This window comes from Zosterops lateralis (genome assembly GCF_965231275.1).
Source record: "Zosterops lateralis genome assembly, chromosome: 1".
Lineage (NCBI taxonomy): Eukaryota > Metazoa > Chordata > Aves > Passeriformes > Zosteropidae > Zosterops > Zosterops lateralis.
In genome coordinates this window covers 131,357,021-131,494,645 of record NC_139762.1, presented here as the reverse complement: position 1 = coordinate 131,494,645, position 137,625 = coordinate 131,357,021, and the positions used below count along the sequence as shown (strand labels likewise).

The 137,625-nt window shown below is 38.6% G+C and overlaps 1 protein-coding gene across 2 annotated transcripts; it reads left to right on the top strand.

Annotated features, from left to right (window-relative positions):
* Positions 1-64,617: 64,617 nt before the first annotated feature.
* On the top strand, positions 64,618-124,202 carry TRIQK (triple QxxK/R motif containing). 2 transcript variants are annotated; one of them, XM_083863652.1, is made up of 5 exons: positions 64,626-64,695; positions 82,547-82,643; positions 83,143-83,223; positions 111,153-111,238; positions 121,086-124,202. In XM_083863652.1, exons 3-5 carry the CDS (start codon positions 83,163-83,165, stop codon positions 121,197-121,199), a joined length of 261 nt encoding a protein of 86 aa, XP_083719778.1. In that variant the 5' UTR covers positions 64,626-64,695; positions 82,547-82,643; positions 83,143-83,162; the 3' UTR covers positions 121,200-124,202. The 2 variants fall into 2 exon arrangements, with proteins under 2 accessions (XP_083719777.1, XP_083719778.1); XM_083863651.1 differs by lacking the exon at positions 82,547-82,643 and having other exon boundaries at positions 64,618-64,695.
* Positions 124,203-137,625: the final 13,423 nt, after the last annotated feature.

Here is a 137,625-nt window from a genome sequence, read left to right as displayed (position 1 = left end):
ATAACTATGCAAATCTGCAAAAGAATTGATCGCTAAGCAGAGTAAAGGACAAGCTAAAAGCATGTTGTTCTGTTTAATCGTGCAGGTGCTTTCATATACAAATATTTGTCAGCCAAATCCTGGGAAATGTTTATTCCTTAAGTCTATAAACTAGAATAAAAAGGAAAAGAAAGCGATGACACAGTTCTTAGACAGTGGAAGCCAGAAGGAGTTCCATTTTTCATTTTTATTACAACAGTAGAGGTTTTTTTTCCTTTTCTCGTTTTTTCTTTTTTTTTAAAGAAGTTCTTCAAGGTGATTCATAGTGTTGGTACTTAAAGAGATATATGAGCCCAAGGCTACCCATTCAAAAAGCCTGAGAAACTAAACTTCAAGGAGAGATTTCTGAACAATCCATTTACGCAGATATGCTGCTGCATCTGGGTGGGTTTGCTTATTTATTTATTTTATGGCCAAAGTGATATGAAAATGCTGCAGGATTGGCTGAGCGCTGCTTAAAGTTTGAGCTGATGTCAGAAAGTGCCAGGCAAAATGACAGGGGAAAGTGCATCCCTTATTCATCTCATGCAATGATGGCTGTTTTGTTTGGAACCACTGAAATGATGCAAATAGAGCTATTTTTTAAAATGTTTCACAGCAGTCTCTTCCCACGCTCTGATGCTCGAAAGGGCACCCCACAGACAAAATTTGATTTATGCTATTTTTGATTTATATATGTGTTTTTGTTTACTTAGCTTATGAGGCATTTTTAAATATCTTTGCTATTCCCTTACCCATGCAGTACTTTTGTGCTCTTAGTATGCACAGCAGACAAATATTTACCTACCACATGAGCAGCCATTCTGTTCAATTCCTGAAATGTTAAAAGTGTATCAAACTGGTTCAACACCAAAAGCATTTTAAGAAACAGCATCAGCAAAATATTGAGTTGGTTTGGCCAATAATTCAATAGTAGCTGTTTGTTTGCTTTAGATTTGTTTTGGGTTTGGGTTTTTTATTTGTGTCTGTGTGTGTGTATGTAAGTAGAATGGGAAGTTTTAATCAAGAAATAGTGGGGGAAAAGCAGGGCTGAGGTTCTTTATTCCTTTCTATCCCTGGCCCAGGATTTACAGCACATATCTGAGACATCAAAGGGCAATTGCTGTATGAGACACTGGATCCTGGATTTTCCCACAGGCAAAGAGCTGCTGCAAAATGTAGGGACTGCTTGATCTGCCCTGCTGGCACTTAGCTACTGGGGATAAGGAGCAAAATATTCACTATACTGGGCTCTGAAACTCAGATATCTCATCTCCCTGCTGTTTCTCAAGCACCTTCTCTGTGGAGTGGGTTAGTAGCTGGTGTAGCAGCCTTTGGTGTAAGCAGTATTTGGTGTAGCAGCTGCATGTAGCATCAACAGGAAGGGTGAAGCAAAATTCTGCGTCGGAGAACTTGGTAGATGGTTGGTGCTGGTCATTCCCTGGAAAAAAAATGTGCTCAGGTACATTCCTGGAAAGAATGGGATGGAGCCTGAATCTGCCGCATCTCATGTGCTTGGATCTCAGAGATGTAACAAAAGGAGAATAGGGGAGGAACGGGCACTTCTGTGGTCCCTTGATTTCCTTTCCTTAGTGGTAGAAAAACAAAATGTGCATTTTTAATGTACTTAGAAGCAAATCTTACACTCAAGTCAATGTGATTTGGGGAGAGTTGTATTCAGAAAGACATACGAACCAAGGATCAGTCAGCAATTGGCCCCATCATAACATCAGAGAGAAAACAGTGAGGGATAAAATACATCCAAAAAATGTTCAAATTGCCAAGCTGACCAGAAGTGCTTTGTCTGTAATCTGCCTTCTGTGGGTAAGAGATATTTAAGGATGGACTTACAGCAAGGGAGCAAATTGGACCAGACTGGCCTCCAGACAGACCACAAGAAATGAAAAAGCAAAACATGCTCCCAAAAAGTTCACCTTTAAAATTACATTTCTGTGGACTGTGAAACAAAAGATACAACTTGTTCCTATTCAACACTCTTTATGCCATTGTCTGTGCACATTAATTATTCTGTGGCCACAACATATAGGAAACTTGGGGTGGTCGATGAAGTATTTCAGTTATTGTTCTTTATGTGCTCCTGTTATTTTTCTTTCTTGCCAGCTCAAGGTAATATCTTGATTGCTGCCAGTTTGTTTGATGTCAGGACTAGCACAGTGCTGGCTTGACATGTTCACTAAACATGCTGACAGCATCTAGGAAGTTCATTGATGCTGGTATGGCAAGAAATGAATGGACTCCAGAAGCAGCAAAATGCACTCTTAGTACATCACAGTGGAGGCTTCACTTTCCCGTGAGATACTGGGCTATTACTTGTCTGTGAGACACACTTCAACACATCATGTCAAACAGCAGAATCATGAGAAAACTTGTGAAGTATTCCCATTAAGGCTAATTGATTTTTAAATACTCTATTATCCAAAGTTGGCATCTAATTATTTCTTTCAAGATCCTGACACGTTCCTAGTAGTCACAAGAAGCAATGATTGTTCAGGATGTAGCGCTGTGGTGGGCAGCAGAGTATCCATCTGAAAGGGAAAGACCAGGTTTTTTTTTTTTTTTGTTTGTTTTTTTGTTTTTTTTTTTTTTTACTGACTTGTCTGGGCCTGCTGCAAAAGGAATTGTGGTGCAGTAAAAGATGTGTGAGATAAATGGATGAGAAGCTTGAGGATGTAGTCAGGCATCAGCTGGACTAAGATTTCTATGCAGAGATCAAACTGTTCTGTCAGACAACTTATTGCCTTTCTCAAGCAAATCAGGTTGGCCTTAGGGTCATTAATGTTTATAGTAAAGTTCTAATTAAGCAAATATAAACCTTATGCTCAGCAGAGATCACATTAAAAAAGAAAATAACCACCGAGCCTTTCTTATATGATACTCTCCTTCTGATTTTGTGATGACAGCATTAATTGACTAACAGCAACAGAAATTAGATCAAACGTTGGAGATAAATCAGGACCAGCCAGGGTTGTTGTCCACAGCAAGCACAGATTAAGTACAGCAAGTCTCCCAGCCTGACTCTCCTCTGGCTGGTATTTTGAGCAGTTGTTTCTCTCTGCACAAGAATGCTGTGAAATGCCATTGCATGAAGGAGCTGCATTTCAGGTGCTCTGCAATGGCTTCCCAAGGCATCCATGCTGTGGGACCGGTGACTGGAGCTGCTCCTCCCTGTTTCTCCCAGTGCTCCTGTCCCAAGCTACTTGCCTCTGAGAGCTCCTTTCAGTATTAAGTGATAAAGGAAGAACAACAGCAAGTAATCTGTGTGATGATTTGGCCCCCTTATGAACATTCGTGACAGCACAGTTCTGAAAATGGATATGCATGTGTCCCCTGTAGAAAGAAGTGACACAACATGGCAGCTTTGTAGCAGATGAAAGACTTCTCCACATTAAAACACGCAGAAAAATCAAAATATTCTATCTACCTAGACCATTGCCATAAAATGTGGTCACATAGCTTATATTTAATCACAGAAAAAGACAAACAAGCTGAAATTGCTCAGATTTTAACAATTTGTTCTTTGAGATAATACAATTGCTTCTCAATATCCTGGCTTGCCATACTTGTTACTTCATACTTAATGTTCACTCATTCAGAGCAGCCAAAAATAAAGTATTTCCACAGATTAAAACTGCCTCGAACTCATATGGGTTTGGTTTAAAAGAAATAGATGGAGTTTGAAACTATAACTGTTTCAGGAAATGAAATACAGTTTTGAGTTTTTGTAAGGTCTTTAAATATTTTATGAAGTACCAATGTTTGCTTGTATTTTTTTTTAAACACCCTCTTATGTATTTTATTATGTACTTTAGTTGGAAAGACACCAAAAGGAGGGGGTGAAAGAATCTTACACCCATGTACAGAACTGAGTTACCAACTCATACGATTCTAAGAGGAACATTAGGACACAACAGCAAATACTGTTAATTTATTGTCTTTACTTGTTACATTTCTTTGATTAAAAATATACAAATAGTTGGTAAAGGAACATTGCCTTGCATAAAATGAAGTAATTGTGTTATCTAGGTATATAATAAATGTTCTGTAACAGTGTCCTTTAATCTAATTGCCTAATTACCTGTGCACTTTATCTGGAGACACAAGGTCTTCAGGACAAGTGACTCTGTTGGGCTCGTTAGGAGTCTTCTGTATCACACGTAAACAGGTGAGGTAAACACGTAAACAGGTAAGCCCAAACCAGTTTTGGCACCCACATGCAGAAGCACACACTGTAACTACAAAACAGCATGTTCTGAGTCTGTGTTTTCTCTGGGTAGTAGTAGCAAGAACACTGTGTTCATTTAAATTAAACCAGTTCCTTGGATAATAACAAAGTAATTAAAGAAGCCACCGAGGAAAAAGAGCCAATTTATTTGAATCATGTTCATAAAAACTACAACATGAGCCTGAAGGTAGAATATAATGTAGTTAAGATGGCAGATTGATGATTTTTAAAAATGCATCTTGATATTAGTTTAAATTATTGTCTCTAGTCCGATAATAATAATGGATGTGAATATTTAATTTCATGATAGGAATGATTCCTTCAGTTAAGTCAAATTCAGATAAAAATTATTATAAGTAAATGCTTGTTTTAAGTGCAACTTGGTCTCCAAAATAATATATTAATATCTGGTCATTTTAATGTATTCCTATTTCCATAACTCTCACTGTAATTGCAAGAAGTGCTGGAACTTCACTAGATGAGTTCAAATCAATGTTGTTAGATCCTGTGACATGTCAAATGGAGCACAAGAAAAAATGCACTTGAAATCATGGGGAACCTTCTATTGTTTAAAATGTCCCCTCTGCTGAATTTAGGGTTCTCCTATCTATCATAACTAGAGGCCTCCACAAGAGAGAAAGGAAAGGTTTAACATTTTGCAGCTCTCCAAAGTTTCACTGATGCTCATCTGGTTTATTTTTGTTATTCACTCATTGAATTATGGATGATAAAACACTTTTGGTAGCCATAATGGGCCATTCCTAATAGCCTAGCATCAAAACACAAATCAGGCTGACTTGCTGGATTTTCTGCAACCAGGAAGGACAAGGTGCTCACTTGTCAGTTCCTTCTACCTATGTTATCCAACCTCTTAACATGGGACAGATGTGCTGAAGGGTAAGCTCTTATTTTGGGAATAGCAGGCTTCATCTCCACTAGAGATTTATAGGCTTTGGTAAAATGTTTCTTTTTTATTATTGTAAATAGTGACAAAACGATCTTTGAAAGAACACTAAGGTGCAAAAGAACCAGAGTGACAGCCATTACAAGTGGTAACTTGTGAATAACCCTGTAACCATCTCCTGTGTGCTTCTTGGGGGTGCACTCTGAATTGCAACACATAACAAGTTTCTGTTGAATTTTTAAAATTTTGCTAACACTTGTTACAGAGGTCTCCTGTGCCCATGCGCCTGTGCAGTAGCACTCTATGGAGATTTCCCCTGCTATCCCCAAGCTTGGTGGTCCCAGTGCAACTGTGGGGATTCCTGAGCTCTGGGAAATTAGACAGCTTGCTAATTTATGCTAACATTGCATCCATGCAACAAGGAGTCAAAGATCTCAGGATTCATATTAATACTACATTGCTGCTTTATCATTTAGGCGGAAATATCTAATGTTTAATTCAGGGAGGGAATCTCAGTATTTCTAGCAGTACGTAAACACAGGGGGTTTTGTCCACAATTATCTGTCCTGAATACATCATTTCAGTTCATCTGCCACCTACCATCAAACCTGGTATTCTAAGGCAAGCTCATACAGAATCCACTTACAAGTTTATTCATGTTAATCCAGGGTCAGAGGCGGCACAGACAGAGGCCAGGGCAGGATGCTGAATCTGTCTCACTGGCACTGATGGATGACTGGCACAGAAGGTCTGTTGCTGTCAATGGATACAAGGGAGAAATCCATTCTTATTCTCCTTAATATCTTTGCAGTATTTGGCACTGTTGACCTTATGTCAAGTCTGACAGGTGGCATGAATCCAAAGTAAGTCTTCAAGTAGACAAAGACCCGTTCTTTCTCTAGTCCCTTTCAATGTCTACATGAATCCAGCCACAAAGTGAACTGGATTTAAAAGCCAGTGATATACAGATGGCACAGAACTGTACTTCACCTTCCCTACATATAAATTCTTTGTTATCACTGAGGTTTCTGAGTGCTTGGATATGGTCCAGTGCCTTGATTTTCTAGAATAATGAAAATCTTTGCAACAAGAATAACTTACTGCAATGCAGGATACAAAGCTTATCCATGCAACAGAAAGCCAGGCACAAATAGTATTTTAGCTGTGGAAAATTCTTTTAGGGTTCTGGTTATGAAACCAAAAAGGGAAAAAACCCCAACTTTTGTGTGAATTAATACAAAGTAGTTATAGGAAGTATACATGCAGTAATTTCTGAGGATAAAATAAGACATAGTTCTAGTATCATGAATATTTAGAGCATAAATGGATGCTTCAGTAATGCATTTTGGTTTCCTTATGGACAACAGACAGAAATGTCACACATGCTCAAAAAGAGGTCACAACAACAAACATGTCAGGGTTCAAGAAGTGTTTGGACAATGCTCTCAGGTACATGGTGTGCCTCTTGGGGTGTCCTGTGCAGGGCATGGAGTTGGATTTCAATGATCCGGATGGGTCACTTCTAACTCATCACATTCTATGATTCTATGGTAAATGCTTTCACCCTATTGCAAATCACACTCTGATGAACTGCTTTATTACACTCCACCACTAAGCATTGCAATACTGATTGATGACAGATAAAAGCTGGCACCAAAAACTCATCTGTCTGCCCACAGCAAAGACAGTGAACATTTCATAATAAAGTTCTGCCTTGCATCATACAGGTTTTAATCCAAAATAGCAAGCAAAGGGGAATATGAAACCAAAGAAGTGCTCTGAGTCACTGTTACTCTGTCTTATTTCCTTGCATTTTAAACCATAGGTGTCCCACACTGAGCAAAACACAGTGTCAGATTTGCAGTCTAAGCTTGGCTTGGCTCTGTTCAAGCCTAGGATTTGTTTTACAGTTTGAACTGAAGCTAAATAGGTAAAGTTCTTTGTCCTTAACCCTGGCACTTGCTAGGTGTGAACTAATATCTACATAGCTTCTAGAACAGGGCACAAGTCATACTTCTGAAAAGTTTTGCTATTTGGCACATAATTAATTCTGGGTTAATTTTGACCTATAAGGCCCACCTCACCTTGAATCCTGTATATATTAAAAAGATCATTGAATTTCAACTTGACAGATAAAGAATTTAAAGAGACAAGGCTTGATGTGTGCATCTGGTTGGGGGTAAATGCACATGGGATGGGCTTGCAACTGAGCAACTGCCAGCTCACCATCTGGTGTGATCTGTAAGGGAGGGTGATGTCAAAGTGCACCCCCCTTGCCAGGTCCTCTGGAAATTTGCACCTGCGTCTCAGGACAGGACAACTTCAACCAAAATAGTTTCATTATCTAGAACTACTTTCTAACCCTCTGCTTAACAGAGCCCAGGTCTGTTTTTTCTCAAGACCTGTTTTAAGACTAACTTTCTTTCTCAGATGATATTTCTTCATTTTTTCAGAGGAGGTTTTTGTGACAGACAAAGGCTTTCTTGCACTGATGAAGCAGGTTTGGCTACACCGGCTAACACAGGATTAGCAGCTGTCTAGCAACAGGGATGCTCTGTGACATATCTCAAGGACGGCTGTAGAAAGAGTACTTTATACAGGGATTTTATATATCTCTGGTAAAGAGTGCAACCTTCTGTATGTGCAGTCCATATATATAGAGAGGGTGAATAGTGTTCCTTTGTAAAGTATTTCTGTAACTTTCTTTCTCTCATCTCTGCTACCTAATGGTTCTGCTGTTTTTCAGGCTCTCTATATCCATCCAAGTGAGACAGGATTTCCTGTAAAACTAACACATCTGGAGTTGCCTTTTTTTTTCAATTTCAGTGGGGCAATTTATTTACTTATTTTAAAATGTTCCCTTCATAAAGTTCTTACACAGGGTCTACCATTAACGTTCCTGCTACCTTTGGCAGGAGGTGGGTTTTACAAGTATGAAGAGCACCATGAAAAGACAGTTTCTTTTCCAATAATTGCATCTTATTAAGGATTTCAAGTTTTCTGAAAGCCTTGCTGTTCCCCCACATTCTGTGAGCCTTTCCTTCTCTGCCAGTATCATTTGTAGACTTTTAAGAGAATAAGGGTGACGATGCTAGTAAAGGTACCTGGGCCCTGGGGGTACCTAGTAAAGGTATCTGAGCACCCACATCCCTTTCTGACCCTGCCTCTCCTGAGGCCCTTCCCCACCCCTGACCATGGCCCAGGACCTCATTTCAGCTCAGCCCAGGCTACCAGACCCTGCTCTGTGCCATGTGGCAGCTGCACCTTATCCAAATCTGCCTCTCCTTGTTTTGCCTTACAGCTGATGTTTGCAAGATACTCCTTGGAAATCAATTCAGTTTTAACCTTGCTGATATGATGTTCCCATTATTCATTAATATTTCCAGTTCTCTTCTAAAAATAATAATAAAAAGTTATGATACTATAAAGTTTGTTTTGTTTTTCTTCTGGTCCCAAGATTTATAGACTAACTGTACTTTGTGATAAGTAAAATCAGGTAAAACACAATGAAGACTTCAATTTCATGCACAGTTATTACCATGTCCAAAACAGGAGGGAGAATTATATGGACAGCATACTGCAGTACACACCAATGTTTCCTTCAGAATGTTTCTTCCCTACATATGAACTTTCTTTTCCTATATGGGGTGCAACAAGCCTAGCACAGACATAGGAAACACAGATAATATAGACACTACAGCTAGCTCAGTCTCCAGTGTTAATGGCTGTCTAGTTGTTTTGTGCACTTCTGAAACACTATATGATCTCAGGGATTGGTTTTAAGGTGTCAGATAAGTGTTCTGCAGAGCAGAATTTTGCATTCGCCCTTTGCAGATTTTGGTTCACCTTCATTGCCACGTGTGAGGTACTGAACAACACAATTGTACACTTGATTCTGTACTTCTTGACACTTACTGAAATCTCATTTCCAGAAATAGATGTGTACTGCTTTTTGGTCTTTGTTAACAGGAGAATAATGGTTTACAGGACAGAAGAAATAAACAGCCAGCATACCAGGTGATCACAAGGAATACTAGCTTAACATTTGATTTGTAAGCCTTTACTAGTAATGTTATTTCCACTTAACTAGTATTCACTGTTTTCCAAACATTTATTAGTAGTGTTATTTAATCTTGTATTAATTTAAGAATGTTCTGAGGATTTAGGTATAATAATTTACCATTTTAACTATCACTTTTTTTTCTTTTTGTTTCTATTATTGCCTATGCTTTTGTCATCTTCCCAGCCATGGTTCAGACTATTCAGGTTGTAAAACAGCCAGCAGTAGCAGACAAAATAATTGATATGGCTTATAATCATTGCAATGTGCAATAAATATATAATAGCTGATAACAACTAATAAAAATCCCCAGTAAATTATTAGCCGAGAGTCTATTTCGAGTCCACATTTCGAGTCCAAAAACTTGGAGTTTCTCTTTGATAGTTCAGCAACTTTAATTGCCAGTGATCACAGTGAAAAATCAGGAATGTACTGGGCTGCAACTCATTTTTGTCCCTGCTGTGAACCACAGGCAGCGTCATGCAGCATTGAACTGGTCACCCCTTTCTGGGACAAAGTAGGGGAGCAAAATAACAAGAAACCTCATCAATAGGGGAGTGCCATGGGATTAAACCCTACCAAACTCTTTCACACTCCCAGCTATTACCAATTCCACCTGAAAATACAAAATGTGCAATGCTTTCTTGTCTGCAAAGAAGTCTCTCAAAAGACTGATAATTGTATTTAGTCAAGTTTGAAACACAGTTAAGTGAGAATGGATGCCTTTCTGTGTCCTTCAGGAGTAAGTGTCTGGGACACAGACTGATAGCTAACATTGCCCATGTGTATGACTGAGAGACACACAGGTTATTTATAGATGCCAGAAAGCAGAATTTTAAGCTTGGAGGTAATTCTTACACTTCAAAGCATGTTTCAGAACTAAATATTTAAATTCCCCTTTCCCTAGAGAAAAAGAAAAGAAGCTCAATAAATTTTCCCTGTGGAAATTTGATTTTGCAGAAACTGCTTTTCTGTCACAAAAGATTGTATTAAAAAAGCACTTGAACTGCTCTGGGTGTTCACATAAAAGTAAGGAAAAGAATATGTATCTGCTTAAGTATTTCACATGAATGGACAGAAAGCTTTAGATTATTTTTCAAGAACAAAACAATTCACTTTCAAGGGCATTTATTTTGTTGCATCAAATTTGAAGATAATCTAATCCTCTTTTTTAAAAAATAAAAATATTAAGTATTAATTTTTTTCAATTTTAATAATAAAGTTCCTTTTAAAAAGCAAACAGTTTAATTGTTAAAATAAGTGCTTAGAATTGTTCTAAATAGTAATGTGTGAATGAGGAACCAACAGGACATAGCTTGCAAAGTTTGCTGTTGAGTATTTTGCAGTAGGGAAAACATATCAGTTTCCCTTCTTGCAACATGTTTTAACTTTTGTCATTTGTTGCTTTTTCCATTGGCCATGTGCAGTAAGTTTTTTCAGCTGTTTCACCTCCTTCGCCAGAACATGTTTTTTTAAAAGACTGAAAATAGTGGCTTTTCCCTGTGACAGTAAAATCCTCATTTATTAACCTACAGCAGCTAAATCACTCTTTCAAATAATTTAGTAATATGAAGAACCCCTGCCAAGGAAAATTCAATGCAAATATAATAATTCTATTGGATGGTAGCTAATACAGAATCTCACATTTTATCTGTTTGGAGAGACTATATATGTCAACTGTCTGCCCATAATTTACCACTGACCCAAGGAACAACCTTGAATAAGGTGTCTTGCCCTCTCTCCACAATGATTTCTCCTGCCATTCTTTGTCTTCTTGTCTTGTTAAAATAATTCACATATTGTCTTGTGTTTGTACAGAATCTTTTACACTGTCAAGTTCTGCTCTCAGTTGGAGCGAACTGGTGAAATTGATCTATACTTAATGAGGGTAAGAGTTCTTCTGCAGAAATACCAAAAATTTGGAACCTTAAAAATGGCAATTTCTATTATTAAAACATTACTCCTCTTCTTGCTTGGGAAATTGTGCAAAGGAGAAATGAATCTGTGGGAATTGCTCTGAAGTCTACAGACATTCTACCTTGTTGGTATACTATGTGCTATGGATTTCCCCTGCTATGAATCGAGCTTTGCCTCCTAATTCACCTACCATGCACATAACTGACCTTCTGAAGCTCAAAGTTGTCAGTCCTTTGCAGAAGGAGAGTCTGAGGAGATGTGTTCACCACTGTGCTATGATTTGTTTGAATGCAATAGTGAGTCATAGCTGGCTGGATGCTTATGAAATTCATTGTAACGTCCCTTTGGCAACTTTTCCAGTTTCTACAGAGCAGTCTAGGAAAGACAAATGGGTGCTTCCTAATGCTCAGAAGTCAAGGCAAGGCAGAGCACACAGGCACCAGGCTTCTTTCTGCTTTCAGTGAGGTGTGGGCTCACTTGAGATCAGCATTGGCTGTGGAGCACATTTCTTCCTCTCCATCTGTATCTGCTGTCAAAGAGGTTACTTTAGCTCCTTGGAAGAATGGAACGGTGTCAAAGGAACTCATCTTGATCAGCTCTGCCTGATCAAAGAGGCAATCATTGCCTCTAACTTTTACTACATTTTACCTGTGTGAATCATTCTTTATTTAAGATAAACTGATTGATGGATAGCAGCAATTTTGGTGGAGGTGATTGCTAGAGCACGATTCATTTCAGACGTGACCAGCAGAGCACAGAGATCCTGGGTTTGATTGAGGAGTGGTCATTTTGAGTGGTTCCTGCTCTGGTGAGATGCATGTTTGAAAACTTGCAGTATTAAATTTTTACAGGTAGGAGAACTGCAGTGCAGCATATGTAGAGATCATGAACTCCTTCTGCTGCGGACACAGACTTGCAGAGCTTGGCTCAAGTTTTGCCAGTCTCATGCTCACAGACTCAAATTAAAGATTGACTCCTTGAGCCTTCTGTCAGTCCTGCTGCCTCACACTGCACACAGAATAAATTACCTCCATGCTCTGTGGCTTGTTCCTGATCTCATTCCTTCTCCCATTTGAAAGGTGTTTTTAGCACCCCTTTCCATTGCACATCACATTATAATGAAATTATTTTTTTTTCTCCATTTTCTTTTGTTTAATTGCACATGCTGGGAAGTGGATTTGTATTTGGTTTTATGGCTTTCTCAATCCTAAATACATGAGAAATTCAAACATTGTTTATAAAAAAGGAATAATATCAATGCAATGTAAATACTCTGAGTTTATCTACAGCAAATCTGTGCAGCCAGAAAACTTGGATATCACTTTTTCAGGCCTGTAACCCAGGCTCCAGGCACAGGTAGATAGAAATGATGGAATGATAAAAAGGGTATGCTGTACAGCAAGGCATGTCCTCTGCAGTGTTTCCATGTGCCTGCTAGCACATACAAAAACTAACTGGACCAAATGAGATGGCTTAGAGCAAAACCTAGTGGGTGTTTACTGAGTCAGTGTAGCTCCTGGGAATGCTTTCCATGAGACACTCAGGGCAGAAAATCCATTTACAATTGTGCAGTTGCCCTGGAGTGATAGCAGGATATACATGATAACTGAGTTTGCCAACTTGTTACTGGGCAAAGCTTCAAGCTGCTCTTGATTCTGGCCTTCCCTTCAGTTTTGGTTACTCTGACATCTACGAGAAGTGTCACAGCTGACAACTGAAAGTGTTGAGTGAACAAACCAGTCTGAAGCAGCCACAAAACTGGAGCAATGAGAGGACTCCGTGTCCCAAAACAGCATTCTAAGAGCTTCCTTTGACCTGATCAGGTGTACAGCCTGAAGGGGCATTAGATTATCTCACTGGATCTCCCAGTTCAAATGGTCTATTAATCCAGTTCTGCTGTATTACCCAGTAACCCTTATACTGGGCTTGGAGGGTTGACTACCATTTAAGAAAGGGTGGTGTCCTGGGTTGCAGTGTAGGATGTACACAAAGTATTTATTCTATCACCATCTTCATGAACTGTTGAAACCAGGTGGGCTAGTGTTTTCCCAAGCCCCCTGCCTTTTCTGCTAATGGCCCATTAACGCCTTTGGGGTGTTTTTTTCTGCTAATGACTTCTGAGGTGTCTCCTGCTAATGGCCCATGAGTCACAGGTAACTCCCTCCAGGGGTTATCTCTGTTAATGGGCCATCAAGGACACATTTCACACTTCTCATGCTATCGTGAGGTGCTCTGCCCAGGGGGAGGAGCCAAGCATTCTCACCTGGATATAAGCTGGGATTTGGGACAGTGCAGGGAGCACTTACCCACTGGATTCCTAGAGGACCAGAGCTCCCAGACCTCTCTACAGGATCACTGCTTCAGGAAGAGCACTTCACCTGGACTGCTTCCACCATCCTGCTCAGGTTGTATTCTGACCCTGTCAGTGATTCTTTATGTTATTGCATTTATTTTATTTTGTTTTTACCTTTTTACCTTTCTTCTCATTAAATTATATCTCTGACTTGGAGCCTCTCACTCGTTTTGTTTTCAAACTACAACAGGTGGCCAATCAAGCACTTTCCGGGCATCCAGAATTGGCTAAGCTAGAGACAGAGGCTCTACCTTGGTGATTTGATCATTCTCAGTATTAAACATTACTCTATTTATATTGCCAATAAACTTGACTTCAGATATTATTTTCTGTTGTGTGGGTGTTTGCTTATGTTTTATGTATGTTGAAGTTCTCTGTACCCCAGTTTTTGTTACTCCCAAGATGGCTCCCCTGGCCTTGTTCCTTGGACTCCATTTTGTTGTTTACCCCAAAAGTTATGTAACCCTCTCCCTGCCTGCCCTGGAGACAGCCACTGATTGGCTGTCCCTTCCCGCCACCAGCCCTGTCCATCACCCCTACCCCCCCATGTCAATCTCCCTGAGGCCTGAGCCTGGGGATTGGCTGGGTTCCTTCCCGCCTTTTCCCTGGTTGCCCCTAAGTGGATCACCCCATCCCTGTGCCACTCCCTGGTTCCATCCCATTGGTCCGCTCATGCTCTCTCCACCCCCTGAGAATTCTGTACTTATGCCGGTGCTTTGGTTTGCTCGGGGCTCTCTTCGGAGGACCCGGGCCAGGAATAAACAGTTCCTTCCCCTACTCCGTGAGAGTCCTTCCCTTCATTTCGCCTTGGCTCCATTGCCACAGAGTCTGTCGCGGGACGAGGTGGAGGACCCAAAAATCGTGGCTGCTGTCACGTGCGCTTTGGGCTAGCCACTGAGGGCAAGCGCACGGCGACACTGTTGGACTAAATGTGGACTTTCTTGGGTTCTTTGGGATTCATCATCCAAACTTCACTTTAGTTTCCATGCAATTTGTCAGTCTATGTCTTATTAAAGAATCTGAATGAACACAGTATTTTCTAGTATATCTTCTCTAAGCTTCACATGAAGCTTATGACTTTTTTCAAACTTTAAATTTCCAGTTTAAAACTGTGTGCACATGACCTGAACACATTTCCCATCATTAGTCTTTTCAGTGTTCTGGGACATGTCATCTTTTTGGCCCATCAAATTACAAAACTGAAACTAGGTTTCTCTTGGCATTGCACTGAAAGCTCTAGATTAATTTCTATTCATTTTCTACCCTTGAATCTTCTTCTGAGTCCCTAGCTTCCAAGGTGTCATCTCCCGTTCTGCAAATGTATCCTTCCTGCAATTTAAATGTAAAGAAGATATAAAAGAGTGGATCCAAACAAGTAAAAGACTAGATAATTTTCAGTGTCTTATTCTCATCAACAAACAAACCATGCAAGAAATGCCATATTTGGAGCATTAGAGAAGAGAAAAATCTTCATTGCATAAGTGCACTTGGGATTGAAAAACTAAAATAAAAATATTTGAAGGTATTCATACATTGTCATCTGGCAACTTATCCCTGTATTTCCAGAGGCATGGAGGTGATTCATAAGTATGCTGAACATTGCAAAGCCCAAATAATTAGAAATTTATAGGACTGTCTGACTAAAATCATAACCTCTGCATTTAATGCAGAGTTTATGGATAAAAAATAGATACGGTTTTGTTGGATTTCAAGTTATACATTTTCTTCCCCCTTTTCTCCCTCCCCAGTTTGATAAAATTTACTGAAGTGACACATGAACATTTCCACATTGTGACAACCGTGGTTAAAACATTCGAATTCAAGGAGGGGTTGCAGAGGAAGAGAAATGGAACATTACTTTAAAAAAAACAACAACAATCCAGACATCCCAGAAAGCAGTCAAATATTTATGCAAAATGAGTGTAGCTTTATACACTGGCACTGAACAACACAATGCTCTGTCTCACACAATACTGTCATTCATGTGCGTACATACTGCCACAGGCAAAAGTCCCACACAATGTATTTTTATACAATTGCTAGCATATTTCATTACAAGTTGTATTTTTAATTCCCTTATGCAGGGATTCTCATGATAGAGACATTCTGTCTCCCCAGAGTTTCCTAAAAGGGAGAAGCGTAGCTGTATAGAAACTAGAGAAAATAGAGGAATAAAAGATTAAATTTCAGTTTTAAATAGCATTAGCAAAGAATAATGTTATAGCAATAACAAAGGAGATGGAAAGAAACTTTTTCTTCCCTTCAGAAAACACACTGAGTTCTATTGTGTGTTCTCAGAGCTATCATGTAAGAAATTAAAAACACAATGCAAAATAGAATTGCTAGTATTAAATTTATAATACACAGCACATTAGGACCCTGAAATCTCTTAGTGTAAATAAGAACTGGAGCATACCTCTGCAACTGAAACACACAGCAGAATTACCTTTTTACCACAACAAGCAAATGTCTGGTATCATTCTACCCACCCAAGTAACAAGTGACATGATGACAGGAAATGGCCTCAAGTTGTGCTAGAGGAGGTTTAGATTGAATATTAGGAATGATTTCTTGACTGAAAGTGTGGTCAAACATTGGAACCATCTACCCAGGGAAGCGATAAAGTCACCATCAGTGGAGATATTTAGAAGATGTGGAGATGTCATGCTTAGGGACACAGTTTAGTGGTGGACTTGGCAGTACTAACTTAATGGACTAAGTTAAGGACTTGATGACTTTATAAGTCTTCTACAACCTAAATTATTATATAATTCTACTTTGAAAGAATATCAAAAGGCAAATCTCCAAATACTTAAAATTTGGGCAAGGCTAAAGAAAAGTGTATGAACTGCTTCACTTTAGCTGTACTGAAAGTAGTTGTGATGCAAAAGCCATGGTTGAACACATAGCAATCATATGAACGAGTTGAATCCTGGACTGTGGGCTTTCTATTAAGCTGAAGCCCTGTGCACATCATGGGCAGTCTTATAGATCATTGGTAGTATCTGGTCTCAATGTTCCTTGTTCCAGCACTTGGAAAGCCTGTGAATGAGGAAGGAATTACATATACCAGAAAATTATGTGGCTTTCTCTTTTCTACCCTCCCAAAATGAACTGCCCCTCTTCAATCAGCATGAGTTAGAAATCAGAAATATGGAAGCATTGTCTGGTTCTTTCCTGTAGAAATAGACTGATAATTTCCTGGGGAAAATAAAATAAATCCTCTATGGAAGCATCTAGTGAGGAACCAGCTGTTTGTTCTTATCTGAGATACCAGAGACAATGAAATGATGAAATCTGCACACAAGAAAAAGTCTGCTTCATAAATGAATAAAACATTGTTTTTAATTCCTATGTGGGGGGTTTTCTGTGAAATCCAGGTGTCCTTTCCATTGAAACTCTCAGAAGAGGGAAAAATTACACTATTCATTACTCCAGGCACAGCATTTGCATAGAACACTTTTCACACTGTGGGTCTTGTCAAAATATCCCTCACTCTGCCACATCAGCTCCCTGCCACTATGTACTACTTGTGACACCCTGACATGTGTTTCCTATGTCCACTACATTACAGCATGCTAAACATCCTATACCATGCATCCTCTTCCCCTTTGCAGCATGGTTAAGATTTACTTTCCCTCCTCTTCCTGACAGACATCTTATCCTGCTTAAAATCTGTAAATCTGTATGAAAACTTCAGGTCTTTATTAGAAGGGACACACTGAATGATTTGAAAGTGGACTCCCTACATGGTCTTTTTTCGTGAGATCATTTTTCTCTGACACTTTTCCTAGTCATTCACAGATACTTGTTTTGGGGGCAACTAGTTTGTTTTGTTAGATTACAGGGCCTTCACATAGATTTCAGTGTTATTATGAAGCATAGAATAGGTAGGGTTTAAACAAGCCAGTTCCTGTAACTGCATGCCTTTTAAATGCATTACTCCTCTTTTATATCCTCTTAAATCATTTATGTACACATCACTATTGAACACACCGTACTTTACATTCCTCATGTAGTGGCATAGGACACTTACAACAATGTGAGCTAATTAAAGCTACAGGGTAAAACTCTGACCCTGTAGAAGTCAAAGAGAATTTTGCATCTTACTTCAATAGAGCAAGTATTTCACCCTGAGGCCCCTTCTGTCCCCCTCAGTCTTTCTGGCTGTTTGTGCAAAAAGTCCTGGAGAATATCAGGTCTCGGAGAGCCAATTAGCCAAAGACAGCTGTATAACAACGCTTCCTCAAGCCAATGTGGGGAGGGCAGCCCTCTGCCTCCAGAAATTAGGCCCAGGCTGGAAGAAGTCCGAGCTGGGATGGAACTGTGGCTCCAAGTGGCAGCCACCATAGGCAGAAGGTCAAGGCAGAGGAGCTGCTCGGCTGGTGCAACAACACAAAACTGGGTACAAAGGTCCCTGAAAGTCATTGAAGATGAGGGGAAAGGGCCTGAAGCTGCCGTTGCCTGGGCAGGTGATCTGAGCACTTGAAAGCCAAATGTTTCTCTAATTACCATTTAAAATGACTACTCCTAACTAGGAGTCCCTAACCTTCCCCACTGGGTGGGACACACAGCTCCCTCCAGTTGCCTCTAAGGAGCAGTACATGATGACATATCCCCTAGGAAGGACCAGACGTCCTACACGTTCAGAGGATATGCAATATTTTGCTTTTATTTTCTACTTTCCCAAGGGCTTCTTAACACAGGAGAGAGAGTAGGTTGCTGGCTGGAGAAATTACCCCTGCAGTGGCAATCCATTCCCAGTTGTTCTGTGTCCCATGGGGTCCTTCAGCCTCTCCCAGCTAATTTAATAGATGTGCACTTTCCACACAACAGGAAACAGGGTGCCAGGTGGGGCTAGAGAAGTGGGTTGACCCATCTCCATCTCTACATGACAAAAATTAGATGCTACATGAGATCCCTAATCACCAACACCACTGACTCATGGTTTGTAAAGCTTTAAAACGTCACCTATGAAGATAAGTGCTTGCATGTACAAACTCTCCAAGCTGATTGCTCCTGGGAGGGTTGTGGAGTGGTCTGAGTAGCCCAGAGGGATTAGTTGCTCCAAGGGTAAAGCTAGGTTTTGAAGAACATAAGTATATTCTGATCTGAAATATTGAATTAAAATCATATTTCTCCTTGATATATTTGGTTTCAATGGAAAGGATTTTGGCATGATCTGGCCTTAATATTGGACAGTACATTGCTGATCATGCAGTGGGAGGATCATACAATAATTATGACAATTACAAGCTGTTGAACACTTGGGTGGATATACTGGTACTCATAGAACAGTACACTTGGACAAATGTTCTTGGACCATGGTTACACTTACTGTGAAACTGAACCTAGGGAAGAAGAGCAATCCTTGAATGTGGTATTAAATCAAGGCTATTTGGAGGTTTTTCAGATTCTTAAGTCTTATGAAAATGTGAATCAGACATTGTTCACCTTCCAAATGTCTATGCCATTGCCTGAAGGCCTCCTTGGTGCTTGAAGTTCCTTGCTATTTTCACTTTACTTTTCTCTGTGGGAATTGAATGTGAACAAACAGTGTTCATTTTGGTACTCTTGTGTTGCAAAAGGTCAGGTCCAATTCTATAACTCTGGGTATTCATCTTTACAAAGAAGTGTTGTGTTCCATCTGGACACAGAAAGATAATGAAAGCTCTTTAAACTGGTCAAAGGAAGACATGGACTCATTTATCCAGTTAATTTTGTTGTTTTAAGAATAGAGAAATACCGCCTTTGAAAAATCTTTGCTGAATTGCCTTGAGGAACCTTAGTGAAATCAGAATCAATATACTTGTAAATGCTTAAAAAGCTGCCCATGCCATGATGGCATGAAGTTTTTTGTCTCCATACTGCAATCATTGGAGAGGACAACATAGAAGAGGAGTTCCACTGTATTCTTATCAAACATTTGATTTTTTGTTTTTGTTTTCTGAAATGCTTTATCAACATAGGGGTACATTAGTCAGAAAGAAGATCAGATTCAGAAAAAGAAAATTATCAAAATGAATGATCCTAAGTTTATCTATCCCTGGCAGTGTTATTGATGAAATGCTGGAGTATTCAGGATCATTGGATAAACTGGAAAGAAATAGCTCTATTCTGAGGCATATCAACTGTGGAAGAGTTGTTTAAGAATTCCCTTACAAATACAGACCAAATAATGAGATTTCATAAACAGACCTTCCATTAATTTTCTTTCTAGTGCTATTGCTAGCTAAAACCGACAATACTCTTTTTTTATGATGATATGTTTTGGGATGCAGTAAGAATTAGTTTTTCTTCTGGGCAAGCACAACAGGGACACTATCAGAAGACCATGATAGATGGTCAGACGTCTCTCATAGAAAGTACAACAACAGCCTCTACTCTTGATTGTTCCTGGGAATAAGACTTTCAAAAAGGGATTTCAGGTGCATTCTGGTGAAAAGATTTTTTTATCCAACAGGGAAGAATTGGTCATTGTTTTTCCTCCCCAAGTCACTCTTGATTACTTCTTGATTTTCTCAGGCATCTGAGGTGCAGAGCTCATTGAACTTGCAATCATCATCGACAGCAATGGGATTAACTGAGTGTAACTCTAGGCAGAAACTGTTAGGACAAACTCAGTCATCTTCCACAAAATATCACCACCATGCAATGCACCTCACGAAATGGTCTTTTGTTGTAAACAAAGTATGATGCATTGAACTGCATGATTTCTTGCCAATCTTAATTTCTGTCCTGTGGCAGCTCTGCTTTATGGGTGGTAGAACCAGCCATCCAGAGATACCAATCCAAGTCCAGGGACTTGCTAGGCACAAACTTTGTCTAACTGAGTATACACTGAATTGACAAGGCCACTGCAGTCAGTAAGGTCATGGCATATTCAGTGTAAATGCAGAATTAATTTTACAGCAGCTCCAGCTAACAGAGGAATTTTCATGGATTCAGCAAGGCACTAAGAAGAGGCATTATGGAAGGAGAGGACCTTTGACTGAAATGTTCATGCCAGGAGTGTGACTTTCCTAATGCCCTTTCCTCTGGAGAATGAACAGGTTTTATTCACCACACTTTGAACAGATGAAAGAAAAATTTCCTTAATCCCATGCTGTAAGCAGTATTGCTTCCACTGTCAGTGGCATGGCTTGCATTTTCAATCTGACCTGTTCTGTGATCCTCTGTGAAGGAGGTGTCTGGCACGCTAACCAGGCAGCAGGGAGCGTGAGGACAGTGGCACGGGCTGTGATAAACAGGGACACTCTAGTGTCTGCTGTACGTTTGTGAGCTCCCAGAGGAGGAGAGATGGATGTGCTGATGTGCTCTATGAGAGGGACTGAAAAGGAAAGTGCAGTGCATTGCTCAAAACCCAAGTCCATTTACAAAATCGTTTGAAGTCAGTGGGTCAGTCAACTGGTCAAGGTCAAGACACATGGTCAAGGCAAACATTCACTGTTCATAGCCTATGATTGCTCTGTCCTCACTTTCCACATGGAATCTCCCTCCTATCAGGTGTGTGCTACCCTTCCAAAAGTTACGTTCAAAATAAAAGTTATTATACTGTACTGCTTGTTGAATTGACTGCTGTATTTATCTATTCCTTGACTGCTGTGAAGAATGGATCTCTTAAGATTGGATATGATCATACTTCCTCCTCTATTCTGACATAAGCACGGAAACAACTGTTGTTTCAAGGTTGTAAATCCTTCAAATACGTGATTCTATTTTGTTCTTGTAAGATGACAGTTATACCAATATGTGTTTTTTGATTAAGTAACATGAATGGCATCTTATTTTGCATACCTTGTCTGCAGCTTTTTTTATGAAAGGCTGAAATATAGTAGCATCATGTACTTGGAAATGTAAAATTGTATTTCCTTTCTCATATGTGTCATACTTTTCTGATGAACACCACCCAAACCCTGGTTTCCTTGAGTGTTGAAAGGATTGATTTGCATCATTGGATAAGGATGGTTCTGCTGCCCAGACAGCCATCTTCAAAATGCTTGTTCTTTCCACTCTTTCTAGTATTATAAGGAAGTGCTCTGGAGTAATCTAAATTATGTAAATACTCTTTCCTACCAACTATGCTTCTCCTTAGAGCAAGATTAAAACAGTGAAGGAAGTGTTGTTGAATTCCCTTTAAAATTCTATGTACCTAAACTGTACTTTTTCGTGGCTTTTTTGCTGGAATGAATTAGGCAAAGCAGAATTAACCTTGTCAGTCACCAAGTCAGTTTCTGTGACACAGAGTACTTTAACTAAGAATACAGAAATAACCAGACAGCCCCAGTACATTCACCCTCCACTGATTCCTGCACAGAGTATGGAAAGTGCTTTGGGGTGCTCTGAGGAGGTAGACCCAATATAAATGTAAAGTAATGGTTAGCAAAGAAAAGTTTTTTGCCTGGAAGTGAAGGGCAAAGGAAAGTATTCTCAGGAAAAAAAAGAGTTTCATGTCCAAACCCATGGATGGTGAGGGAAACTTGGCACAAACCTGAGACACAGAAGCAAAATACAGAGCTGCTGACTGGAATATGTGCACTAGGCAGGAGTGTGAATAAAGGAAATAAGCTGCTTTGTCACAAAGCAGAGGAAAAGGGAGAGACCAGAAAGATGAAGTGATTTAGAAGGGAGAGACCATGTACAGAGAGACGTGAAAACTGAGTCCATGTGGTGCTAAACCAGCCTGAACCCCAGAGAACAGTTGCCAGGTCTTCCTCTTCTGGCTAATTTAGTCTGGTAAAGGCAGATGATAAATGGGAGCAAGGCAACCATGTGCTTCTGAAAGTATGGTATCTGCTTTTTTTCTGCTATAAGACCAGAGGAACACCCTCTGCATTAGAAAAGGAAACAGTTCTAATTTTATATGCACCTTATCTCTTTCTCTCTTGGCTGTCTGAAAGTCATAAGCATTTACCAGCCCCTGAAGCCCCAGTTGTTATTCCAGCCATGTGTTCCCAAACAAAGGGAAGGATGGATGCAGAACACAGCATTTGGCTTCTGATGATGCTCTTGAAGTTGAGAAAGATTAACTTTGTCTCAGACTGGGGCAATGAAAAAAAAAAGGGAAGAATGAGGTGAAACACCAATTGTGAACTCTTGAATGATATTGTTAGACATCAGTATGTGACAGAGGGCAAGGGGTTCCATGTCAGAGACACCCTCCCAGCCTGATCTGTGCTGCTACTGAGCGCAGACAGCTGCTGGGATAACAAATCAGAAATCCTATGGCTTCAGCACAATGACATGGTCCCAGAACTACTGTCGCATCTGGCACTAATTTGGGAATCTCTGCATCACACCTGGTTGCATGGTAAAGACAAGACCATGGCTGACTGGTTACAGAAGCTCTGCCAGGAGCTCCACCAGTGAAGTTCAGTCATACCCTTACTTTAGAAACTCAAATTTGAATTCCTCATTAGTCAGGCTGTTCCTGGAGTAACTTGCTAAAAACTATTCTCACTCTTAAGAGAGAAGAGAGATTCTCTGAAGCAAGAGCTGAGGGTTTTGAATTTTTTTAAATAAATCAAACAACAATTTCCAAAACTGTAGGGGTTTTAACATTATCAAACATTCTTCTGTTCCCTCGACTTTGGATTGACTGTGTTCCTACTTGGTAGCTCTGAAAAAGTGATGCCCTTTAGGCTTCACAAAATTCATAGACTCATGTCGCCAACTATAGAGCTCTATTGTCACAGGATGTTCCCCAAATTGAAGATAAAGTGGGATGCAATAACCTTTATGTAATCATTAGTAAGTAGCCATTTCAGTTTTGTGGTGTTGTTTTTCTTGTCACATCTGGTTAATAGAGAAAGGAAGTCCTGAACACTCTGAATGGGAGCAAGGGGTGCAATATCCCACTTTTTTTAGGAGCATTTGCTTGTAAAAAATTCAGTGTAACTCAAACAAACATCTAATTGTTAATGCAGAGCTGATTGGCATAAACAAAAGTGCCTATAGTCAGATGGAGGGTCCAACAAGGCTCCATGTATAATTGCTTCCAAAGCAAAAACAGATGACCAGAAGATCTGTCCTATAAAATTTATACATTAAGTAAATACAACTTTTGTATCAGAGATCAAGTACTCCCCATTAACACTGGAGCACATGACAAATCCAAATGTTTCTGGCAAGCTTTTCTTAATTCTCTTTCTAGTAATGGCTAAAGTGATGAAAGCATCCTTTGGTGGAAGGAAAGGCGATAAACTCGAGTAAAGCAGAAGCTCCAAGGAGAACATGTTATTTCAAAAGGGCTTCCCTTCCTGAGCTTTAACAGAATAGCCTAGTTTTCACTATAAAATGTTGCCAAATTAGAAGAAAAACATATCTCAAAATGCTGTTTGTTCTGTGAATGCATGTTTGTGTAACAGCAGCAGCATCTTTATTCTGTGTCATCCCTTGTTGACAGGCCTGTTTGAGTTCCAATAATGAAAAACTATCATGTTGATTTGCTTCAGATTAACCTCATCTTCTTGTCATACTACAGGTATTTTCTATTACAGAAAACAAATATATGGTGATAGGTAAAGGATTTTGATAAAGATTGACAAATATTTTAAAACAGCTGCATAGCTGCTTATTTTATTTTAGAAAAAGACAATAGCATCACAAAATAATATCTGTCAGATGTCTTTGGTAATTTTATCATTAGGTGTTGGCATGACTTTCTACATCTGGCTATAAGCTACAAATGCTTTTTTTCTGTGTTATAAACATAATTTTGAATATCTTAGAATTCTAAATCTATCAGTAAGAAGAGCTGAAAACAGTGAAATCACCAGTAAAACTAACATTAAGGACTGTAAATAATTGCTCTAATCAATTATAATAGGTTAGCTTCACACTACAATAATTTTGTATCCCAGGCACAGAGCTACTGATTGCTTCTTTTATGTTTTCCCCTTCAGATGTAGGACATGGGAAAAGTGAATCACTCTGATCCTGTAAGGACAGTACTAATGTCACAGTGCAGAAAGTATCAAAGCATACAGAAGTACACACTTGTACGGTGTTTATAGTTAGCAGTTACCAGAAGAGACTCAAAGTCAGCACTGTTTTTGGTTATAACAAGACTTACCTCTTCAGTCCTTTCCAACACAACTTGCGCAATTGAAACTTTGGAATTCTGTTTCAGAAGGTGAGCTCTGCACTTACTTTAAATGTGTAGATGTTGCAAACCTCTATTTATCCACACCCATACAGGTACTGTGGTATGCACAGTAACTGCCTCTAAGGCAAATAAAATACAAACCCACTTGTGCTAAATGCTACCAGCACAGGGATGAAACTTAAAGGCAATCTCTGCTCTTTTTCTACAAATTTACCCTATTAACATCTTTTGTTTATCAAGGGATGGAGAATGCTTGGCTGCTCAAAAACTCTTGTGGTTTAACCCCTTTGGACTGAAGTGTGCAGCAGAATGTTGCATTGTGTTTGTCTGGGTAGGAGTCAAGTCACTGGGAAGAAAGCTTGAACAAAAATGGGACTATGTGAAAATCCTTGAGATGTTCTCTACATTCCCTAATAATACTGACTTCAGAGATTTTTGAAACTACCAGTAAAGCTTGTCAGGGAATCTGCAGGTCTTGGTCTGGTATGGGAAAAAAAATACCCTAACAGACAAAACCCATGTGCCTAAATGACAAACCTTATCTCCACTACAAACATAGAAGGAGCTGGTGGTTTAATGCAGAGCATTTTAAACCTGAACCCTATGCTGTCTGATGCTTAGTTGGTCCATGTGATAGCATTTTCTGGTCTCTTTCCCACTATGATCAGATAAATGGTCCATCTAAAAATTCCAGTACCATGATTAGCACATCATAAACCATCCTCAGAAAAACAGGAGAAGGGCTGAACAGCCAGCAAGGCAGGGCTGAATCCTCTGATGTGATACCTCTGAAACTGGATTTCTCTCCCTTGGTCAAGAACAGGAAGGAGATTTACCTTGTCTCCATCCTCCCCATGGTATCACCATCATGCAATACCAGCTGACCAGCTGATGGGATGAAATATGGACAGAGACCCATTACAGACCACAGCAGCTGAGAATGGGGCTCCTCTTCTTGTTCTCACAGCATCCACAATCTCTGAGCACTCAACCCAGCTTGCTCCTTCAGTTCATGAGCATCCTCTCACACATCCATGATCCCACTCTAGCATCCATTTCCTTTGTCCTACCTGTGGGAAGGAAGCACTTGGAATCACATGAGGGTTTCTATTATTTCCACCATGGGAGATTTAGTGCATTTTTAGTGGCATTATCTGTCAGTCCAGGCCCCAAAGTAAGGTCAGATCTATTCCTAGGGCCCTGTTGGCATCTATAACTGCCTGATTTGTGCTCTAACCATATGTGACACCCACCGAGTGAATTTATTGTAGCAATCACTTTGAGCATGTCTCAAGGATTTCATCATGATATTTTCTTGCTTGCAATGCCAGAGAGAGAACAAGAGCACGGAATGCAATGCACAGAACTTTTCCTCTTATGAAAGAGAAATGAAGGAACAGAAAACAGGCTGAATTTCTCCAGGGTAATTTTATGTAAAAAAACAGACCAGCAACATCCTTTAAGGCCTGAAATGTCAAGCTTGTAAAAATAGTATTCTTGGGAGTTGTATTTGATCATTTGTTAAATACTGTGATATAAAATGTAGAAATCCATGTGTAATGCTTCAAATCCCTAATCTGGTTTAAAAGGTCAGTTGAAGCCTAAAAGGACTTGACATTTTCCCTTTAAAAATCTGACTTTTTGACTCAGAGCTAACAACATTTGAGCCTGAATGACCTGAAGGATAAATACAAAAGCTGATTTCAATTGAACTATTTAGAAAGCAGGGGATCTTCTAATTTGTAAGATAGCATTCAGGGAGGTTTTTCCATTAAGAACTCAATCGACTGAAAAATTATTTCCTTGGGTATTCCACAATCTTTCAATGCTTGTGTAAATTTTACACAGGAGGGGGCAGCGAGTGAGGCTGAAGATATACATAACACAATGCCAGGAGAGCAGAAAGCCTCTTATGAAACACAGGTAACTAGTATTTGCCTCAAAATGATGTAGCCTTTTCACCTCCTCCTTCACTGCTTTGGCAGACTGGGTCTACTTCAAAATCTTTTGTGTCTGGTGCAAATGAAGCTTGCAAGTGAGTACTAATGTCTTGATAAGCATGAGTCCTTTCCAGCAACACCCCTTCCCACAGACTTCATTTGGCTTGCAGTGAGTGCTCCATGGGGGTTTGATGGCTGCTTTCATGGAGGTGTGCACTAACCACCTCCCTGGCTGTGCAGGTGCGGTTCCACGCAGAGCCTCTGGCTCTCCTGCCTGGCTCCAAGGGCACCACAGGTTCACTGTAGCAAATGAAAGCACAGTCTCTTTTTCTTCCCCAAGCCCCCACTGTTCTCTGATGGCCTCCCACCATCATGCCCTGCAGTGCCAGACCTCCTCCTGCCTGCCTCGCACCCTCTCAGCCGATTTTTCCGATGCAATGTTGGAGACAGTAGGGATGCCTGGTGGTGGGTCAGTCCCACCCCTTGGGCCACTCACACTCGTGGGTGTTGACCCTGCTGTGCACAGTCCCTCAAGTGCCCTGTGAGGCAGAGAGTGATGGAGGGGTGACATGCTATGACACCTCACCCATGGGGACTCTGCTCTGGTCTGGCAGGGTGTGAGGGTGCCTGCCTTCCCTGGACAATCACCACACAGCTCCCTGAAGTGTGGGACCAGGACCATTGTGCCACACTGACACCCGTTAGACATAGCACATCCATCAGTCACCCGCTGGAACAGAAATACCATTGATTTAACAGAGTATTATCCCAGTATGAATGTTTCCCAGCTTCCCCTGGTATTTGTTTTTGATAAATGCCTCAGTTTCGGCTCACATCTACCCAGCAGCTGGGGACTATTATGCTGTGACAACCTTCTATTCGATTGTCACAGTGTCAGATGCCTGAAAAGGATAATAGGTAGATATTTCTGCTCTTTGGATATTAAGAAGTAAGTGGCATTCCTAGTCCTTATTTAGTTACTTCTTAATTTTAATTAATGGCTTTAGTGATAATTACCAGATTCCTATATTGATAAAAACTGGCACATTCTGCACGTTAATAATAGCACAAATTTGATATTTATGAACTGCTGTTCTTTTGCAAATACAGACATTTGGTAATCATCATTATGGTGATAAAATTCATTAGAATTTGAGAAACAGCCTATTATCCCTTCTGCCCATCATCTTTTAATTAAGTAACACAAAAAGATTTTATAAGACTTTTCTACTCACACTGCAGAATATTGTTTCTGTAAGGGAGTCTTTTTTTATCAAAATACCTCCCTTTCAATTTTGATAGACTTAATGAAAAGACCAAAAGAAGACTGACAGTAGATTTATTCAAAAATGTATTTCAGACATTTCAAAAATTCTAGCCATGCTTAGTTCAGCACACACTTGAATCTTGTTTGGATGTAGACTGGAGTTTGTGTGTAAACTGGAGACTTACAGCGTTGGAGTCTACAATACGATATGGTAAATTGTAATAGGGGAAAACTTACATGATAAATTATTCTTCAGAAGTTTCTAGCACTATGAATGCTGGAAAAATTGTGAAGTCAATCACTCATTAAAAATTCAGTTGTACCTTAGTAAGCCTCTCTTTTAATGTAGATTTAGCCAAAAAACAAAACAGTATTAGGATGGATTAGATTCAGACACATTTAAACAGTGCAGGCATTTGATGAGGTTCAGTTGGAGCTTTCAGTCCTCAGCTACTTCTGAATTACATTATACTTAAAAATTGTACTCTGCATTTTGAATGACAAAAGTATAAACAGCATTAAAATAATTATTAATTTTTTGATAGCATATATATTAATATCTGGATAGAATAGATTTCTTAAGTAGTAGGAGTGTTTTGTTATTATGACCATGACCTTTAGAAATACATCCACAATAGACACAGTTTTTTTAAATTTGATAATATCCTAAATTCAAGTCTCATCTTGTCAGCATACACCTGAAGTTACATTTTTAGAGCATATATTTACGTGGCTTAACCAAAGACATACTAATTTCCTTTGATGCTTCCTTCTACTGTAATCAGTAGAACTGTCAAAAGTACTGCTGAGAACTTATTTTTAGAGTTCTTTTGTATTATCCTTTTATTCTTGATCACTTTGCTGCTGGGGAATACTTATGTGGGTAGCACAGCACAGGGAAATGTTTCAGGGAAAGACGAAGGCTGTGCCTACCTTATCTTTGCCTTTTTTTCTTAACCAAGGTCTAATATACTAACACATCCCGGCAGATTCTCATGCATACTGTGATATATCATCACTGTGTTCAGCCAAGAGTGAAGGAAGCAATTTTGTGAGGTCACAGGATGGTCAAAGCTCTTCTATTTGAGTTTTTCTTGGGTTCATCCAGGCAATTTTAATCTCAAAAGGTTGTTCCCCTTTACATAGTTAATTCCTTCCTCTAAAAATCTGACATAACTCATTTGAAGCAAGCTACATAGGCGTTTCTTATTCCAGATACAACCTGGTGTCATAGAGTAACAGGAAAAATAATACAAAAAACCTCATGAAACTGAGGAACAAAATATTTCCTCCTGCTTAGTCCAAACTTCACTCTCATGTTTGTTTTGAAATTACTGAGGATAGCTATGGAAGTAAAATTCCCAATAGAAACAAACCAACCAACCAACCACAACCATCCACTCACCCAGGCAAAACAAAACAAAACAAAACAAAACAAAACAAAACAAAGAAACAACCCTAAACAGAAAACTGTCTGCACTATTTTAATAAAAAAAATTAATAAAAACTCAAGATCTGAAATACTTTGTCCTAAATGCGAAGATTTAAAACAGAAAAAACAGAATATGATTCTACACCTGGGATTTGCTTCCTTTCTGTTCCCACCATTTTCTGAGAGTTGACGTTCTCTGGCAAACTGGAGCATTCAGTGATGCATGAGAACCACTTCTATATTTGAAGAGTAATGGTATTTCACAGAAAATACCACCCTGTCCATCCAAATGCCAGAATGAGGCAACTGGACAGCAACATTCAGGATGTGCTAAAATCGTACCCCAGATGTGGGGTAGGAAAATAAATCAAGATAGATTGATCCCCAAATTGGGATCTCTTCTGAAACATTTGCTTTAAAGTAAACAAATCAAGGCACAGTTATTTTTCTCAGCCTTTCTCTAAAAAGCATGTAGAGTCACAAATTTTAGATGAATTCTGTGATAATCTGCACATCAAGAGAAACCTGATGGGAGAAAACTTTCCCATCCCTAAGTTTCAGAGTGTAAAGTTACCTGGAATAATGCTGAAATTCTGTGCAAACATTTTTACACAATCCATGGTAAATACACAATTTTGTTGCTTTGAAATGGCAGATAAAGCAAGCTATTTTAGCACAGACAGTCTGTTCAAGTACCATCTTTCACTAATAAAAAGTGATGGAAATATGATTTATATCTCCAGAAATTTCCAAGGCACTGCCAAATGTTGTCTTCAAGCACCCTGCTCACAGGCAGCCACCACAGTGAAAACATTCCCAACATCTTTCCAACGCAGTAAGCAGGAATAATGTAATAATCTTCCTCCAGATGCATTACATTGTTAAGCACTTAATCTCAAGGACCTTTTTGAAGTTCAGATAGTCCTACTTTATTCATCATCTAGTGTTTAGTTTAAAGTAACAAATGATTGAGCTGAAAGTCTTTCAGAAACAAAATTCCTTTTTTTCTCATACATAAACAGAGTTGCAGCCTTTGCATTTTTCGCCATCTGGCCCGCAGTGTGAAATGACATTAGTAGCATGTCAGGTTTATTCCCTTTTCAAAGAGAGAAATAAAGAAAGCAAAATAAAGAAAAAGCATAATCCTAATCTATAGTATGAAGAGTATTAAAATGAAACATCTGCCTTGCTGAAATGAGTGGATGAACCCTGAAGTCTACTAGCTGCTGGAGTTTGTCAAGTACATGTTTACATTGCTGACTGTTGTAAATTTGCAGGATGATGACAAGAAGTCCACAAACTAAAATATCTTATTCAAATGTTTTTAAGCATCTGTTTCAAACAGAAAAGGCCAGAACAATGAAGTGGCAGAGTGATCACAGGCAGACCGGGGATGCAATAATATAACTTAGGTTACATAATAAAAGACAGAGGCTTGTAACTGCAGTCACCAGCTTGTGCTCTAAAGTCAATTGACTGGAATGCTGACAAGGCTGTGCCTGTCGTCAAACTATGTGACTCTATCCAGAGTAAGGACAAAATATGTTCAAATGCTCTTTAAAAAGCCTGCTTTTGCTAGAACACCTGCTGATTATAAAGCCGAATAGATTCTGTGCTCAGGAGAACAGCTTTGAACACCTTCAAGAATGAAAGATGTCAGATTTCTCAAGAGCTTTGAACAACCAAGAAGCACTTGACCAATGAGATTATATTGTTTAGCAAACAGATTTTTGTCTTTGCTGTTGAAGGGCTTTTGCTTTGCAGGACTTCAGATTAAAGTCCTAGGATACAGATCTTTTTTTATCACCAACATGAACTTGAGATGTTGCCATGTGCTGAATAGTAATCTTTATTCTCACCCTGAAAAATAATGAGAGGATTAAAAAAACAAGGTGCTAGATCATTTTGCTTCTCACTCTTTTGAGATGCAGCCAAGAATGAAGCAAGAAACACCGGTATCTTCCTGGTCAGTACTCTTTTAAAAACCAATTTATTAAAAAAAATATTATTGCTACTTAATTGTCTTTGTGATATGATATAAGATTCTTTTGAAAATCTCTGAAGTCCTTTGGAGACTGCTGAGACCTAAGCACTTTTGATATGAAGTAGGGATTGATATAAATCTTGGATTTTGATATAAATCTGGGATTTATATAAATCCTTAGCTCCAGCAAAATTAATATATTGCACTGTCTTCAAAATAACTTTGAACTGATGGAGCACAGTGCCAGGAAGCTGGGCAGGGTGATTATGGCAAAATATAGCCATGGCATAATTATGGCCAGGGCTGTCTGTAGTATTTATTGTCACATTCTCCCACCCAGTTTTGGCACATATCAGTCAGCAACTAGCATGTAGAGTACTGAGGGAGACTGAAAGGAACTGGGATTGCTCACTGAGTGATTATGTTGTACAAAACTGTTCCTGTTTTATGTTGGGAAATAGAAGGCAATGTGAATTAAATTTCATTACATGGATATGAAATGTGCCGCTTGCTTGAAAGTTAGCAAATAGTCCTTGGCCACTTTTATTTCCTAGTATCTGTAGGATAATTTATTGCAACTAGTGCCATCACAAGCAAGAGAATTTTACTGTGCATTTGATTCATCTGAATGATACAATAATATATTTGCCCTGTTTCTCCCTCACACTATCTTGGGAGGTTTAGTGCCCAGCAACTTCATGTTTATGCATCTGGGGTAAGGACAGGACACTTGCTCATGTTTGCAAAGGAATGACAATATTACTGACCTCATCAGGACAGAGCAGGATGAACTGTCTACCTGCAAAGGAAGCTTGTGTTAGGAGTCCTGTCCAGGCTGCTCTGCCAGGATGCCCAACCTAGGTGCTAAAACATAAATATAGATGGAGTTTCTTGGGGCAGTCACATAGCAGCACGACCTAAATTGCTGTCGGATCTTCAAGGAGAGGAAGTGAGATGAAAGCAGGAAAGGGAAGAGGGGTGATTTGTAAGCTAATGATGAAGGGATGAATAAGGCTGCCTCATCCATCGCCCATTACAGGGCAGTACAGGTCTTTGTTCTAGAGACATAACTCAAGTTACAATTTATACCAAAGAATGCAGTTAAGCCTCATAGTTGAGCTTAGTTAACATAGTTATCTGATTGGTTTCAAATAGCTTTTATTATCATCTTTTTAATATTAGTGTCTGATTTACTATATCTTCACATTATCCCAGCCTTGCTAAACTTACAGTTAGCACTACTCATTACAGGTTTTCTTTATTTTCAGGGTTGTTGCCCTAGAATTCCTTCCAAGGGGAAGATCCCAGTAGCAAGTCTTCATTAGACTATCTATGTAAAATAAATTATTTTCTCAGAGACCCTGTATGACTAAAATTTTATGAGTATGGCTATCCATTTAAAGCACATTTTCAGCTTCTTTGTGCTTTCTCACAGTCAGATCCAAGGCTAAGGATTTGGCTTCTGTAGCATTTCACTTCATCCTTCAGGGTCCTGGGCTATATCACATAGAGACAGCACAGAAAAATAACAGCCCATATAGGAAATAAAACAAGTCTTATGAGTGGTTTAGATAAGATATATCTAAAGTAACTTAAATGAAGAAATTACTGAAACAAATAATAATTACTTCTGTAAAGAACATTTTTGTCTAGGAGATTCTTGATAGACTTAGGAGGCTTCTTCATAGACTTAATACCATTTTATACACTTAATATCATTACTTGGTTATGTAAATACTTTTTTAAGCTGAGGTTGAACAGAGAGGTGGTGGTCATGAAATTGAGAGGGAATTTTAGTGAAAAGCAAGCTATGGTTTCACAAAGGTACAGGAATGGGTTGTTTATAAAGGTGTTAGGGTCCAGCAATCACTTAGGCAACTAGCTTAAAAGAGTCTTCAGCAACAGTAAGAACCACTGGTTTGTACTTACTGAAGCAAAGGACTGCAATTGTCAACTCTTCTGGTTAGCTGCCCCAGACTCAGCTCAGTTTCTGGTGAAATCATTGATCTTGAGCACGTGAGCCCAAGTTAATGTGGAAAAAATTTTCTCCATCAAGATGAAATCTGCTCCATCACTTTTTTATTAATGTTTTTTTTTTTTTTATTTCAGTTGAATGTAGTATCCTCTTCTATCTAATTGTCCATTTATTAGGAAAAAGATTGTTATCACAAACTTATATACTGGATTTTCCAGCTCCTTGGTTGTCAGTGAGCAGTGTTCCTAATTTAGCCTATAGTCTAGCTCAGCTAAAAACACTGGAACAAAATCTTTCAGGGTGAAAATTTAAGAGCTTAAGGGAATGTGAAATCTTCACTCACTTAGTAAATCTATTGCTCAAAAAACCACAAAGCTTACACAATAACCAATGTGCAGGCATGCCTGATGATAGAAGCATCTTAAGCCTAGAAATGAATAATCATACTGTAGTTAATGATTTAAATGCTATTTAGATGGGTACAGCAAGTTAAATACCCCAAAAGAATTTTTATTTTCTAGCTGGTTCTCATGCCCAATGTAGTCATATAAAAATAAACAGCTTTTACACACAGAACACAACTTTTTTTAATAGGTCTTTGGGGTTCTCAGCTCATCAGAATGAAGTTCAAACAGCAGACCAGAATAATGCAGAAAGTGTAGCAAATGTACAATCACAGAATCTTCTTCTGTGGCCATTATTCCAAGCAGTGGTGAAGTACTGCCTCATTCTGTATAGGGATATAGGGGTATCATAGGTATATGTAAATACCCCTTGTGGAGATATGTGAGCACATTATGTGCAGAATAGGCTTAAGAAAAGGTCATTTGTTGGACTGTATTTATACTGAGGGGAAAATTCACAGGGAAAGAATGAACAAGTGGCCTCACTAAAAATATGTTTCCAGCACACTGCCTGGGAGAGAGTGTGACAAGCCCCCATGGTGCTGGGAGGCTAAACTGCATTTCATAAAGGGCTTTCTGAGAAGCTGCAGCAATGCTAACAAAGATTTGTCATTCTGAGCACTCAGAAGCTGTGTCAGCTTCACACAAATGCAAGTACAGCACAAAGCCCACTGGATCCTCTGTTGAAGTCAGTGGAGTTACAAAAATATATAATTTATTAAAATCTTTATCTACACACAAGGTTTCTGTTGTAGTGAGGCTGTCAGAAGCATTGTTAGCTTCTCCACTTCACTCTTCAATAAAGTAAAAGGACTGATCAAGTATATCACATGCTTGGGTTCACCTGCTATACTGCATGGTTACAAAAGAACAAAAAAAATTAATGAGAAGATAATGTTGTTGGAGAGTTTGCTCTTCATCTGTGAACAGAAAATTATTCCTCAACATTGCTGAAATAATTAAACAGATATTTAATGTTAGAACTGTATTTTGTGTATGTGTTCAAAAATATTTGAACATAATTTGAATCAATACCAGCGTATATTAACATTAATATTTTTTGCTGCAAATTAAACAGAAAACATTTTTACATGAACAAATAGTGGAAGAAATTGTGAACATCAAGATAAATTAAGTGAAGAAATCTTTCTTTCCTACTCACTGTTTTGTTGGAAACAGGGGAGGCTGAGGAAGGTGTCTTCGAAATTCAAACTCCAGACCACAATTTAAATTCCATAGACTATAATCTATAATCTATAGAATTTTGACCAAAAGAAAGCCAGCTGGCAATGGGACAGCCCTTCAAAAGTGTGAGTATTTGCAAAAAAGTGAAAAGTCCAGGGTTACTAAGACTGTTGTAGATAACAGTTTTCTGAATGAACAAGAATTGCATATAATGGAAAAAAATATATATAACAAAATATTTAAAGTATAGTAAAAAAGAAAATTGAGTTGTGACTAAATATTTTGGGAAATACTTCATTCTATATAAAAATATTACAAAAGTTAAATAATATAATGTACATCACTACTGGCAGTGCTCTGGTTAAGGAAAATATCCAATTTGCCAAGTGTCTTTTATTGAACATAGAAACCTTCAGCTTGACTTTAACTCAGTAAAACTCTGAGTTTTCCTTCAGAGTGTTTAATACTTCCCTGGTGGACTTCTGAGCTCTTCTCAAACGCAAAATATTTTGTGAAGGGACAAGCTTTTCTAATCAAAGTGCTTTTGCTTCCCAGTTTATCTAAAAAGTGCATTATTGAAAACCTTTTCCTTTCACAGGAATTTTGTCTATTGTTTATATAGATATCACAGAGAGATATGTTTGATACAAATTGTTTCAGTTGGAAAGAGCTCTGCCAAAGAAAACAGACAGGCAGCTGTTTGCATTGCATATAAAAATTTTGTTAAATATGGCTGCACCTGTGTAAACACAAATTTATTTCCAAGAAGTGCCCCTGCAGCTGCAAAAGCTTTCAGACGTTGCCAGAAAAGTTATTTTTATTAAACCATGTAACATACTAAATAGCTCTTTCAATGATTGTCATGCCATAGGAACATGTAACATAAAAAAATCTTGTCCATTTTTAGAGAAGATTTATTTTGCTTTTATTTTTCAAAATGCAACAGAGCAACGGATCCACTCTATAAATTAGCGTTATACTATATTAGGATGAAAATTTAAAGCAATGCATCGAGGTATATGCTTTATGAACACTATGTGTGTGTGTGCACACATATGTAGAATTTAATACTTTGTTAGATTCTCAGTATCTGCCTAATCCAGAGTCAATCAGAGATAATAGAGAGATTTTTGCTGCCTGCAGCAGACCATGAATCAGAGTTAACTTGAAATGTCTGTATCTGGCATGGTATTGTATTTTCTGTGCTTCACCTCCAAAAAGCCTAAACCAGACATTAATTTAAAGACCAGGTGATGCTCAGATATTCTGTGGTGGGCAGAGATGGAATGTGGGGAAGGTACAGCGTTCCCACTTTCCAGCATTCACCAACATGTTCCTGCTCCAGTGAGACAGGAGAGAGAGCTAACAAACTTCCTGGGTGCATTGGAAACCTGCCTGGACTGTGAGGAACATGCAACCAAATTAAATGGCCAAAGAAAGCAGCTTGTCCACGCAGAACATAAACAAGACAGTGCTTTCTAGCCATAAGGCAGAATTTCTTCCTCAGCTCTGGTCACCCTTGAAGACACAAAGCCACCCTGCCAAAGTGGGTAGAAAGGAGTCTCCAGGAACCATCTCAGTGACCAGGGCCCACAGTCCCTATTTACAAGTATGCATTCTCCAGCCTTTAGTAGCCTCTGGGGGAGGATTAATAGACATGGTGTGCCTCAGCTCTGTGTTTCCCTATGCAGATGCATATTATTTAATTTGTCTAGGGTATTTGCACTCACTCTGAGGTCCATCCTGGTCCTGTGCCAAACTTGGGACTGAAAATACATGTATCATTATTTAAATCTATACATATACAGATTCAGTCTATGTGCAACACATCAAGAGGTCTACCTGTGCTTAATAAGTTCACAGATCTCCCACTGACATTTATTTTAGTTATTTTTACTAAATCATTTTCAGGGAGAAGAGAAGCTCTTTTATGCACTCTGGGCTATATGAATGGCTTCTCTAGAAAGCCAAAATCAATAGTGTTTAGTGATTCAATTGGTGTTAGGTGCAGCACCAATTCAAGGGTTAGGGAACTTGACTAGATGGGGTAATAGGGTGCCAATGAACCCATCTGAGCTTAGATCTCCTTTCTGTCTCTCCAGGAGGATGCAGGGAACAGGGTGCTAGAGACAATGCTTCAATTATAAGGTGAAGTAAAGGCCAGTGTTTTAATTTATAAAGTGATCTAGCCATACACAATTATTTTTAAAGCATATTTCTGGTAATTAATGTGTAAATGCAAACACACATGGACACGTATTATAAATATACTTTTTGAAGACATTTGTCAGTCGTATATCCCTTGACAGGTGTCTCTCTGCTACCAATTCAAGCACTAGGGAATGGATCTTCAGTAAATGCCACAATACTTCTCAGCAGCCTCAATCTCACTACCCATGAAGATCTCAAAGGAAAACTAATTGAGAGGTGGGCTATCATGGAGCTGCCAGAGCAGCATTCAGTGAGAAATGTAAGTATCAGAGTGGTTCTTATGCATTTTAACACAAATGCAACCTGAATCAGTGGCACTATTAATTCAGCTTTGCAGGAGAAATAAGCCTGAAGTACTGAGGGAAGCAGACCAGATAGAACTGGCATCTACCTGCTTGAAATAAAGCAGCCATATTTCACATGCTGCTCCAGTTCTGATCAGAAGCTCTAAAATTGCAGGGGTGATAGAGAAACCAGTTTGGAGAGGGGAAAAAAATGAAGCCTACAGATGTAGGGAAGAAAGAAAAAGCAAAGCAAGCATGATGAAAGGTGATCACCAATGTTTGCTTCGGATGCTTTTTCTGTTCTTCACAGGAAAGTTGCCTTTGGCTCCCACAAGCCTTGGAGAATGATTTCTTTGAACATGTCTGCAGAGACAAGCACTTGGATCTGCCAGGCTAGATCAGACAAGATCAGATACATGAGGAAAATGTATATGGAACCTACAAGGGGCAAAGCTAGAAATAATTTGACTTTGAGAAGATCTCGGGCAAGTCAAAAAGTAGAGATTCCTGAAATTTTGAAGACTGACCTTTCAGATAGCTGTAAGACTGAAGTACTGAAATACTGTGATTCTGGAGAATCTTGCTCCTAAAGTGAGTTGCGCATATGCAGAAAAACAAGTAAAATTTATTGTTCACCACTGAGGAATTTTTCATTACTGTTTCAAAATTTCAACAGCTGGTCAAATAAATGAAATCATGAAGCAAGTAATAAAAAAATTTCAAACAAATAGATGTTGAAATAGGGTAATGAATTCAGCCACAATTGAAAAAATGAATATATAAAAATGATGAACAATACACTCACCAAAAAAAGGACGAATCAACACAAAAAACAGTAGGGGACATGGGATGGGAGGAAAAATCCCCGATCCAAAGAAACACCCACACACATTCATGTTTCTGCTGGTAGGGGAAAAATATGAATCTTAGACTGTCTGTGCAGCTCTCCTACCTTGTAACAGATGAGTTCATGGAGTTAGTGTCCATCCCAGAATCAGACTGTAAATAAGGGAGCACAAGACTGAATCAAATTGTGTCCAGATCCTGGCACCATGATGAGCAAAGAGGAACTGCTTTTTCTGCCATCAGTTTATGAACGGAACTTTGGACCATGGTCTGGAAGTGGGTCACTCCATATCTATGCTTATGGCTATAATTTGACATGTTTGGACTTGACTTTTTGTAAATGGCATATTCTTTAATAATGTGTATGAGGCTGACTAGTTGGAAAATTGCACAAAGCTAACAGAAAAATAAAAAAGACAAGGTCAGTAAGCTCCAGCATTCTTGGTAAGAAAGACTAAGGAAGGAGGCTTGTCTCAACTCATTGAACAAACCTTCTTCTTCAACATAGTGCTGTGTCAGGAGGCAGCAATAGAGTGCAATGTAGAGTTTCCTCAGTGGGAGGCATGATGGCATCTGTAATGGAAAAAACATGGCCTTCGGTTTTCCTGCTGAATGGGTAAGGAAACTGATGTCAGCCATCAGTTTGGGTGTTTTGCTTTCCAAAAATAGGATATGACATTTTTCTGACTGTCTGCTGTGTCCAGATTGTGTAGGAGTCATTTTGGGTTCCTTATTCCTGAGAGGATGATTGCACAGCCAGCACTCTGAGAAGCAATCATGAAATGCATTGTCCATGTGGTAATTCATATTTTATTGAAGAAAGCCCTAAAATATAAAGTGTTGGTTGATTATGGATAACCAAATCATGCTAGATGTCCATAAGCAATTATAATAAAATATTAAAATAGTTTTATAGTCTAGCAAAAAAAGATAAAAATATAGACCCATATACTTTTGATTTAGTTGCTTCAATTTCCGTTTTCGTACATTAAAAATGTATACAGGAGCTGCCATTTCAGTTGCATAGGATATCAAGCCACTTTATTTTTTGAGAAACACCAACCTCAGTACAGTTGATTTGCCAAGTCACAAAGATTTGCCCCCACTAAGCTGCATATAACTGAGTTATGCTCATGATTTGTCCTTAAATAATAAATTTAGAATCCTTATTAGAAAAAGTGTTGCTGTCTAGCAGTTGGAGATAAACTATGCTGCAGAAGTCTCTCGAAAAAGATAGAAATAAGTCGCTTAATAAAGTCTAAATCATTCCTTAGGTTAGCTAATAGAAGCACCCGTGGTTATAAAATTAATCAGTCTCTGCTATTACAGCAAATTGGTGAAGATTGTATTGACACATCTTCATCTGCATGTCTCATCAGAGGTGTCCGTGCCATTTAGCTACAAAACCCTGGAGGCTTTACTCTGCACAGAATCTTATAATACTTCAATTAAGGGACACCAAGCTGCCAGCCAGACAGCAGAGCATTTATTTCTTGATGACTCCTTAAGTTGTGCCACAGGCCTATCATTAAGAGAATATTTTTCACAGCATGTTGCAAAGATCCTCATGCCATTAAAAGGAATTGAAAAAGCATCAATTTGTTGTTTCCACCTAACACAGATATTTTTCATTGCTGGAACAGCCATTAAAAACAATCTGTTTTATTGCGTTCTGAAAAGATCACAGGAAGTACACATTGTGATTTATTTTAAGCATGACATTAGTATTAAAGGTATAGCAAATCTGAAGTATTTGCAATAAATACTTAAAAATGCAAAGTATTAAATATGTTTTCTTAAAAAATTTTCTAAGAAATCCTTTACTACAATTTCATATGAGACCTTCAGAGATTCTTAAATGACCTTGAGGGGATCTTTGTTTCTTGAGAGAGGATAAGACTGTTTTGGCCCTATGATGTTCAGAACCAATGAACCCCATATAATTGTTACAAAACTTAAAAGTGAATTTTTGGTCTCATATGCCTCCTATGGTTATGACTTCTCCTGAGGGTGGGGTAGTACAACATCTAGAGCAGGAAAAAAAGAAGTTTTACATGGAATATTATATATATATATACACACATACGTATACACACACAAACCTATATAAAGATAAATTACATTTTCTCTAATAATTCAGAACTCATCTGCAAAGGGATTCAAGCATTGCTCAGCCACTTGAACTGCTTAACTTCAATAGCGGGAAAGCAACTAAATCTCCAAGTGCCCACACTTCCTTAGACACCAAGGTTATCACCAATACATCTGCCAGTGTGAGAATGCAATTTAACTGTACTGACCAGCTGTGTGCCCAACACCTCGGTAATCTGGAGAGCAGCAAGCCCACAATGATCTCTCAAAGAAAGCCTAATCTAGGGCTCATTCCCAGACCTGCCTCCTCACTGGACTCAAGGTGTTAGGGTCTAGCTGAGTAATGCATACTGCACTGACCTCTGGGGCTCACAACATGGGAAGGACTTGGACAGGAGCAGGACATGCTGGAACAGGTCCAGAGGAGGGTCATGAAGATGGTCAGAGGGCTGGAGCACCTCTCCTATGAGGACAGGCTTAAAGAGTTGGGGTTGTTCATCCTGGAGAACAAAAGACTCCAGAGAGACCTTTTAACACCATTCAGCACCTGAAGGGGAGCCTATAAGAAGGCTGGAGAAGGGCTTTTGACAATGGCATGTAGTGGCAGGACAAAGGGGAACGCCTTAGGGGGATAGATTTAGATTACATATTGGAAAGCAATATTTTACTGTGAGAGTGATGGGGCACTGGAAGAGGTTGCTCAGAAATGTAGATGCCCCATCTGTGGAAGTGTTCAAGGCCAGGTTGTATGAGGCTTTGAGCAACCTGGTGTATTGGAATAAATAAAACTGTATCTTATAAATAAAACTGTATCTTCCCTCACACTTTCCTTCTTCCTGGCTTAACTTCACCCCCAGTACTCTTCCTCCTTCCCCTTGCCAGTGCAAGGGGACAAGGAATGAAGGTTCATCACAAGTTCTCACCCTCCTTCCTCATCAGAGAAACTACTCCTCACACTATGCTTCTGCTCCAGCATGGAATTCATCCCATAGGAGACAGTCCTCCACAAATTTCTCCAATGTGAATTCATCCCATGGGTTATAGTTTTTCACAAACTTCTTCAGAGTGGGTCCCTTCCATGGGGTACAGTCTTTCAGGAATAGGCTGCTCCAGTATTGGTCCCCTGTAGGGTCACAAGTCCTGCCAGCAAACTTGCTCCACATGGGCTGCTCTCACCATGGGGCCACAGGTCCTGCCAGGGGCCTGCTCCAACATGGGCTTTCCATGTGGCCACAGTCTCCTTCAGGAATCCACCTAATTTGGTGACTGCAGGTGGATCTCTGCATCTCCATGGGCCTCCATGGGCTGCAGGGGCACAGCTGCTTCACCATGGTTTGCACCACGGTCTGAAGGGGAATCTCTGCTTGGCCCCTGCAGCACCTTCCCTCCCTCCTTTTTAACTGACCCTGGTGACTGCAGAGATGTTGCTCTCATATATTCTCACTCTGTCTTTCTCTCTCTGGATACAACTTTGCAGCAACTTTCCCCCCTTTCCCCAACTTTCCCCCTTACATCATCCCAGAGGTGCTACCACCGTTGATGACAGGGTCAGCATTGGCCAGTGGTGGGTCCATCTTCCACTGGTTCTGTTGAACATGGGAGAAGCTTCTGGAAGCTTCTTACAGAAGTCACCCCTGTAGCCCCTCTGCTACCAGAACCTTGCCAAGGTTCAAGAACTATGCTGCAGCTCTTGTTTGGTCTTTACACTTTACCAGACAGTTTCTCAAATTTTAATCCTGACTGTCCCAGGTAAAGAGAGGTGGATAAGAGCCTCTTGAGAGCCCATATAATGTTGAAGTTGTAATTTTCTCCTGAACACCACCACTGCTACTTCTGTGTCCTGGGATAGTTTTCCAAGACACCTTATGCTGCTTGTGTATGAGGGAAAACTACCTGCTACTGAGTATTAAAGCCTTTCCAAAGCTCAGGTCATGGATGATCTCAGCCCTGGCACACTAATGCTGTAGTTTCATGGGCAATTTTGAAGGAAATACTTCCCCCATTTTGGACTTTAGGAGGAGGATCGCTCTCTCCCTGATGGTGGAACAACTATTTATACAGTCATGGACTTCACCTGGACAAATAGTGGGGATAAAAGCTAAACTGGCCCCAAAAAAATAGTTGGTTAGTTTTCAGCCAGATTGGTCCTTGACATGATCAATGTATGGCTCCACAACAGCATGGGTAGACAGGGCAGAGTGGGCTGAGAAGGCAGGAACAAACAATATCATGCAGAACAGAGCAGAGCAGAAATCCTTTCACTGGAAATAGAGCCAAATTTATGACTCTGTCAGGGAATTGTACTGCTGGTATGTTGTTTAATTAGAGCTGATTAAGTATCATATCCCAAATATTATAAAAAAGTTGGCTTCCTGAACATGTCTAACAAATAGAAATGAAAAGTAGAACTGAAAGTGTTTGTCACCCAATTTTGATTCCTCAAATTGCTGTTTCAATGTAAAATGTTTGCTCAATATGGACCAAAGAGAAATCAATTATATTAGCCACTTGTTTATCTGGCCTTTTTATTGATCCCAGAATCTTAACTCATGAGCAATCCCACTGAATGAAGTAAGATTCTTAACATGATTAAAACCTACTTTTTGAAGTAAAAACTTCTGGGATTAAGCTCCTTATTAGTTGGAACTTGTTTTGGGATGAGCCATTAAATCAGCACTAAACTATTATGTTAATATATGAGAGATTAAATTATTTGACCTCCTACCCTTATTCATATATGTAAATTTCTGAAAATATATTGAAAGAAGTAGCATTTGCAATTTCATCTCCTCTGCAATTAATTTATTTAAAACTAACATGTATGGTGAGTGACAATTTTGTTGAGAAAAAATACGTTATAAAAGGAAGGCCAGACTCTATAGCTCTAATTCATGTGAATAGCCTTGCTTGTGTGAATAGTCCCATTGGTTTCAATGGACTATTCACACCAGTTCAATGGGATTATTCATATACATAATGCACTATAGTATTTGGGATGAAAGACGCTATATAAATGTAAACTGTTATAAAAATATTAATAATATGCATTTTAACTTACAGCAAAATGTGTTTATCCTGGTAGCCATTATAGCTGATAAGGTAAATCACATTTGAGCTAAGAAACTCCTACTGACATCCAAACACTTATTTAACCGGGCTACTAATAAGTAGGTTTTTTTGTGAAAATACAAATACACATTTACATGAATGAAAATATGACATGTATTTATGAAAAAGCTTTTTAGAGCTTTCAGGTAAATACTATGTATGTTTTCTTATTCCATAAAGGCATTATATTTTCTTTTTTCTTTTTTAGAATAAACAAAATACAAAGGTCCAAATTCATCTGTGCAGTAGTTCTATTGACTTCGTCGAGTTTACCAAAACCAGGAAGGCAATTTCACACAAAGGGTATCACAAAAAACCTCTACTGCCAACCATTTAAAGGACTAATTTGCAATGTGATGTGTGCAAGCAGTTCTTCCAAACCAGCATGCAAACCCTTCAGCAGCTTCAGAGGACCTGAACTGCACATTGTGGCAATAGTCACATTTCTAATCCCAAAACCTAAAAATCCATAGTTATCATAAATCCACAGAAGTTCATGGATATCATTCATAGATTGTAGTAATAACAATAATTAGAGAAAAGTTGACAGACAAGCTACATCTGAAGAACCTTTCTCCAATAAAATGGTGAATTAAAAAAAAACTCTGTGGAGCACATCCACAGCCACTGTGGCTCTGCAGTCTTCAATTCAAAATCAGCCAACTCCTTAAGAATAAAAAAGGGGAGAGAAGGCATGTGAGTGATGTACAGCCTTGTGCTTCCCAAACTAATACTTGTGCAGTGAATTAATATCATATAGTCTAGGAAATTAGTCACTGTCATGGAAACAGTCTGCTAATTTATTAGTTTGTTATTAGTGTATGTTCTTATTTATTTATTTCTTGCCAATTCTTTGGGATGCCCAGTATGCAGTGAGTATAATGCAAATCCCAGCAGTACCCCTTTGGTCTGAGAGGCAGACCTTTTTAGGTAACTGTTGCATATTGGTAAAGTCTTATAGAATAAGGGTCTTGTTACCCCTGTAAAATCATGGCTCAGGCCTGCTACTTAGGCTAAGTGGAAGGGAACTGTGGGAGAGTGACGCAGCTGGAATAGGGGTGGAGAGACATGAGAGATGTGCTGTGTGACTGCCACGTGTCCACATTGTGGTGTGTGGTGGTTGGCTGACTTGGGCTTGTTGTGCTTTAAAACTATGTAAACAGGTAAGTGGCTAGCTGCTTAAAAGGGCCTGGTTTTTGCAATAAAAACTGTTCTTTGCACCTGCCTGGGGACTCTATGTGACTTTGCTTTGTACAGCATGGCAATCTAGCACATGAAACTCAATGTTTGTACTAGATGAGGCAAATCCTTGGCTCTCTTCCCACTTCTTATTCATTATGCATAGGAGAGAAAATTGGTCAGAGATAAGGGGGTGGTGGTTGGGTCTTCAAACTTGTCCTCCAAAACACTGAGCACTGTTACTTCCATTGGTGACACCACTTGGGTGTCAGCACTTCTACCAGTGTATTTCATCACTGTGCTTTTTGGTCTCTCTGTGTTGTGTTCTGACACGTGGATTTACAAAGACATGAAATAGAAGGAGCTGGGCCTGTTCAGCCTTGGGAAGAAAACTGAAAGGGGACCTCATCAATATATGTAAGTATTTCAAAGGAAGGTGTGAAGAGGACAGAGCCAGGCTCTTCTCAGTGGTGCCATGCAATAGGACAAGAGTCAATGGACAGAAATCAATGTACAGAGTTTCACCTGAATATGACAAAGAACTTCTTAACTCTGTGGGTGACTGAGCAATGGAACAGATTGTCCAGATAGGCTGTGAAGTCTCCCTAACTGGAGATATTCAAGAAAATTCTGGATGCAATCCATTCCATGTGCTCTGGGATGACTTTGCTTGAGCAGGGAGGTTGGACCAACCTAACCCATTCTGTGATTCTGTGATTACCATACTTTAGTATGGCAGAGAGTAGGAAGGTCTGAGGTTTGATTTGTAGGGGCCTTGAGTGGCTCCAGTATTGTAAGTCCACATTGCAGCTTCAATGGTGAGGAGGTCTGGATGAGGTTCTAGGCACACACTATCTGTGCACAGAGGACAAACTGGTGGAGGATTCTGAAGCCACACTGTAGGTGGACCACACAAATTTTGTCACTGTGTGTCTTCAACTGCTTCAGTAAAAAGGGAAACTTCAAGTGTAATAGTGTGTCTGAATGCATGTTTTATTATTCCATGTATAGGTATAAGGCAAATTTACACCCAAAAGAAGCCCTCCAATTCACTATATTGACACTCTTGAGTCTTTAAGCTTCTCCTTTCTTCCTTCCCTACTCCTGGTGCTGATATGGCTGTGGCGCCAGACAATTTTCACATGTTCTGCTCTACTTCTTTCTTAAATCCTTCATCCAATGTGTCACACTACAGAAGACAGAGAGAAGAAATGCACAAGAGTGAGAAGAAAAAAGCAGAAGCTTCTCCCTGCCATGTAATCTAGTTACTCTTACATTTTACAGGTACTAATTTTCCAAGCTCATTCAAATTATGCTGGACTTTCCAATCTGGGTGAGAACTACAGGGGAATGACTTCATAGTAAGAACTGAACTTGAACCAGAAGCATGCTGGTCCACATCCCTCCATTTGTCTCCTTTTCTTGGCTTGCCTTGTCTTTGTTTTCTCCTTCCACAGGTGAAGAATTTAATCTCATATCTACATTTTCTTTTTGAGTTTTCCATCCTGTTTCTTCATAAACAAGCAAAGAAACAACCAAACAAGCCCCCACCCTCCCCCCCCAAAAAAAACACACGAAAGAAAAACCCAACCAAAAATCCCAATCCCCCGAAGTCATACATTATTCTGTAAGTACTCCACAGCAAAATTTGCTGGTCCCTGGGACTATTCCTTCTTCCCTTTTCCCCATTTGCAGTGGGGAAAGATGATTGATCAACTGAAAAGAACAAAGTTAATAGGAGGGCTGAAAGTGAATGGAGACAACAAGGAGCTGCACAACCCAGAGATGAGAAATCCAATACAATGATCCGAATCTCACACAGTTTCAGTCCTGAGCTTAGTGACTGGGGAAAGGCAGCTGGATGCCTGAGCTCCATCAGGACACAGGAAGATCTGAGAAATTGAAAAGGAAATGTGTTTTGTCCTGTCAGACCCAGCTCAAAGTCTGCACAGGCTTCAGCCTCTCAGAGAGATCAGGCATTCCAGAGAACCACCCATTCCAGTGGTTTCAAAAGGGCCCTTGAAAGCCTGGTATTTTCATCAGCATCCTAGAAAGGCTGGTATGTTCATCATCTTTAGTGACTCTTTTTGCACAGGACTTCTATCTGAAATCAAAGTAATAAGCAAGTGACAAGAAAAAAAAATTAAATCTACCATTGTTCACTGACTTAAGCTAAAGGTCCCATTGGGTCAGTCATGTTTAATAGGTATGAATGAACCAATCTTATATAAAAGTCTAATATCTTTTGGAAACAAAACAAAACAAAACAAAACAAACTCAACAAGAAATCCCCAACAAATAATCTGTACAGAAATGCACTACTTTTTAGTCTTCACAATCTTGTAGCAATGAGTTCCACAACTTAACTATATATTTTGTTTCAATTCCACTGCTTGATCTCCCCCAAGTCCCCTAAAATAGTGACCTGAGAGTCACTCTTACTCTCTGATTATGGTTAATCTCATCTTCCTCTTTCATCTGAATATAAACTCAAATGTTTTTCCCATTTTAGAAGACTGCTCTTCAGCTGTCACTGTATTTCTTTCTTGTCTCTTCCATTTCAAAAATCTTGAGTTTTTCCTGTTCAAAATTTTTTATGCATCCTCTTCAATCTGACTTCTACACCACTAAGCCTGGAAAATTGCACTTGAATTTCCCTTGAGGCTGTTCTGACCACTGAGACACTGCATAAGAAAGAAGCAGTGGCATTAATTCCTCTTCCAGATGTGCTTTCTCTGGGAAAAGCAAATTTTTCACAAAGCTGCACCTTATTATTCTCTGCACAGCCAGACTAGAATTCTCTTTTTTTTTTTTTTTTTTTTATTGTGAAGCCTACAGCAAACCATACTAAGACTGCAGCTTGTTTTAATGTTCCATTTCACTTCCTTACATCCATCTGCCATATATTTTTTCATCCTCTGAAACTTACTGAAACATGTGGGGGTTTTTTTGTCCTTTGCTTGTGCCTCTCTTTGTACACAGAACTCTGCTGTGCAGCTGAGACTCCCAAATGCTACCAAGCTGCAAGCAGTACTAATAACCTCATATCCTGCAATCAGTTTTTTGAATGTGGAACATGTAGAGGTTTCCTCTTTGTATGCAATGTGAACCAAATTTCATCACAGGTAGAATGGCACATTTTTAAAAAGCCAGATACCTATTGGGAGGATGTTAAGTACAAATGCCAACATTTTAAACCAAAGGTTGGTGCTGCATCTAGCTTGGGTCAACTCAGAGTGTCAGCACAGGCTGGGGATGTTGAGAGCAGCCCTGCTGAGAAGACTTGGGAGTTCTGGTGGCTGAGAGGCTGGACATGACCCAGCAATGTGAACTTGCACCTGAGAAAGGCAAACCTGTCCTGGGCTCCATAAAAAGCAGTATGGGCAGCAGGCCAAGGAGGGGATTCTGCCCCTCTGCTCTGCTCTGGTGAGATCCAGCCTGGAGTCCCCAGCACAGGAAAGACATGGATCTGCTGGAACAAATCCAGAGGAGGCCACCAAGATGATCAAAGGGATGGAGCACCTCTCCTATGAGAAAAGACTGAGAGCATTGGGATTGCTCAGCCTGGAAAAGGGAGGATTTCAGCATGACCTAACTGCAGCCTTTCAGTACCTGAAGGGGGCCTACAAAAAAGGTGGAGAGGACCATTTTACAAGAGCATGACAGACAAAGGGGAATGGGCTTCAAATGAAAGAGGAACAGAGTAGGGAGGGTTTAGATTAGATACTAGGAAAAACTTCTTTACTGTGAGGGTGGTGAGGCACTGCAACAGGTTGCCTGGAGAAGTTGTGGATGTCCCATCCTTGGAAGTATTTAAGGCCAGGTTGGATAGAGCTCTGAACAACTTGATCTTTTGGATGGTGTCCCCACCTAGGCAGAGGGGTTGGAACTGGATGATCTTAAAGGCCCCTTTCAGCCCAAACCATTCTATGACTCTATGATTTTCTTCCATTCTATAACTCATTTTTACAATATTTTAGCTGTTTTTTCATGAAAAGGATGAAGCTGAAACACTTTTCCTCCTTTAAAAATAGTTCTGGTGAGTACTAAACCATTTTTTATTCTTGCTAGAAGTTAAGGTCATTGTGACTGCTTGACTGGGGTTACCACCAAACTAGAGACTAAATTAGGGCACGCTGAGATGTTCATCACTCAGCTACTTATTTACATGCACACAATGAAATACGTGTGTTAATCTCAGAAGCTCAAATTCTACCTAGGTACAGAATAAGAGTAATAACATCACATAATAAATAAATTGGGGAAAGAAAGATGTAAGTACAGGTGTTTGTGGGAATTTTTGACACTGAAAGCAGAAAACACTATCAAGACAAACCCAAATCCTGCAGATATTGGTTGGAATAACTCAAGCCTCAGTGCAAAAATTTGTTTCACTAAGAAGTTCTGTAACCAGAAATGTGTGAATTTTCAGCTGATTCTTCCTCTGTAAGAAGCCACTATAACTGAGCCATGAAAACTTTTTAATCTCTGTAAAAATATGCTTGTAAGTAGAATAATACCATAAACATAGATGAATGCTCATTCATGCTGCACTTTTTGCAATAGACTTGCAAGTCACTGTCAGATGATTTGTTTCCCTCAAATGTCTCATTTTTCTTACATAATTTAGGCAGCTCAAGGCCTGTACATTATCTCAATCTAGAAGGAAAAAACCTCCATATACAGAGTTTTGTCTTATTCTGGCAAAACTCCCCCATGAAAGAACTGATGTGCTTCAAACACCCCACTAATGGTACAGTAAATTACATTTTCACATTTGGAACATTGTAATAGATTTCTCTACAGAGTGATTTATCATGCAACAATTAGGAACCCTAGGGAATTAGATGACCATTTTAAATTTTATCAGCTTGTTTCAATAAACTGTTAATGTGACCCTAATGTTTGGGAAGCACTTTAATATAATCAGATTTCAGTTGTTCAATCTACTGACATTAATGGCTACCTCATTAATCATAGGATTCTCACTGAGACCTCAGAGGCTGCACTAAGTTCAGTGGACCAGTCTTTACAATAATAAAGCCAGGCAATTTTCAACAGGGAAAAATTCTCACTTTAACTGAAAAACACTGGGTTTTGTTATCCTCCAGGAGTTGGCAAGGTCATTTAACAATCCCTGAAAGTGTGAAAAACATAATTTTTCTGTAGTTCATTTATTTGTAGAGTGGTCAATTAAAAATTGTAGTCATAAGAACTACAATCTCATGCTTTAAACAAATAGTGCAGCCTAAAAGGTAAAACATTGGAGGAAGACTATGTAACAAATGGTTACATACCACATGTACCCAGGGACAGTGATGTTTCCACCCTGAAAGCACATGTATCCCACTGTGGATTACTAATTACTAATAAAGCTTACCAGTATGGGAGATATTACCAAAATATTGCAGTGGCTTCCCTACCATCACCATCAAAATATCTTGGTGTCCTGAGCTGTTTAATGGAAGACCAAGGCTTTGTATCACATGGGGTGTTAGAATTTGTGTCTCAAAGTCTAGGGAAATTCTTATGACTGTTCTTACAAAGGTCTTGACTGTAGGTGTCCATATGGAGTATGTTAGGAAACACACAGAGATATTTCAGTGCAAACTCTGAAGAAAGATGTGGGCAAAGGATGTAAGGAGCTAATGAAAAAATTTCTGAGAAATTAGAACTGCAACAAATAATACTAGTATCATAAAGAACTGTAAACTCAATTCAGTAGGACTTTTTCCCATTCTGTACAACCAGGTTTAGCAGCTGATGACCAAAGGTTTGTCGGCCTTTGATAGACAAGTAGAATGGTAGAAACTTCTATTGCCTCTAAAAGAAAACAATTTTCCTAACAAAGTGTCTTCTGGAAATGCAGGAGCCAATAATTGCTCTTAACTCTTAACATACAGTCTGAGAGTATCAAACAGCAGCAAGCACTGAAACAGTTTATTTCGGAAGCTGATTTTAATAGGTCCTGGTTTCTTTATTGAACATGTAGTCTATTTTTGTATATGTACCTGATACATTATTCACCTGCCAGTGAATACAGATAGTGTGTACTTGCCTTATTTGCTGAGTTGATCTGTCCAAAACAGGTACATGGTTGCAAGCTGAAGAGGGTATGTACAGTATTAACATATTTAACAGTTTGTTGGAGCTTCAATAAAATTGGTTTTACCAAGAGTGTCAGTTCTTTAAGACATTAGCAAGAATCGTGCATTTTGATTCCACTTTGCTTAGTAATGAAGTTAACAAAGACCACTAAATTAAGTCTATTTTTCTAATACTCTTGAAATAGAAAAATATGACTTTGATCTTATCAGGTAGATGTGTTCGGAGGGGAAATGTTATCAGCACTTTGAATAAACTGGAAGGCAGCAACACAAAACCATACAGCAGAGGAAATTGTTTATACAGCACACCAGAAAGGGATGTAGCAATTCACAAATATGTTTTCAAGGTCAGTGAAGAAAAGCAAGGAACAGTAAAAATCCCTGGATCACTAAGTCTACCTCCTGGCTATAGAAGCACCACATCAGGTCCTTTCCTTAATGCTTGTCTTAAAAAAGGTCAGATTTCTTGCTATAAATGCCTTCATTGAAAGTTATTCCAGTCCTTCCGTTTTCAAATGGTTAGAAATCTTCTTAGTAATAAAATTAAAGTCATCCATGGTCAGTTTTACCATTGTATTACTCTTCCATAAGAGTATTACCATACTCCTTTTGCTATTTGACTAGCTTTATCATCTAGTTTAAATGTTTTCCTACTGGGCATTATCATTCTCTGGGCATACATCTCACCAAACTTCAAGTCTTCTATTCCACCGCTATATATACCTTATTTGCAAAGTAAATAAGTATCCAAAGAGTATTCAGAGAGTATCCAAAGCTCTTCCTTGTCTGTTCCACATTCACCTAATTTTTCTGGAACATGGATGATGAATCTTGCAGACGAGTGTCATCAGAAGAGAACCCAATATAGGTGCGAGAGGGTTATGACAAACACATAATGGTGGATTTACAATCAGTATAGAAAAGAGGACTCTGACTAAAGACTGAGAGCAGCTGTTCTGAACTAGCCAGATGAACATAGGTGTGGCTATAGGAAAAATTGTATGACAACAACGATCAGAGAAAGTAAATTCCTGAGCTAAGTTATTGTTTGACAAGTTCTCAAAATCTTATCTTATAGATCTGTATAGATTTTTTACTTATCAGAAAAAAATCCTAGTTAAAAAAGCTGGTGTAATTTAAAACGACAATGTGTGAGAGTTGGGATTAGTTAGGGCAGAAGTAATGCTGTAACAGCCAGCATCAGAAGTTTGAAAACTTATTTAATACAGGACCTTTCTATAATACCCAAGTGCAGGGACAAAACGAAGGGACGAATTTCACGGAGGGAGGTGACTGGAGAGAGGAAAAAGAACTAGCAGAGAACATAGCACAATGGTGAAATAGATCAGAATGAAGATACAGGAAAATGAATAGCCCTATAAGATTTGGAGAGATTAAGTAATTTCAATTTTGACTAAAATCCTTTAGAAAAATTTCAAGCCATAATCTATTAGGGATTATGTATGTGGTCCTGGCTGATGGTCCAGTGCAGGAGTTACCTGATATATGCCTTTATTGTAAAATGTGACATTTTTAGTACATGTTATTGGCAGTGATCCATCACAGCATAATATGTAAGATTACCCACTGAAACCTGGTCATTCTGCTTCAAGTGTCTATAGTATTATAGTGTATATCGTATTTATAATTTGTGTAGATGCCGATGAAGAAGTGAATCTAGGCTGGCATTAGAAGACTTCAAAAAAAGAAGTACTTCCTTTCTGGATTGTGCTTTGAGACAGAGCGGATAGTGTCAGTTGAACATCTCATGTTGAACAGCTATTGTAAGCTTTAAAGTGACACTTAAGTCCAGCACACAGATTTAGTTGTTTGTGTTTTGAGAGGGAGGGAGTATAGTGAGTGTTGGTGTTTTAAGGGAGGATGGTATTGCTTGTATTCAATTTATTTTGCTCTTTCTCACTGCTGTTTGGGAAGGAATGGCTTTGAACTCTTAATTGTATAGTTTGTTTTTATCAGAGCACAGACCCATCCTGTCCTTTCTCACTCCCCCTCCTTTTCTCCTGCAGTCCTCACTTTACTGCTTTCTTCCTTCTCTCTTGCCTTTCATCTCCTACCCTGACAATAAACAGTCTGGAGCTCAATCCAGAGAGCAGAAATAGCTCTGATTCCCTCCCCATCCAATACAGATCCCAATAAAACTTTAAAATGACATCCAGATCTTTGCTGTGTGAAATAGGGTCTGTCTCTAGCGCAAAACAAAGCACACACCACAATCAGTCAAGGAGGGGGATTTTCCTCGAGTAGTCTTCCTCACTAAAGAAAGTGCTCACTCCCACATTACCAGGGATGTTTTCATACGAGGAAATGAGCACTAGGAATAAAGGCAGCAGCAGCTTGGGAAGAGGTGCAGCTTGTGCAGAAAGGATGATGAAGATGCTATGAAATAAGAGCCTGGATGCCTCTTGATGCACCAGGTATTTATGTCAGTAATTCTCATTAGATTTAATGTGAATAACAGTCACAAATCCCCTGAGGACTGAGAGAAGAACAGATTCCTTAATGTTTCCATGAGGAATACTTTGAAACCTTCATAAAACATTCATATTTGATGGAAAGGAAAACCTACTTTAATAAAACATGTTTACCAGTATTATACAATCAGCAGTTGGTATTTTATTTACTTGAGTATAATGTATAACATACTTGCATTGTTATTATATATTATTAGGCTAAGATTGCTTTACTTTACATTATTCATTTGTTCATCTAATATTAACAGTTCATTTTACTGTAAGCTCAAAACTGAGCATTTTAACTAAGAAAGCCAGAATGAACCCAAGTTTACAGAACAGCTTCTTCTTTTTTCTCTAAGACCCCGTTTCTGAATGTAGTTCAAAGGCAGACACAGAACTGATGAGTTCGAAGAAACTGCTGTTTAAGATTTATTTTACTGCCTTAAAGAAAGTCAGAGTTAGTTTGGGGTCCTTTGTTCTGGGCACTGAATAAATGCAGGAGATTTTCAGAGGGCTAGTTTGTTGACTACAAAGGTGTGACAGAAGACACCTGATGTGCCCTAAAGTACTTCACCTGGCTGCTTCTGAAGGGTCTGTGCCTTATATGGGGTCCTGGGGGGGCAGGCTCTTAATACACCAGAGCATGAAAATTACCATTAGATTCCTAAATTCAGGCATCTTAATCCCATCTTTAAAACATTTGATGCTTCCAGAATACATCCAGGAACATTTTGTTTGTGATACACCCTCAATATCCTTTGGCTACAGAGTAGCACAAGACATTTCATAATGTCCACTTAAAATACTCCAGGTTGCACATACACCAGTACGGAAATAGATACAAATAATTCCAAGGAGAGCAAGAAAAACAAGCTCTGCTCCATAAAAACCTTTCTCTGTCCCAATGTAATCACCTTTCCACAGTATTACAAGTCAAACTCCTGAGTATCTTTTGTTGATGAAATTTACTTATCATAGGTTATTTTTAACTCATGTGCTTACATTTTAGAAATTGAGGATAAAATGTGTTCAAGTTCCTGTGCAGCTGGGTAAGTACAGGTGTGTGATCCCAGTGTTTAATATATCTTCTAAAGGTTGCTGGCATTGCAACCATTGTGAAAATAAGAGTAGTACACATTTAAAGCTCACATATCATGAGTAAAATCTGCAACACTTCTTGAGGAAATATTAAAATGTTCAACATCCATGTTCTCAACAAGTAAATAACACATTATAGGGCTACATTATGACCAGATTATATCTATTAGTTACTGCTGTGCACCATGTAAATCTCCAGATTCCCCTGGGAAATGAGAAAAATCATTTCAGACTTCAATAACTAACAATCAGTTATTGCTCTGGGCAATAATAAAGCTGAATGCAATTACCTAAAGTGAAGTTAGCAGTGTAACAAATGAAATACAGATTTCTTTCTCTCCTAAAATAAATGTAGCATCTCCTCATCACACACTACTGCATGGTATAATAGGGTCTTCTAAACAGCATTTTGTCTGAACAGCCTACTTGAAATTTGAAATACATGTAATTAAAACTTATATAAAAAGTTACTTTTTATGACATCACTTGCATGATTAGTGCTAGAAAAAACTAACAGCTATGAATCTGAAAAAGTAATGCAGTCATTCTAGAAAAACAGATTTCAAAAAAAAGATTATCTGTTCCCAGTAGTACTCCTCTTTCCACAGTAAAGACAATTTATCCCAAAAGAGAAATAGAAAATTTTTGTTCATACAATGGCTTTGATCAGATTTTTCTCAAAACACATTAAAGTTGTAAATGCAGCATTTCAGTCTTCATACATATCCTACCTCCTGTCACATTAATTTATTATTTATTCTGTTAACATGAAAATGTTCATCCTGTTAACAAGGAAAAAACAGTTTTTATTTTAAGATGATTTCTAAAAGAAATATTTGAGAACTGAAGTCCCTAGAAGATGGAACTTTTCTTAGCACAAGGTTGTATGGTATAGTATACATGAAGGTTTGCAGGAGGAAAATTTTTTGCATATAACTCAGGAATTAATAATATTTCAATAAGAATAAAGATATTAGATACTGGATGTAAGAATAATATGCACAAAAATATTCACAACTAAGAATAATAGTGTTTTCAGCTATACTACCTTTCACCTTATTATGTAAAGTAAGTATTAATTCTCCATGCTGAATTATTGCTAATTAATTATTTGCATGTACTTTCTCTTTGTCACTACAGAATTCAATTATCCTGAAAAAGATTTCCCAGTAGAAAGTTAATCCTAATTCCTGATCTTTTGAGAAACCAGATTTTTATTTATAAATACAGATTGGGTTTGAACTATGAATTTTCCAGTTATTTTGAGCTACTTGAGACTTTCTTTACACCTGATGTTGAAGAAATAGCTTCTTAATACGTAATGGGGCTTTTTTCATATTTTATCCTACACTGGTGTTGACATCTTTTAACACCTCCTTGGAAGCTAATGACCCTCTTTGAAATTGTGTCCACTTTTTAGTTGTTGGACACTAGCTCATAGTGTTACACAAAGCTCATTTTCAGTTATTTTCAGGCAAAGAATATCTTTCTTGTTGTGTATTTATATAATGCATAATTCAACATATCATTAGTACTATTGGTATTAGTAATGACACATTTACAAAATGTGTTGAAGTAATTCCAGTCAGATCTTCATTTCGGTACATGTTTTATTTAAAAAAAGATATTGAAAAGATGGCTCACTTCAGCTGTACTAACCTTGAATATCCTTTTGATGTAATTTTAGCTTTTATTTAGATCATTTTGATACAAATTTCATTGAAAAAAATTAAAATCCATGCAGCCATTAAAGCAAGGCAGCATCAAGAAGAGCCTCAATATACAGCAGATAAGATAAAACATTACAGTGCAAAACTGCATCACTTTGGTTCACTATTGTCTCAGTTAACTGGAACAGTACTTGGCAATTATTTGTAAGTTTGAGAAGTTCCAGTTTCTTACGGCTCAAATCTTATTCTACCATTGCAAAACAAGGAGGAGAACAGCGATGCTCTCCATGAATGCTGTCTACCACTATCCTGTTAAGACTCAGTGTCCGAACTCTAGGTTTGATAACATTTAGACACAGGGGAGAATGAAACCCACAAAGCCATATCTCAGTAAAGGGGGATTCAGGACCTAATTACCTGACGTATCTGGATTCGTGGCCAGCCAGGAAACATGGGTTACGTCTGTACTTACTTTAGTGGCTTGAAGTGCTGACAGAAAAAGCATCCACATTATTCTTGAATTCAGGCTGTGTAAAAATCCCATCTGTTTTCCCTCACAGGTGATGCCAGGATCTTTCTAGGAAGGATCCTTCTGTCTTGTGTCAATCATTACGAAAGGGAAAAGGTGTTGGGATGGGCAGCCTTGCCAGGAACAGCATGCCAGACACACAGTGAGTGAGCTGGTGCCTGCAGAGCACTTGCCACCACTTCTGCTGTCATCTCCCCAACACTAGAAAAGGATCAGCAGCGAACATGGTCAAGGGGACACTCCTGAAGTTGCTCTCACACTTCAGTGGCCTGTAGTCACAGCACATGCCATAAGTAGGCAGAGGCTGACAAGCTAAAAGACCTGCTTTCTAATAGTGAATTTGTTATTAAACTTATTACAGAATTTTGTCAGTCCACTTGTGTGTGTGGGAAGAAATTGTGAAGGGCGACTTCTAGTTACAAACCAATAAAAGACTCATTAAAGATACTAAGAAATAGACAGTGAACCCAAAAAATAGCTATTATTGATGATGCACTCAAGTTTTTTGAGGAATGACAGTGAGCCACAGATGTTATAAGGGTTTTGCCAAAGCTCCAGTTAGGAATATAAACCCATTTTTGATAAAAAAACATTAGAACAAAAAGGTTGTTTAAAAGGCTGATGGCAAATAACATGGAGGATGGAATTAAAAGAGTGATAAGAATCTGTTGCTGGTCTGGAACCATTAAACCATTTTAAATGAAGCCAAACAAAGCTTTACTAAAGCTGTACTAACAAGTGATACATAGAAAGAATGAAAAGCTTTATTCTGAAAACTAATGTTTTGAAACTATATGGCCACTGCTTCCAAATGATTCAATGTAGTTTGCCAAAACAAAGCTTTGACAAAGTACATGTTTAATTGTTGGATATAAAATCATGTAATAAAGTAACTTCCAGGCTTAACGACATGCTTTAATTCTGACTTTGTCACTGATGGGATCATTTTTGGACTCAATCAAGCACTTCTATCATCTGTATTTTGGAAAACATTTTGATAAATTAGGCAGACTGTGGCAGACAGCTGTAAAAATTATGTGAGAGCTGAATGAAATGCCTGGTGGTAAGAAATCTTAGCAAAACTTCCCAAATCTCAGTTTATTAAAAGTTAGTCTGTGGTCTGACTACTGTATATTAGCACCTTCCCAGTGAAAAGATGCTGAAAACTTCTCTGCTAGATAAGGACAGAAGAAGAGCCAATAGCTGAAAGAGGGAATAAAACATTCAGATGAGATATTAGGAACAGCTTTTTTTTATTATTTATTGGGTTTTCGATTTTAATTACAAATGAGATTAACCATAGAAACAAACCACAGTAGAAAAACATCTAATTCTCCATCTCTGGACTTTCACATCTCCTTCAGAAAATGTACAACACATTTCATTCAGACATGTGTCCCTGTGCTCAGCAAAACTCAGCACAACAGTGAGTTTGACAAGTTTTCATAGCACAGCATATACACATCTGATCAAATGATCTAACATTCACTTCTGACTGTAAACTATGAATCTGGGAATGTAGACAGCATTGTACTGCTGTCTGTGACAAACTAAACCTTCTCTGAAACAAGTAATGAGGAGTGAGACAAACCTCTGTAGGAGCCTCACTTACTTTGCTCTGTATCATGTAATCATTTGAGTAATTTTGTCAACTGTCCACAAAATCTATTGATTATATAAAATATATAAAATATTTCCAGTTAGCCTTAACCACTAAGTATAATATAAATGCTATCTGATGGCAATAACCTTAAAGTAACAGAAAGTCTTTTATAAAAAAGAGATGAATGCCACATTTATCTACTCATGATGCAAATCTATACATATCCAGAGTTTTAACATACACTTCGGTATGGAATTTCTGGCTAAATTAAAAATTTACTGACAGAAAGGAACAAAAGTGGGGCTTATCCACAAGGCACATTGACGAGGAGCTGGAGGGATCTGCAGGGCAGGAATTGCCCTCACCAGCAGGACCCAAACCCATGGCATCTGTCATGATGGGCAGAGAGTGAGAGATAACTGGGTCCACTGATCACCACAGAGAAGGCAAAGCAAGAAAGCAGGTCCACAGTCCAGCAAAGACCTCTGTTTTTAACCTGCTGACTGGGTTGTTTTTTCTCACTTGCTGTCCTCTTCTTTTTTTTTAGTTTTGGAAAGCAGCAAAAAATTGCTCCTTACTTACACACTCTGCAAGCCATTATTTTCTCATGTTATCTTTTTTCCAGGATAAAAAGTGTTCATCTGTTTAATCTCTTTTTTACAGTAGCCACATCTGATCATTCTTGCTTCCCACCTCTGTAATGTTTTTAGGTTTTAGGTGTCTTTCCTGAGACAGGATGATAAGATACAGTGATACGGACTGTGGTATAATAAGGACTTCTGTTTTGTTCTGTCCTCTGTTCCTTTCTGAGCAACTACGATTATTCTATTTTGATTTTTCCATCTGTGCCTGGCTCTGAGCTGAAGTTTTCAGATAACCACATACAGTGACTTCAGCATTTCTTTCTTGACGGGTAACACAGAGGCATAAGTTTACAAAAAGTTTACAAAAGTAAAATGAACTCTGCCAAAGGCCGATCTTGAGTACTTGCATTTGATCACCTGTGCTACTAAATAGCTACAAAGTCGCCAACACGGTGTTGGGTTGGTCAATTATTGTATTGAATAGTTTTGCCAAACTATTCCCAAATGAGGTTCAAGCTTCCTGAAGTGCTGATCATCACTCACTAGGGATGATTACCGACAAGTTGCTGGCATGTGGACACACTGTTTTAGAGGATTAGAGGGCATATGCCATGACCTTAGTGTCAAAGTACATCCCGAATAAAATGTGCAAGTATGTTTAGGTGACAAAAGGAAGGTAGGGAAAATGTGAGCTCATTGCTCAGTGAGACAGGGGTCCTGGTTACACAGGACATGATAAAGGTTGAAGTAGTGAAGGGATACCTTTGCCTCAGTCTTTAGTAGCAAAATGACCCTTCATATTCACAGGTCCCAGAGACCAGGGGAAAAGGCTGGAGAAATAAAAGGTTGGAGCACCAAGGTCTTTCTGCTCCATTAGAAACAAAGACAAGATTTCAGGTCCCACCCTTGCTAGGAGAGGGCCCTAAGGATTCTGCTGCTGGATAACTGGTGTAGGACAAAAAGCTCTCTGTTTATCCTACTGATGTGTTCAGCTCCCTATTAGCTACTGGGACAGTGGTGTAGAAAGGGGGATGGCGCATACTTAAGGCACACATCTGGGCTAGGAGAAAATTAGGTTCAAGTTCAGACTTAATAGAATACTTTATTATTCATACAAATTGGAGGAAATTTTTCCGGGAAACTGAGGGGAACTGTATCAGCCTAGTAATTTGGGGCACTATCATGCAATTTGGAGAGTATAGATCCCAAATTATATTACAAGTAATTTATAAAATTGTAAATAGGTGTTTGTTTCCTAGATGACTTCACTAATATTTGGAGGCAGAGCATTTCTTAGGTTAATTTTGTCATTGCAAAACCCACATTAATTCTTGGAAGCTGAGCTTTTTGTTTAATCCTGTAATAGATAACTATTATACTGATACTTAGCAGGTTAGCTTTTTTAAATAAAATGGACCAAACTAGTGTTACAGCAATTTTCAAAATATGCTATTTCCCCGAATATGGAATACATCATTGTAATTATCTAATCAAATCAGTAAATAAGAAAATCTTCTTCCATAACAGAGATTACAGTTGTCCAGGTACAACAACTATATTTACTTATCTTTATTTACTATATATTTACTATATATATATATATTTATATTTATTTACTATATATATATTTACTATATTTATTTATTTATAGAATAATATTTGCAAGCAGAAATTGAGCAGAAAAATATTTTATTATAATGCTATTGTTCTTCAGTTGGAATCAGGACATACAACATAGCTATGTGCAGATGTATATATATTAATCTTTGAGATAAATGAGGATCCCTAAGTGTCCAAATGTGCTCCATAAGAATGAAAAATCTCTGTCATATAGGAAATCTGTAAATACTGTAGAATATAAATAAGTTTTTTCTTTTTTTATTTTTCAAGGTCCCCAAACAAATCACAGCTTAGTTCTGTCTTGTAATAGGGCCTGTTTCAATGGACCTTTGATGCTTCCTATTGACTCAACAGGCTTGGATCTGGTCTTAAAGTAGTAAAACCTTTGTGGAATGTTTATAGATAACCACTTAGTCCATGCCAGCTTAAAGAAAGCAACAGGAAATAAATTAAATGCATCTTCCAATGACATAAGTCTCATGAAGAATTAACTAGGATAAGCACTTATTCTAGTTGGTGCACTGTCGATCTGAACAATGCAGACAAAAATAATAATTAAAACATAGCTTCATGCTGAGATGAAACTTTCAAGAGTCTCTAGTGTGTTAAGCTTATGATTTTTTTTTTTTTGGTTTTGTATTTGCAAGCATAATTATGTCCCAGAGGCAACAGGAGCTAGAGCTTGTCAGTCCCCATTTCCCCCTCTGATAGGAGATTAATTTCTTTACATAGAAATCCAAAAGTTGATGCCAGAGCAATAATAATAATGTAAACAAGTCTCTTGTTCGTTTAATCTGGAATGCATAAATTAATGGCATAGTTGTATAAATAATGAAAATATTGTGTTTACTTTAGACAATTAAGGGTAAACTGAAGGTAACATTTAATGTAGTATTGATTGACCACATCAACAAAACAACAGCAGACATCTGTATGGATGACGGCAGTCAGGAAAACGCTACCAAGTCTATCAATACAGATTAAGCAGGGGTGGGATGGAGCAGACTTGATGGCTCAGAGTCCTGGTAATGGAATATGAACCCTTTCACCTCCAGCACGCTGACTTGAGCCAGCCTAGGTCAGTCTGTCACTGAAAGTCATTACCATCAGATGGTTCAGTGAAATGGGTTTGTCCTAATGGCAGGCTGTCTGTGTCACAAAATGCACCATTTATCATGACTGACATCATGTTGAGATTTTCAGCTGGAAGGAGATAGGATGAGCTCCACAACCCTCCCATCCCTGCAGGAAGCATGGGTAAGGACAGTTGTCTGGGGCTATGCTGCAGGGATTTCAGGAATGCCTCATTTTAGGGATAGTGATGACAACATACAGCAAGAGGAAGGTATCTGCACTGAAGAAATTGGAACTGAAATGTATTACCGGACATGATCTCACAAGAGAAAATACTAAGTATGGGAGAAGCATGACAGGAGTAGGCACAGCACACCAGCAGCATGAAGTTACAGTAGCTCACTTTTGGATGGATTTGAAAGAACAAGCAACACATGGAGAAAGCAAAACAGGGCTCAATTAAAAAAAAAAAAAAAAAAAAAAAAAAAAAAAAAAAATTAGAACTTGTTATTAGGCAGAGGTGAGAAATTATATATAGATAGAAAGGATTTGAAAATGAAGGCAAAGTATGTACAGAGCCAGCATTGGAGAGATGCAAAGCGAGGAATTACATGGATAAAGGGATGAGCTAAGGCAACTATTTCTTTCAGTAGCAGTTCTGGTTGGACAGGAGGAGAGCAAGACTGTATCTGTCAAAGTCACCAGAAATTACACCGTTAGGAAGTGACAGGAGCATGAAGAGAGTTTTAGCTTTGTGGTTAGATGGGGAATACTGTACCTTTTAGAAGTTCTGAAGTCAGGGATTACCTGAAAGTTTTAATGTTAGTCTGAAAAGCAACCCCAATCAAATAGCTGTTTTATTGGCAATATTGGCTACAGGATAAAAGATGGGACAAAACTCTTACTAAGTGATAGCAAAATTAATAGAAGAAAAGTGATTAAGAACATTGTTTCCCTTCTTTGATCTTAACTTGGTGTTTAGACATACATTAGGAGACATCAGGTTAGACAGAAGACAAGTTGTTGCACTTTGGGGAGATAGTTTTCTGTATGTTAATTTAATCTGTGTTGTCAACTTGGAACAAAGATGTTGAGCATCATGTCCCAACCTTTTACCTAAACTAACTAAACTCTAAAAGCTCAGGAACAGCTTCTCAGAGCTTTGCAAAACATAAATAAAAAAAGAAACCTATTTTCAATGGGCTTGACTACACGTCTGTTAAAAAAAGTTTCACAAGTCATAAACTTAAAAATCATTGCATATGATGAGAACAAAAAGGGACAGATTCTTGTCAAATTGTCAGAAGAAGCTGAAGATCTCGTGAAAGAATGAAAACAGGAGGAAAACCAGGAAGACATCACTGAAAACAATGGCTGATACACTTCCTTTAAAAATTGTGAGACAAAACTATGTAATTCAAAAACACATTTAGAGTTTTACACTAATCTGATCCAGGGATATGACAGCAAATTGATGGGTGTGGCAAGATCAACAAAAATCCCTCTCTGATTGACATACATTTCAGTTACATGTAATACTCATGGAACTTCTCTTCTACCACTACCTGTAAGAAACAGATTAAAAATATCCTAGCACACATATATACCCAGGCTGCTTCTAATCCCACAAAACACAGCAAGCTTGTCAGTAGCACTTCACTGTCTAAAAATCAACTGCCCTTCTGACCATTCCATTCTGAGCAGTGTGAATCCCTTCTTGCAGAAAAAAATCGCAGTGGGAAACAAACAATTTTCCCATAAAATGAGGATTAAGAATGAAGACGTAAAAGAGTGAAACTCAAATGGTGAAAACATCTCAGTGCTGACAGAGCTCTTTTTCATGAAGTCATAATTCCTTATGGCTTCTTTACCAATTAAGTATTGAGGCTGCTGGCTATACACTGGTTTATTACACAGAAGAACAACTAAGTAGTGAAATGAATATTGTGATTAGGTCAAATTAGGTGAAACTGAACTAGAACCAGATGTATTTTGCTACTAGGGCTCACATGGACAAAGTCCTCAGCTATGAGTGGTTCACGTAATACAAATTTACATAGCTGAGAACACTGATCCTGGTATTTCTTCATGGAATTTTTTGGTTGTGATTCTACTGTCAAAAATCACGTGTAATGTCTATTTGAATGTGATTGCTGTTTTTTACACAATACTATATTTGAATATCCATGAGCATAATCATGACTTAGGTTTAAGTGAACCATATTAAAAAATCAAGGAAATAAAATTAAGTATTAAAATATTTTCCATGTATATGCTTTCTGCCCTGCCATTAAGAATATGGATGAAATAAAATTATTGTTTAAAATTCTGAACACAGAAGTTAGAAAAATCAGAAAAGGTGCCCAAGATGGTTGTGGCAACTCCAGCCCCATAGGAGCCCAAGATTTCTTGGGAAGAAAACTTGAGGCTGTGTCAAATGACCTGTCACATTCAAAAGGGGCTAAATACCCTTAGTGTGAGACTTCTCGAAAAAAGGATACAAAAAAAAGTATTTTGTCTCATCACTCAAAATCAGGACAAGCTATCCTTCTAAGAAAGCTGTATCATTTAAAGCATCTATTGAGCTTGCTGTAGAAATGAATGGGGAAAACTGGTTTGGTATGCACGCCAGACACAAACTCTGAGTAATCAACTTTTCTGCAGGCTCATTCTCCACTCTGTGCACATGTCATCTAGAAAGATGGAAAAGTTTGCTTGAGTATGGCTTTTATTTCCAAAGCTGCAGAGGCAAAAAAACCCAAACAAACAAACAAACAAAAAAACCCCACAAAAACCAAAAAAACACATATATTTATTTTTCTGCGTATCTTTCCTTACAGGGGAGTGCTACTCTTGGTTATAAAGTGCCACTTTGCAGGAACCAAGTTCTGCACTTGCAGTATTAATCACTCAACTGTTCTGAGGGTCAGTGGCTTTGCTTCAACAGAATCACCTGTTGCGGAAGGCCCGGCACCATCTCAAGGTATCCAAACAATTACCTGCTGGGGTTCATAATTCCCCATGTGTTTTGTTTCTAGGACTTTGAGTGTTAAGTTCTCGCTTGGCTTATGAAAAGCGAGGACGATGACGGGGTGATGATCACCACCCTGTGATTCTACAGTGTGAAAGCGGCTAATTGTTTTTCGCTCTACAAGTCTCCAGCAACATTTCTGGAGCACAGTCAAGAAATACACTGGTAAAAAGTCAGCGGGTGAGTGGGGTACGCTGAAACATTCCGTGGCTGAGCTTTCAGCCTGCCCCAAAGGGAAAACCTTGCGACACCCCCGAGTACCACAGGCGGGCGGGAGCCGCCCCGCCGGGGCAGGGCGGGCGGGACCGGGAGGCGGAGACGCTGGGGCGGGAGGTGGCGGGAGCACAGGAAGTGGCCCCGGGGAAGGAGGAGGCGGAGCTGTGCCGCCCGGCCCGAGGTACCGCGGGGTCCCGGGGCGGGCGAGGGGCGGGCGGGCCTGAGGGCGCTCCTCCCGCGCGGCGGGGGCGCCGCCATTGGCTCCGCGGGCAGGGAGGGCTCTCGCCGCCGGCGCGCGCGGCTGGCCCGCTGACCGCCGCGGACTCTCGGCCTGCCATTGGCCGGCGGGAAGCGCGCGGCCCCGCCATTGGCCGGAGTGCGCTGTCAGTCCGAGCGGGCCCCGCCCCCGCAGCGCGGGCTGGAGCGGCCCGGGTGGGAGAGGGTCGAGGGGCTTTGCCGCCATGTTGGGCGTGGGAGGGAATGGCTGCCGAGCTGGGCTGTCCTGTGGTCGCGTTATTGTTCTGTTTCACCGTGCCGGGCCCCCTCCACTGCTAGGGCTGCTTTTCTGTGCTCGGAGAAGTACAACCCTCACGAGGCATTCAGACTGGAGGGAAACAAACCCCTTAGCAGGGTCTCCTCGGCGAGGCCATGTTTGAGGCCTGGCCCAGGCAAACTGGCCGAAGCCTCTAAGGCCTCCATACCCGGATAGCTCACGGTTGTCCTTCGTGAGCACTACTGCTCTCGTGATGCTGGCCCGTGTGGTGTGTGCGTGAAAGCCCACCTTGTGTGAGGTGTTAGGGTGTCTGGAGCTGGACAATCTGCTGCTCTGTGTGTGCTGACCCCCCCACGTGCAGTGCAGGGCTGTTGGATGTGGGTGTGCAGTAAATCTGATCCAACCCGGAGTGTTGAGCTGGCTGTGTTTGCCTTACGGGTGTGATGTGTTCCGGGCACATTGGACTCCTTTGTGTTCTCTGCAGAGTGCTCTGGTCATGCCTGTGCTCAGAAAATCCTGGACAGGAATATGTGAGCTGCAAAATCTTCTAAATGTGAAGTGTTTGCAGGGGATTCTCTGCCACACTGTTCATGGGGCTCTCAAGCTGCTCCACCTTCCATCAGCCCACGCAGTTACAAGGACAGACTGTAGTAGGATCAGAAACCCTCTCTGAAAGAGCTCATGGTGCAATTGGGCTGTGTGCACAGTGCACACACCTTCACACTCAGTAATTCAATTGCATGTCATAGGCTTCGAGTTCCTTCCTGTTGGGGCCCAGGCTCATTCCTAAGGAGCTAATCAGAATGGAAGGGTACCTGCTGTTAAAGATACATTGAGTTCTAATGCAGCCTTTGCTACTGGTGTGTAACTTCTACTGTGGAAAGCTGTATAAAGTGATGTTTAAGAGATATGCAAGATTCTACAAATCTGGGGAAAATTGAACTGTTTCTTAGGTGATGCTGTTTGGCATGCCATCCTTGGCTGAATCGCTTCACTCTTTGGTACAGAATGGGCTGGGGACAAACCATGGTTCAGAAAATAGCTTGTCTGCTCACCTAAGGAAAAACTTGGCCAGCTTTTTTTGTTGACATGATTGTCTTTCATCGTGTATGAATACAATTTACCCTCTAGGACTTCTTTTCTGTCATCATGGAAGTTGGAAAGATGTAAATCTACTTCAGATATAATTTATGTGTAGTCTTCTAGCTAAACCTGGTTGAGCAGGAGTAGATGAGCACAAGTAGAGACCCTAAGAGGTCCATCAACAATCTTGAGAATTCTCTGAATTTGATTTATTTAGCCAAGAGGAGATTACCACGATGTTCTACTGACTTCTTACTGTGTTTAAAATAGTATTTTGTATCTGCAAAAACAATGTAGAAAACACTTCTTCAGTGCAGATGTGGGAGCTCTTCAGACACCTGGGTTTTGAAAGATTACTTCAAATCAGATCACTAAAGCAGAGATACCTATTAACAGTGGTAAAATTCCTTATGTATTTAGCTTTAAGTTGTATGTTGAGTTTCATACAAAGACATAGATGTGGCTTTTATAAAGTCATATAAACAGGACTATGCCTTCCATTTTTGATACAAGCAACTGAGTTCCAGAGTTTATTACTGCATCACGTTGAATGACCAGGATTTTTCCATAAATCTTTCCTTAAGTACATACTTTAGCAAAAGGTAATATGTGAGGAGGTACATACTTTCTTCACAAAATCGCTAGTAAAGGCAATACCTCTATTACTCCTTTTTGTTTGGCTGGTTGTGGTGTTTTCCTATGAATTTGAACTCTGCAGACTAAGTTTATATGCATTGAAAGATGCAGAGTAAGTTTATATGCATTGAAAGATGCTGCCCTGACTTCTGCCAGCTCTCGATTTTGTACTTCTTGCTGTTAGACTCTGCAGCCTCTTCAAATAAAGAAGCCAGTTTGTCTGCCCGTTTGAAGATCTTCTACCTCACTGTTGGTCAAAAATACAGAACGAAGTCTAGTCACGTAAGCTGATATATTAATCCGTGGTACCGACAAGGGTATCTTTAGGATTTACATAATTCAAATATTTCAGGGAAATTCCTGCAGCCCAGTGTAAAGGGCATCTGAAGCTCAGTGTACTTTATGGCAGTAGCTCAAGAAAACATCCAGTTTTAGTAAACCCTACGTAAAAAACAAGACATGGGTTGTTTTCTTTGGATTATATTTTTGCAGCAATGAGAGGATATTGTCCTTGCATTTTTCTGTGAGATTTGCTTTTCTAGACCATGAATTAGTTTTGGTTAGATAATTTTAAATACCTTTCCAAATGAACTGATATCATCAAGACATCATAGTTACTGTTAATTGCAGTTCAGATTTTAGAGTTTATGTGAGATTTTTATCATAACTGGGAAGTTGTTGGATTTTTTCCTGTGGGGTATTTCCATATTAATCTAAGTTTTGCATTCAACAAGGCAAGCTGAATTCTAGCAGAGGATAGTAGTGGACAAATATTACAAAATTGGATTGCCTATTAAAAAATCTAAACCAGTTTAATATTATTGTGGGGAGCCGAGTCACTCTGTTGTGAAGAAAAAATGAATGATTATGTTTACATGTTATGAGATACATAAAGAGAATGCAACCTAGATGGGTGTAAGGTGTAGACAAAGAAGCCAGTGATTTGTTTGCAGTAGAAGTCTCCCCCACCCCCCGACTCTCATGCAATACTATTGTTGTAATGCAGTTACTCCTGGGAAACAGAAGTGTGAAAGTCAATGTTTCCTGACCCAAACTCTGCCTTAAATTTTTCTGCTCTTGTGAATTTTTTCATTTGCTTGCAAGTTTACTTTGCTTGAGAAAAAAATGTGAAAAGATTTACAGAATAAATACTAGCTGATCATTTTTCAAAATAAAAAATGAAGTGCTTTTCAGTGAATGGCTATCCTCATTCCAAGTGAAGTCTGCTATGATTAAATATTAAAATGATCCATGGTTTAAATGAATATAAAAAAAAATTCAGGAGATTATTACGAAGATTAACATTTTTAATGTTTTAATAGTCCCATAGTTTATCAATCACAGGCACAGTGAAACTGCTTTTAGCTAACAAACCTGATGTTCCCATATATCATTGCAGTAATATGTACAACATGAACCTTGTGGTATGGTTGGTAGAAGAGATGAAGAAACAGTGCATCTTATAGCTCTTTAATAATAAGGTTTATTCTTGAAGTACTTTTTGACACACAAAATAAAGAGGTAACAATTTTTTTGTTGTTGTTTTTGAAAAGAAAATAAGAAGGAAAGTCAGTTCCAGGGAAACTGTGGTGTTTGCTGTAGAGGAAGGAGCTGTTGTTTCATGTAATGACAAACATAGATGGTCGCTGGTATGGCTGTGGAAGAATAACAAGTTCTTGCGTGTGTGTTTTCAAATAGAACTTTGCATTAATGCAGCTTTGATATTGCAGAATTATCTGCAACAGCCTGTGATTCCTGATACATTTTTATTCTTTAGAATTATGTTTGAAGGTCATGGGAAAATGTCATGGAATCCCAGGTGCTTTTATATCACTAGCTGTGCACAGATACCCCTGTAATCAGTGAGTTGAGTAAATACTTGAGGCATTCCTGGCATGGACTGTGCTAATTCCTTTGTTTCTCATTTGTTTTGCATTTTTTTAGCCACAGGGCTAAAAGTCACCATTAGTGATTTTTTAAAGTTTGATTCTGCCTTTCTAAACACACTGCAGCGATACAGTGGAGCTTTGTTTACTGTGTCCTGAGATTTTTTGCAATTTTAAATATAATTCATAGATCATCAAAATATTGTTCATTCATGTGTTGTGATTGTTCTTGTCATCATCCTTCACTGGGTATGTTTTATAGTCAACAAAGAGGCAGAATTGGGAAGAAAGGCTGATGAATTAACCAGTGTAAACCCAGAAGGGTCTGTAAAGGACTGGAGATAGGAAAGGAAGGGTGCAGTAGAAATCCGGGCCCAGACGTTGAGCTGGTAAAATGAATAAATGGGGGAAAGACTGTTCTGACAGCAGAAACTTATGGTGGAGAAACTTGTAGCAGAAGGGACAAGTGTGAGAGGGGAAAAGAGCAAATGTTGGAAGTAGGTTAGTGTTTGATAAAAATTAAATTTAAAATGTTTATCCTGTAATGTAACAGTGAAAAGCCACCTCCGTGGCACCTTACCCCTCAGACCACCTTAAAAACAAAAAGAACCTGTTCCCTTCAAAGACGCCCGGCACCGCGCCCCCCCCACCCCAGGTCGGAGACGGAGCGGGAGGAACCAGCAGAGCCGCCGGCTCTGCCGCCGACAGAGCGGGAGAGGAAAAAGCCGGCCGCTCCCCTGGTTCGGCGCGGAGAAAAGCCCTGTTCCAAAAGAAAAAAATCCACGCCCGCCACGTTCCACCTCCCCCCTCACAAGAAACCGGCCCAAACCCCCACAAACGTTGCTGCCGCTGTGAAGCAGCGTAAGACCCCGAGACGCCATGGCTGCAGCAAAACTGCCACGCGGCTGCAAGAGCTTCCAACCGCCTGCCCCGGCTGATCCCGCATGCAAATAAAGGACTCCAAGTGCATCTCGGGATGAAGTTTAACACCAAAAAACCCCTCATAAAATAAAAACCAAGCAAAATTGAAACGCACAGAAACCAATTCTAAACCGTGTAGACCCTGAAAGATCAAAAGAGCTAATTTCTCCGGTTTTGCTTACTAGCTGTAAGTTAAAAAGACCAAACCAGAGATGAGACCACAGGCAAAAACAAAGAACTCTCAGAACCCTGGGAATGCTCCCAGCGAGGGCAGGTTCTCCAGCTCTGCTCAACTCCCTGCAGCAGAGCTGAAAAGGACCCTCCTCCTCCACGGCAACCACGGGCAGCCAAAAACCCCTCGGGCAAATATTGAAAGAGCTGATTAATAAAGGCGTTTATGGAGATTAATATTTTCTCCGCCCATTTTTATTCATAACAGTGTTGGGAATGATATTTGGAAAGTTAAAATCCAGAGGACAAGCTGAAGCACGCCATTTTCTACATAAGTTTGTTGTCACTTATTAATGCTATTATTTTTAGTCTTAGGTAAGACAACAGATTAAAAATGGGGTTGCATTGTTGGTTGCCTCTAATCAAAAAGCTAAATTAATCCTCATGTATTTCTATTGAAATAAAATAAATAGTGGAACAAAATAATAACCTTTTATGTCATGAACTGTTTTTTATATTGGAGAAACAGATTGGGTTGACAATGTAGTAGATTTTGAAGTCTCAATTGTTTTCTCCCTGGCTGTGCTGTGTGGTGTAAATGAAGAAAAGGTTAAGTTTACCCATGATAATTCCCTTTCACATTTACATTTTCAATCAGCCTTTGTAGCTTTTTGTGCTTTTATCTATTGTGTTTTCATTGTAATCTTTACATATGAAGTTCTCAATTCTACAAACTCTTATGCTGAAATTTATTCACAAATAGCTCTGACAGATGTACTCTGGAAGCTTTAAATGCTGTAGTTCAAGATGGTGCCAGCTGGTCGCTTCTCCCCACCCCTCAGATTGCAGTCTGGATGGAGGAGCTGGCAATGCCTGCATTTCAGTTCCCTTCCCTCACCTGAACTCACATTTCTGTTAGGGTGCATTGTGCTGATGTGGAGGCTGGGAATCAGGTCCTGGGTCCTGGGTAGAGAACACATCCCCTTTTGTCCTTTCTTAAACTGTGGCTGGAGATTAAGCATCTGGGTCAGCAACACCTTAAAGCCTCCCAGACACCCAGAGCTTGTTGATGAGACTCCTCTGTAGTTTTAAGTTGAATACGTTTAAAACTTTTTGTTAAATTACCTATATTTTCAATTTGTCACTGTACCAAATCAGTGGGAAGGACATTTCCAAACTTGACTTTACCATGTCACCATCTCTGCTTAAACTCTGACTTTTGTCTACTTTTAAAGGTGATCATGCCTAAAAGCTATATTAAAAACAATAGATCTTTCTTTCATGTAATATGTATGCTATAGAAATTGTTTAGTAGGTGGTGTGCTGCTGTCATTGAGGAGCTGATTGCACTGCCTCCAATTAAGATTGCATCACTTACTTTACTGCTAGATCAGTTTTGTATTACTTATGCTCTTGCCAAAAGGAAATTGTTAACCTGAAGCAGCAGTTTACTTGTTTTGTTTTTGTGTCTTGGCTGCCAGACTGAAAGCACACTATTTATATAGCTAACATGTAAATTTCTTTAGGTCCTTGATTTACTGTTACTCAACTAAAATTAATTTTAATATTAGAACTGTAGAGTAACAATAAAATGGATAAAGAGCTGGTGAGCTGCCAGCAGTCGGAAGCAATGTCTGGGAGGCCACTGGCACTGGTTGAGAGCTTGTGGGGACTTCTCCAGCATTTGCATCAGGTGTGATGTGCTTGTCATTGTGGTCATTTGTCTGTGTGCAAACATACAAGCAATGGCATATGATGAATAGTCCAGTGGTTGCTGCATTGATGAAGAAAGGATGAAGCTTTAAAGCATGGCTGAGATCATGGTAACGTGAGTTTAATTAGAATGTAGTTTGTGTGCACATGTTGAAGAACAGGGAATGCTGGAGGATGTATGTGCAGAATGGAGAATTTTTATCTTGTAAAGTTGTGGCTGAGGGAAGACTTAGAGGTTTGTGAGGAAGCTCCTGTAGACAAAGAGGATTCAAGTACAGGGCAATATCAAGAAAGGCTGGTGCTGCCGAAGAGAGGTAGGAGCGTGGTTTAAATAATAAGACCAGTGCAGGAATGTTGCATCTAGTTTTATTTCTAAGGAGAACATGCCCTGAAAAATTTGAAAGCATGATGAAGGTCCTGAAAGACACAGACTTAGTTCTGTTAGTAGAACTGCCCTTGGGAGGTGGGTTTGAGATTGAGTTCACGCTTGCTGTGGTGTTTCTGACCACACATCTACCTTAGCTCAGCCAGCTCTCTTAGCTCTGCCTCCCACCTTGTTGCTGCAGAGGCCCTCCTGCATATGTACTGCTTAGTGTCCTAGGCAAGGCTGTCTGAATCTGTCTGAATTTGTCATTTATTCCCTTTGCAGCAGACATGGAAAACATTGTTTCTATTTTGTTGTGTATATATGCAGCATGGAAAGCTTTCAATAACATATTTTTTCATCAAATTTGAGTATTACTTTAATGGAACTGCTAAGAATTGCAGCAACTAATAGTTTACTGGATTTTTTTTTTATTCTGAAATTATGAAATGGTAAAAGCAAGGGTGGATGTTGCTTTACTTGGAATTTTTTAACATGCTATTTAATTTATGAAAGAATCTTTCTGTAATTTGGAGTGAAAAGGTTAATCAAGTGTTCTTAGATTGATGCTTACTTTTTATTCTGAAAGATAGGATAATTTGAAAGCCTGGGTTATTTTGGTATCTTCTTGTGTATACAAAGCTAGAGACCAACAGGCTAAACAGGAATGATATTCTGGAAAAATTATTATAGACACAAAACCTATTGAAAAAAACCTGAAACTATTTTCATTTTAAGTACACCAGTGGGGTTAAATAATACTAATAACTTCTGTTAGAGTAACAGATCATAATAATTTAAAACTAAAGTTCCCAGCACACTTGCTAATATCTTTTATGGCTTCATTAAAATACATCTGAAATAATTTACAGAGCAAAGCTTCTGCTTGAATTCTTCCAGTTCTGCATGGGAAGAGTGCCTGTTTATCTTCGTGCATGTTTATATAGACCCATGGAAATTATGATGTAAATGTGGATGCTGTACTAAAACATAGCCATATATGCAGAGTAAGGAATTCAAAGCATTTGTATTCTGTCATTTATTGCACATAAGTAATGTATATTGTATAGGCTTGGTTCAATTCTGTATCCTGACCATAGAAAGACACTATAGAGTATGTACTCTACCTTGAGGGGACCTTGAAGGGGGAAGAACAATGTGTGTAGGAAAAAGCTCAGGGCAATGACTCTCTGACCAAACTTGTCTCTTTTCTGGTTTTGAGCCTTCACATTTATGCACTGTCATTGCTGGAAATAGTGAAGAGCTGGAAGGCTGTTTCCCTTGTGCTATACTGTTACACATTTTTATTTACTCACCTTATTAAAATAAATATATAGATCACTGTGGAAACAACTGGGACAGCTGTAAAGCTGAGTGTTTGTGATGAAGTCTTCTGAAAGGTAAAAGAGGAGACAACTTAGCTTCGTTTTCAGAGTTGGCCCAGCTCTCCTTAAACTTTGAAACTTAGCTACAGAGCTGTACAGCTGTTGGTACAGTAGTGGCCAGACTGGGCAACTGTAGCAGGAAGAGAACAGACCTGCAGGTTCTTGTGATGGTGCTGTGTTCTTAAGAAAACCAATCTGAACTCCTTTTACTGTCTAGATTAGTTCTACCCTCATGCTCTAGAGCATTTTTCGTTGTTGTAGGTCATCTACAAGGCTAGATTTCAGGCAGTGCAATCACCTTCTCCTAATAAAAGTTTATGGCAGAAGAACACATTCTGCTTTGACTCTAGCCAAGGGCATGTGCAAAACTCTTGTCCTGGTTTGTCACCCCAGGACACCCCTAGTGCTTAGAGAGATGCACTCAGGAAATTTGAGCAAATGGAGTGAATTGTCATCTGCTGTTTTATCTCAGGCTAGGTTCCTAAGAAATGCCCACAAACTGCTTTTCAGATGATGTCTTTTAGCAGTCTTACAACTGTTCTGTTTGTAACTGGTTTTTGGTATAGGAATCTCTCATCAGAAGTACCTTTTAGGCCAGAAAAGGCCAGCCTTTAACACATCAGAATCCAGGATCTTAAAAAAATGTGCCATCTCCTAGAGCAAACACCCATCAAAATGTGTTCAGTTTTGTATTTCAGTATTATTTTTATGATAAATAGAATTTTATTCATACTGAATGACTCAAAACAAAAGGAATACTTTATTTAAATGTTTTTGTCTCAGTGTCATCCTTTCTTTTGCCATTCTTCTGGACAATGGACCCTGAAGCAAAATCTCTTCCTTATGACACACACCTGCACACTACTCAGGGGCAGAGATGGGGAAGAGATGGGGATGCAGTCTCCTCCCACCCTGTTCCCATTAGTGGGAGGAGCCATGAAAAGAGTGCAAACAGGCATTCGTACAAATGTTCACATGTCGTTCTGTTTCAACTGATACTTTTCTCCTGGTTGATGATTTTTCATTTTGCTGCCTTTCTTCCTAGCTGCACTCCACAATTTTTTCTGCCTTAAAATGAGGCAAGGAAACAGTTTACCAGATTTTTTGATGGTTATCAAAGTTTATTTTTTCATTTGTTGCATATAAAGGTTTTAGCCTGATTTTGATCCATTCTTTTAATTCAATCTTTGTTCAAGGTTCAGATTGTAGATAGATATCAGTGATCTTCTACTCCCCTTTTTGCCCAAATATAACGTAAGGCTCCCAAAGAGATGGTATCATGTAAGCTTTTACTTTATCCTTTATCTTAAAAATCATTGCCTTTAATGGGATCTCTGGGTAGTTTTCAGGAGAGCCAAGCCTTGAGCAATTTAGATAAAATCTGCAGAGAGTGTGCATGGCCTACTGTTTTGAATTACTTTGTAAAGTACTGAGCTGATGGTATTTATGACATATTAAACTTTTCACTCGGTTATGGCCTAATCCTTCAAAACCAAGTAGGACTTGGTTTTGAAAATGCTGCTGTTAACATCTGTGGGTCTGTGTTCACTAAGCCTGACTATTAAGCTCCTTATTAAGTGTTGTAGGGGCTGAGCTTTACATTTTATCTGTTAACACTAAGATAGCTACTGGTTTTGTCTCAATTTTAAAGAAAGTACAAAAAAGCTGTATTGTGTTAAGGCTCATGAAATGCATGCCAGCTTTATGTTCTGATCTTTATGGGGAAGATCTGGAAGATGCTGCTTGATCAGGAATGTTAGACCAGATGACTCACTGTGGTCTCTTCCAACCTGACTGATTCTGTTACTACTCTGTCTTTAGTCAGCTGTTGAGTAATGGAAGAGAACATAAATTCAAACCCCACCAGATTAAATCTCCTTACACTTTATGTTTCTTTTGCCTGGTGACTAGACTAGAAGATTTTTTCTTTTAAAGCTAGGTTGCTTTCCTGAATGGCTAATACAGCGTGTGAAACAAAAAAAAATGGCATAAAACTGTTTTTCTTAATTCTTAGATCAGCCTATTTAGTACTTATTGAGCTGCAGTAGCTTCAGAGAAAGGAAAAAAATGCACATTTGTTCTGAATGCTGGATGGAGAGATTACCCTTTAAGTCCTTTTGAACACCAGGTTTAGTAACGGAACTAATAATTCAGTTTTGCTAAGTGTTACAATTAGGTTTATGTAGACTGAAGTATTATTTGCGGCTGTCATTTGTAGAGTGGTTTCAACTTTTGCCAGCTTGCTCAAGGTAAGAAGGGAAGCAGTCATTAGGCTATAAATATGGGCGCCAGTTTTGGCAATTATTATGATTTGAAGTTGTGTGATGGGACGTTGTGTTATACTACAGTGAAATGTGTTACAGTAGGGCACATTTGTCTGCCTCCCGGCTTTGTGCCTGCATGGCGTATTTGTGGCTGTTTTCTCTTCTGGTTTTCAGTTGCTAAGATAATTTTATTTGCCGTGAGTTGCGTTTCTGCTTGAATGATAAACATATTCAAGGAAAGTGGATATCAATATTAGAATTAGTGGAGAAAAGTTAAGCTGAGACATAGCCTCACATTCTTTAAAAAACGTTTAGGTTTTTTTTAGAAACAGTGTGAGAGCATGAAAAGAAAGAAAAAAATTAAATAGTTTCAAACCGTCTTGTTTTGATAAATTACTTCAGAAAAGCTATTTCGGTTTTTAAATAATTTACTCTGAAATCTTGTGGGTTTAGTAGTCTTAAGGTAAGGCAAATGAAAAGGAAGGCACCATAGAAACAAAAGCATGATAAATATGAAATTGCTACCTGTTCCAATTTTTGTATGTGTTTGAATAACTTTGGAAGTTACAAGATTTATTTTCAATAAAGGTCATTATCCCATTTTGCAATACTGAAAACTTCTTGTTCTCTGGATGGTTGGGAACTGTAGTTTAAGAGGGATGTACTAAAGGAAAGAATAATCCTTAAATACTCCTTTTCACTTGAGAAAGAAATCAGAATTTCATTTCCATCAAAAATGAGCTTAAGCTTAAAAATCTACAAATGAGAAATTAACAAGAGTATATAAATAAAGCATTCAGGCTTATAGCAAGGCGGTGGCTTGTGGCAGTCCCAGGAAAGAAGTAGCATTTAGGAAAACCAGAATTTTTGTCAGTTCCCAAAACTAAAGAGGGGAGAATAGAGGGTGTTATGCTTAATTTCTCATTTAAAGAAGGGAAGGAAGTCACTCTTCCCTTGCTGTAACACCTGGGAGGGCAAAACAGAGTCTCTGAGATTTTGGAGTAAGACTTTGGTAAAACCACATGGGACTCTATTGAATGATGATTTCATAACTTACTGGAAGTGAAGTGCTTAGGCAGACTTAACTGATTTTGAAACTTAAGGTCTTTGACCTCTAACTTTATACCTGTTATTTAAGTCAGTCCCTACTTTATCAAAGGAAATGAATGCTGAAGGGGTATGTGGCGGGGATCAAAGAGGGAGAAAAATTGCTGGGATTTAACTGAAGTGCAAAAGTTTTTTCTGCTGACACGTCAATTACTAAGACAGAGCAAATAATTGTTTCTCGTTGTTGCTCTTAACACGATGAACTTTTTAACTCTTGAGGCAGGGGGCTGTGCTTCACTCTGTTTTGTGTGGTGATGATGTCCTCCCTACACCTCATGGCACAGAGGAGTCTATACAACATCTGCAGATGCTCCCGTGAAAGCTGTACCCATCTCTTCTCCTTCTACCCTTTTTAGCTCTGATTTCTGCCATAGTCCCATGTCCTTGCCACTCTCCCCCCAAAGATGTTTAGACAGATTCTGTTATTTTGAAGACTGTTACTCTGAAATACTGCATATGGTGTCATTTACTGTGTAATTTTACCTTTAGCAGAGATTATTCTGCCCTCTGTGAAGTACTACATTTCAAACTGTTTAGCAAGGCAGAAGTGAACCACATGTATACTTTTTTCCTTTATGAACTTCTTTAAGGATATTTTCTTTACGCATCAGTGCCATCATAGATTCATAAAAATGGGGGGGAAAAGTTCCTCTTTGAACATTTGGAATTTTAAATCTGTTCAGATGAATATCTGTCTTCATATTTAATTAAATATGTGTTTCACACATGCTATAGCTCTACTCATCTCTGAAGTGAGTAAGGAATCTCATTCTGAAGGCATAACCACCTAATAATGAAAAATAAATGTAAGGTGCATGGAATTACTACTAGTTAGGAATATTCTTCTGCAAAATTTCCTATTTTTGTATAACAAGAATAACACCAATTGCTAAATAGATGTCTTCTGTGTAAGTAGTGCTTTTACAAGTTTTGGCCTACTGCATTTTCATCCTGTGGAAGCAGACACGTACTTTACTCCTCTGGGAATGGCAGGAACCTTTTAACATTTTTAAAGGTCTATTTTTGCTTAAGAAAGCAATTTTACATAAATATGATGTTCTTGTAAAAAATCTTATTCAGGTTTTGCCACCCTTGAAATTTTCACTCTTTCTAGCTGTGAGTACATTTAAGGATAATATTTTCAACTCTTCAGATGTATAAAAACATTTTATGTTTAGCAAAAATATATAGTCTCTTCACTAGACAAGAAAATGCAATTATTTGGGTGTAAATAATCCCACCAAATTTTAGGCACTCCGAGGAGATTTAGGAACATAACATGAAAGCAAGATTGCCAGAGGTGATTTGAATTCCTAATCATTAAATTTCTTTCTTCACCCATTGCAAAGGGATTGGAGATGGCCTCCTGTGTAGCTTGTGTGTCTCAGTTACGTTTCTGAAATTTAGCGGAACTAATCTGGGTTGTTGATGAAATTAGTTTTTCAGAATATATTGCTGTAGGATTTTGAAACATTCAAGAGAATACACTCAAAATTCTTATGAATTATTACCTGTTTATTACTTCTGTTAAATAAATGCAGAGCTAATTTCATACAGTTTGTAGGTACTGTGTAGCTAAAAGCAAGAGAACAGCTCCTTTCCCTAGAGAGCAGAGGGTACTAATTGTGAGTAACAATGTGTGTTTTTTTCCTAGTCCTTACATGAAGCTGTGAAACACCCTGATATACCTCTGAGTAAAAGTTGTAGTTCCTTTATCGTTTAAATCTTGGGATGTGGTACAGTGTTTGTTGTCGTTGTGTAGAATGTTGAAATTTTTTTAATATCTGTTCTGACTGGCATTATGGATCCTGTGTTTTTGATTAATTTTTCTAAATTTAATTAAATTTAAATCACCTCTGCTGCTTTCAAGCTTAAATTAAGTAAAGAAATATTACATTCCTTTTATTAACTGAAAAATAAATAAATCTCCAGATAAAGCAGAGATAGATTCTGCAAGAAGCACCATGGGCACAGGACTCTTTCCTTTGAAAGAATAGTCTCATTTTTTGAGAGAGACTTTCCAGAGGAATAGAAGACTACTATAAGACTTACTGAAAGAACATGAATGTACTTTGTAGGGTTTTTTTTAAGGTAGTAATAGTAATAAAGATTTTAATTTTTATTTTTTTTTCTTAGCTACAGTATGGTTAAATAATTAATCTACATTATTGTAGCAATTTTGGCTGCAGGGTGCTTCCACTACTATGTAGACAGACCTTAGTTAGTGTACTTCAGCAGTACAACAACAAAAAAAACCCAATTATAATAACCAGCAGCAACATTTTCCAAAATATCTACATGCAGATGGCTTCCCACTTTAAATGTAGTGGTACCAGTTCTTTGGGATAACTTGATGTTTGCAGATGATCGGATGTGCTCCCTGAATTTTACCTGATGTGGATTAAAGGCTGTCTTTGCTCTCTTGTAGCTTGTAAATATTAGTTATTAAACTATCAGCTATGGAGTTAACTGAGAGAAGATCAGTTCCTTCAGTGATATCAATAAGTTTTCGTAGCATCTTTGAATCATGATAAAAACTACTTGATTTATGAGTTCAGACGATCAACCTGCATTCCATCCAACAAAACAAACAAAAAAGGAGTTATGTTTAAGGTAGATACCTATTTGCAATTAAAGATGAGGAACTTCTGCGTATATACAGATGCCAAAGACTTGCTCCAGTAGCTTTACATTCTGTAGTGGTTCTTTTCTATCCTGAAGTTTTACTTGCTTTTCTCCCAGCTGACTAACTACATTTCAGCTACAAAACCAGTCATTTCATTGATTATTTCTTTAATGTGCCCACTGTTAATATTTAGGCAACCTACTGTTGAAGAGTGCAGACATGCTATCAAATATCTCTGCTAAGAAAGTTTGTACACATGCAGATATGCATGTCTTTTGAGTGTTCACTAATTTATGTTTTAAGGTTTATTACTGTTATTAATAATTTGTATTGCACTAATAATGTACAAAGCACAATCTCTGAATATATAGATTCCATTCTTATTTTTATTAGCATTTCTAAAGTCGTTCATAGTAAGTTTCTATTTCATTAAAGTAATTGCTTCAATTTTTTTTTATTGGTGTAGAAGCTGCTATGTATACATCAAGAACAGTGAATTGGGATTTAAAGTGTAGCCAGACCTTGAATGGACATTAAGGATCTGTTTTAATCTCACAAAATGCTATTGACAGTTAGAGACGATAATAAGCAATTAAGTGTTTTAATTATTATCAGCCACTGCTTTGGAGTAAAAGAATAGAAAAACAAAGTTGTGTGTTTTTCTGAGTGTGTAACTTTCAAAGGTGAATTACTAGAGGGGAAGCCAAAGAGGGTGAAAAAACAGTGAAAGGTACCACAAAAACAAAGACGTCTTTTAATCTTGTTATGTCTCTGAACCATAAATAAATAAAAATCATTGGAGCCTCACTTTATTTTCTTAAAACCATCTTTTATAAAAGCTTGAAAGTTCAGGATGCCTCACATTGCTTTCATATTATCTGAAATGACTTTTCCAGTATTTTCAGTAGCCAGGAGAAGGAGCAGTGACATGCTTCTTTACAAGTGCTTTTAAACGGTTATATAGTCATTAAAACTCCAGGGACTTGGAGGCTGCTTGGGATGCATGCAGCATGGCATGCTGTCTATCTCTTTGGTTTGGCGAAGAAATGCAGAAGCCAGATCCTCCATTTGCTGATGTCAGAAGCAGCAAATGGGTCAGAGACCTGATTGTAAATTTCTTTTACAGTAAAGATGACCAATCATTGTAGGATGACCTATTTTAAATGGGGAGAATTAGTTTTGTAAGTCACAAAGATTTCAGGCTTTTTCTTTTTTAAGAAGTGGTTAGAAAAGTGCATTGAAAACCACTCTTACAGCAAGATTTATAAATAATAAATATTACCTCTTATTAATCCATATTTTAGTTTAAGCCTAGCTCATGGCAAGTTGCCTCCTTGGGGAATGTGAGATTCTTTACAAGAGAAGGTGATGAGCCTTAGTCCCCAAGGAGTAAAATTGTGAAAGCAATCTCAGTTCGTACATGCTAATATAGATCTGTTATTCCCTTTCCACATCTATCACAACACATTCTAAATTGTGGCTGATCTTCTATGCAAATAACTGTCTTATTAGACACTGGGCTCTGTATGCCAGTGTCTCCGTGGGTTTCTCAAGGCATTTGCTATGTAAGCATCAAAGCAGTGGAAATGAATGATGATTACTGCATCCCTTTGAAGAACAAAGAGGACTCGAGGTTCTAGATGCGAGAGTCGGTGACGCTGAGCCACACAGGCAAACGCCAAGTATCTCTGTGGCTTATTTTAAGTCAGGAAGTAATTTTTGCCTGTGTTTTCTTCTTCTGTTTTATTGGCATTGCTAAAACTGCAAACAACTTTCACAGCTGATGTTTTATTTTAAACCATTAGTAGACTGGAAATCGCAAAAGGCAAGTCAAAACAGTCTCTTAAGAGTGGCATAAAAAAGCCAAGAATTAGTTTTGCAGTGTAAAAATATATCTGTTACCTCCTCACTTAGCTGAAAGTTCAAACAGTACTTTTATTTTTCCAATCTAATTATTATGATGTGAATGTTATGAAATACAATCCAGTCTAGAGAATTTCTGTGAAGCATAATAGAGGGGGAAAGAAACGCAACCCAGTGAATTACAGTTCACTGCTAATGTGTTTTACATAAAACAGGGAGTATTCTCTGAATTCTACCAAAGTAATGTATGGAAAAATTCAAACACTATAATTGAATTTTCAGTTCAGATTATTAGTGGTACTCTTCTCTACCTTGCTATTATTCCTGAGTACATTTTAAAAAAGGTTGATGACTTTGGAGCATCCAAGTTCATTTTATGCCATGTTTCCCACAAATGAAATTAAGGAGCCTGGATTTGTCACTTGACATTAAGTGCCAATAATTCCTATAAAATATATAAATATAAAATAATAAATGTTGTGGTTTTAAAATGCACAAATAACTACTGGGCATCATTCCTGCAGCTATATTTTAAATCATGTTTGAAGCTATGGGGAAAATAATGGTGAATGCCATAAATTTGCTGGCAGTAGTGTTCAGCAGTGCCATGGCATGCTTTTTGGGTCGTGATTTGGCATCTCAGCCCCTTCCAGGGCTGCACTTCCCAGAAAGTGTGCCTTGGCAGCGACCAGGGACACTCGTCTTGCTGTAGCACAGCTGGTTATGCCTAACAGAAAAGTACAACTCTTGCAGATACTCTACAGCCATATGTGCACAATCTGCACATGGTTTGTGGCTACCCAGGATGATTCAGCCAAAGTTTGCCCTTGGCATGGTGCTTGCCAGGGCCAATTGGGAAAAGGCAGGACTTGGCTGCTGTGTGTCTTCTCTGCTTGAACAGTAAATCTGACACTTCTCGAAAACGTCAGTCCTCTCCTCAAGCGTGGGTGATGATGTTGAGACTCTTGTGTTGTGTTGTAGAGGCAGTCAGATGGTGGAGTTTATCATCACCGTGGCGAGTAATGTCTTCAGCCCAGCCAAAATGGTTCAATCCCAGTGTTTTGAGCAATAAGCATGACTGTAACAGCCAGTTATTTCTTAACCAGGGAAAAGGAGGTGAAATGAGCATGTTTGTAGAATCTGTCGCTTGAATGGCAGCCCTGTGAGGGATGAATATGAAACCATAAGGTTTTACATGTTAAAAAATTCATTAGGAATTTGCTAGAGGACTGTTCAGATGATGCTTGTTCAGCTACGTGGATGGTGTGGAAGCACCAATATACCAGTAAGAACATCTTTGTATGGATGATTATGCAGTTCCTTGTGCAATCCTAGTGTCACCTCCTTATGAGGAGGTGTGCAACATGACACTGCAACATGAGAATCCCATTCAAGAGTCAGGATGGTTGTTACTTCAATGCAATGAAGGTGATTTAAACTATCAATACCATGCCTGAGAGGTGTAAAATGCATACAGCCCCAGCTCTGCTTTTTGTTCTCCACTTCCTTTTCATTCACAGATATCTAGAGCCCATGGCAGGAAGATAGGAGAGTCTGGGATTGCTGGAATATCTGCTCCTCTCTTTTCTCATGGTGGCTGGAGGGCTGTGTCTGCAGGTGGGTTTCCTGAGCAATTTCACCTGTGGATGCACACAGCCTAGTCCTGCCTCCAGCTCCTGTGTGTGGTGTAAATGTATTTTCAATGCTCACAATACATTCATTCCCTGGTTTACTGAAGAAATAAATTATACAGGAATGTGATTCAGTGGTACGAAATGCTGAATTACAGTGCAATCAGTTTAAATCCTTTCTTTTTTTCTTTATTTTCATTCAAACTAACAGGCATTCTATACTGTTAATAACCCATGCAATGGAGAAAAAGGTATGTTTAGAATGTATTTAATAGTCTCCAGAATAGTGATGATTAACTGCAGTGTCTCATTGTACTCTGGGAAGGCTTATGTCTTTGTGTATAATCATGTAAATGTTGCTTGTTACCATTATTCTGATGTTATAAGCAATTGATTTTGTTAGTAATTTATTTAGGAATAATATTGTGGTTTTTGTTTTGGTTTTGTTTTGTTTTGTTTTGTTTTGTTTTTCCTGATAATGACAGTGATTTTTGGATTGAAAACAATGGGTAGAAAAGATGCCTCTACATCAAGGACTCCAGTTGACCAGTACAGGAAACAAATAGGTAAGAGTTTGAAAGAAAAATCTGTGTGCTTAAAATAAAAACAAAACTTCTTTTTTTCCAGCAAGGCCCACTAGTGTAACAAAACGTAGCATTCCTCTTCAAAAACTTCATTTTGTATATGCTGTTGAGTAATTAATTCAACTTTATGAAGACAGCATGTTGAGTGACTTCAGATAAAAGTGTATGCTGTGTGTTTGGAAACACTAGTGAAATGCTGCAGTGAAGTGGCTTCACAATGTTTCTGAGCTGATGGAACGTTCCTGATTTTCCTGTTTGTCTCTAATTTCATATATAAGCATTCCTAACAAGATACCTTTCCTCATTCATAACAATTTTTGATACACTGAATGTTACAGACCTTTTCATTGTATAACTGCATTTACTGTCACACTAATGGGTATTTTAAGCATGTTAATTTTTTTCCTTAGGACTTTTTCTGTCCTTTCCTGGTACAGATGTAGATAACATGAATACAAAGTATGTACATGCGCCCATGTACCTTCACATAGATACTTATATAACAAATGTAAATCCCTCTTTCTTTGCTCAAATGCAAAGGTGAGTCATTTTTGAAATCCATATATGAGGATTCTGTCTCTGTATGTTAAATAATATAAAAGAGTCACGGTATTTTGAAAGTTTATATATAAAATGAAGTACCTTAATCTGTACCCAGTTATTTAAGTGAATTACTTTGTTTTACAGTTGCTAAGCACACACGTCTGTTTAAACATGCAGAAAACAAGTGTCTGGGAAAAAAAGGTTGTTTATAATGTGTATTCTCATGGTGAAAGAGCTAGTGTTATGTGAGTCTTATTTTTATAATGTCATAGTTTTTTTAGTGCTGCCTGATTATTTTAATATAACTGTTTAGTGGTCTTTTCAACTTCTCATCAAGTTGTAAGTAAGGGATTATTTTGTATTTTATTTGTTTTAGATAGGTATGGGGTGGTCTGTGTTTCCTAATCTTGGGCAGTTTGTGTGGCTGATTTCCTAGGCTCATTCTATGAGAAACATGGCTGAAAGCTTGTGAGTACCTTTTTGGATGAGAAGCAGATACAATAGAAAAATCTTTAAAAATATGAACTTTCTGCTTTTGAAATTTTTTAGGTTTAGCGTAGAGAAACTTGCAAGGAAACTGTTACCCAGTAGTAGGTGATACCACAAATATTTCACCCAAGTGTGTTTGCTGAGAAGTGGGATCCCTGCAGCTTGTTTTTGGGACAGCTCATCCTATGTAACTGAGTGCTTGGATAGAGGATAATTTATCAGTTTTTTGGCATTTTCTCCATTTGTTTTTCATCATGATCACTTATTTTTCAACCACTACCTTTAGGATTGCTTTTTTTTGTGAACTCTTTCTGGTGACCATGGTTGGATTTATTTTTTGAAATTGTCTGCAGGGTGAAAGTGTGGTGATCAGCAAGATCCCTGGAGAGACCAGGGCAGGTGTAAAGCTTTATTTAAGTAGGAGGCTCAAATAATCACCTCCCACTGTTTCACAGGTTGTGCTGTTTCTTGCACAGGACTACTGCGTGGCACAGCTGGGCTTTGCAAAGCCGTGAGAGGCCAGGACTGATCCACTGTGCCTTGAACAGGGGAGAGGACCCTGTGCTATTAGCAAGGTGCTAGGAGTATTAGTACTGGGGTCCAGCACTCAGAGGTGCTCTTATGTTGCTGACTTGGCAGTTTTGGCCTGGTGTATTGTCTGAATAATTTGGCACCTTCCCTGTTGCACATTGCAGCAGCATCATCCATTGGGCATTGCAAAATATGGAGGGGGTTCATAATCTCATTTTCTTTAGATGCAACACATTGCTCTTAACCTGGCGAAAGCAAGTGTTAAAAATTATCATAGGGAAAAATGTCATGCTGGCAGGCAAATAAACTACATAACCTGGGGGGTGTTTCTGTGTTTGTAATACTCCTTAGAGGACAGAGAGCATGAATAGACTGTGTTCTGCCTTTTGCTCTGATGATGGTTGTTTCAGCTCCCACTCTAGTCATTCATATACTGCTGTAGAGTTTGCCAATGGAATTCAGTTTTCTGAACTTAATGAATGTAAAAGGGGGAGTTTGAAAATTTATGGATACAATTTTAAACTTAAATTTTGCAGATGTGTTTGAGTTTTATGTGTAACCATTTTGGCCTGGTAGCTGAGCTTGGTGGGGTGAGCTCTCTAGTCTCATTATGCTTTTAGGTGTGTTACAGGACATATAGGTGTATTTTTGATAAGTATCTTGCAATATTGCCCTAATGAATATAAAAGTAGCGTTGTGGGGTTTTTTGCCATTACTTCTTGATATTTTTGTTCTTATATAGTTTTGCATAAAAGGTAATAATTCATCCATTTGTTACAGGATGATTAAGGTTGACAGGGACCAGTGGAGGTCATCCATCTGCCCTGCTCAAGCAGGGCCACTTAGAGCTGGTTGCCCAGAACAGTGTTCAGGTGGCTTTTAAATATCTCCAAGGATAGGAACTCCACAACCTATCTTCTTGTATTTGATATCCTAGAAGTAGAAGGGTTTTTTTCTTATTTCTTTCAGTTGTTTCTGTGTGTGCCCACTGCTTCTAGTTCTGTGATAGGGCATCACTGAGAAGAGCCTGGCTCTGTCCTCTTTGCACCCTTTCTTCAAATATTTATATATACTGATGAAGTCCTCCTTGAGCCTCCTCTTTTTCTCCTAGGTAAACACTCTCCAATCTCGCAATCTTTCCTCATAGGAGAGATGCTCTAGATTCTTCATTTTAACTCCTCTTCATTCTTCATTTTTCATTGGCCTGATTTTATTCAGGTATTTATTAGAAATTATACAGAAAGATTTTTTTTAAAAACACAGTCATTCATTAAGATTTAGCTTTGACATCTTAGGTATTTTTGCAGTTATTGTTTTAGTGTGAAACTGTTCAACAGAATACAGAATGCCCTAATGCTTCAGACACATGTTTGTTTTGCACATGGACATTTGGTCACCCTTTCTGAGATAGGTTATATCTAGAAACAGTAAACAAAGTGAGGCTGTACAGGGCCTGTCTTTAAAAAAATTAATTTATCAAATGCATTTAAAGCTCAAAATCCATGTGATTGCCGGCCTTCTTTTCCAGGCATTTGGTATGTATGGATTGTTGAAAACATTATGATAGATGCTGGCTGAATAGCTATCTCCTGCTGACTCATGGTGTAATGTTACTTTTTAGCTTACAACTTTATGTTTTCTAGCCTTACTGGATAGAAGGTAACCAGATTGAAACGTTTCTCGTACCTTTTTTTGATTGAAAATGGCAGCCTTCAAGGAACAACATGTCATAAAGTCATATCAACTTCCAGCACAATTTTCAGTTAGATGTTTAGTGGAGTAATTTGAAATAGAAGCAGATTTTTAATTTAATTTTATTCCAAGCTTTCTGTTTTGTTCTGAATTTCCATACGGCATGCCACATGTTTGCCCTGTGCCATGGTTCAAGTTCATGTTGATTACTTCAGTTCAGCCGTTTGCCTTTTTCTCCTCTCCAGGAGAACAGGATCACTCATGTCTTGTTTGCCTCTGTGCCACTAGCGGTTGCTGTTTGCTTCAGTAGCATTTTCAGAGGATTTCCCCAGCACAGAGATTGATACTGCTCTTCTCTGTCAGCTGGCTTTCAGCCATCTCTCCTGCCACCAGCCAAAATTGTCTGTATTGCCACTTAAGCTAGTGCTCCAGTATTTGACAGTGTGGTACTGCCTTCTCAGTGGGGAGCAGAGGCAGTCTTTTAGTTATCAGACCAAACTGGCAGTGGTTTCATGAAGCCTATCCCCAAGTGGACAGGGGACAACCACAGCAACCTTTTCAAACTGGCTTCAGCTGTGCCTGGAGGAGGGAGGATGGCACCAAGGGATCTCTCCCTGTTGAAATCTCCATAAGCAGCCAAGGCTGTAGAAGAGACATGAGAAAAAGTAATTTTAACACTTATTCATCTCTCATTCAGATCCCCAAATACACACCTGTGGTGCAGCAGCAAACAGGGAAGCTCTTCTGTGGAGCGTTTTCTTCTCCCTGCTGCTGTTTGTGCTGCTGTGCTTAATTTGCTGGAATCTGAGGAAAGGTGTGAGGCAGTATGCATCCTTCTGCATTTATGCAGCTTTGCTCCACAAATGCTGTGAAAATAGCAACAGGTTTTGTACCATATTTGCTTTGTTTACTGTTATGTGTGCTTTAAGTTCCCAGAACAATTCCACATGTATATTTTCCATCCTTCTTCATCTGGTGTGTCGCTTGCTCGGCATGGAAGCTGCAGGATTTGTGGGTAGTGTTCATGACTTGTGTGATTGTGGGATCCTAAGCAGGCATACTGAGAGGATTATAGCATAACTAAAACCTGGTCTACAAATCAGGAATAGACATACTTTTGGCTCCCATTACTATTGTGTTGCTGTACCATAATTTTTCATGAGGAGAGGTTGTTTGCCAATCATTCAACCTTCAATTTGTAGATTCAAAGGTCTGCCTATTGTCTCCTCTATACCTCCTGACTTGCCAGCTTGATCTTTTAGGGGGTGGAGCTTGTATAGACATAGCCCAAGGGTTCTTTGGAGCAAATAAGGCTCCTCACATCCCCTGGGAAGGAGTAAAAGTTATGAATGAAAATAAATTCTCTTTTTGCTTTGGAAAGCACAAAGCTACTCACTTTGGTAGTAGTTTGCACGGTGACTTGGTGCTGGAGGTGGTGCTCTTTGGCATCACACATATGGAGCAACAGGGAAGGGGACTGGGTAGGAGTCCTCAGTCCTGCTGTGGCAGCGCAGGAGTGGAGAGAGCAGTGCTCACCCAAGCTAACAGGTAAAACTTTGTGGATAAAGCTGGGTCTTTTAAAAATTCCTTGGTGTGGAAACTGATGAGTTGTCCAGAAGGAAAGTGCCCCTCATCCTAAGGCCAAGGCTGTGGGATCACTATAGCCCTGAGATGGAGAAGAGCTTGGGGACTAGTGGCAGCACAAACATTTCTGGGGTTCCCACCTCCAGCTACCAGGTGGAGCATGGACCTGCTGCCTTCTTGTCTCCAGAGAGAAGCCCTTCTTGTGGCACATTATCATTTCCACCTACCCTTCTGCTAAAGGAATTGTCTTTACTCTCTACCACCTCACCTTTTCTGTGTTTTCTGTTGCTACTTACCTTCCCTGTGTTTTTGTGCAGTTAGTGTGCCTCTACCTTCCTTGTTCTGAGTAGTGCCATTGCATACTCAAAAAAGTGGCTATTACCAACCTTCCTTTTCAGTTTAGAAAGAGGGAAAGTGTTACATATTGATACTTTTCATTGAAATAGATTGCATACTTTGAAGTGAAATGTGGTTGTTTTGTTTTGGAAATGCTTGTTACCAGAATGAGAATTTTAGATATAATTTCTGAAATAACAGCAGCAACAGCAAAAAACGTTTGAACTGAATTTGTACTGAAAATTTCAAAATTGCACCCATTTGTCACACAACAGCTATTCCTCTATCTTTTGTCTGTTAAGAAAAGGCACAGAACCAGAAAGCAACATCTGCATCATTGAGACTGCTCTCCTCTGCCATAAACAAAGATGTAGCAGGACAGATGTCAATGGAATAAAAACAAAAAATCTCTGGTCTGTGTTTTAACTAGTCATATTTTTTCCCTATTTTAATGTCAGTCACCTTTACTGTGGGAAAGGAAAGGAGGGGAAAAATACAGAAACAAATACTGACTACTCAGAAAGTCTTCTCCTACTGTTTATTTATAGTGAAAGAAACCCCCAAGGAACTGACAATTCTGGTATACCTTTTTTTCTTTTTTTTTTTTTTTTTTTTTGCATATGGAACATTACATTTGCTCTCTTGAATTTTTCTAATAAAAATCTATTACTAAGCATGTAATAAAGAGAAGTAGGAAAAAAGTCCTCCTTTTGCTATTATGTGTGACTGTTGGCAAGTTTTGGAATGTAAGTTTCATACTTCACAGTGATAGGCCACTGATACCATGTGTAGTTCTTTTTTTTTGGGAGGAGGTTTTATGAAGAATGAATTTTGGCGTCACAAAAAATGAACTACATCCTTTGGTCAGTTAGTGCTGTTTTGATTTTAATTTATGCCAGTGGAATCACTTTTTGGAAACTAAAGTGGGAGCAGTTGAGGAAAACACTGCTGTGAAGTAAAGCCTAGTCTGGCTGTACTAATTTAATCCACATTTTGTGATGATTGGGATGTTTTTAAACATGTTCTGTGAAGACTGATGATGGATGTTAAGCACATGCATCTTATGATCACATAGTTTGTAAGTCCAAAGCAGCAGAGCTGTGTTTTATTGCCTTGGCTGAGAGCATGAAAGGTGATGGTAGATCTGGATATGTACTTATGTTTGTGTGGATATTATTTAGTTTTCATTTTTTAGGCAGACATAGAACTCAGTCTGAGCAAGAATGGGAGGGGTGGCTGCAGATCCAGAGGGCTGTGGGAATGCAGTCACACACCTTGAAGAGAAGCTAAGGAGAAAGGTTGTGTATCTAAACCCTTGTCTCCCATCCCGTCTCCACAGCAAAGGTTTCTTTGAGCTTGTTTGATTACATTGCTTTTACTGTATGCTCGTACTACTCTTGTTTAGTGCTCTTATACAGATGGAGGCTTATAGTCTGCTCTTATTTTAATCTGATCAACAATATCACTGTTTCACTTAGTGGCTTTACTACAAATTTGTTATAGATGTAAATGAGAGTGAAATTTGACATATTTCCAGTTGCTGAACTGGCTTTCGCATGGTATTATTTCAAGCACTTGCAATTCCTGTAAGGTATCCAGTGTCGACAGGGCTGTTGCAATGTTACATATTTCTGTTTGTAGTTACTCTCACCTTCATTCAGTTCTTCAGTGAATTCATTTCTCCAGTCAAACTCAGCTGAGAAAAAACTCCTATAATCCTTTACAAAATACATGAAGTTTTCACTGTAGACACATATAAGCATGTATATATTACATTCAGAGGCAGAGCAGTTTAACATTTTTAGAAATTCTTTCACGGGGCTTTGAAAATCTTAGCTCATGTGTGAAAGCTGGACTTCAAAGTACTCTCATCTCACTGTGAATATGTAAATCTAATTTTAGACACCCATTTCTAAAAAGTCTCAGACATAATTTTTCAGTGTGTACAGTGTTCATATATACTCATTCTCTACGTGTGGTCCATGTGCTTATATTTGTAGGTACTATTGCATTAATATAAATGCAAGGAGAATTGGGCAGTGAACTACAAATCGGATTTCCTCTCATTTCATCATAACAAAGCAGTGGAGCAGGCATTAGAATGAAATGCCCAGTGCAGATGCATCTCTCAGGGCATGCTTGATAGATATTTAAGGTGAACATAATTTGTAGCGTTAACTGCATTTCTTTAGCTACAGTGCTATGAAAAGTGGCCCTGGGTTTTTTGGGTGCAGTTAAGTTTTGTCCAGCTGTTGTCCTACCGTGGAAAGGGGTGGTCTGTTAAACTTCTGCTGCTCCTCCCCTGTCTGGGCTAGCGGTAATGAAGGCAGCAAGGAATCTGGCAAGCATTGCAGGGGTAGTGGTCTAAGAAGAAAAACGTAAGAGTCACTTTGGATCAAGTCAAGATATTTAAGTGAAGAGATTTTTGTATTTCATGCTTCAGGATCTCACCATGAGCATTATGTAGTTCATCAGGTATTGCACCTATTTATGGCCTTAAAAGAACATGCTGGATGTCCATGTTCAGGGAAAGCATGACCACAGATTAGTCATCTGGCTTTTGTAATGAATTGAATATAATGAATCACGCTGATGATTGCTGTCATGCAGTCCATTAATTGCGTGTTGTCATGGATTTCTGTAACTGGATTGTATTAAAAATATTTTTCTTTTCAGTGGAAGCTTTTGCTTGTATTATGCCTTATTTTGGAAGAAAGTTAGGAACTGGCTACATTGTGCTTTTCAAGGTCTTGAACTATTTATGGGATTGTCTGCTCAGTTCTACATATTGCCTGCAGGCTTAAAGTGTTGGATAAGAAAAGAACTTGCAGGAAAGAAGGAGAATGGTCTTAGGAAGCTCAAACTGCTAGAATGAAAATAAGAAAAGGCATTTGCTTGATTTGAATTAGTTACAGAAATCTCAAATATCATGTGACTGGCTTTTGCTTTTACTTGATAGTAAAAGCTGATTAAAATAAGCACAGTTGAAAGCATTCACACATTCAGTCATTTTGAGATATTTCATTTGTGTAGTAGTTGAATCAGTACAGAAAAGCGCCGTGAAGTGAACGAAGAGCTCTACAATAAGTGGAATGTGGGAAAACAAATAATTTGCCCTGATTGAGCACTCTGGTTTAAGTTAATAAATTTACAGATAATATAAGGCAAATCACTAATCTGTTGGTTAATTTCTGAAATACTTTACTTGAAATCTTGTCCTTGTCATTATCTCAGTTGTATAGATACCCTATTCACTGTGGGACCAACAGAGGGAATTTTGCTCAGCTAAGCTACTGATACTGTTCTAGAATAACTCAAAGAACAAACAATAGTATTTTCAAGAATTTTGACCACCTATTAAATAGGCAAAGTGGAAAAGACTGGCTTTTCGTTCATTTATTTTCTGTGAATAATTTATCAGCATATTTGCATTGGTGTTGTAAAGATTTGTACCAAAACTGAGATCCTCAGCTGCAATATTTGACTTTTCATTAACGAAGTAACAGTAAGTTTAGAATACGTGGGGGGTTTTTTGTTAGAAATAATTTTCCTGTGGTATTTTAACCAAATACCTGTGGGCCATTCATAAACATTGATGTTTGGATGATCTAGGGTGCAATAGGTAAGAGGATGTGACACAGATTGTCAGTAAATCACTTGCTTAGATTCAGCCTAGGTGATAGTCCTGGGAAGATGGTAACTGCCTGGCAGATGTTGGGTGGCATTTATGATGCGATGTTTGTGCATTCAGTTCCTAGTGGAGAAGTGTTGAAAAACATCGTTATTTGTTGGCAGTCAAAACAGAGAGGAGCTGGATAATGAACTAGCATATGGAGTGAAACAGTGTCTCAGCGTTAGACATGGTCCCTTCAGCTCAAGGTTACAATATACTGGTAAGAGCATGGCCCAGATTTACTGAAGCTGTTTTGAGTAAGTCTGAGCTCACACTGTGCATTAAACCCTTCAGCTTTGGGCCTCTTGAGCACAGTGCTTGTGTTGACCAGTCTCTTACCAGTGCTAATTAACTGGGCCATGATGCTGTGTACTGTGGCAGTGCATCTCCTGCTTGTACCTTTCCAGTTCACATCATGGGCAGAATGAGTCTGCAGCTGTCGCTTTAGACCTGGCCGGAGGGACCTGCGGTCGCTGCGAACTGAAGAGCAGGGAGAAGTTTTAAGTTAAAGTAGAATGTCAATGGGGCCTTTTGCAGGAAGAGAGTGGAGATGTGTAAGAATAATCTCTACAGGCTTCTGTTCTAACAGGGGAAGGATGAGAGTTTGGGCTGGTGATTCATGTCTGCACTTGGTAGTTTAAGCAAGCATTGTACTGTTTCCTGGCACAGAGGTCAAGTAGCCCTGATGGTACTGTTAAACTCTTTTATCCCTAAAACAGAGTAGCTGTTTGCACACTGCTTATGGAAAATTGGTCCAGGCAATTTTCAGTTTCTTCTTGAGCCATGTGTAGGAATTACTTGGGAGAGAGTTACAGTGGGCACATGTATCAGGGACTATTGTAACAATTGGAGTGAGCATACCCTTTAATTCCAGTTCCTTTTCACACTGTCTAATATATTGGTGTACCTGCAGCCAGATAATCAGAGGGTACAGTTCAACATTACAAAGTGACCTTTAACAGCACCTACCTCTCTCTTCTTGTTCCTGCCACCATGTCATGGTGTAGAGTATACCATCCTCTGGGCTGGCAGAGCTGTTTATATGCAATTTTGATCCAGCTTGAAGGAAAATATGTGCGCTGAGCAGTTTGTGAGTTGAGTGAACTCCCTGATCTGCTTCATCATCTGGATGCATGCACAAACTAATATACGTCAAAGCCAGGACAGCATACTGCAGGAACTGAAGTGTGTGGCAAAACTCAGGCCAGCAAGTGCCATAAGCCAATATTGCAGTTGAACACTTTGCAAAGCCAAGCCACACGTCAGCTGAGTTTGGGAAGAGTCTCTATTCCATATAACATGCAGATTGAACAGATTAGGAAGTGTAAGAAGGATTCGTGTCCTGTGTAAGTTTCCTTCAGCTTCTCAGAATCAGTTTTGATTTCAATCCAGTGGCCTCTGTAGGTCAGATCAGGTCTGCAGGCTGTGTTACTTTATGGATACTTTATGGATAATAACTACAATAGTTTAAATCCATATATTTTTAGAGGTATTTTACACTGTTTTCAGTGAACAATGATGTTGCCTTTCATACATGTGGAAGGCAAAACAAAACCTGAATGCAGTTCTGTTTTTGACAAAGCCTTTTCCATGATGTTCAGGTATAGTATAATGGTGTTTTGCCTGCTGAACAGTGGAAAGAAGTGGAGTGAAATGACTAATGGGGTTGTCTCCGAAGAAATACTTTTACAGAAAAGATAGGCTGCAGTCCTCTCTGTCTTTTCTGGAATAGATGAGGGCTGTGCAAACTAGAATGCACAGAGAGAAACATTGAAAAAGTGCAAACCAAACAGAACTGAAGGTACAATCCTTAACATGCTTCATAGTGTGAAGTGTCTCAGAAAATCCACCTGTTAAGTACAATACCAGATGGAAAAGATTGGTAGAGTTACAAGAAAAACTCATATCTGTAATACAGGAGGCTCTGTGTGTCTTGATAGGCAGCTTGGAAAACCACAGACCTCGTAGCAGATACACTCCATGAAAGAGCTTCTATCCAAATGGTTTAATGGAAGAAGGAAAAATAACTCATGTTTGTGTAGGGAAAATTATCGAAATCTAATGAGTAATCATCATGAAAAGGACAAAGAGGGAAATGCTTTCATGTATTCCTCGGAGAGGGAGAATAAAACATTTTGGCTCTTTCAAAAGCAGAGAAAAATGTACCCAACAGAGGATTGTCTTCCTCATCATATTTCTGCCCCAGATGAAAAAAGAAAAAAGCATAATTTAGTGTTACATTTTTTGCTTTATTCAGCTACCTTTCAGGTAATTTTTAGTCTGAAGAGAAACACTTCTACAGTCAAGAGACCATGAGTAGGAAGGTTGGATTTTCTCCTGGTGGAAATTTGGGACAGGTATCACACTACTGAATTTAGCAGTTATTTCAGATAGATATCCTTGTAACTGGGAGCAAAGTCCAATCTGTAAGTGTGAAGATAAAATGAATAACATTTCAGTGCTGGAAAAGCTAATTATGTTTCTTCACCATTTGTTGTTAATGGCCAAAATGGTATCAAAGAACTGTGCATGTTGATGACCAGCTAGTTCACAACCAGTTATGTCAATTCATCAGCTGGAAATCTTAGCAGAAAGGTTCCCTTGTTCCTCCTGATTACGCATGGTCATGAAAAAAGTGTACTTTATCCTTGTATGTATTTAAAGTAATGATAAAAAATATTAAAGCCATTAAATAGGGTACTGGGGCCAGTGAGTCTGAAGTACTGTTTTGCTCATCTGTGTTTAAGAAAGGTAAATTGAAAGTGAAAGAAATGCTGGAAGAACTACTAGGGAAGACCATGGGGAGCCTTGTTTAGCACAGCTGAACATGAATTAAGAAAAATATGGTTCCTTTAGGAACTTCCCAAGTGAACACATGGGAAAGACACAGTCCATATACATCCAGTCCATAACTGTATAAATTGTCCATAAAGAAATGTAACAGGAAACAGAAAGCAGTTTCTTACCAATAGGAAGTTGAGCTTCTTGGGTAATGTCCTATTGGTAGGCTAAAGAAAGAAAAAAACAAAACAAACCAACCAAAAATACCCCCAAAAAAACTCCCAAACTGAAAGCTCAAACTTGTTTTCCAACTGATCATTTTCTATGATCAGTTTTAAAGAAAACAGAATGATACATGTGCCTTCTCTAGCAAAGCACTGGAATTCAGTATTTCACCAAGTCCTTCCTAGTCATATGTTCCATATGGACAAAGTTTCACTGTGAAGTGGAGCAGCTTTCTGAGATATTTATAGCTAGAGAATGCATTTGGAAGGATTACCATAACTTTCTGACTGAAGTTTTACTTGTGGAAAAATTAATACTGAATATTTTTACCAAAATCAAGATTTGAGGAGAACTGACGAGATAATCTTCACAGGCTTTTTTTTTTCTTTTTTTCTTTTTTTTTTTTTTTTTTTTTTTTTTTTTTCTTTCTTTTTTTTGTTTGTTTTTGTTTGTTTGTTTGTTTTTGTGTTTTGGTTTTGTTTTTTTTTTTTGGCGAGAACATGAAATTCATGCTGAAAGGAGAGAGATAAGGGAAAAGGGACACATTTTGATCATAATACTAAACTTTGTTTTTTAGTGCCTGTGCTCTCAACGCAGTGTGGTGAAGCTATCACAGTATTTCCACAGCATCATTTTTTTCAGTTTTTTGCGGGTACTTTTTAATAAATTGTTGAGTGTACATTTGGTGTTGCTGCACTTTTTGTTCTTTGTATTACAGACATGCAGTACTTAACAGTCTAGTAGTAAGTATAGTGTGCAATATATCAGAGGATCCCCAGTTGTACATCTTATACAGGATTTGCCTATGTTACCCATTGGTCCTAGCTGTTCCAGCATGTCCCAGTGGTAGGATGTGACACAGGCATTTTGTCATCAAAAAATCTCAGTAGGAAAGTAAAAGGAGTTCATACCACATACTTCTAGCAATTAGCTCATCTCTAGGGGATGACAGAAAAGGAAAACACACAGTGTCTGTAGGTTGACAAGGAAGTTGGGAACATATTTTATTTAGTGAGTAAAAAGGAAGATTTTCAAACAGTTTACAGCAGGTGCCAAAGGTAGTGGCATAAGGGCATGGTAATATGTTCTATCTGCACTGCATACATCACTTACTGAGGTGCTTTCTTTTGGTGGAGTTTTCTTTCTCCACCTATTTATTTATAACACAGCATATGCAGAATCAGTCATTTGCCAAGTATTAATTTAACTTAGTTTATCACGTTTTGAAAGAAATTTATGCAGGTGCACAGCAGTTACTGAAATCTTCCCCACAGAATCATTCAGGTCTTAGAAGTGTACACCAGTTTGGGGGACACTGGAAGAGCTCTATTCTCAGTGAACCTTGGAATAGGTTGATATATTGGCTAGGGTGGGTAATAGCAGAGTAAACACCTGGAGTGAAAAGTGATGAAGGCACGTGTGTGTCTGGGGACTGTTGGTCACTAACATATCACACTGGTGTGTCGACTAGGGCTGCCATTTGAACAGTGTTTAAACTCAAATGTTGTAGTAATTTATTAATAATTTAATAATTAATGTTTTAATAATTTAATGTCATCTATTCTCCATTTGCAAAATCCCTTTGCTAAATTCTGAGAACTTGGCATAGTGAGATTCACTTGCTTTTTTTTGGCTTTAGGAAAAGCATGTCTGTCACGAGGAGTGTTGTTACTGAAAGTGTCGTTGTGTCTCTTTTCTTCTGAGGAATGGAGCTGTTGAAAAATGGGCCATAAGGGAGGGTGTGTGGCTTTTTGTTGTTGTTGTGTTCTTATATCTATCTATCTATCTGCAAAATGAGATATCCAGAAAAATGTTCCATTCCAAATGGGAGACAAACCTCTAGGTTGCAAAGAACTGAAAAATTACTTTGAAAAATAAATGTATGGACTATTTTTCACTCTACATGTTATGTATGATGAAAGTGTCCTTTCTGGTGTGTTGAAAAAACAGAATCAGCCAGATTGAGGGATGTCAATGGAGGACAATTCAGAGAGTTTACAAGTAAACTCTCCTGTGCACAGGTCAATGCCTGTCCTGTCTGCTGGGAGCCCACCTCTGTGCCAATGGTTTGCATCAGGACTCTCTCACGGGAGATGGAGTTGAACTAAGACCAAGTCATTGGTGCATGGCTCATGTTCTGTGTCCTGTGTCACATGCTAGACCACATTAGGTAACTCTGGACAGAGAGACTTCATCAAGGGAAGGCTGGGGTTGCACATAAGACTTTTGTGATCAGAGCAATGTCCACATAGAGTTTGTGAGGAACAAAGCGTAGCTAAAAGTTAGTTTTCTGTATAATTCTGTTTAATTTAGTATGCTTTTAATTCCAGAAACTGAAATTGCTTTGTCCATGGGTTTATAAATATTTAACACACATTTTTAATGAATAAGAAATTGAAATCAAGGGTCAGAAGCAGATTCAGTTACTTTTTCAGGTACTTGTTCAATTATTTCTCATTATATTTGTAAATGTAATTTTAATTTTTAAAAAATAAATTATTATAGGCCATCAGAGAATCATCTCTAATAGATAACATTCATGAGTGTTTTTTATTTCTATTATACCATTAGACTAGGATCTCAAGAGTTTTTGATAAGTACCAAAGTCTTGCAAGGAGAAGAGATTTCCCAAGGTCATACAGTAATTTTATGGAAGATTCAGGAATAGAAGACAGTGCCATGCTTTATCTGATATAATCAAATAGTTTTCCAGATGGTAGATTTTTTTTCCTTAACAGTCTTTCCATCTTTTGTGTGTTTCCTACAAGAGACATATACTTAAAAGATCATCCTGTGGAATAAAGGTTTGGAAAAAAGGATACTGGGAACAACCCTTGATTCTTTGGATAGATTGCCCTAATACATGCCTTTTGCTATTTAAATAATGTATAATGCAGTGATACTCAAAGTAAGGCTATTACTGAAAGCAACTGATTTTATTCATTAAAATATCAACAGAGCAGTGATCCTGATGCAAAAGGTGAAATAAAATCAAAGAGTCTCAGATAAAATCATTACCATCACTCTGATATCAGTTATTGGAAAAACTGCAACATATAAGTTACTTGACAAATTTCTATTTCTAAAGAGACGGTTTGAAGTAAAGTCTAGCTATTCTTCACTGTGTATTTTAGATTGCAGTATTTGTGAAGGATTCCAGACATTCACCTGTCAGGCAGTAAGTTCAGTCCAGAAGTCAGGAGTAAGATGCCATTGTTTTACTATACACACATGTGTACCTTTCCAGAAAGGTAAAAGGATGGAGTCGAAGGTCTGAAAAATTAACTTTAAAAGTTAACCAGGCTCCTCTATCCTGTTACCTTAACACCCATCTCATCACTGACAGAAGCCCCGTTCGGCTCTTGAAGGTAAAATTCTGTCTCCTAGTGTGCCCTCAAGACATTATTACACCTTTAGTTCTCAGGTCCATAAACCGTTACTCTGGGTGCTCATAAATATGCATTTCCTTTACACTTTTAAGTAAGCTGCTATTGCTGTCATTCACTTTTAGTTAAGACCTGTCAGGCAGTGTTTCTGTTGAAGGAAAGAAGTTTAAATTACGGGTGAACTGAAGATATGTAGTTCTTAGGCGTGCTAAAATTATGAGTGAGTTGGAGAGATTATTCCTCACAAGTAATTTTAGGATCCCAAGGGATAATGGTGATGTGTACAAGAGATGTTCCCTTCTTGGCTAATTCCATTAAAAGCTTCTGATTTCTGCATTGCTGGAGTGAGACTCCAAAAATCTGCTTTTCTATCTTACATAATCACTTTCACAGTATCCTGTAACAGCCACCTCTGCTACGACTGTCACTGCATTGACTTCTGGAGTGACAGTGATATGTAGGTCTGACGAAGCATCCTTTGCAATGTGCTTCATTGAAGTGAGAACTGCAAATGCTGTCAGTATTACTGGAAACCTTTTACTTAGGCAGAATTAATAAATTACAACTTGTATTTTGGGATGGCCTTGTTATATACAGCTGGTCCAGAATGATATGACTTACTAGTAAGAAATTACTGCATCTTGGCAGACAGCATTCTATTTATTGTCAAATCTGAGAAAAGCATTATCCACTGGATAAGAAGTTAAGGCATTTAGGATCACATTTGTGCCATTCTTATGTTGCCTGACTTCTTGCAGGTGTCCTCACTCAGATATTTTCTTTCTTTCACTTTCCAAGCGTGGTTGCGACTTATTCATAGGATATCCCCCTCAGCTCTTACAGGTCTTCTGCACCTAGGTGAACAACATGAATCCTGTACTTGTACTAAATCCATAAATTGAGTCTGTTCCCAAGTTCTAGCTCCAGTCCAGGCTTTTTTTGGTTCAGACCTGGGAAGCTTTTCTTTAGCAAGTTGTGACCAGTGGTGAATTGACATAAACTTGGCAGCGAAGTCTCAGTTTAACATTAAAAGGGGTTTCTGCACAAAAAGCAGGTGTCACAGAGAAGTGACCTAGCTTCTCCTGAGCTGTACTGTCCCTGGTGCTCTGTCCCTGGTTCATCGTGTGACTTTGTTGATCTTTGTTTACTGCAAGGCTTTGTTTGTTTTTCATAAAATCAGATACATTCTTTAATACTGTTCAAATAGTGCCATCCTATTGTGTGTGAGAGCAGAAAGCTGGAGCTGATAGAAACAGATGTGATGTGTTATTTGTGGTGAAAGTCCTGTACTATGTTTCATTTGGTCTTATCTGCTCAGGTTTTCCATGCCACTTCCAAGGCCTCTCTGTTCCTGTTGGGGAAAAAGAAGGTGTGGGTGACATATGGTGTCATTCCCTTCCTAGACTAGTTGTCACCATCCCTCCTTTAAGCAAAGCCCCCCAGCAGAAAGGTTTGAGATGTATTGTTGAGGATGTCTGTGGCTCCTTGGAGGGAACTTGAGAAGGAGCATTAGACATAGGAGAAGAGATGACTCCAGATTCCTGTGCTGCCACAGTCCCACTGTGTCATGCCCCAGGGACTGACTGGCCCCAGTCACCTAATAAGATTGGACATGTCAGGTAATGTGATGTCAACTACAGCAGAGAGACATCCTCCTCTCCTGAAACACCAGTGACTCTTTATCCAGAAGGTTTGATAGTGTTGCTGTGGTACTTGGTGATATGGTGCTTATTCAAGCAACCATTTTTGGGAATGAGTTACTAGTGTTGTCTGGCAGTAGCATGATACACACCAGAGAAATTAGCAATAAATTTAAGATTACTGATACTGAAGACATTTTTCAGGCAGTGGTTGGTTTGGTCCAGCTTAATGCCAGAGATGTGGTCTGGAAGAATTTCTTGATAGTTCAGATGGGCTAGGGCTGCTGAACAGATTTTCTTCAGTGAGAGTAGAAGGAAAGTGGCATTCTTTTGACCAGGATCCTTTTGATGCTGGTGCTGGAATTATATACATGTATGTTGAATTTTTTCCTAAAAACATAACATAATCTGACTTCTGCGATTTTAGTTGCTCCTGTTCTGTTCAAGGTCAAAAGATGCTAATTAATATAAGACAATGGGAGAAATTTCTGGCTCTGTAGTTGCAGAGATAAGAGCAGAGAAGATATTTTGTAGTACATGGATATGCTTGATTGTGGGCAACTGAATAGGATGACCTGGTTATCAGTGTCTGTATTTTCCTTTGTTGTCTCTAAGTGCTCTCAATAGAGAACTATCAGTAGTGTTTTCCTACCTTCCTGCCTAAGCACTGCCCAGTGTTCATTGGAGCTAACCTCTGGTAATTATAAATCCAACACCACAGTAACAAGCAGATAGATGGAACATATAGTATGAATAAATTATTGAATGCAGCTTCCTTATCCTTCACAGTAAGCTCTTCAGGATAGGGACAGTTTCTTGTAAGGATCCACATCCAACAAGGAGATCAGCAACAGCCAATGTGTTTTAGGAAATCAGCTCAATTTTCTTCTCTGATAGAATAGCAAACTTACGATTGATGGGGAAGAGGAAGAGGTGCCATTTACCTTGACCTTGTCAATGTATTCTGGTAAACAAACTAGAGATATATGAATATGAAGCTACTGCAAGATGGATACCAAACTGATGTGAAATGTGTTCTCAGTAGTTGCTAGTGGATCCACAGTGGCCTGGACCCAGTATTTTAATTGATAATAGGATAATGAATTTAGTCTGCAAATTATACCAGTATGAGAGGCAAATTCAAACTAAATTCGAGAAATCAGTGAAATGGCTTGGACAAATAGAATATAATGTAACAGAAAAAGGGCAGGTTTCTTAACTGTGGCATAAATACTCAACCTACAAACTGAGTAAGCATAAGAAATGCTTATGCAATAATCTTGGAGAAAGGGTTTGTAACAGTGAATAGAATCACAGACAGACTGTGAATGTGTAAGAAGAGTGTGTACATAAAAGATACCAATAAGATCTGTTTCCATTTTTGGGGGCATATATCACATTTCCTCTGTTTGCAGCAAACCATTAATAAAATCAGTGTCAGCCAAATTGCAGCTGGGTGCAGCCTGAATCAGAGAGGCAAAAAGACTCATTGTGTTCTGTGTGCCTCTCTTATCACATCTTATGCTGCCTTTTTCGCACCTCTTATCATCAAAGAAATAGTACGATAGTTTCTGTTGCCCAAAAATCATCTCATCAAATGTTTGATAAAAATATGGCTTTTAAGTGCATTGATAGTGAATACTTCACAGAATCATAGAATGGTTTGTGTTGGAAGGGGCCTCGTCTTGTTCCGACCCCTGTCGTGGGCAGAGACTCTGCTCACCAGATGAGGTTACTCAGTGCTCCATCCAGTCTGACCTTAAACACTTCAAGGGATGGGGCGTCCACAGCTTCTGTGGGCAACCTCTTCCAGTGCCTCACCAACCTCACGGTAGAGATTTTTTTTTCTAATATCTAATCTAAATCTACTCTCTTTCAATTTGAGGCCATTCTCTCTTGACCTGTTACTACATACTCTTGTAAATAGTCGCTGCAGTAATAAGTTTTTTGGTTTGCTTTTTTCATTTTCATAATTTATACTAAAATATGGTTGTTTACAATGAAGTGTAACTGTGAGAAGTTGTTCCATAGCAAAGTAGTACAAATGTACTCAAAACAACATGTACAAAGTAATGTATGCATATATCATGTAGGTGGAGAAGAAAGAAGTTAAATACTCACCTAGTGATCTGTTTCAAATTTATTGTGTTATTTTAGTTTTAAGAAAGGTATTTAATATTTTCATAATTGTCTGTTTTAGTAGGAAACGAGATTGTCAGAAAACTTAATTGAAGAGCTGCCATTTTGTGGGTGGAAGCTCCTTTTACATGGAGCCAGTACTTTTTAATGGCTGTAGCCATGCACCTGTTGGATTTCAGCACAGGATTGCAACAGATAGTTTAGCACTAAAAGGCATGAAAAAGGACTGCCTATCAAATAATAGTAGTAAGAATTAATATTTTTAGCGCTGTTCTTCAGCTCTTTCATTATAGTCTTGCAGTTGAGTATTAAAATTCTACAGGTATTGAAAATAAATTACCTGAATAATTAGCTGATTTAAAGTATTGTTTTTTATTTGTTGTTCTGTACATTGTTGATAATTGGTTTCCTAAATTTATTTTCTTAAATGCTTACATAGATTTTTAAAATATTCCTTAAGTATTAGAAAAGTTGCTAATTTAAATATGTTCTTAATTACTTGTTACAATCAAACTATATCTAATACATATTTTAAATGTAAGCCATTTTTTAAATAAAATGGTGCTTTTCATGGCAACTCGTAGAAAATTTGAGGGATTTTCTTTTTCCAGTCAGAATATTATATTTAACAAATATTACCAGACTTCTGGTTTGGAATCAGGGAAAGATAGCAATAATTAAATGGGTATATTTTGGTGTACTTAAGAATGCATTATATTTTGGGGTTTTTAAATCTTGCATGCAGCATAAAATGAAGTTACTCATTTTAATGCATCCTTCTTGTTGGCTTAAAGCTGAAATATAGTTGCTTGAAAATTAATTTACCCCTCATGAATGACTGGTTGGATTATCTTTGTAGCATTAAATGTCAACCCTGAGCTCAGAGCACATTGTGTCTACAGTAAAAAGTTGTCCCTGAGCACTTAATGTTGTGTTAAATGATGATGTGTCCTTTGCAAATGTATTATTAGTGTCAAGCTGTTCTGTCTCTCAAGATTGAAAAATGGTCAGTGATTTGAGCTGCCATTAAACCTGAATAAAATAGAGAGGCTGTGGGGGGTTTTCATGCCTTTTCTGAGTACAGACACACTCTTGTGTAGTATAAGGCATATAAAAATCTTTCTGTTAACCTAAGACTCTGAAAACTCCCTTTGGAATCACAGCAATTAAAAATAAGAAAATCTCACTTCTGCTTCTCAGGAAAAGAATGGTCATTGAATTTATCTGTGTGACACTAATAACACAAAATACCATAATAAATACTTGAGAGCTTGATCTTGTTCCATAGATAGGAGCTGGGGCTGTGTTGCCAATTCTCAGACACAGGTTATAAAACTGTTACTGCTGTGGGGTTTGCCAACTGATTTTTACGGAAGTTAGGCCTGAAATTCCTATGGAATTTTGTTTTTCTGACGTTCCTCACCATTCTAAATAAATAGTTATTTTCAGAATGAAGCAGGCATGTTGAAGATTTGTTCTGTGAGAGTAGTTTCACAGTTTCCCAGTGTTGAAGTTCTGTTACTCAGTTAATATACAATGACTGGTTTAAAATCTCTCAAAGATCATAAAATTAAATACTCGTTCATGCACTTTAGGAGGCAGGTGGGTAGCTACTTCTGTGCTTTTCAATAGTGTTACAAAGCACTTTAGAAAACACTTCTTTTTCCATGCTAGACACCTAACTTGCTGGCATTTAGAAAGGCATTTAAAGAAAAGTTGTACCACTATGTAAGAGATGATAGAGCTCAGTTTTGGAGTCCCAAGGCATGTAAGAAAATAAATGCTTGACTTTCCTCCTACTGAAAAACAAACTACTCTAAAGTTAGGGAATTGGTGGTGGTGCAAACTGATTTGAACCTTTTAGTCCATTGACTTGCTGTTTACAGACCCTACTGAGTTCCTTTGGTGCACTCCAGTTGCTCTGCCATGGTGACATTAAGGTACTTCAGGCAATGTGATTTTATAACTAAATTCTCTCTCAGCTGTCAAGCTATTTAGCTGGTTCGTGGAAGTGGCTCCCTGATAGTTTAAAAAGGCAAGTGCCATGCACACGTACAAGAAAACAGGGAGAAGAACATGGACATACTAGAGTGAGTCCAGTGAAGGGTCAGGATGTCCATCTAGAGCACAGGATGTGCAAGAAGAGGCTGAGAGAGCTGTCTTTCCAACTTTAAGAAGAGAAAGCTCAGCTGAGATGTTACTGCTGTCTACAAATACTTGGTGGGAGGCTTCACAGGCAGGGTGAAGCCTAACTTTTCTCTAAAATGCACAATGGTAGGACAAAAGGCAAGCTAGAACATTAAAATTCTCGGTAGGTGGGTGAAAACTATTTTTACCAGAGGGATGGCCAAATGTTGGGAAGAGTTTCTTAGGGCAGTTGTGGAATCTCTCTACCTTTGAAAATACTAAAAACTCAGCTGGATAAGCTCAGCTACACTTGCTCCCAGAGTCACTGGAGCTGACTTTCAGGTTGAATACAGTTTAAAAATTGTCTCTCTTCTGAGCAGAGGGATGGATCATCTCCAGGAATGTCGTCTAACCTAACCTGTCCCCTGAGACTGTAGCTTAAAGCAGGACCATAGCTGGTACACAGGAGCAGTTCTGAAGAAGCAGTGTGCTAATTACGGTTCAGAGCATAGTGGCTCTAGCACAGGCGTAGCCTACTGGCTTGGGAGCCACCAAAGCTGAGCAGGGATGGAATTCAGGCTGTGGTTTTCAATACAATTTAGTCCCTTCATGGCTCTGTGATTTTCTCTCTATAGTACTAATAATACCCAAGATAATTACTTCAAAGGTAATTTGGTCATGACTGTAGATGTCTTGAATCACGATCAAGTCATGTACGAACTGGTTCTTCTCCATTTGTCCCATAGAGCTATTTCCTTGGTTCATATTTAATCTGTTTAAACTTAGAGTTGAAGCCAACCCACCTGACTTGGGTTCCAGACATCTCTAGTTGTTCTTGACAGTAAAACAGGCAGCACCAGGGAGCTCTTCAGACTGTGCTAGGCTGCTGTCACTCACTCTTTGGAGAAGTCTCTCTATGGGAAGTAAAGGGAGACCCAAACTAGCAATCACACAACACTGAAATCAGGTGTAATGGGTGTGACCTTCTGTGTCTTGGCTATAAGGAGGTTGTGGAGAATGGTATGACTGAATCTTCCTCTGTCTTGGGCGTTTTTCCCTGCTAATGAGATCTAATTCTCCCTTACCCCTGTTACTGCAGGGAAAAGGACAGGATGCTTGAAGTCAGACTGTGGAAACCCTGAAAAGACCAGAAGTCCATTTCCTAGTTCTGTTTGTTGTGTGGAGTTTTGTGAAGGGTTCCTGGAACCTTCACTAATTCATATCAATAATCATAATAAACCAACCAATTTCAGCTTAACTAGGTGTGTGATTTCACACTTGGAGTTCATCAGTAAATCTTGCCACAATATGTCTCTAGTTTCTAATTAGATATGTATGTATTTTAGTATGGTTTTCCGCATCAGTTACAGTAAGGTACTTTGGTTAAACTACTACTGGTAATTAAAATTTACCCTCTAGTTGTAGTTTTATTGATCCTTAAACAGTACTTTAACATATGAAATGGATTGCTAATGCATGGCAAATATCTTACTAATGTTTTGAGTATGACTATAATACCAGCACAGAAAGATTCAGGACAGCAGTTTGTTGGTTGTTACGAATTATAGTGAAAGTGTTGAAAGGAATTTTAAATCTGTAGCATTGATTAAAAAATTTAACTATCTGTCAGGTTTTTTTGGCATGCTGTAAATAACTCATCTTCAAATTATTTGTCTGAGTAATTAAATTTAGATTGCACATTTCTCATTTCAAATATTTTGACTCTTATCTATTTGGTTTTCCATTGTGGCTTAATTGGTGTGGTCTATATAAATGGACAATAAATTTATATACCTTTGTTATAAAGATCAGTCAGTGAATAGAACTTGGTATTCATCCCAGACAGAATTATGATTGAATGTATTTGCAAGATTAAAGCACTGAATTTACTTCTTTCTAATTAAAGGCAATTAAAGATTTGCAGACACAAATAAAAGACAATGAATTGAGGAATAAGTGTAGAAGCAAGTCCATTTGCAGGTGAAAAGAAGTGCCTTTGAAGCAGAACCAGCTGTATTTTCATTGAAAGAATAACAGTTTAGGAAGCTTTTCTGCATGTGCTTGCTTGATAGCATAATGTACTCATAAGCAGCTTACGCAGTACAGTATTCAGAAAATAGCAGTGCATTAATTTTTAAAGTAGCAAATGCAGGCGAAGAGCAATGCTGCCACATGATGATAATGAAGGTGGATATTGTAAAGTCTGCTGAGAGAAAAGAAAGCAGGGAGCTCCTGAAATGCGAACATTTATAAAACAATAACTAGATATTCATATGATAATAAGCTTGGACAGCAGCATCAACAAAGACCAAAGATGCAGTCCTGTTTCTGCTTAAGCCTGATGAATTGAAAAGCAGAGAGGCCGTCTTTAGTCTGTTATTCAATTCCAGTAATGAGCTATTGTTAGAATGAAAGAGTAAATATCTAGAAGGGCTGGAAATACAATTTTTTTTTCTCCTGAAGTTATTCTGTAGATTTTTTCAAGTTGTGTCTTGAACAGAAGCATCTTTAAACACAATCCTAAATGTAGTCAGTTTTCTGAAATACAGTGCTCACATGCTGCATTCTCAGTTACATGTATAAAGGAGCTTGGTATGTATGTAGAAGTACAGGGTTCTGCATACTACCTGGCAATGCCACAGTATTTCTGTAGACTAAAAAAAATTAACCCAGAACTTAAATGAACTTGTCTAGCATATACATATTATTTAGTTATTTTGGATTTATCATCATGTCATTGGAAGTTTAAGTAAAAAGAAAATACATAAGATCAGGTCATCTCTAATACATTATTGAAATTGTTGAATAGAAGATGTATGGGATCTCAATTTCCTTTGTAAGCAGAGTTAAAAAAAAAAAAAACTTGCAAAATCCATAGATTTTTAGTCCTAGTTACATGAAGAGAAACAAACTCTCTGCATATTGTATGAATCCCTAATATCCCCTCTGAAGGAGACACCCTTTGTCATTTTTCACAATATAGCTGTTTTAGTAGCTAAAAAGCTCCCTTATCTTCACCCTTTTCTAATCCTACAGTTAGTAAAATAGTCTTCATTTCTACCTGGTGAAAGTTTTCCAAACAGGATCTATAAACATGGCACAATTCAGTTCAGGTGCTACTGAGGTCACTTTGCCACCAAAGGAGTTGAAGGATGGAAGGAAAGGACAAGGTGCAAGGTGAGCACTGTAGAATTTCTGAAAGGCAAAGGCTACTTCAAGCACTGAATGGGAAGATGGATGATCTTTGGAGGGACTGTCAGGAAGCAGGACAAGCAGAGAGCTGTAGTCAGTAAAAATAGTTGCCTTATCATGGAGTACTTCTTTTGCCTTAAAAATGGAAAGGAGGTAATGGACCTGAAAAAGAAGTTTTTTTAAAAAAAACAAATGGGGGTAGTTAATAAAAAAGGGAAGCTGGCACTAGAGTTTGAGAGACGACAAATTGGTAACTATGATGAGTAGTCAAAGAGGTAATGATTTTGTTTAAGTAATAAGAAAAGTAAGATTTGGTCTGGAAATCTTCAGTTGTATCTTTTTGGCTTCTTCTTGCCTTCATATATTCCATCAGGAAGACTTGGTGTCTCAGATAGGCATTGGATAAAGCAGACAAATGGGGCTTTGTCTGATGAATCTGTCTCAACTGGCTGTGGCGATTCCTTCCTGAGAAAAAGAAATAGCTTAAACTGATGACTCTGACAGATAAATGTACAAGACAGCTTGCAGGGTGAGATAAAACTAGAAGACATTGAGAGTGTGAATATACTTAGCCCAACTGGTTGAATTTGAAGCCCAAAAGAAGAGAGGGTGTAAGGAGACTGTATTACTTTTTTCTGCTTGTTTTCCAGGTGGTAATGATCAGTATTCACATGGCAGGAGCTTTGCATTTCATTGTTCTTTATAGTCCTGTAGAGCAGATGTCTTTCCCAAGGCCTCAGAAAGTTCACATGTTTTAAGAGTCTTTTAGTACAATTGCTAAATCTGGTTTTCATTACAAAGAAGTCCACAGATGCCCTTTTTAAACTTTTGCACTTGGTGGACTCAGACTGTTTCCTTACTGTATTTTTTTCCTTTTGGCTATTACATTTAGCAAGGACAGTGGTAAATTAGTGGCAGGTGCATGGATTTGGAGAACTACCAGGTCTAGAGTCATCACTAAAATAGCCTGTTTGTTATAGGAGGGTTTAGTTGTTAATATCAGACTTAATATAAATCTGGAAGTGTTCTCTAGATAAGTGGAATCCAGTGTTAGCTATAGCAATAGTACTGGAATAAAGAGTAACAGGGTGCCAGAAACCAAGGGAAAGAGCACCAATAAGCTTTCTCATATGGATAAACATGGTTCTGCCCATACCTGTGTTTCACAGACTGGGTCTTCTATGCTATATTTGCCCCTGCTCATGTCACCTTCAAACTTGAGCTGTGGAGAAGAGGAGGGAGAATGGGCAATGGGAGAAAAGGGAGCTGACGTGTATCCCTTTCCTAATGCACCTTACCAAGGTTTCTAGTTTTCATTATCCAATGCTGTTGCATCATTGGAAGGGAAATCTCTGACTGACTGTGTTTGATTTACTCCTAATGGAAGAGCAGCAAACCTGAATTATGAGAGCTGGGATTGAATTTAGTGCTTGTCAGTTATAAAGTTCTAAACAAAGATATTTTTCTTGCTTAAAACATTTCAGATTGATACATTTCTATAGTTTGTTCACTAGTAAGAACAGCTGCATCACTTATGAAAGTTGACTCCCAACAAACAAACAAAAAAATTCAAGGCTGGGGTGTGTCTACACCAAATTTCAGCCTGGAGTGTATTTTTATGAGTAATAAACTCCTGCCATTTGTAATGGAAATTCTGAAAGATCTTTTAACTATTTCATGGCAAAAGTATGAGTGTGGGACTTCAGGGAGAAGAAACACATTCTCTTTCTGGCTGGCTTCATCTCATGACTTAGCCATTTTTGTGGTTTCTGCAAGTCTTTCCCCAGCTCTAAAAAATTACTGTACTCCTGATGCATCCTATTATCAGACATAACTGACTTTTGAAAAATAATGCTGCAGTGGTCCTGTCCTGCTAATAAGATTTATTGGCTGTATGAATATATTGGAGCATCTGACATAAATCATCTTTCTGTCATCCTTTCTTCACTCTATCTTTTGAGTTTTCTTGGATACATGCTGCCTTTTTTATTCCTAATACATATGGTTTCAGTTATTTTTTCATTTGTTATTGAGTATTTTTAAGTTATTTCAAGTCTTTTATGAATAATATCTGACCAACAATAGTATAGAGAGCTTCACAATGTATAATCCATATATAATCCATAAGGTTGAGGAGAGATTATATAAGGAAAGCAAATTTGTAATGTGAGTTCAGCATTCACGGTATGCTATGAAAACAATCTCTGTATTGAGTATGAGTGGGGTGATACAAGGAGTAGACAAAGTCAGAAGTGTGTTTCCATGAATGTGGTGTATCACTGGAAGAAGATATTCACATTTCAGAATTTCATTACTATACTATAATATCCCAGTTTTCAAGGTTGCCATAAAATGAGAAGTTTACAGTATTGATTATGAAGGTAAAATCACATCTGCTTGGACAAATGGGATTTTTGTGTACAGAACCACTGGACAAAGTTTTAGAGAAAAGGTTTAACTATTTGTCTGTAACAGTACTGAAAGCTAATGTACAAATAGGTAAACTTAGTGATTTGAAAAAGGCCAGACACTCTGCTTTAAGTATTATATTTTAGCATTGGAATTAGGTATAAATAACAAAAAAGATATGTATGCATTAGGAGGGAAAAAATTAAAAGGACTTTTTAAAAAAGCCAGAGCAGTTATACTGAGGCTCTATCCCTCCAACCAGTTTCTTCATGGATTCTTTTTCTTGTCCTTTTGTGACTGTATCTGTACCTTGACTTCTGTTAACTTAAAGAAGCTATGATTAATAGTTCATAATACAACCCTAGCAGGCCTTTCAGACAGCAAAAATATCCCTGAGAGCTATCAAGTGTTTTTTGCTTCGTTATTAAGTTGAGATGAATGATTTATACCATTTCTACCATTTCTGAATACTTACGTGTCCTCCTCTGAACTCAGTTCATATGGACTTAACAGTAGTGAAGCCCTGGGCTGCACTCTTTGTGGCTGCAAGAGATAGTCCCTGTAACTTGTAGAAAGTTCATCTAGAAGATTTTGTGTAATGTGTTTCTACAAGCAGGTGGTGTCAAGCAGTGGTTTTATTAGCATTTACTTAGACTGATCTCAATATTTCTAAGTTCTGATACCTGCAAATAATGTTCCAGTTCAGAATTATGAACCTTTACATTCACCAGAATGTCTCGTATTGCACATTTATATGTGCATTAGAGATGACTAACCAAGAAATATTTTTATAAAAATTTTTGTTTTGATTTCAATGAGAGGGAAAAACACAATCTACCTTAAATCTACTTATTTGCTGACTGATTCCTATGAAGCAATTTATTAAACATTGTTCTAGTGGATATCTATCCATTTGTGTACTTGGATGTCACTCTGGAGTAACAGGTTCTACACTGATTTGTCAGATCTTCTTTCTGTCACTGTCTGTGTTAAGCATGGTTGTTCCACAGATTGAATCCCTGTGTTACAGAGTAGCTGTTGTTTAAAATGCTGGACTGTGGGGTGTTTTGAATATGTTAAATCTGGCTTTTCAACTGAAATAAATGCTCACATTCTTTATATTATTTTTGCATCATTTTCATTAAATACGCTTTTTTACTCTAGGGAAACAAGATTATAAGAAAACCAGGCCTATGTTAAGAGCTACAAGATTAAAAGCAGAGGCCAAGAAAACTGCACTAGGCGTAAAGGTAGAGACCTCTTTGATAGCTCAAACCACTTTTGTGTTTGTTTCTTTTCCTCTTAAATGTGCTACTGTGTGAGTATTGATTTCTGAGAGATATTGTTTATGACACTTCAAAATCTAAGTAGAAACTAAAATATTTATGATGAACTTCTTTTACTTAACCCTAAAATTACTTGAATATTTGAAGTGCTGAAAGATTTTATGTGGTCTATGTCCTTGTTATGATGCATGCTAACTTTAGGGTTTAAAGTACTGTGTGCTTAGAAAATTGATTGTTTGAGGGAGCCTGTCTACACACATAACAAATTTTTTAACTATTTCATATAGTTAGACAAATTACAATAAACATCTCCCATGCTCCTCCTCTCATCCTATTCCAGTAGTAATTTAAAGACTGGGTTTGTTAAGTATTGTTAATTCTCAGCATTATTGTCTCAGTCTGCATCCTTGTGTACTGCCTCTGACTTGGAAAACGAAGGCTTAACTAACTGCAAAACATATGGAAAGGTACTAAACTTTATTTTGAAAATGTTCCCTTTTCAGGCAGGTATGAAATAAAACAATTACTTTTCATCACAGCTGTGAATATGGGCAAGGAGGACAATTAGAAATATTTTCTGTTATCTACTACCTAGTGTGTCATCAAAACAGAATCTATCTGAACACACATTGTTTATGTTGCCTACAGTATTTTCCCTTCAAACTTATTTTTTTAATCTGATACACTATTAACTTAACAGCAAGAATAAAACCTGGGGAAAATAAAAAAGTGCATCCATTACCTGAGTATTCTAGTAAAAGAAACTTCAGAAATGTTAAAAGGAGAACATTTTCTTGTTTCTGGCAGATGAGAAATCAATTTTTTCAAGTTATAGCTTATAGCAAATGCCAAGGTATTACTACCAAGCTGTAACAGCTGTTAGGCTGCTAGATGATGTATTTGGTTGTCTTCCAGAATTTGCTATTATAATCACGAAACAGTGCTTTCTTTTTGCTCCTGATTGCTGATCTCGATCAAGCATTACCATGCGATGCAGTATGTTTTCACAACATAATCTCCTCAGTTAGTGCTGTGTGTCAGGTTTTAATGAGAAAAAGTAGATTGCCTTTTTTGTTTAAAGGATAGATTATTAACCTTTTGAGTTCCTTTTCCTTCCTTTCTTATTACATTTCCCTTTTTCTTTTCATTTTTCTTTCAATGACGTGACCTTTTAAAAGTGATGTTCTACTTGGAGACTTAATGTACAGCCTAATTCTTTTAAAATATACATGTTTTTTGCATGTCTTTCACGAGTGAGAAGAGTATGAGATTTGGTCCTTCAAAACCTGTTTCATTTCCTTATTTTCTTAAGTAACTCTTTCCTAAAAATGTGGGTGAATGGGAAAGCATATGTGTGATCATATATGTAATGAGGAATTGAGTATTAGTGAGTAAAGGACTTCTGCCATTAAGGTACGCATGTGCTCTCCAGGTCTTGAGTGGGTGGGGTTCTGCTTGTTGCACTGGGTGATGTCTCGGGTTTACAGTTGTGCTTCTGCCTTAAAAAAAGTCTTTAAAATATTTTATTCTGGCTGTAATACCTTTTTGTGTGTTTCTGGACCTTAAAAAAAAAAAATCTAGATCATGCCCAAATAGATCACAGTAATTAGTTTGGCTTCCAAATTGCTGAGAAAAGCTGACAGAGCTGAAGCAAAAAGGAAGGTAAGTTGGGCACCTTTCCCTTCAGGATTTGCTTGTAGGGGAAGGAAGGTAGGGCTTTTGATTACATCCTTCTCACTGAGCCTGCTTAATGCCAACAACCTCAGGCTTACTAAATGTTACAATACTTCTACCAAAACATGGGCAATTTCTGTAGAGTAAATTCTGCACTACTGCTAACAGACCCTGCAGTGCTCAGCATGGAAGTGAGGTGTATTTAATGTCTAGGGGTAAACGTGCACTTCTTCCCACCTTGCAGTGACAGCTCTTCACCCTGCTCAATCCCTCCAGCAGCAGAACTTCACCTTGGGCAGCAGATGCTTCTGGAGTGTCTGCAGGGGAAATCCTCTCCTTACCCCTGGAAAGGCTGCTTAGTTGTGAAGCCCCATAACCTATACCCTCTCTCAAGCATGGCTTGTTCTGCTCAGTCCAGTGTTAAGATTCTCCAGCTGTCCAAGTGCCATCTTTTTACATCCATCCTCCACACCTATCCTAAATACTCCTCTGTTGTTTTCTGGATAATGTTTGAAATAATTCTTGACAACTTACGTTTGGTATGACAACAGCTGGCAGGACAGAAGAGAACACAATTTTTTCTTCAGATCCTTGACCAGTTGTCCCAAGGCCGTGAGGTCCCGCTTGATCATCCTTAGTCTTGTTGGGACATTGTATGTGTCCATCTGGAAAACCAGTGGACAATAGTCAGTGGGCATGCCAAGCTGAGAAGTTTCTTGGTGATTTCTCCAAGGCTCACACGCTTCCATATGGGCTGGGTCCATTTGGCATTTTGGGCCATCCATTCCTCTCAAAAGGGAGTCACCAATGACTACTACCCTTCTTTTTTTCTTAATTGAGGAGGTTTTGATGTGGGGGGTATGTTGCCTTGCCCTAAGAAACCCCTCGAACCTGGATGGATCTTCATCCACATTCTCATCTCCCTGTCCTCAGATTCCAGGGCCTCCTATCTGTTGTTTAAGCGTACCTGGAGAGGTGAGGTAGGTCAGGAGGGAATTCACCTGCCACTGCAAGCAGAAACCCATTTCCACTCCCTACTGTCTCTTAAGAGCTCCTCCTTTGCCCTGGGGTGAGTAATGGTAATAAGCAACAAGATTCACCTTCCAAAGATGGGGATTTTTAGTATTTTTTTTATTATGTAGGCTTTAATCTGTGCTGTAACAGTTGATTAACTTCAATCTGTGTTGAGAGAAAAAAAAAGTGACGTAACTACAATGCAATTTGATAAGTAGGCACTTAAAGTAGAAATGTCCAAAGTTCTTTTAAATCTTTGAGAAGAAACCAGACACATACATGTATTTGGAATGTATTTTATTTATTTATATACGTATCTATTCAGTACATGATGCAGTATGTGCTATGCAGCATTTCAAAATAAATTAACCTTTTATTATAAAAAGCTAAGTTGAAGCCAATAAAAATATTGTAGAGGAAGGAGAAATGTGAAAGTATAAACTCTGTGGGAAAGGGGAATATGTTTGTAGTTCTGTGAAATACATACACAAAATAAGCAAACACAATAAGCACCATACAACCACCTAAAAAAATAGGCTTTTTAATGTATTTGATAATTCTAGGGTTATTTTGCATTAGTGTCCTGAAGAACTTACATGCCTGGCTGTAAACTAAGACTCAGTGTAGGATTTAGAGCAGAAAAAAGAGAACTAGAAAATAGTGAAGGGATTTTAGTCCTTAATTTCTATGAGGATAATGAAATTCAACTGTTGTGTATTTCACCATGAGAGCTGACAACATTAGCTTAAAAAAAGGCCCTGTAAATGACATAAAACTTTTCAGAACCAATCCCCTGGAGATTCTTCACATTTCATCGCTGGCATACTAATTAGCTTGTCTTGTCAAACTTTGATTGCCTTGTCATTTTAATGCAAGGTTTAAAGTAACAAAGTTTCTTTCAGTCACTGGCATTTAGTACTTTTTAATTTCCCCAATGAGGGATTTTTATCTGTGTTGATAATGTCAGAGAAGCAGCTGAGCACTAATAACTATCCAAAGTTAGTTCAAGCAGGGCGACCATGCTAGTACTTGGTGTGTCATATTTGCTCTTTCAACATGTTTAAGGATTAAATATTGTAGCAGAGCTATTGTACTGGCTCTGTTTGCATATGTGACACTAATGTAGACAGTGCCAAAATACATTGTGTCTTCTTCAAAAAGCAGGACCCCTGTCTCGAGAAACAACTCCCAGTGAAAGCAGCATGCTGTATGTCTCCTGGTGTTTGGATAAGACAAAATTCTTTGTAGCAGTACCAAAAAGGGATCCTCTGAACTTTCTCTGGGTCGTTTTGTTGTCCCCCAACATGGGGCTTGTGCTGGTGGAAGCCCAGCTGCCCATCCTTGCCAAGTAGAGCAAGAAGGCCTTTGCACTACCAGCTGGCTCTGCTCTCAGTGGATGAGGAAAAACATGCCAGCAGGAGGGTGACAAGCAGAAAATGGTTTGAGTAGTGTGGAAGCTTGGCCCCCAGATAGCTGGAGTTTGGTATTCTGAGACCAAAAGTTATGGGAGTTCATGGGTAGAGACTTTTTTCACAGGCTGCAAGAACAAATGAGTGGTCCATGGGACAAGTGATGAAGTTTTCTCTTTTCTTGAAAGGTAGGCACAAATTTTAACAGTAGTATTTGCAAAGTACTTGCAAAGATATAATTGACTGCAGAATATCACTCCACAGAGAATTATTAGCAATAGAGTACATCGATTCAGCTAAGGAAAAAAATGTTTCCTAAACAAAATGAGAGCTTACTGTCTGTCAGTCTTTTACATATCTGCTTAATCTGTTGTGTAGTTAGATACCTCACTATGGAGACTTCATCACATCTGGAACAAATTAGATAGGAATAGATAACAACACATTCCTAGTGTATTTTAGCAAAGGATATTGTTTGATTTCATGCTGTTCATAATCTGCTAAATTATTGAACTGCATTTGCCAAGATACAGTTTCATAGCTTTGTAGAAATTAAGGCCACAAGAAACAATTAGGTCTTTTGATCTGCACTTCTGTATGTTACAGATCATAAAATTTCATCCAAATACTTCCTGCAAAGTCCAAACAATTTGTAGTGGCCAAAGTACTGGGTCTTCAACTTATGAGTCTCACAAAATGCAGAGCAGGTTATTGTGCCACCAGCGGATAAAATGTGGTATTCCCAGTTATCCCTGTAGTCAGGCTTTGACTGATTTCTGACCTTGAAGTGAAGCAGAGAGGAAACAACATGTACGAAGAGAAGAACGAAATCAGACCCTTGCCTGACTTGAACACGTAAGTATCATAATCATGGTGGTTTGAGATGTGAAAAAGATGTACCAAGCAAAATCTTAGGAAGATTTTCTGTACCAGTTTGGAGCGGTAGACCATCTTTCTCAAGCCTTCTTATGTCTTTACTTAGGACCAGTCTGTAGCACTTCAAAGAACAATCAACAGCAAAACCTCAAATCCTAGAAATAAAATCAATACAATTGGAGGAAAATGTCAACATCAGAAAACTTTTGATGCTATATAAAAAAGTCTGAACAGTTAAACATAGAGTCCTATTACTTTTAATAACCTGATACTTCAGGGGTTCAGAAGGTAGCACTGACCATAGAAGTAATCTGAATTTTCCTAGTGCTCTGAAGGAGAGGAGCAGCTGGGAGAGCTGAATTTGCTGACTCCTGGCAGCCAGGTCCTTCTTTTCACACAAGACCAAGTTGAAGTATTCTCTCCAACTGCTAAATAAAAAATGTATTTTTTTTGAGAGAGAGATCAGATGATGAAAGACTTGCAGGTATGGAATTCCATGTTTTCCTGAAGAATGTTCAATCATTCTTGCTTCTAGAAAATGGCATCTTAGTTCAAGACTGAACTTACCTAACTGCAGCTGGGCCTTGAAAGTTTCTTGTAAACAGAATAAAAGGACCCCACACAGTGAAATGCTTTACTTAAATACAGGTGTATATAATTATATGCTGTAACCAAACTACCTTGCATTCTTCTCTATGATAAAATAAATACTGGTCCTCTCTCTGCTGGAAATCCCTCCACCTTTGTACATCCAGAAATCACACTGAGGGAGTAGTTACCCATGAAATCCAAAGACCTTCTTAGAGTCACAGTTTTTCAAGGCAGAGTACTCCACTTTATAAGTACTGTCTGCATCTTTGTTACTTGTATATATTATTTTGCATTTAGCTGTTTTAAAATGAATCTTGTTGCTTTATAGGCATATAGCCAGGTGTTTTCAATGACTCTCTAATAGTACCTTGTTCTCATTATTTGAGACAACAATGATCTTTCTTCCATCTGAAATTTTCACACTAAAAAATTAGAACCTAAAAAGTACTCTAACACATGGTAGCAGTGAATATTCACCCAAAGTCTTCAGTTAAAAACTATATCAGATAAAAAGATTGTCAGTCCCTATATATTTATTTATACAGGTATCCTTGGTCAGCATGATTTTTCTTTCTGTCTGTTTTCAGAAAGAGCTAGAGAGAGTTTAGCATTTCAAAGAGAGCAATTTGTGGTACTCTTTCACTTAGTTTTAAGCAGGTTTCAGGTAAAGAAGGTGTGACTCTATTTGAAGGACAATTAAAAACCATGTAAAACCCCCCGACATTCCCTGGAAGTATGATATTTCTCTATGTAGGAAATTATGCTGCCATACACAGTGTCCAGATTTGTGTTATCATAGCTAATATTTTTTCCTCATCTCCTCTCCTAATTAATCTTGTTTATATCTCAGCTCTGCCACTTGCTCCATCAGGGTGAATTTGAGGACATAATCCAAGTATTTTGGCATGAGAGACATAAAACTGACAAAAAATGATAGGAGAGTTGAACTACATTATGCTGTAATGGTATGCGTTTCCTTTATGAAAAGTTTCTGGAAAACTTAACCCAACTGAAATCAGTAGGGTTCTACATATGTTATTCTACATGTAAGAGAATAAAGTAGAGAATTCTGTTCCTTTTTAAAGGCTTCTATGACTGTACTTTGGGATTTGAGAGTAGGAATGTTGTTTCCTGGTGTTCTGTACCATGATATAAAAGAAAAAAAAAGGAGAAAAAACCCTCTGATCATTTTAAGTTTATTTCTATAAGACTTTTTCTCTATTCTTTAATTATTCATGGTGAAATCCTTTGAGTAAATGGATTTTGCAGAGGATGATGGGGATGATCCATAAAGTGCAAGAGAAAGGGAGCTGTATATGCCAAGCGGGGAGTATTTTAACATTTCATTTCTATGCATGACTTAAAATACAAATAGCAAAGCCTGAAAAGTATAAAACAAATTAAAATGACAATATATATATCTTGTTGCAAATACAGTGCACTAGTGTAGCATCTCATTTGCTATCTACCTTGCAAAATTTATGTTTATAAAAGTTCATAAACTGGATGCAATTCTTAAGAGACTGCATATCCCTAGATGAGAGCCAGATTTCCTTTGTAAGGCCATTTATTTTCGGTTTTTGTTACTCTGCCTTTTTCAGTAACTCAAAATTAAGGTTCTTGCATAATTTTCAAACCTGGAGTTTTAGTAAGACTTTTCATTCCCAGGGATAATAAATACTGATCCACCCACTCAGTTCCTAATGGCTGTGCAAGGAAAATAGTATTGTTATCACAGTGCTACTCATTGTGAAACTTAGGCAGAGGAATTAAGGAACTTCTGCTGTCAAGAGCAGCCTGAGAATAAAACTCAAGATTTCCCCAATTCCACTCCCTTTGAAACAAATCTTTATTGCAAAGGTTCCTGAAAAGTTTGCTGCTGCTACCCACAGCATTTCATAAGGGAGACTGGGGAGAAGGGAGAGGAAAGGTAAAACAATTGTAAAGCAGAAAGCGTGGGAAGTGTGGCATCCAAACAAGAGAGAAACTTTTTAATACTGGAATGAATTTGCTCTCTGTATCAAGTGTGAACGGTGCCCGCATTGTACGGTTTTGTTGTCCACTCTCTTGAGCAGATGGAGCCTGCAGTTGTATGTCACTTGTTTATTACATCCTCTTAAGATTAGTAGCTGTGTGGCCAGATGGGTCTGGGAGCACAGCTGTGGATACAAGGAAATAAATGAAACCTGTCTGATGCTGCCATGCCCTTTTGTGAGATACTGACGTGTTGCAACTGCAACAAAGCAAAAATCACTTTCCTTTAATATATGAGGGAATTAGATGTACTTTTTCTAAAAAATCAAATCATGAAATCAGGAGGATAAAGTGCAGGGGATGGTACAGTTCTAAGAGGAAAATGTAGTTGAAATCTGCAGCCAACAGTCTCAGCAAATTTGCAGGTGCAATTTTAATATAGTAAAACAATTTTAAAGTACATCTCAATCATCCATATAAAATATAAAGCAAAGGTTTCTATAGAATAAAGAATATGCTCCTATAGAACATATGCCAACTAGGCAGTAGTATTTCAAAATTTATTAGATGGCATATGTTGAATTATTGATCCAACATTCTGATAAACTATATAATACATTCATGTAAATGCAAATTAAATGCTGTTCTATAGAAGAATGCCAGATTATGGGCTAGACTTTAAAAAATGAAATGCACAGTTTTAACTCCTTCATGTCAGTGGACACAATGGTGGTGACAAAGCCACCATCCGACCTAGAGATGCTGGGTTGGTTTAATCCCACAGTGCACACAAAAGGTACCATCTGCACTCCCTTCTAGTCTAGGAGGAGAAGTGGTCATTTTTGGTAAGAATTCACCTGGCCTCTCTTAGAGAGCACAATGAATCTTACACCAAAGATGGACCAAAGAACTAAAGGTTCTGTCCTTGGACAATAAATGGTGTCTTGTTGTCTTCATTGAGTGTAGGCATCTCCTTTCAGTCCCACTGACAGAGTAATTTTGATGTGACATCTTCTGTACCAATTCAGATCAGTTGTTATAAAATCACTGAACTTTTTCTGTCTTTTTAAATGTACATTGAGATTGTTCTAATGCAATTGTTTTATAGCTTAACATGAAGCTGAGAATTGGAGGGGAAGTTTTGCTTTCCTTAGAGGGCGAGTGGAATTTGGAGCATCTCGCGTGCACAATTATAAAAATTCATCATGATGATCAGGAATCAAGCAGTAGACATTGTTAGCTATAGAGTCATACTTTCTGGGAGCTGAAGGGACATAAGATTTTTTCTCAAACTTATCTTTCATGTTTCATTCATTGTCTTGCAAAATTAGAGTCAACACTATAGGAAGTGTGCTGTGACTTACAGAAAAATTAAAACTTAAAGATGTGAAATACGATGTCTTTGAAAGAACTAAAAAGGAAAGAAAATAAATAAAAGAAATACAATAAATAAAATAAGTGTAATAAAATAAATATAAAGAGGATGATAATACTATGATTATATTTTTACAGAGTCCAGTCTTAAGATGATAGGCAGTCACATCATGAGTATAATGCATGGGAAGCAGTTTTCTGCTTCTGAAAGTTGCTATAAATCATGTATACATTGGAAGTCTCTTTTTTGTTAATTAAGGAAGATGCAGCAAGTTGCAATATTTTATGGAAAGAGAGGCAAGTGCAAGTGCAAATTGTTGTGCTTTTTGCCTTATTGCAAAGCTGAAGAAAGAAAAGTTTCATCCAATTCTGACAGAGTTTGTAGTTCCATATTGTACTGCATGCCAGGAGGTTGGGAGATAGAGGTAGCAATTTTCATTGACTTCCACCATACGGTGTTTGCTTCATTAAAAAATTACAAATTTGTTGGCAAAAAGCAGTAACATATTGCTAGAAAACATCAAAATTCACAGTGTAAATTCATAACTTAAATTTGTGTTCAAAACTGTGGTTTGTGAATTCTGTCTTTTCCTTTAAAAAAGAAGGAATAGGATAATTAAAAGGTATAACACTCCTATTTCTAGTTAAGACTTAAGATTTTTAAGCTAAATATCCTCTTTCTGATCAGACTTACCAAAATCATTATTAAGTGAATGGATTCTGCAAGATTTGTAATGGTAACTGCAGCAGAGAAATCATTAAAGCATAAATGCCTTATGCAGTTATATATGTCCAATGTTATTTTGATGTGTGTTGTAAAGGGAAATAATATTATTCCTGATTAATCTGAAAATATGGTATTCTTTCTAACAGGTTTTTGTTTTCTTTTATTTCTACAGGAAGTTGCCCTTGTCCTTGCAGCTATACTGGTATTTTTGTTGGCTTTCTATGCTTTTTTTTATCTTAATGTTTCCAATGAAGTTGACCTTGATCTGGATCCAGAGGAAAACTAGCAGATGCAATGAATCTGTCATCAAGATTTCTTCAGCTTCAACAAGACTACATAGGAACACACAGTCCCTTCGCTGTAAAACAGTAAACGATGCCATTTCTTGCAGTCCAAATTCATAAGAAAGTTTTGCAATACGTCAGTCACATTTCAAGTCTCCAAAATAAGAACACTTATGCCTGGTCAAGTGTATCTGCTTAACACCAAAGCCAGGAGCAACAGTACTATACATGAAGTTTATTGTTTACATTATTTTTTCTCAGGCAGAGAACTTGGATGTCAAAAGGCAGGTGCTACTATTATCATGGGTATTGATGCTGTCTTCACAGAAGGAGTGTCTGCCTTGACCAAATTTAGGAATTAGAGCTTCCTAATAAGCAAATTAGTTTCCTGTTCCTTTCTGAAAAGAAAGCAGAAATACCAAATAAAAAGTCACTTCTTCATTTGTGTTTAAAATATATCAAAACCCCCTTGTCCGTTCTCTCCCTTTTAATCTTTCTTGTGCATGTGTGCACATGCCTGAAGATAGGAGAAATTGTAGGAAAATGATATCTTCTTACAAGCAGTCTGTCACCTTCTATATGGACTTAATTTTCTGTCATTCCAGATTCTGTGTGCCCATATATCTGCAGTAATCTTTTTCATTCTTTTGCCAACTGTTCAGCACACATGTGTTCTGTTAGAAATGGCACCTGGATGACAGAAGCTCTAACATTCACATATGCTTCTGAAACACAGTTCTTTGCCTCCTGTGCTGTCTGAACTAGTGTAAATAGAAAGTTTAGTCAATGTTGGTTTTAATTAGTGTATTGGTCTACTATTAATATAAAGTCAAAATTGTATTTTAATTATGCTCTTCCTGATGGTTTTAGTATCAACTTGCTGTACCTGTTAGGGGCATGTTGTATAAAAACATTCCTTTCCAACTATACAATCATTTTAATCATCAAACTAATGTGAGAGGCTGTAAGTAATAAGAAAACTTTTTTTTTTTTTTCTGGAATACTAATAACTGTAAATCTTGGCTCCATTACAACCTTCAGTTCTTGCAAACTGCTTTTCAAATTAGGCACTGTAGACAGCATTTTTGTTCCTTTTGATAGCCAAAAGCTACTTGAAGAATTTGGTGTGTCAGAGCAGCTGCAGGGAGCTTTAAAATTCTGGCTTTATCCTGTTCTGCTTTGAGTTTGGCATATAACTGAGCTTGGGGATGTAAAGACTCAGTTTTGATCCTCTTAAAAATGTGGTCAATCTTTCTCTGACTGAGATTCAGGTCAGATTCAGTTTGGTGTCAAGAACATGTAGAGCCGTTGGTGCTGAATGTGGCAAGGAAATTTAGGCAGACCGACTTTCAGAAAAGTTTTTTTGTAATTCTGCAGTTAGTGAACTAGCTTGGTTTTGCCTTTGACATAAATTTCAGAGCTGAATGTTAGGTTTAATTGCAGCTAACATATTTACTGTTTTGTTCCTGAGATGCCTGACTAAGATTTCTTATAGTGATTTTGAAGACAAAGGGATACAAATCACAGCAAATATTATAATGGAAAATATATTTATATTAAATTGACACAGTCCCATTATCACCACTTAAGAAACTTGGATCAATATAGTTAATTTTTAAAACATACAGTAACTATGACCATATACATTATGAGTCTCTAAGGATCCACTTCATATGTGTCATAATCTTCATTCACTTTATGCCACGCAAAACAACTCCTCTAGAAATTCAGGGTACAACAGTCTTCCAAAAAATACATGAAAGAGAAACCTATATATGCAAATATATGTTATTTTCTAATTACGACTGTTACAGAACAAAATCCTAACATTTATGCATGCATATGACTTACAGTCCGTTACTAGTTGCACACATGACCAAACACCTGGCAACTTGTTGAATTTATGGTGGAAGCATTATCTGACACATGGCCCAATTTCCAGTGGAGGGAAAAGCGTATCACAAGCTGTCTCCTTGGATGTGACATGCCTTTCACTTCACCAGCACCCAACCACATGTCACAGAAGCTGCAGGCCTCTCTTGTTACTTTACACTAGCAGTTTTCATGTTCCATAACATGCTGGAAGGATTCCTTCCTTAATGTCAGCATATTGCTCTCTGGGTCATGTATGGTCTGAGAAAGATGTGTAGTTACTCTCTTGGTGCAGGTCATCTCGTAACCTGCTCTCTCAATTGGTTGCATTAAAAAGCAAGCAATTCTTACTATCATATTTATGAACAGGAAGTTCCTAGAACAAGAATATTCCATTTCCCATTACAATGAATCAGACCAAATCTGAAGTGTGTGTGTATGTGATTCTGTCAGCTTCCCCAGTGTGCGGCTTATGAGTCCGTATTGCCCACAGTTTGCAGTTTGTCTATTGGCTTTGTTTGGTTTAGGTCTTTTCATTTGTATGAAAGATCATAGAATCATGAAATCGTTGAATGTTTTGGGTTAGAAGGGATGCAAAAGATCATCTAATTCCAAAACCTTTGCCATGTGCAGAGATACCTTCTGCTAGGGCACATTGCTCAAAGCCCCATCCTGGTCTCAAACACCTCTAGGGATGAGGAATCCGCAGCTTCCCTGGGCAACCTGTTCCAGTGCCTCACCACCCTCAGAATGAAAAATGTTTTCTTAATGTCTAATCTAAAGTTACTTCTTTTTAGTATGAATCAACTCTCTCTTATGCTGTCACTTAATGTTCTTGCAAAAAGTCCATCTTTTTTGTAGGCTCCCTTCACTTACTAGAAGGATATTCTCATATAACAGGAAAATTTCTTTTTGGTTAGACCGGGTAGACTTCTGTTTAGTGTATGTAGAAATACAATGCAAATATTGCAGCAAATGCACTTCTTATCAGTACAGTAATTCTTAATGGGGAATGTGGCTTATTTTGCCCTTAATCATATCTGAGATTGAAATATGACTTTTGGATTTTGAAGCATCTATCTTTGTATGAGTTGCTCAGTGTTTATTTTATCAATAAATTATTTTTTTTTCTATTTTGGTTCTCTTATTAATGAACACACTGAATTATATATACATTTGAAAGGTTATTAAAGCAATCTAAACAGCACAATGTTCAAAAGTAAGCACTGATATCAATTTTAAAATACCTGGATTACTTTAGGCAGTTCTAGCTGCTAAACTCATATTAAAACTAAATGTGGCCTATGAATACTTAAAAGACAATGAAGAGAACTTCCTTTGGCATCCTAACCAATACTAATAGATCACATCTCTTTCTGGAGTTGTTCATGCAGCTTTATCACTTCAGTTGTACAAGACTTTTTTATTATAAAATTAGTAATTTTATATGCTTGTTTCAAAGAAGGATTGCTGATCAAATAATTTATACAGCAAGCCTGGCTTAATGAGTTTTTTCTAAGATATTCACCTCAAGAAGACAGTAGGTGCCCTCCATCCTGGAATAAACTGAATTTCTTTCTAGCAGAGGTTGTGGGGGAGATGCCTATACTGAGTGCTTGTGCTCTGGGTGGGAGCAGATGTCCTGTCTGGAAGAATCTCTGGCTAGGAAGGTGTAACAGTCTTCCACCAGTGATTTTGCTCAGTAGATCTTCCTAGGTGGTTTTCCTTTTCTCTTTGATTCTTCAGAAGCAGAACTAGCATGTAAACCATCTCAGGACAGAAGCCTCAGTCTAGTCTTTTTACTGCTGCTTCTAGTGAACATTGCCAAGGAAAGACTCTATCTCTATGGCCTAGAGTCCATAAACATATTTTACTGGAAGCTTAGGAGCCATGTTAAGCATTTCCCTAAAAGACCCTAGAGATACATTTAAACTTTTCTTGAAGAATGCTGCAGTTAAAGTTCACTGTTGCCTATCATGTAGTAGTCATCAAGTGATTCAGAATCAGCTCCTTCCATGCATCAGACCAGCTGTAGCAGGTCTATAGCAGGATGTGTAGACTGGGAGATTGTGCTGCAACACCTATCTGCAGGTAGCTACAACACAAGCAAACTCATCTGTTTACTTGGGTGTCCTCTAGAGCAGCTGACCTCAAAGTTTTGTTTGAAAACATAGGTTTTGAACAACTCCACTAAAGGAAAGCACAGTGAAAGCCCTACAAAACAGTTCATGCCTCTTCCATGAAAGTTGCTACCATGGAAGAGGCTGATCTGCTGACTTAGAGCCAAGGTTTGAATGCTGCCATTTTTAGAAGGACAGCTCTGCTAGGAGCTCCCAGTAGAGTGATGATTGATAAAGGATTGTCCCTGTAAGGCACAACTGAGCCAGTTGGTGAAGGTCAAATCTATTCAGGAGATTCTCTGTAGAGAACTGAAAAGCAGAGTAGGCAAGTTAGACTGCCAACAAAAAAGATACTACAGATCTTGATCACATTTCAAGTTCCACTTACAGTAGCATAGTAATTAGTGGTGCTTATGACTAAGAAAATAACAATATGGCACATCAATAAGACAGCAGAAATGTGATGTTGGAACTGCATCCTAAAAGATTTTACAGTGGATTATGCCTGCACTTTGGGAAGTGAAGCCATGAAATGAATAAATTGGCAAAGATTATCTGTGATCTTATGCTTACAATATTTTTCCCTGAAAGAGCCGGCAGAGAAATTTTGCAGTACTTTTCCCCATCATCCTCTTAGTTTGCTGTAAAGCATTTTTGTAGATGTATTTCTTTCTACACATTTCCAAGAATGAAAAAATATTTTTTGCAGTTCATCTATTCATTTAATTGACAGAATCCTCTACTCATCCTTTTATCCCCTCTTAATCACAATCAAATTAGTGAGGAGACAGCCAAAATGTTAGGTACCAGTGTCTCTCAAGCAGATGTCACACCACTATTTTTTAGCTCGTTTAAATGAATAAACATGTTAAACTGTGAAGTATTACATTTTAGATTTTTTCATTAAAAAAATGGGACAATCTGTTTACTGTCCTTAATTGAGACAACAATCCTGATGGTTGCCAGTTTTGGCAGTTGTAATGATGAACTATAAATATTGGGACAGACTAACTGATGATTGTGGAGGATAGTTCAAGTACAATACTCATTCTGCATGAATACTTTTTTCAGTGCTACATTTTTTCTAGCTTCCATGATTGTTGTATTGGTTTTGCATGTTTAAAATAAATAAATGCCTGACTAGTCAATCAATAGGCTTGATTCTGTTGTCTTATTCTCCATAGCTACATACAGCATAGAAAAACTGTCCACTTGGACTGCAATTCATGCCTTGCCCAAACTCTCCCTAAAAGGTATATGTCCATGTCAGTTACAAATATGAGCTACAAAGAGCTTGATTTTGCTGAACCGTGGAAAAACTGAGCAACATAAAAATCTTTCATACTCTTTTTGCCATTTCACAAACATATTGTAGAAATTTAAAATAGTGCAGCCACAGGAGGTGAGTATGGAGTTTGATGACAAACAGATGTCATTGTTCTATTGCACTTCCTCTGGAAACAAGACTGGAAGAAAATCAAAGCAAAATGACCAGTTCTTCCAAGAGCTAACCACCTCACAACTCACCATGTTGGTCAAGAAGAGCTAAGTCTGATATCAAGTCAGAGCTACCACAACTTCTTCTTTTTCATAGGATGATAAAAGGGCCACAAGGAGATAAAGGTGCCTGGAGCAAAACAGCTTCTTCTTGGACCAACATGTCATTTATTTAAGTAAGATAGACACAGGGTTTGGGGATTTATACAAAGCGTAAGCCAGAGTAGTTGCTGCTACCTTCATGTGTAAAAAAGTTACATTGTGCCAAGCTAGAGTAGCTTTCTGTGTCTGTTGCAGGGTTAAATGTAAATATTCTGATACTGGCAATGTCCACATTTCTCCAGAGGCACCTTCTGTGTGAGACTATTAGCAGAGAGAGGGATGTGGAGGGCGAAGGCTGGGGAGCCCTTTTGCAGATTCTGCACTCCTAAAGCATCTCTCCTGCTCAGTGGGGAGCTGCTGGTGTTTAGAGTAGGACTGTAGTCCTGGATTGCTTTGGACAGGCTACAAAAAGAATAGAGCAGAGCTTAACCTAAAGGGTGAGTCTCCTAGCATTACTGGTGCCTGATTTGTTACCACAAGTAAACAGAAGCTTAAACATTCAGCCTTTTCACTTTTATTTATTAGGTTCTCAGGAAGGTGCCAGAAAAAATGTCTTTTGTTGTATTTTCGAAACTGTTCTGCATAGTTGTTTTGCTTACTGTCTGTGGGACTCCTGTTCAGTCAAAGAATGCCACACTCATGCCCACTGCTCTTTGGTAGTATGAGGCCTGCTGCCTTATCCTTTTGCAGGGATGGGCTGGGGAGTGACCTGCCATCTCCCCTGATCTCACCTGGCTGAAGCTGAAGAGGCCTCAAGTCACTACTGCTATGTAATGTAGTAAAACCTTTTCTGTTTTGATGAAGACAGCAAATTGTGAATTCAGGGCAGCTTTGTTTAGTCTTTCCTGCCTGAGAAACCTTTAGAGCCACAAGCATGGTGAAACTCAGATTTATCCCTACTTCCCTTTTAATGACTTCCTTCAACTTAAGATGAGCTAAGGTACTATGCTTGTCTATGGAAGCCAGGGCTGTTTTAATAACAGTATCATGGGGTTTTGCTGCCCTAAAGAGCTCATGGCTGCAGGTGACCATGTTTATGTTTATCTGCTCATTAATCATAGCCTGTCTTGAACTGCTCTTCTCAGGCAGTATTCTGCCTTTGTTCCACTCTATCTGTGCTGCTCCAGTAATAACAGGATGAACTGAACAGAAAAGAGAGTAGAGTGGTTTTTTAGATCATTACCAAAGCCACAAATTAATTTAAAGTTAGGCAATGTATGTGGGGGCATTCTCACAGTACACCGTATAGATGTTTATTTTGAAGAACAGCCTGTTCTTGTGAATTATATTTGACAGTCCTTGCACTTATACATGGAAGCTTCTGAGTTCACATTAAAATAAATTACAAGCATGACTCTGTTATTCATGAGAATACATCTGAATTTTTTATTTTCTCATAAACTGATCATCAGCTGCCTTTAATTAATAGAAGAGGCCTTTATTTTTCAGTGATACAGTTTGGTCAAATATAACTTGTCATCTGAAAGGTTACAAAATGATAATTACATCCCTTTGATTAAGAGTTACCTCAAAATAAGAATTACTTGTAGTATATATGACTTTTTCTGAAGACTGTGATGATGAAATTTGATAAATTCTCCACAGAAATATCTTATGTATGACTCCAACAAGAACAATGATTTTGAAATTTTTCCTTGTCAGTGGGTTTTATCTTCTGTCTTAGGAAATTCTCAAGTTGCTATCAGGATGGAGTGGGAAATGCCTGAAGGACAAATGAAAGGACTAAAATAAATGCTCAAGAGAGTGTTCCCATGCATTATTCAGCCTCTCATGTACACACGGCTGTGACGGGGCTTATGTCAGTGTTACGGGGTGATGGAGAGGCAGCACATCTGAGACAGCCCACTTTGCTTCTGAATGTAGTGCCCTCAAACCCACAGTGGCAAGTGTTTCTTCTACACTATTGTTGTGGTTTGAAAGCAAAATGAATGAGAGGCTCCAAGTCAGAGATATAATTTAATAAGAAGAAAGGTAAAAAGGTAAAAGTAAAATAAAATAAATACAATAACACAAAGGATCACTGACAGAGTCAGAATACAACCTGAGCAGGATGGTGGAAGCAGTCCAGGTGAGGTGCTCTTCCTGAAGCAGTGATCCTGTAGAGAGGTCTGGGAGCTCTGGTCCTCTGGGAATCCAGTGGATAAATGCCCACTGCACTGTCCCAAATCCCAGCTTATATCCAGGTGAGAATGCTTGGCTCCTCCCCCTGGGCAGAGCACCTCACAATAGCATGAGAAGTGTGAAATGTGTCCTTGATGGCCCATTAACAGAGATAACCCCTGGAGGGAGTTACCTGTGACTCATGGGCCATTAGCAGGAGACACCCCAGAAGTCATTAGCAGAAAACACCCCAAAGGCGTTAATGGGCCATTAGCAGAACAGGCAGGGGGCTTGGGAAAACACTAGCCCACCTGGTTTCAACAGTTCATGAAGATGGTGATAGAATAAATATTTTGTGTACATCCTACACTGCAACCCAGGACAACTATATTAGGCTCTTATACAGAGAAGAGATGTCTTTTACTAAATTAATTCCTATCTACAAAAAAGATTTTGCTTTATGCATCTTTACAGATAGAAAAAAGAAAAATACCTTCCCCATGAGCAAGGGCGTTAGAAATATGAATCATTCCTGCAGCACAGGAGTTGTGCATAGACATCAAACATGTTCAATTTAAAAGATAATACAAATACAGAAAGGAAGATTTCATTGATCCACCATTCCTTACAGTACAGATCCCTAGAATAATTTCCACAAAGCTATTATTCCACCACTGGTTTAAGGATTGTCATTGCAAATTCACAATGAAAAATGATCTTATATTTCCCAGAACTTAAACAAGAAAATTAATGTATCTTTGTTAAACATTGAGTTACTCAATTGCTTTGAAAGGGTCTACCAGAGGGTATTTACAATACTGTATAACTCAAAGTGATGTAGAATAACAGAAAAAAATATATAACTGGATTTTAGCCAAATAGCTATGGAGCTGGCCTGGGGGTCTTCAGCACTTCCTTGCTGCTTCCTTGCAAGGCCTTGAGGAGCAGATCTGTCACATCCACTCATTGACATTTAGATTAGTTACTTAGTTTTCCTGTCATTTCTAAAGAATTAAAACTCCTTGGTCATTGGTCTGGAGAAGGCTAGATTTGATCTTTGCACCTAGATCAGGCTTTCCAGCTTGCACAGATCAAGGTTCTTCATCAGGTTCCTTCCAGAGAGCCTAAGCAGTTTGAAAAGAGTCTTCCATCAGGTGAGCGGTGAGGTAACACAGGATAAACACATCAAAAAACTGACAGAGCCTCCCTTGGAGAGAGAAGTATTTGCTGAGCTTGTCTGGCAGTGGGGTACATGATCTGTCAAGTTCTGTATGAAGGGAGGAGTCAGCCTGGGCAGACAGATCTCAGGATGTCAGCAGGGACTTGATGCAGATGTTCTGCCAGATGCTGCTGCTTATGGACTCCCTCCTACAATGGCAGAAACCCAAGAAAACTTATGAGAGGACCCCAATGTAATCTTCATGAGTAAGATCATAAGAAGTGTTTCTCATGCTAAGAAGGAGGAAAAGTTGTTCAGTTCATTAACAACTCAGGATTATGGGACCTGCAGGTGCTGCAATAAACCATTCTTAACCTAACAGCAAAGGTTCCTTTGTAAAAATTCAGGAAAGTCTATGCACATTACAGATAACTAACAATTTAATACTTGTAATCAGGAAATCGATGCAGCTGGATATGAGAGAAAAAAAACACACACCACAAAAAAATCCCAAATCCCAATCCCCAAAAATATTTCAATAAGTATGCTAATTCTCTTCCAGAGGAACCACAGACGCCCTAGCTCTGATGGATCTGAGGAAGGAGTCATGTACACTACTGATGTCTCCTTTCATCATGTGGTAGTCACAGGGTAACACACCTTTCCACCCAGCTAGCAGGAATAATTTAATTCAGTAAAACGGATTAGAAAACACTAGGCTACCTAACTGCCCCCTTCAGAAATAAAGCTCTCGGTTCATTGAATTATAGCTTATATAGATATCCCACTATTACATCCCTCACAGCCAAGTATCAAAATCAGATCCACCAGCAACTTATTCATGCTCTGTCAAGTTCTCCCATGTCTCAGAAGTTTTGAGGAATAGAGAGAGACTGTGAGAGATTTTTTATTATATTGGTGCTCTCACAAGGTGTTTCTTGAACTTAGCATGGGCTGAGAGATGAAGCTGGCAGGCTAATGAAGAGGAAAAAGAGGTCTGTAAAAATCTCTACTTTATGCTCGTCTTAATTATTTGGAAGCTGTCCTGGTTTGGAAAGACAGATGTGTGTTAAGGAAGGCAGGAACCTCCCTTGGAATGGAGAATGTAAACCCCCTCTCTCCAAATTATAATTTTGAAATTAAGGGGCTCTCAGGCAAAGATATAGGAATAGGAATAACAGTTCTTTACTAGGATAATTAAAATAAAAATGCACTAGTACCAAAAAAAAAAAAAACAACAAAAAAAAAAAAACCACTGACAGAGTCAGAATGTGACCTGACATCCTGTTGGTCAGGATGTTGGTAGCAGTCCAATTAAAATTGTGGCCACATTCCTCCTGGAGTGATGGATGCATTTCTGTTGAAGTGATGATCCTGTAGAAGGGGGTAGTTTTCTCTGAAGGTCCAGTGGTGGTGAGATGGGTCCAGTCTTCCTCTGAGAATCCAGTGGAAACAGGCTGTGCTGGTGTTCTGAATCTCAGGGTTTATCCAGGTGGCAATGCTTGGCTCCTCCCACTGGGTGGAGCATCTCACAGTGGGATGATGTCATTTTATCTGTCATGTGGTCAATCTTAATGGCCCGTTAACAGAAGATATCCCCCTGGAAGGAGGATGGGTGATGGAAGAAATAAAGAACACTGCCCCACCTGGTTTTAACAGATGGTAATAGAATACATACTCTGGGTTACATTTTGCATTGCAGCCCAAGACAGAAGCAGGTATCACAACTGTCCTTGGAGGTGGAATTGGAATAAAGTATTTTGAGAAAGCAACTGTTGATCCTTTTTGGAAAGCACAGTGGAAAAAGCTTTGGGCCATCTATGTCCCAGTGGAGGAATAATCAGTGATGTGGAAGGCTGAATAGATGGCACTGAAATGAAGAAAGCAACCAGCAAGCAGAGCAGGCTCTTCTTCTTCCAGAGCCTCAAATCCACAGCAGTGCCATGGCCTGGAGGAGCACCACTTCCTCTCCATCTGAATCCCAAGCCCTTGGCCAGTTCACTCTGCCTGGGAGCTTGGGAAAAACAAACTTTGTGTGACCTTCAGCAGCAATTATGCAGGAGATCACTGCAAGGATGAAAATTTGCTCACATGGAAGAAAAGAGCTTGGAAAACTACGTAATACTCCCACCCAATGACACTCTCTACTTGTGATCTGTATCACTGCTTTTCATCCCTCTGAAAAACAAAGTCTATTTGACTAATACTGCTATGCTCCTAATGACTTGTTTTTTAGATATATGGCAGCTGCCTTAAAGGGGAAAAAAAGCCCACACAGATAATGGCTTGATTCACTGTGGCTGGCACAGAGATGGGTGCAATGTCTCTGGCAAGGCAGCTTGTTTTGGAGAGGGCAGGAGGGCATGGTTACATCACCATGACACACTTCTCCCAGTGGTATTGGCTGTTAGAAAGTCCAGAGTCCCTGCAGGGCCAGTGCAGTTGATGTGTTCTCTGATGCTGCATCAGCCTTCCTTCCAGGCAGATTTAATATTGACAGGGCTGGTCTCTGCTGTGGACCTGAGCAAGCAATACCCTGGAGACAAAACTAAGTCAGGAATCCACATGGCAAGATGAACGGAAGCCACAGGGGACACAGAGCCTAGATTTGCTGAATTGTCAGGAGTCTGGTGTCTAAATCAAATTCTGCTCAGAAATGAAGGGAATTTAGAGATTGGTTTGGTTAAGGGCTGATTCTCAGCTAATCCTGAATGTACAGTGAACAACTGGGCACACCAGAAGTCTCTGTGGAGCAGAAGGCAGTCTGGAGTTGCAGATATGTAATATGCCACCAAAGGGCCACCACCTGCCAGGATGTCTGCTGCCAGTTCACACTGGAACCACAGTTGACTTTTGCAACAGCCTGTCTGGTAATGCACTGACCCACTTCATGCCATAGCAATATTAAATTTACTTGTGGGTGTGCTTAGGTGTGTGGTCTGTGAAGGGCTTCTCCAGCTGCTCCCAGGCTAGCCCATGTTTGTTGCCTATAAGAGGGAGAAATACACATGATTATGCATGATATTGTGCTGAGCAGGACTCTGTGGGCACATGCATAGAAGCATAGGATGATTTGGGCTGGAAGGGACCTTAAAGGTCATCTAGTTCACACTCTCCTGCCATAAGCAGGGACACTTCCACCAGACCAGGTTGCTCAAAGCCACGTCCAACCTGGCCTGGAACACCTCCAGGGATGGGACATCCACAACTTCTGTGGGAAACTTGTTCACAGTGCCACCCTCACAGTAAAGAATTTTTTACTAATATCTAAATCTATCCAATTTGATGCCATTACTCCTTGGCCTATCTCTAGTGGTATAAAATTTGCAAATTTTCTCTGGCATAGTTATAACCTTTTTGTTTATGACTTGTGATTTTTTTTCCAGTGTTTTTCCCACCACTGTATCTAATCACCACTGAGATTTTAGCAAAGTTCTAGGAGACCATGTCACTTTCTTTTTCCCACATGCATGTGTGTTTTCTTGGGCTGCATTAAATAAGATGTTTTGCACTCACTATATTTTGCAACAAGCCAGTATAACAGAGTTGCAACTTCTAAACAGTGCTGAATTGAAAATACAGGGAAAAGAAGAAACAGACCATTATTTGCAAAAAATTAATTTAATAATATACATTATTCAGTCACTGATTAAAATACTTATTTCTAATTATTAAATCATTAATATTTTAAATACTTTAAATATCTTTAATTAAATCCACTGTGCTGAATAATACCAAATCCATTAAGATGAAAGTGATAGGTTGGGATGAAGAGTCATCTTAAAAAGCAGTTCACTTCATTCAGTGCGTGGTGCCAACAGGCTTCCTCCTGGAACTTCCTCAGGATATGTTTTACAGCCAGGGTAGTTACAGTATGTCACAGCTGGGTTTTTTCCTTCCTCCAGTATGATGTTGGGATCACTACAAAGCTTAAGGTTGCACCATTCAGTTGAAGCAAAACTCAAAAGCTTAACAATTACTAAACACCATGTAGGAGTTTTCTCTGAAGCAAAGAGGTTTTAGCTGTTTTTTTCCTACAAACCTGAATTCAAATACTTTCCCTTTCATTATTACATAATAGTAATAATGGCTTATTTCTTCTCCTGATCATACAGGATTGACCTTACCCATATTTGAGCAGATGTTGTGATTCACTCCAGAGGTGGCTGCATTTCAGTAACTGAGTAAAGTGGTCCCACTGCATCATTTTGCAAAGTTTATAGAATTATTTAATGAAACCATTTTATTTAGATGTAAATTATTTCACTATTATCATCATGAACGTCATCACTATTATTACTGTCATTGTCATCAACTACTAGGGGTGAATGCTAAAAATTTTTCTATCCACATTAGGAGTAGAAAGAAGCACACAGGAATACAGCAGAGGTAATTGTATACCTATTTTTTAGTGTGAATGGACTCATAGTTTACTATCAGCTTTGTATTTTTTTACTTAACTCAAGTATTAGTAAATGTAATGAAAACAATTCAGAAGTATTTGTCTGAGTTCAGTAGACGAGTTGTTTTAAACAGATTTAACATGAATTTTACATTATGTCTCTTAATTTTCCTGGCAGACTTTACTGTTCCTTTGTAGGACATCATTACACTCTGATGCTCTGTGAAGCCTCAAAGAAATGTTTTACAGGTGCATCTCACCTATTGTTCAATGTGATGAAATTCATACCATTAAGAGAATGGTGGTAAAATGTTCTGTGTGGAAGTGCATTACCTTGTTATCTAAACATAGTGCATAAAATTTATTCCTAATAAAATCTGTTAGTCATTATAAACATAGTCTGTTCTTCAACAGTGGGGAAAAGTTTGTTCTTTGTACTTTTGAAGCATGCTGGCCACTGGCAGAAAAATATTTAGAGTTTCCCAAAAATACAAATCCCAGGATTTAAGAGGATTCAAGAACCAGTGCAAGTTTTACCCATCACAACACTCTACTGCTGATGTATGCAATTTCTCAGTCCCTGGTCCTTGACTGTGTGTCCAGGGCCCACAAACAGCACACGGAGGTGCTGGTAGGTGGAGCATACCTGATAACAGGACATGGAGATGTAGAATTCAGGAAGGAGCCTGTCTGAAATCCTGTGATCTTCCCCACTTTGGAATGGCTTTTTAACAGGCTTTTTAATTTCAATGCCATTAAGAAAACTTGTCCATTTCCCCACCATCTGAATGTTCTCTTGATGGCAGTAGGTGCCAGCTCTGTCAAAGGTGGAGCACCTTTTGGACCTCTTAATCATGGTCCTGATTGAAATTACCCTTCCTTTTCTATGAGAAGAGAAATTACTTCCAGGGAGATGAAATTTTCTGACTAGAGTCTATCACAAGAGGAATATATTCTTCTGGGGGTCCTGGTCAGTGAAAAGTTGAATATGAGTTGGCAGTGGCCCAGAGCCAGGAGAGCCAACCATGTCCTGGGGTGCATCAGGCACAGCATCACCAGCCAGGCAAGGGAGGGGATTGTCCCACTCTGCTCTGCACTGGGGCAGCCTCACTTCGAGTTCTGGGTGCAGTTTGGGTGCCACAATATAACACAGATAATAAAATATTAGAGGGTGTCCAAAGGAGGGCAACAAGGATCATGAAGAGTCTTCAGGGGAAACTGTGTGAGGTGCTGCTGAGGGCACTTGGTCTGTCCAGCCTCGAGAAGAGGAAACTGAGAGGAGACCTCATTGCAGTCTGCAACTTCCTTGTGTGGGGAAGAGGAGGGGCAGACACTGATCTCTTCTCTGTGATGACCAGTGACAGGACCTGAAGGAATGGTGTGAATTTGTGTTAGGGGAGGTTTAGGTTGTGTATCAGGAAAAACTTCTTCACCCAGAGGGTGGTTGGGCACTGGAACATCTCCCCAGGGAAGTGATCACAGCACCAAGCCTGACAGAGTTCAAGAGTTGTTTGGACAATGCTGTTGATCAGATAGTGTGACTCTTGGAGATGGTCCTGTGCAGGCCCAGCAGTTGGACTTGATGATCCTTGTGAGTTGCTTTCAACTCAGGACACTCTTGCAGTTCTGCGAGCTCTGACTGGGCATAGTAAGGCATTGAGCTGCTTCTCATATCCCATTTAAATACTACAGTAGCTTAGACCAGGGGAGGACTCCAGCAGCCATATTTCAAAAGAAATCAATAGCTGCCATTGTGTTTTATGAAAAATCCAATTTCAGAGCTCTGGTAGAAATTCTTGGAGTGCTCAAACCAGCCCTTGGGGAAGATAAGCAGAGGAACATATTTTTGTGTCTGAACTGAGGTGGTGCCTAAAGTCAATGCTGTGCAACTTGACCTTTTTAATACCAAAGAGCTCTTGGGTATGACCCAAATTCAAGATGCCTGGGAAGCTTTTGTACTTGCAGCTGAGTTTAGAGTTTGGAAACCTCCTGACGCTGACAGCAGAATCTCTCTTTTTGATGTAACCACATAAATTCCAACTCTGACACGTTTTAAGCACCTAAGTCTTCTTCCGAGTATAAAGTTATATGCACACAGATATATGCACACCCTTCCATCTGAACTCCAAGATTTCATTCTTATTGCACAACTTTTAAACCTTAATTTATGCTGAGTTATTGAAGAGTGTGCTGGTTTTGGCTGGGGTAGAGTTAATTTTCTTCACAGTGGCTGGGCTATATTTTGGATTTGTGCTGAACACAAGGCTGACCATATAGAGATGTTTTAGTTATTGCTGAGCAGGGCTCACCCAGAACCAAAGCCTTTTCTGCTTCTTGTACTGCCGTGACAGCAAGGAAGTTGGAGGTGCATAGGAGACTGGGAGGAGACACATCCAGGAAAGGTGACCCCAACTGATAAAAAGGATATTCCAGACCGTGTGGCATCATGCTTAGTATATAAAGTAGTTGGGAGAAGGAGGAAGGGGGCATGTTTGGATTGATGGTGCTTGTCTTCCCAAGAAACTATTATGTGTGATAGGGCCCTGCTCTCCTGGAGATGGCTGAACACCTGCCTGCCCATGGGAAGCAGTGAATTAGTTCCTTGCTTTATTTTACTTGTGTTCATGGCTTTTGGTTTCCCTGTTACACTGTCTTTATCTCAACCCATGGGTTTTCTACCTTTTGTCCTTGGATTCCTTCCCTGATCCTGCTGGTGGGGGAGTGAGCTAGCAGCTGTGTGGGACTTGGCTGCTGGCTGAGGTTAGACCACAACAAATAGCATTTTTGTCCCAAGTTTTCCTTTCACCATTTCTTGCTAAACTATCATACAGCAGACATGAAAACACATGAGGGGTTTCTATAACAACACCGTGAAATAATAAATTCCACAAAGCGGCTCTGGAATCTACAAATGATGTAAATGTTTTTTTTCATTTAATTACTATCCGCATTTGTGTCCAGCTTCAGAATAATACAGCTGCAAAAGTAATTAATTAATATAGGAATGCAGTTTAATAACAGCAGAAGGGTTCTGTGTTCACCGGTTGGTTACGGGCACTAGCTAGCATGTTGATAACAGGTTGTTGCCATTGTTGCCACCGTATTAGAAAATTAGCATTTAATTAACTTAGGAAGATATGGAACAATTTTGGTAT

Bases quoted from the DNA above. Each gene is read 5' to 3' on its own strand.
- TRIQK (XM_083863651.1), top strand. From the start codon at position 83,163: ATGGGTAGAAAAGATGCCTCTACATCAAGGACTCCAGTTGACCAGTAC. The intron at 83,224-111,152 runs GTAAGAGTTTGA...TTTTTACTCTAG, and splicing joins CCAGTACAGGAAACAAATAG to GGAAACAAGATTATAAGAAA. The intron at 111,239-121,085 runs GTAGAGACCTCT...TTATTTCTACAG, and splicing joins AAACTGCACTAGGCGTAAAG to GAAGTTGCCCTTGTCCTTGC.